General features: G+C 40.0%; 2 protein-coding genes and 2 pseudogenes across 7 annotated transcripts; 2 read left to right on the plus strand and 2 right to left on the minus strand.

Moving 5' to 3' along the window:
- Window positions 1-5,920: 5,920 nt before the first annotated feature.
- Window positions 5,921-6,114, minus strand: LOC133099399 (H/ACA ribonucleoprotein complex subunit 3-like; annotated as a pseudogene).
- An 18,731-nt stretch (window positions 6,115-24,845) lies between these two features.
- On the plus strand, window positions 24,846-102,694 carry RAB6A (RAB6A, member RAS oncogene family). 2 transcript variants are annotated; one of them, XM_061201267.1, is made up of 8 exons: window positions 24,846-25,398; window positions 57,870-57,928; window positions 68,808-68,861; window positions 70,452-70,557; window positions 72,377-72,488; window positions 78,106-78,199; window positions 99,528-99,594; window positions 100,596-102,694. In XM_061201267.1, exons 1-8 carry the CDS (start codon window positions 25,329-25,331, stop codon window positions 100,658-100,660), a joined length of 627 nt encoding a protein of 208 aa, XP_061057250.1. In that variant the 5' UTR covers window positions 24,846-25,328; the 3' UTR covers window positions 100,661-102,694. The 2 variants fall into 2 exon arrangements, with proteins under 2 accessions (XP_061057250.1, XP_061057249.1); XM_061201266.1 differs by lacking the exon at window positions 70,452-70,557 and adding an exon at window positions 70,280-70,385 and having other exon boundaries at window positions 24,847-25,398.
- LOC133099056 (zeta-crystallin-like) lies at window positions 51,151-52,470 on the plus strand (annotated as a pseudogene).
- Window positions 102,695-122,787: 20,093 nt separating the features above from the next.
- PLEKHB1 (pleckstrin homology domain containing B1) lies at window positions 122,788-136,285 on the minus strand. 5 transcript variants are annotated; one of them, XM_061201268.1, is made up of 8 exons: window positions 136,170-136,285; window positions 134,880-134,955; window positions 133,341-133,493; window positions 132,626-132,728; window positions 131,482-131,521; window positions 128,556-128,660; window positions 124,730-124,826; window positions 122,788-124,127 (listed from the first exon to the last, which is right to left on the minus strand). In XM_061201268.1, the coding sequence occupies exons 2-8, from the start codon at window positions 134,914-134,916 to the stop codon at window positions 123,991-123,993; spliced, it is 672 nt and encodes a 223-aa protein (XP_061057251.1). In that variant the 5' UTR covers window positions 134,917-134,955; window positions 136,170-136,285; the 3' UTR covers window positions 122,788-123,990. The 5 variants fall into 5 exon arrangements, with proteins under 5 accessions (XP_061057251.1, XP_061057252.1, XP_061057253.1 ...); XM_061201269.1 differs by lacking the exon at window positions 136,170-136,285 and adding an exon at window positions 136,011-136,057; XM_061201270.1 differs by lacking the exon at window positions 128,556-128,660 and having other exon boundaries at window positions 136,170-136,284.
- Between the last annotated feature and the right edge of the window lie 5,147 nt (window positions 136,286-141,432).

Raw genomic sequence — 141,432 nt, forward strand, 5'->3', positions numbered from 1 at the left:
AAAGGCCAAGTAGATAGGGCTACCCTCTAAAACTCCTGCCTTCTTCTTTAATTAGAACAGCTCCCTTTTAATCCATTATATGTATATACAATTCTGAAGGCCCTTCCATCTCTAATGGTCTTGGATTCCATTATTCTGCCATACATAGGCAGTTCGTTATTCTTTCCATTTTATAGATGAGGAAACTAAAGCTCAAGCCAAGTGAACAGATTATTCTTCAAGTCTGGCTAAGAGGAGGCCAGACCTTCTAACTCTATTGTGGGCTCTAGCCCCTTCTCAAATCTAGAACCACCCTCTCTTCCTGAATTCCAACTCTTCCTGAAACTGGACTGCTCAGCATTTCAGGGTCCTCCAGCAAGTATATCCCTACCATGAAATGCTCAACAAATCTCCACCTTAAATCACTTAAGGTAACTCTGTTCCTTCCAAGCCAAAGAGGTAAATTCTTCTGAGTAAAACAGAAGTCACCCTTTGTTGATAATGCTGTCATGAAGTAAGAAGTGGTCACTGACCTCATGAAGGACTCCCCTACATGCACAGCCATATAGGCCTAGGGGAGTTACTATGCCACTTGACCTTTGCCATATCTTCTCCCCCAATTTTTCTGGATTATGATTCTTCAAAAGTTTCAAAACTTTCTTTAAAACATGTTTATGCCATCTAATAATAACAGCAACACAGTGCTTTCTTTTTCCTAAAACACCTTCACAGACATTTTCTTAATTATTCTTCACCACAATCTTATAAAGAACATAAAGGGGGACTTACATCCTCATCACAAGATGAGGAAATTAAGACTCAGAGGATTGAAATGACTTGCTCAACATCACACAGCTAGAAAATGGACTCAGGTTTTAGTCTCCTAGCCCAATGCTCTTTTCATCCAGCCTCTACCTCTCAACATTATCTCATTTGATAATTGTTACTTGGAGACCCACATTCAGGCCAGTTTATCATTATTACAGGCCCCCTGAGCAGTCAGTCCCTTTATGACTGGAAAGTCCCGTGGGAGGGAACAAAAGAGATCAAAACTTATTTCTCTCCTGTCAAGTAAATAAATAAGTGAATAAAATCATGGAAAACTCCCCCTTCTCTATCCTGCTTATCTGCCTAATTAGAAACTGTAGTGCAAGACAACATTTAGATAACTAGGAAAGCTCCTACCAGAAGTTAGGGCTGGAAGACCTAACATATTTCTTGACCAGGCAGTGAAGAGTTGTTACAGCCATTTTAACACAGGAGAAAGATTGAGTACATCTAGTAAGAGGTGACATCTTAAGTGTAAAGGACCCAACTTTTTTTTTTTTTTAATGTATGTATGTATGTATTTGGCTGCATTGGGTCTTCGTTGCTGCACGCAGGCTTTCTCTAGTTATGGCGAGCGGGGGCTACTCTTTGATGCAGTGTGAGGGCTTCTCATTGCAGTGGCTTCTCTTGTTGCGGAGCCCGGGGTCTAGACACGAGGACTTCAGTAGTTGTGGCTCGCGGGCTCTAGAGCACAGGCTCAGTAGTTGTGGCGCAGGGGCTTAGTTGCTCTGCAGCATGTGGGATCTTCCCGGACGAGGGATCGAACCCGTGTCCCCTGCATTGGCAGGCGGATTCTTAACCACTGCGCCACCAGGGAAGTCCAAAAGGACCCAACTTTTGAGAAGGCTCTGATTATTAGATACTCCTACATTTGGTGAAAGTTTGGTTTTGTTTCTTCAGAGATCCTTACCACCCCAAGGTATCATGATTCTGAGTTTCTCAAGATTGTAATATGGTTTGCAGGGCAGAAGTTGAGACACAGATGTAGAGAACAAACGTATGGACACCAAAGGGGGAAAACTGTGGTGGGGTGGGGATGGTGGTGTGCTGAATTGGGCGATTGGGATTGACATGTATACAGTGATGTGTATAAAATTGATGACTGATTCAAAAAAAAAAGATTGTAATACTCTAGAATCCTAAGACTGTAAAGTGTCTAAAGGCTCTAAAATCTTGTAATTCTTGTGGAACAACTCTACAAAGGGAAGATGAAGTTGTGGAGTAGCCAGTTCTTAGCTGTCTCTCCTTCTCTACCTGCCCCACCCCTAATCTGCTATTCACTTAAATCTCCAAGTATTTAATTGCCCATTGGAGAAATACAAAAATTATGGCACGTTCATCCATGGAATACTTTATACTATGTATTCAATTAAAATGACGAAGAAAAATACTTACTTTGTAACAAAGAATACATGACTTTATATAACATTACCCCAATTGTGTTAAAATAGATACACAGAAAAAAAAAAAGGAAGAATGACAAATCAGTCATGATTATTTCTGGCCGGTGAGATATCAGCATTTTTCTTTTCATTATGCTTTCCCAAATTTCCCAATTTTCTAAATTATGCATATATTTTTATAATCAGAAAAAGAATGTTTTAAGTTCAAACGTGTTAGGCCACACCTGGCGCCACCAACTTATTGTTGGGATATAGAGATGAGTCATCTCAAAGGCAAGGGAGGGGCCAGCTGGGCATTGACAAGGGCTGGCTTTGAAGGGGAGGGACAAGCACTGGATAGGGTGAGGACTGATCAGCTCAGTTAGAGTTCAACCCGGAAGCGCTAACGGTGGCACACGACAGGGCAAAATCCAGCCACAAGAACTTGGAATAATGTGGCAACCACAACATGCCAGCAAAACCCGCCTCCCCCAAGGGACCCCGGCGGCCCTCTGGCCCACGCCCCTGGCGAGTTCCCGCCCCTTGCCTTTCCCCATTGGTCCGCTTAAGCTCATTTGGCTCCTAGGGCCCGCCCCTCTGGGGCGTACGAGAGGTGGTGCATCCCTCCCCCACTTCCGACAGGAGCAGCCATACTGAGTGTGGCGGGACCGAGACGGGGTGGGGGGGCAGTTCGCTCTTTGGCCTCCGCTTTTTTTTTTTTTTTGCAGCAAACTTTTTTTAATTTATTTTTGGCTGTGTTGGGTCTTCGTTTCTGTGCGAGGGCTTTCTCCAGTTGCGGCAAGCGGGGGCCACTCTTCATCGCGGTGCGCGAGCCTCTCACGATCGCGGCCTCTCGTTGCGGAGCATAGGCTCCAGACGCGCAGGCTCAGTAGTTGTGGCTCACGGGCCTAGTTGCTCCGTGGCATGTGGGATTTTCCCAGACCAGGGCTTGAACCCGTGTCCCCTGCATTGGCAGGCAGATTCTCAACCACTGCGCCACCAGGAAAGCCCTGGCGTCCGCTTTTATCCTCCCAGTGTTTCTCTTAGTCTCGGGTTATCAGGACCCAGAGCAAAGGGCGGTTTGCCAGTTGGTAGCGGGGCGTTCGTGTGAAGTGCAGAGGTTTCCTTCACTGCCTCCAGTTCCCTGGAGGCCGGCGGGTTTTAATTTTCAAAAGGTGATGTCATCACAAAACCTTTCCAAGGTCCTAATGCCCTGTGGTTAGGATCTCAGAACCACTTAAAATCAGATCCTTAGAGATAGGGTGACCATATAATTTATTGTTAAAACTGGCACAGATTTGAAAGCCTAAGGTGATACTATTAATTACCATTGGCCCAACAGTCATAAATGTGGATTGTTCTGGAATTTAGAGCCACCCTACTCCAGATCAAGTCTTAGGCCCAGGTTTTTGTTTGTGTGTGCGTGTGTGCACGTGCACACTGAAATGTATGTACCGAACACTTCCATTTTAATCATTTTAATTTTTTTATTTTAGTGTAGTTGATTTACAGTGTTATATTGTTTTCAGGTTTACAATGTAGTAATTCTATATTTTTATAGATTATTCTCCGTTTAAAGTTATAACATATTGGCTCTACATTAGATGCTTGTATCTTATTCATTTTATATCTTCTACTTCGTGCCTCTTAATCCCCTTAACCTATCTTGTCCCTCCCCCACCCCTCTCCACAATGGTAACCACTAGTTTGTTCTCTATATCTGTGTCTGTTTCTGTTTTTTGTTATATTCATTTGTTTATTTTTTAGTTTCCACATATAAGTGAAAACATACAGTATTTGTCTTTGATTTATTTCACTAAGCATAATACCCTCTAGCTCCAGCCATGTTGTTGCAAATCTTTTTTAATCATTTTTAAGTGGCATTAATTACATTCACAGTGTAGTGCAACTGTCACCATTATCTGTTTCCAAAATTTTTTATCACCTCAAATAGAAACTCTACCATTTGGCAATAACTCCCTATTACCCCATTTCACCAGCCCCTGGTAGTCTCTTTGAATTTGCCTTTACTAGATATTTCACATAGGTGGAATCATGCAATATTTGTCCTTTTATGTCTGACTTACTTCCTCAGTATAATGTTTTCAAGGTTCATCCATATTGTAGCATGTATCAGTACTTCATTCCATTTTATGGCTGAATAAAATTCCATTGTATGGTTATATCACAATTTGTTTTTCCATTTATTAGCTAGCTGATGGACACTTGGGTTGTTTCTACCTTTTGGCTATTGTGAATAACGCTGCTATGAAAACTCCCGTATAAGTATTTTGTTTGATTCCCTGCTTTCAATTCTTTTGAGTATATTCTTAGGAGTAGGATTGTTGGGTCATATGGTAATTCTATGTTTTAACTTTTTGAGGAACTGTCATACTGTTTTCCACAGCAGCTGTACCATTTTACACTCCCATCAAAAATAGATAAGGGGGGATTTCCGTGGTGGTGCAGTGGTTAAGAATCCGCCTGCCAATGCACGGGCATGAGTTTGATCCCTGGTCCGGGAACATCCCACATGCTGCTGAGCAACTAAGGCCCTGCACCACAAGTAGTGAGCCCGCATGCCACAACTACTGAAGCCCGCGCACCTAGAGCCCTGCTCTGCAACAAGAGAAGCCACCGCAATGAGAAGCCCGCTTACCACAACGAAGAATAGCTCCCACTCGCTGCAACTAGAGAAAGCCTGCACACAGCAACAAAGACCTAATGCAGCCAAAAAAATAAATAAAATTAAAAAAAAAACAATGGGTAAGGTTCCAATTTCTCTACATCCTCATGAAAACTTGTTATTTTCCATTTTTTATTTTATTTATTTATTTAACATAAATAAGCAGGATCAACCAGCAGGATCCTGGCTTACTTCAGGACATAAAGTTTATAGAATGGGTCTTTAATTCATGGCCTGGGATACCAAGATTTTAGAAATCTAAATCTTTACTGGCTGAGTTACATGAAGGGCTCCCTGTTGAGGCCAAGAGCCAAAATGTCAATTTCACTTAAATTTTTTTTCTACCAGTGTACATTAATAGAAGCCCTTGCAAAATTTGACTTTAAAAAAAATTGGACACATATATCTGAAGTTTAAAATCATTTTATTCAACAAATATCTACAGAGAACTTCAGGTCTATTACCGTCTTTATCCTTATTTTGTTCATTAATTTGTAAAGTAAATATTATGAATTTCTCTTTCTCTGAGATTTACATGGTGCTCTCTATTAAGGCTTGAACGAGGCTAGTCCTTCCAGCGTGTGTCCAAGTCAAGATGAAATGTGGTGTATATGTAGTGCCAATGCTTCCCCATCACATTCATTTCTGGACATCTTTAAGTAGCATTCTTTTTTCCTTCAAGACTATAAGGTTTGGGATAGAGAGCAATTAGAAATCACAAGGATAGCAGGGATTTTTAGACCCTGTCCTAATTGGAGTAGGTGGTAATGTTGGTGGGGTCATATTATGTTTTTTTTTCTTCAAATCATTTTAATAACCTGGCAGTGATTCAAAGTATGATAAGAAGATTCAAACGTCTTCCCTTTATAGGGGATGCTACCATGATTGCCTCACAACAAGCATGATTGAAGGCAATCATGAGACTGGATTCCAAAGAGCAAGGGTCGTAGGAAAGCTTCAAGGCTCACAGATTGAAGAGCTTGGTTTCAGGAAGTCTCTTGAGGGCGAGCAGACAGCAGAAGAGACATGAAATTTTAAGAGATCCTCAGAGGACGGGGCGCAATTGCTGGGTCATGAGCACCTTAAAGCATGCCTTGATGGTAATTTGGTGTCAAGAGTATTTGTCGTCTGGGAGAACTGAGCAGGATGGGCCACACAGGTCTGTTGTCTCATAGGGTCAAGCTTCTTCAGCGAATAGATCCGGTCTCCCTGCTCGTTGAGATAATACTGGAGAAACATGACCACACCAAAGCCAGAGGTTCCAATTCCGTCTGCCCATATTATGTTGTGCTTTAAAAAAAATATGGAAGTTTTTACTTTTGGAAATTAAAAAAAAGAATCTGTCCAAAATAGAAGCTGCATTCACTAAGCAGTCAATTCTATAAGTGAAGAAATTGCCAATTAAAAAAATATATTTTATTTATTTATTTATTTTGGCTGCACCATGTCTTAGCTGCGACACACGGGATCTTCCTTGCAGCATGCAGGATCTTTAGTTGTGGCACGCAGGCTCTTAGTTCTGGCCTGCGAGCTTCTTTAGTTGCAGCATGTGGACTCTTAATTGCGGCATGCATGTGGGATCTTAGTTTCCCGACAAGGGATCGAACCCAGGTCCCCTGCATTGGGAGTGTGGAGTCTTACCCACTGGACCACCAGGGAAGTCCCAGAAATTGCCAATTATAATGTTCTCTCTTTCAAACCTTTTCACAAACCTTCCCACCCCTTGAGCCAATCTTCTATCAGAATTGCCTTTAAAAATAAGCAGACCTGAAAAAAAAGTGTATCTAAATATGATTTTTGTACCTGCACAGCATATCTCTTCTCAAGAACATATAAAAGGCATAATAATTATCTCCTTTGCCCCTTCCCAAATTTTCTGCAACTAGGAATTATAGTGAGTATTTTACTCTATCCTCTATAAAAATCAGACAATTATAGTATGTGTTTTCTAGTTCAGTCTCTCTGTTGAGCATGTGAGATTGCTTGGTTCTAAAGCCTTTGGATTAGGGCAGTCTCACTGCTAAAGAAAGAAACCCTTAGCCAGTCTGTGGGGCTGCAAGATCTGATTTCTTACTAAAGGTTACTCATAATTAGAGTTGCAAGATTTAGCAAACAAAAATAAGGATGCCCTGTTAAATTTGAATATAGAATTTAAAATTCTAATTTAATTTGGCATCCAGTATTTTATCTGGCAACCCAATCTCATTAATACACCAATATTATGCATTCATTATTTCAACTTAATATGTTTTTATTGAACACCCCTAGAGTAAAACATTGGGCTAGGCCTTGTAGGTCAAACCGAAGGTAAAATGTGTGTCCTCAAAGAATTTATAATATTGGAAGATACAAGGCAGAACACTGAAATTACATGTAAACAAATGAAAACTACATGTATAATAATGTTACTATATAGAGCTGCCTGTCAGTCTCTCTGTAGTTTGTTTCTTTGAATGTTGAGTATTGGTCCCTTTCAGGTATTTGTATTAGGAAGAACAGAGTCCTTCCCCTGTAGTAAAGCTCTGTCTTGGAATTAGCATGGCTTTTGCCTGTTCATTACTACCAAAGCATAAATACCTGGTATTGAACAGGACTGTTCAATATTTTAACTCTCTATACAGCAAAGTGAAAAATTAGAAAGCTAGACACTTAAATGCTCTTTTTTCATTATAATTTCAAACTTGCTTTATCTTAATTTGTGATTGATATTTAATCAGTAGTGGTTTGTTATACTTTGAGCTTTTGGGTTTGCCTTCTGTTAAGAATTTAATGGAATTTAATGACTCTAAACAAACACTTAAGAAGATGGTACTTAAAGGAAGCCTATGAACCCTTTGCAATGGATGAATTGTTTTGTAATGTGAATAATTTCATTCTCTAATTTATGAGTTTATAAGTAAAATGGGTTAATAGTTCAGATACTAATGTTAAGTTTTCTATCAAATAATACAAAAGGGATGTTATCCCAAGGGGAAAAGAGTAACATCTCTATATAAACATTTTTTTTTGCATCTTTCCCTCCAAATGATAACTATTTATTGAGTTCTTTCTCTGTGCAGGCACTATGCTACATGCTTTACAGACATCATTTAATTTAATTCTGATGGAGAAACCAAGGCTAGAGAGGTTGGAGATGTGACCCAATATTTTTGTAGGATATCTGGTGATCTTGTAAACACTAACAACAGAAAGCACAACTGCATGCAACATTTTTCTTAAATGAAGAGTTTTAAAGCACTCAATTTTTAAAAGAGAGATCCGAGTTAAATACAAGGAAAAATTTCCTGATAATGAAGAACTGGAATGGGGAGAGTGGAGAGATTTTCTTCACTATATAGTATACTAAAGGATCAGTTGATGTTTATATGCCTAGAAGCTGATAGAGATGAATAAGCGCTACAGATATTCTCTGAGCTCAGTAATTATGGGAAAAAGAGTTTGCCTGGAGACCAGAGAGGGGACTTGTATCTGCTGTGTGTTGTTCCCTTTCCAGCTTCAATCCTATGTCCACCTACTGTGGAACCTTGCATGGCAATTCCTACTTCTAAAACAATAAATAATAATTATCTACCTCTAGCTATTGGATTCTTACTTCAATGAAATACGTGTAAAACTAAACTCACTATCTTCCTGCCTTTTTGACCTTGTATGCCCCACTTCTTTATTTGCTACCTTCTTTTTTCTTTCCTTCTCTTCAGAACAAAATTCCTTAGATTAAAGAGTCTTCACTTCTTGCCTCCATTTCTTTTTTTTTCCCCGCCATTTCTTAGTCTCCCATTTCCTCTTAAACCCAAGCGTGGCTTCTGTCCTCCTCTCTCCATTGAAACTTCTTTGACTCAGGACAGTGACCTTTTAAAAAAGGAAAACTTTATTGAGATATAATTTACATATGATAAAGTCACTCATTTTAAGTGGCTTAATTATAATTCAGTGATTTTTATTAAATTTACAACATTGTACAATCATCACCACAATCAAATCTGAAAACATTTCTATTGCCTTGAAAAGAGCCCTGTGCCCATTTGCAGTCACTCACCTTTTGAGAACAGATTCAATGAATAATTTTCAGTCCACAACGTACCTAACTGCTCTGAATACATTTGGCCCTACTGACCATACCTTTCCTTTTGAAACTTTCTCTTCCCTTCTTTCTGGCCATCACTTTCTCCTGGTTTCTCTCCTAACTTTTTGATAATTCTTCACAGATTACTTTCTCTGCCAGGCTTTATTATTTTTTTAAATATTTATTTATTTATGTATTTGGTTGCACCGGGTCTTAGTTGCGGCACGCAGGATCTTCCTTGCCGCGTGCGGGATCTTTGTCACGGTATGAGGGATCTGTTTCCCGACCAGGGATTGAACCCTAGCCCCCTGCACTGAGAGCGCGGAGTCTTAGGCACTGGACCACCCGGGAAGTCCCTGCCTTACTTTAAATTTATTTATTTATTTATTTACTTACTTATTTATTTATAGCTGCATTGGGTCTTTGTTGCTGCGTGCGGACTTTCTCTAGTTGCGGTGAGCGGGGGCTACTCTTCGCTGCGGTGTGCGGGCTTCTCATCGCGGTGGCTTCTCTTGCTGAGGAGCACCGGCTCTAGGCACGCGGGCTTCAGTAGTTGTGGCATGCGGGCTCAGTAGTTGTGGCTCCTAGGCTCTAGAGCGCAGGCTCAGTAGTTGTGGCATGCGGGCTCAGTAGTTGTGGCTCCTAGGCTCTAGAGCGCAGGCTCAGTAGTTGTGGCACACGGGCTTAGCTGCTCCACGGCATGTGGGATCTTCCCAGACCAGGGATCGAGCCCGTGTCCCCTGCATTGGCAGGTGGATTCTTAACCACTGTGCCACCAGGGAAATCCCCCTGCCTTACTTTAACTATTGCTGTTCCATCGAGTTCTGTCCTGGCCTTTCAGCCTACACCTACTTAATTGATTACATTAATCCTCATGGCTACAACTGCCATCTGTAAGCCGATGACTCCAAAATTTCTATTTCCAGCTCAGACTTGTGCCCTGAGCTCCATTCTGGTATAGTACAGTATAGTAAAACTACTTATCATCAACAGTGGTTCTTCTCTTGGGCTCTCGGTATAATAAAATGCAAATAGAAAACTCATCAAATTAGCAGATAAATCCTGTTCCTCTTGGAGGAGGAAATTAAGATTCACCTATATTGTATTAAGTATCAAAGTGCTGGATGAAATATGAAATATACATATGATCGCTGAAGTCTATAGACAATAATTTACTCTTCTTGTCAGATCTTGTAAGTAAAATAGAATTTTAATGTACCTGCAACTCTATTACTTCATTCTAGCTTACATTTTTACATATGTGTCTCAACAGGAGATTGATATAAACTCAAGAGCAGGGACCAAATCTTTTTCTGCTTTGTCTTTCCAGTAGGACAGCACAGTGCTTGGTATAAAGTAGGTAAAAGTATTGTAGAATGAATAAATGAATGTATCAAGGCAGAACATACTTGAAACTGGACTGGTGTGTTAGTGTAGTGTACATTGGTGGTGGACTACCAAATGTCCTTTTCCATCTTTTCTTCCTTATTACAAAATTGTAATTTTTTTGTAATAACCCATCTCCCTCCACACAGCCATACACTTTTGTATTTAGCATAGAAATCCTATTTCTCTTGCCAGTGACAGATTTAGGATGGCTATATGAAGAAGTTCTTGCCAGTAAGATGTAATGGGCAAAGAAGATATACAGATTGCCAACAAACACATGAAAGAATGCTCAATACCATTAATCATTAGAGAAATGCAAATCAAAACTACAATGAGATATCATCTCACGCCAGTCAGAATGGCCTTCATCAAAAAATCTACAAACAATAAATGCTGGAGAGGGTGTGGAGAAAAGGGAACCCTCTTGCGCTGTTGGTGGGAAAGTAAATTGATACAGCCACTATGGAGAACAGTATGGAGGTTCCTTAAAAAACTAAAAATAGAACTACCATACGACCCAGCAAACCCACTACTGGGCATATACCCTGAGAAAACCATAATTCAAAAAGAGTCATGTACCACAATGTTCATTGCAGCTCTATTTACAATAGCCAGGACATGGAGGCAACCTAAGTGTCCATCAACAGATGAATGGGTAAAGAAGATGTGGCACATATATACAATGGAATATTACTCAGCTAAAAAGAAAAGAAATTGAGTTATTTGTAGTGAGGTGGATGGACCTAGAGTCTGTCATACAGAGTGAAGTAAGTCAGAAAGAGAAAAACAAATACCGTATGCTAACACATATATATGGAATCTAAAAAAAAAAAAAAAAATGAAGAACCTAGGTCATGAAGAACCTAGGGGCAGGACGGGAATAAAGACGCAGACCTACCAGAGAATGGACTTGAGGACATGGGGAGGGGGAAGGGTAAGCTGGGACGAAGTGAGACAGCGGCATGGACATATATACACTACTAAATGTAAAATAGATAGCTAGTGGGAAGCAGCCGCATAGCACAGGGAGATCAGCTCGGTGCTTTGTGACCACCTAGAGGGGTGGGATAGGGAGGGTGGCAGGGAGGGGGACGCAAGAGGGAGGAGATATGGGGATATATGTATATGTATAGCTGATTCACTTTGTTATAAAGCAGAAACTAACACACCATTGTAAAGCAATTATACTCCAATAAAGATGTTAAAAAAAAAAAAAGATGTAATGGGGAATCTGCTGGGGAGATTCTGGGGAAAGTTTTTCACTTATAAATAGAGATACATCGGGGAATTCCCTAGCGGCCCAGTGGTTAGGACTCTGCACTCTCACTGCCCAGGGCCCGGGTTCAATCCCTGGTCAGGGAACTAAGATCCCACAAGCCGCACGGCAGGGCCAAAAAAGAAAAAAGAAAAAAAGAGATGCAGCGAGGCATCTTCTTTCTTTGGACTTTATAGTGTCTAGAAGTGTCAACTTGAACTATGACAGCCATCTTGTGAATACTGGGGATGCTAGTATCTAAGGGCAAAGTCAATAAACTGAGGAAAGCAGAACAGAAAGACAGAAGAAGGTGGTCTTCGCTGACATTGCTGGATGGAAATTAACCAACTCTGAAGGTGCCCTAACTTGGGACTTCTTTATGTGACTTGCCCTACTATTTAAACTATTTAGGGTTGAGATTTCTATTTCTTCCAGTTGAAAGAATCTTAACCGATAATTTTAGTAGACAGATAACATAGCAAACAACCTATGTGGCTTTTTTTTCCTTGTTAGACTACAGTGGAGTGTGGACAAAGAGCACATGTCGACCCTGTTGTCATCTCTGTTGTCTGTGTTGGACTCCAGCTGTAACGTAGATGTTCTTACAAACCTCCTCTGAAAAGACCCTTTGCACACTAACCTTGATAGTCTCAGATCTAGGCAACAAAAACAATAATAGGCATGTCAGGTGAAGCCAGGAAGACATATTTTAGGGTCAGTGCTGTATGGAAACTTCTTGCTTCTACTGATGAAAATAATGAGAATTTTCAGGCTGATTCTACCACCCAATGCTGGCATTTTTTAGCCCCAGGGGAGAATTCTAATGGCAATTATATTCAGGAGACTTGAAGATATATATTGACGCTGGTTCTTTGTAGTTATTATGATATTATTTATACTAGTTTCAGTACTTTTACCTTTTTCTCCTCCCTTTCCATCTATTCAAATTCTGCCTGTATGCCAAGATTCAGCTGAGATTTCACACTTGTCATAAACACAATGCACCACGATGTAACTCTGATGTACCAAAATACCTATATTTCTGAGCATCAAATACCTATAAGACCCTGGAGGTACGTTATACACATAAGGTACAACCCTACCTTGGATAGCTTATGATCTAATTGACAAACTAGGACACAAAGAAAGTATGGAGTAGCATACTGATTCTCAAACTTAGGGTGCATAAAAGTCCACTTGTTACACCTGTTAAAAATCAGTTTCCTAGGCCACACCTTCAGAGATTTTGACTCAGTAGTTTCAGCTTGGGGTTCCATAATCTTTATTTTTGACAAATTCCTCAGATTGATTTTGACTGTAGATGTAATGAGACTCCCTATTGGAGAACATTGTGGAGTGGAGAGAGTGACATTTTTGTGTTTCTTTGGACTGTGGTGCCATGCTGAAATGGGCCTGTGGTAGGAGTATAAAGGCATACATTCATTCAGATTATCTTAATAGTGGTAACGGTGAAAATAGAGCTAATTGTAACAGAGAGATGTTAAAGAGATAGCTTTCACAGGGTTTGATGACTGATTACATATGAATGATACGGAAGAAGAAAAGGTCAAGGATAACAGTAAATATCCTGATTTAAGTGATTCCCATCTCTTGTTGGCTCTGTGACTGATTCCCTTATTCCCTAAACTTTAAATGAAGATAGTAATATCTACGTCATAGCGTTATTATGAAGTATAAATAAATTAGGGTGTTTAATAAATACTCAAAAATATTTAGTTTTCTAAAAGAAGTTTAATAACAATAGAAGGTAGCATGTGGTTAATGTTTAATGAAGGACTGGTGCAAACTATAAGAATTAAAGGAGTCGTGGAGGAGGAAAGATCATTGTGGTCTGGCATGAAGCACCTCAGTACTTTAAAAAATTCAATTACATTTTTTAATTTTGAGAGTTTTTAAGATTTTTTAAAATTTTTATTTATTTATTTATTTTTGGCTGTGTTGGGTCTTTGTTGCTGTGCGGGCTTTTCTAGTTGTGGCAAGCGGGGGCTACTCTTCGTTGTGGTGCACGGGTTTCTCATTGCGGTGGCTTCTCTTGCTGCGGAGCACGGGCTCTATGCACGCAGGCTTCAGTAGTTGTGGCACGCGGGCTCAGTAGTTGTGGCTCGTGGGCTCTAGGGCGCAGGCTCAGTAGTTGTGGCACATGGGCTTAGTTGCCCCACGGCATGTGAGATCTTCCCCCACCAGGGCTCAAACCTCTGTCCCCTGCATTGGCAGGTGGATTCTTAACCACTGCGCTACCAGGGAAGTCCCTAGATTTATTTTTTATTGAGGGAGCATTGGTTTATAACATTATATAAATTTCAAATCCAGAAAAGAAGGAAAGAGGAAATCCAAAAAAGAGGGGATATGTGTATACATATAGCTGATTCACTTTGCTGTACAGTAAAAACTAACACAACGTTGTAAAGCAACTATACTCCAATAAAAATTTAAAAATAAATAAATAAATTTCAAGTGTACAGCATTACATTTCTATTTCTGTATACCTCACAGCGTGCTCAGAGCATTTCCTCTGTCACCATAGAAGGTGATTCCCTTTATCCATTTTGCCCTCTGCTCCTTCCCCTTTGGTAACCACTACTCTGTTCTCTATATCTATGACTTTGTTTTTGTCTGCTTTGGTTTGTTCATTTATTTTGTTTTGAGTTTTAAAAAAATATTCTACGTATGAATGAAATCATACAGTATTTGTCTTTCTCCATGTGACTTATTTCACTTAGCATAATACCCTCAAGGTCCATCCATGTTGTCACAAATGGCAAGATTTCATCTTTTTTATGGTTGAGTAGTATTCATATATATACATATATATATATGAATATATATATCTATCTTACATCTTCTTTATCCATTCATCCATTGATGGACACTTAGCTTGTTTCCATACCTTGGCTATTGTAAATAATGCTGCAATGAACAAAGGGGTGCATATATCTTTTTTTTTTAAATTTATTTATTTTACTTTTATTTATTTTTGGCTGTGTTGGGTTTTCATTGCTGTGCATGGGCTTTCTCTAGTTGCAGCGAGCGGGGGCTACTCTTCGTTGCGGTGTACAGGCTTCATTGTGGTGGCTTCTTTTGTTGCAGAGCACAGGCTCTAGGTGTGCGGGCTTCAGTAGTTGTGGCACGCAGGCTCAGTAGTTGTGGCTCACAGGCTCTAGAGTGCAGGCTCAGTAGTTGTGGCGCACGGGCTTAGTTGCTCCGCGGCATGTGGGATCTTCCCGGACCAGGGCTCGAACCCGTGCCCCTTGCATTGGCAGGTGGATCCTTAACCACTGCACCACCAGGGAATCCCCCCATATATCTTTTTGAATTAGTGTTTTCATGTTCTTTGGATAAATACCCAGAGGTGGGACAGTTGGATCATATGGTAGTTCTATTCTTAATTTTTTGAGGAATCTGCATACTGTTTTCCACAGTAGCTGCACCAATTTACATTACCCCCAACTGTGCACAAGGGTTCCCATTTCTCCACATCCTCACCAACACTTGCTATATCTTGCCTTTTTGATAATAGTCGTTCTAACAGTTGTGAGGTGATATCTCATTGTAGTTTTCATTTGCATTTCCCTAATAATTAGTGCTGTTGAACATCTTTTCCCGTGCCAGTTAGCCATCTGTTTGTCTTCTCTGGAAAAATGTCTATTCAGCTCCTCTGCCCATTTTTAAATTGGGTTGCTTGTTTTTTTGTTGTTGAATTGTATACGTTCTTTATATATTTTGGGTATAAACCCCTCATCAAATATTTCACTTGCAAATATCTTCTCCCATTCAGTAGGTTGTCATTTTGTGTTTGTTTTGTTTTGTTTTGGCTGAGTTGGGTCTTTGTTGCTGCGTGCAGGCTTTCTCTAGTTGCAGTGAGCGGGGACTACTCTTTGTTGCAGTGCGTGGGCTTCTCATTGCAGTGGCTTCTCTTGCTGCAGAGCACGGGCTCTAGGTGCGCAGACTTCAGTAGTTGCAGCACGCAGGCTCAGTAGTTGTGGCTCGTGGGCTCTAGAGCACAGGCTCAGTAGTTGTGGCGCATGGGCTTAGTTGCTCCGTGGCATGTGGGATCTTCCTGGACCAGGGATTGAACCTGTGTCCCCTGCATTAGCAGGCAGATTCTTAACCACTGTGCCACCAGGGAAGTCCTTGTCATTTTGTTTTGTTGATAGTTTCTTTTGCTGTGCAGAAGCTTTTTAGTTTGATGTAGTCCCATTTGTTTATTTTTTTGTTTCCCTTGCCTGAGTAGACACATCTAGAAAGATATTGCTAAGACAAATGTCAAAGAAAGTACTACCTATGTTTTCTTTTAGGAGTTTTATTGTTTCAAGTCTTACATTCAAGTCTTTAATCTATTTTGAGTTGATTTTTGTGTACGGTGTGTGATAGTGGTCTAGTTTCATTTTTTTGCATGTGACTGTCCAGTTTTCCCAACACCATTTATAAAATTCAATTACGTTTAATTCAAGTGTATATATGCATAGTTTTTGAAAGTCTAATAGGGCTAAAATGCTATTTTTCATTTGTCTAGTTTCTTTCCACTTGTTGGCAAGTTTTCCTTCAACTCCATTTTCTGTATGGTTAAATTTACCTACATCCTTCTGCTCTGTCTGGGTTGGTTACCCTCTAGACTTTTTTTGGTTTTCCTAGGAATACCTTTTACTTCTTTCCTGTGTAAGATCTATTATTTCTAGATCTATAACTTCCTTTTCTTTTGTTTAACTCCTTGTTTGGCTTCTTCAATAGCTTTTTGGAAAAGAGTGAATTTTTGAGACCTTGTATATCTGGAAATATTTTACTCTACCTGCACATTTAAATGATAGTTTGCCTGGGAATAGAATTCTAGTTTGAAAATCTTTTCACTTAGAAGTTTCTTTGTTTTTTTCCCCAATTTCCAATGTTATTATTGAGAACATTGATGCCATTTCTGTTTTTTTTTCATTTATTTTATTTTTTTGGCCGTGCCATGTGTTAGTTGCAGCATGTGGGATCTTCGTTGAGGCATGCAGTTTTCTCTCTCTAGTTGTGGCGCAAGGGCTCCAGAGCGTGTGGGCTCTGTAGTTTGCTGCACGTGGGCTCTCTACTTGAGGTGCACAAGCTCAGCAGTTGTGGCACGCAGGTTTAGTTACCCCGAGGCATGGGGGATCCTAGTTCCCCAACCAGGGATCGAACCCTCGTCCCCTGCATCAGAAGACGTACTCTTCACCACTGGACCATCAGGGAAGTCTCCCTTTTCTGGTTTTTAATCTTTTTGATATGTCCTGTTTTAATTTCTGGGAACTTTTAAGATCTTCTTTTGTCTCTGATGTGGAATTTCATGATGATGTGAACTGAAATGATCTTCTTTTATTTTTGCTGGGCGTCTGACATACACTTTCAATTTGGAAACTCATGTCTCCCAGGTGTGAGAACTTATTTTATATAATTTATTTTATAATAATCTCTGCATTAAAGTTTTCTTCGTTCTCTCTCTATATAATTTCTATTGTTTGCATGCTGAGTCTCCTGGAGTAATCTTATATCCTCCTCAAATTATCTAGTGTTCATCTCTTAGCTTTTTGCTATGCTTTCTGGAATATTTCCTTAATGTTATCTTCTAATTATTTTATTTTATTTTTAAACTTTGGCTATCGTAATTTTAATTTCCAAGAAAGCTTGTTTTGAAACAGTGTTCTTTTTTAAAAATAGGATCTTGCTCTTCCTTCAAAAATGCAATAGTGGGACTTCCCAGGTGGCACAGTGGTTAAGAATCCGCCCGCCAATGTAGGGGACACGGGTTCAAGCCCTGGTCCAGGGAGATCCCACATGCCGTGGAGCAACTAAGCCCATGTGCCACAACTACTGAAGCCCGCGTGCCTAGAACCCATGCTCCACAACAAGAGAAGCCACTGCAATGAGAAGCCCACGCACCACAACAAAGAGTAGCACCTGCTCTCCACAACTAGAGAAAGCCTGCATGCATCAACAAAAAGACCCGGGGCTTCCCTGGTGGCGCAGTGGTTGAGAATCTGCCTGCTAATGCAGGGGACACGGGTTCGAGCCCTGGTCTGGGAAGATCCCACATGCCGCGGAGCGACTGGGCCCGTGAGCCACAACTACTGAGCCTGCGCGTCTGGAGCCTGTGCTCCGCAGCGAGAGGGGCCGCGATGGTGAGAGGCCCGTGCACCGCGATGAAGAGTGGACCCCGCTTGCCGCAGCTGGAGAAAGCCCTCGCACAGAAACGAAGACCCAGCACAGCCACAAATAAATAAATTAATTAATTAAAAAAACAAAACAAAACAAAACAAAACAAAAAGACCCAATGCAGCCAAAAATAAATAAATAAATAAATAAATAAAATGAAAAATGCAATAGCTTTTATCATAGACTTTCTTTTCTTTCTATCTTTCTTTCTTTTTGCTGGCTTATTTGTTTTATTTTTCTTTATTTCCTATTGGAGATTTTATCAAATATATGACAAACTTTTACAGTTTGTTCAGATTTAAGAGAAGCATCAACGTAATTGGAAGCTCAACGTGAGGGGTAGAATTTCTTGATTAGAAGGGTTCATTATAGATGATTTGGTGGTGAACTGGCTTTTTTATTGAAGTTACCTCTATATTCAGAACTTACAGGTCCTTTCTCTGGGATGTTTCAGCTTATATACAGAAGGACCTTTCCATCTCTTTTTCAGGCTTATAAGATGCTGCCAGTGTTATGAAAGGTGCTTGGAGAGAGACCATTGGCTATCAATCCCCATATCTTCTGACAGCACCTCACCCTAGTAGTCTACTATGCCTGGTTTATGAGCCTAGAGCCTCTTATGTGCCATTCCTCCAAAGATGGGAATAGGTTTATAACTACTGTTTATATAGTCTTTGATACAATTCCCTTGTTTGGGGCCCCTTTTCTCTTCCCTACCTTCTGTGGTACCTGGTACTTCACATTCCTGATCCTTTCTGGGGTTCTGCTTGGCTGATTGACTTGCTACTTGTTACTTTCCCCTTCAGTAAGCACTTTCTATCCTCTGTTTAGTCAGTTACCGTGGCTCTATCTTTGTCGCCCAACTTAAAATATTACGGGTCTGGGTTAGAGATGTCAAAGCCAGAGTTTGCGTTTTTACTTTTTCTTCTTGTTTTGGAACAATTTCAGAAAAGGAAGGAGGCATAAACTCCTTTAATCTACCATCCTAAAATTGGAAGTTTGTTCAATTTTTCTGAATGGCGTTGCAGCTTATTATCTCACTGGATAGTTTCAGCTATAAGCTACCATAATGATTTCGATATCTTTTGATTTTTATTTAAAATTCAAAAATCAGAAGAAATGTTCACTAAGAGATGGTTTCTCTTAGCATCTTAGGCAAGTTACAGTTTGGCTGTACAGTCTGTTGGCATTTCAGTGCAAACAGTATTGGTCTCATTTTTCTGTCCTAAGATGCTCTGTTCTTTACATAAACAGCAGTAGAAGCAGTTGTTCTCTTCTACTGTGAGAGAGATTATCTCTTAGTAGCAAGTGGAGTGATTCATTCTCCGGCACATCTTAGAGGAGACTTTATTATTTGTGGGGGATAGAGTGTGGGGAGAGGAGAGTTCCAGCCATGTGTCAGATATTACACATTCTGGACCTACATAAAAAGAAGCAACCTCTTCTCCCACTGCAGTTTCAAAACCTAGAAGTAACACCTCACATCTAAGGCTCTGAGAAATCACATTATTCATAACAAGGACCATGATTCACATGAATGGAACAAAATGGAATTATCAAAAATAGATTTTGTAGATCACTCTGCAGCAAAGATATCTTGTGACATAGCTTATAAATTGGCCATAATCATAGGTAGAACAATTCCATTGAAGTTCTAACTGCCTTCTCCTCCACCTTGACTGAATAACATTTATACTGCTACCATGGCACATCCTTGAAGGTCAAGGTATTTGGAAAGCAGGTTTTGACATGAGGCCTCCTATGTCTTTTTTTTTTTTTTTAAATTGTAGTCTTTTTGAAATGAGACTTGCTTAAACATACTTTGTGTTAATTGTGCTTATTTAACTGGTCACCTTGAATTATTGGGCATTTGTCATTTTTATGCTTTGTATATTGACCCACTATTATTTTTAGTAGTAATGATTCTAATAACTTGCAGAGTAGGTTAGAAGGGCTTCACATTTGATGGAATTTGAATTCCTGCCAGAGCTATTATTTGTTTCAAATATGAGCAATATGATTTCAGTCCTTTTACCTAGGCAGTTTTTCTCCTTTTATTGATTTCCTGCCTCTCCAAGAGTAATAAATCCTTTTTAGGGGGTAGTAAACAGAAAAAGACATTACAGTTTGGTAACCACTACTGTATTTTATATATATATACATATATATACACACACACACACACACACACACACGTATATATACATACACACACACACACACACACACACAAGCACACACACACAGTATCGAGTGCCTAATGTTCAAGGAGTTGTGTGAGGTGTTTTAAGGGATCTAAAGATGAGGATGTCAGATGCTTTCAGCTGCAAGTAACAATGACAAAGACATATTATGGGGGCTTCCCTGGTGGTGCAGTGGTTGGGAGTCTGCCTGCCAATGCAGGGGACATGGGTTCGAGCCCTGGTCTGGGAAGATCCCACATGCCGCGGAGCGACTAGGCCCGTGAGCCACAATTGCTGAGCCTGCGCATCTGGAGCCTGTGCTCCGCAACAAGAGAGGCCGCGATAGTGAGAGGCCCGCGCACCGCGATGAAGAGTGGCCCCCGCTTGCCGCAACTAGAGAAAGCCCTCGCACAAAAACGAAGACCCAACACAGCCACAAAAAAAAAAAAAAAAGACATATTATGAAGACATTAATACATATAAAGACATTTATTATTTTGCTAAAAAGAAATCCAGAGGAAGTCCAGTTCCAGGGTTGGTACAGTGGCCCAATGAGGCCTTTTAGCTTTTTGCTTAGCCATCATCAGTGGTTGGCTTTTTTCTTCAGGATTATATATTAATGTTCACAAGATGTCTTTGCTCTAGATATCATGTCCTTATATAACCATATCCAATGGCAGAAAAATGGCAGTTTTTCCTCATCTATCTCTTCTCATCAAGGAAGAAAATTTATCTCAGAAGTCTCTGGCACATTTCCTTTGTATCCCACTGGCTCAGATCAAGTTAGGTGCCTATAGCTTAGCTGAAGGGAAGCTGGAAAAGTATCTGTCATTTCCAATATATATTGTGGAAATTGTGTGTTTGTGTGTGTGTGTGTTTGTTGTTGGATAGGCAACAAATAGTGTCTGTCACAGGGAATAAGATGAAATCTCAGTCCTCCCTCAAGACGTTTTTTGTCTCTGGGGCAGAAAGTCAAGCTGTAATTATATTACAATTTCTGTGTGTTAGATTCCTGCTCATACTCATGGGCTTCAAATTAACAATCCCTTTTAAACTGATCAAAAAAACAGCTCTAGGTACTTTCCCTTTGGAGCTGCCAAAGCTGTCCTCTTCCATTGTCCCCAGTTTTTAGTTATGAGATCTGATCTGGGCATCTTTTTCACAAGTGTTGTAAAGGAATGCAGTATCAATTTACATCACATGATTTTAAGTGATGTTCTCTTTCTCCAAAACGCTCTTGCCCTTCCATCTCCACATGCCCAAATCCCATTCACCTTTTGAAGAAAACTAAAAATAATCTCTCTCATTTATTTCATTTATTCAGCAAATATCTGTTGCATGCTTGCTGTGGAGCAAGCACTCTGCAAGTGCTGGGAATACAAGACATGAGTTTTGATCTCATGAAGCTTATAGTCAGGTGGGGAAGACTGACAATTAACAAAAACAATTAAGTGATGGGGAAGAATAGGATACAATGGGAGGACAGGCAGGAGTACTTACACTCTTTGTTGGAATGCAAGCAGACAGAGAGGTCTTTTTGAGGACTTTTTAAAGATGATACCTAAAGAATGAGTAGGAATTGGGACGAGGGAGGGAGGTGCACGTGTTCAAGATTAAGAGAAATCATTGAAGTGAAAGTGCTGGTGAAAGCACCCTTGAAAAAGGCCTCTTTAATTCCTCCTTCTCCCAAGTAATTTCTCCGTTTGATGAACCCCATAGCACATAATATGTAACTTTTAGACCATAAGATCTCTAAAGATAAAACATATGACTTACACAGAGCACTTGATAAATATGATTTTGGCTTCAGAGGAGAATGAGGCCTTATATGTATCAACGCAAAATGCTAAGTTAAAACATTAAAAACATCTGAGGTAAGAGGTGGATTATATCATATTGCTCTTCAAAATGATAGGAATAGCCTCACCTACCTAGGTGATTACAGAGACCAAAGCAGCAGGGAAGAATTGATTCATAAAGTTCTGGAGGAAGTACAAAGTAATTATAGTTCCAAGCCTCAGATGTTACTTTAAAAGCTATTTCAGGAAACATAATGAAAACCTGGTACCCATCAGAAAGAAAAAAATAGCCACTCATTTTTGTTTGCAGAGCTTTTCTTCTTAAATATTGTCTTGGTATTGGCTGCTCTTTGTGTGTACTAGGGTTCTGGGTTACTGGTGGGGCGAGCCTTATCAGACCTGACAAGCTACTTTTAAACTCAAGTATTAAAAAAGAAAAATCAAACATCCATGTCACAACTCAGGTCTCTACCATTTCATTTTAGATGCATGATCTAAAATCTTTCTGCTGCTTGGCTGAGAGGAAGTAGAAGTTAGTAAATTTTAATAGAGAAGGAGATTTGGGGTTATAGCTGTTGTCTTGATAGGCCAGAATAAATGAAAATTTAAGAATCTCTTTTCCTCCCCTTAATTTATTCTAGTTCATTCAGCAATTCATCCCTGGGTTTGAGAAGGCACTTGTTTGATCCTGCCATTTCTACAGCTAAGTAAACAATAACCCTCAAATAATGAGAAAATGTACATAAGTGTGTTTTGTGAATGGTAAGGCTCTATACACAAATTTAAGGACTTATTTTTTATTATTAACTTGGAACTATTTTTGATACCAGTTTTTAAAAGTGTCCTTTTCAAGGCCAAGGATTACTTTTTCGAATGCTGTCCCATCGTATGGTGAGTTGTGGCTGAAGTATGGTAAGGTGTGGATTATAAATTCTCTAATTTTATAATTCTTAAACTTTATTTATCTTTTATTAATAGATCTTATTTTTTAAAAGTTTTAGATTTACAGAAAAATTGAGCAGACAGTACAGAAAGTCTGCATATACTTCTCCCCATCCCCAGTTTCCTCTATTAATATCTTACATTAGTACATTTGTTACAAGTAATGTACCAGTATTGATACATTGTAATTAACTAAAGTCCATATTTATTCAGATTTCCTTAGTTTTTGCCTAATGTCCTTTTTCTGTTCCAGGATCCCATTCAGCTTAAAACTTACCAGTTTAGTTATCATGTTAGTTATATCCACATTACACTTAGTTGTCATGTATTCCTGAGCTCCTCTTGAGTGTGACATTAACCTTCATTTTTTGGGTCATGAACTGGGTTGAAAATCTGATGAAAGCTATGGATTCTCTCCACAGAAAAATACACATGCTGCAGATGTCTAATTTAAGGGAGGCTCACCCACAGCAGATTCAGAAGCCCTGCTTTAGAAGGAATGGGTGATCTTTTTTTTAATTAGTTTTTATTGGAGTATAGTTGATTTACAATGTTGTGTTAGTTTCTGCTGTACAGCAAAGTGAATCAGTTATACATATACATATATCCACTCTTTTTTAGATTCTTTTCCCATATAGGTCATTACAGAGTATTGAGTAGAGTTCCCTGTGCTATACAATAGACTCTTATTAGTTATCTATTTTATATATAGTAGTCTGTATATGTCAATCCCAATCTATCAATTTAATCCTCCTCTCCCGTAAACCATGTTTGTTTTCTACATCTGTAGAAAGGTGATCTTTTTATTTTATTTTTAAATAAATTTATTTATTTATTTTGGGCTGCATTGGGTCTTCGTTGCTGCACGTGGGCTTTCTCTAATTGCGGCGAGCGGGGGCTACTCTTCGTTGCAGTGTGCAGGCTTCTCATTTTGGTGGCTTCTCTTTGTTGTGGAGCACGGGCTCTAAGCGTGCGGGCTTCAGTAGTTGTGGCACATGGGCTTCAGTAGTTGTGGCTCACGGGCTCTAGAGCACAGGCTCAGTAGCTGTGGCGCACGGGCTTAGTTGCTCCGCAGCATGTGGGATCTTCCCAGACCAGGGCTCAAACCCGTGTCCCCTGCATTGGCAGGCAGATTCTTAACCACTACGCCACCAGGTAAGTCCCCAGGTGATCTTTCAATGTCCACTTCCCCGCATCAGGGCCATGCTCTACCTCTAATTTGTTGTGTGACCTTTTTGCAACCCCATTTTCCTACCTGGGCCTCAGTTTCACCACCTGTGAAATGAAGGGTTTGGTTTACATAACGTGTAACTCCTTTTCTATCACAGTAGAAGGTGGGGGTCACTTAGAACTGTCCATATCTGAGGAACAAAGATTGGTAAGAGAAGACCAAGCCAGGTCAGGCTAGGGAAGTGGATGAGCTTATCAACGAGGAGGTTGTGGAGGTTCAATTGGGGGAAAAGACAAAACCTGGGTTCCACTTTATGGCTCTGCGGATTTTGTAAATCATTTCCTTCCTATGACCTTCAGCTTCCTTGTCTACAAAAATGTGGAGGCCCTGCTTCTGTTACAAAACTCCTGGGAGCAACAGTACCTAGTAGGGTATCGTCTGAGGAATTATAAGAAAGAAGATGGAGAAGGTGGGTGCAGAGGTGAAGGGCGGATCTGACGACTGTGAGGCAGAGCTGAGGCCTCAGGAAAGAGGAACCTTCTGTACACCTTAGGGCCTTCCGACTTCACCCACACTTGGGGTCAATGCCACCTCCATTCTGGCCCCGCCTTCGCCCCAATTCCCTCCCCTCCCCTCAGGTTGCGACGGGCCACACTTCGCATGGCCGCCACGGTGAGACGCTTTCCACCGCAGGAGGGCACCGCGCGCGCTCTGGCGCTGCCACCTCACTCGACATCTCTGCCCGCCCTTAACCTCTTCCGATTGGCTCATCCCGTAAGTGACATAAGTGCTCCTTACTCTACCCCGTCAGCTCTCCCAGGCTCCACCCCACCATCTCCCTGCTTCTCCCGACGCGAGGGGAAACCTAACCTCCCCACGTCTCCTCTGCCTGGGCGGAGCCGGGAAAGCGGGCTAAACCAGGAAGGCGCTGGCTGTGGCGCGCACGCGCACGCACGCACGCACGCACGTACGTACGCCGTGGCTGGCTGGGCGGCAGGCTCGCGCCCAGGCTCGCCCCACGCCGCGCCACAGGCTCGCGCACTCAGCAGGTTGGGCTGCGGTGGTGGCAGCTGTGGAGCTGGAACGCTGCGTGTGTGAGGTCCCAGACGCGTCTGCGGCTCCGGCTCCGCCACCCTCGCCTCAATCTCGGTGCCGGGTGCTGAGAGGGGAACGGCTCTAGCCTCGGGACCCCCGAGCACACCCCTCGCTACTTCCGACACCGCCCTCCTTCCTTTCCCAGCTGCGGGCCTCGCTCGGTGCTAGGCGACTCCGAGGGGAGGCGGCGGCGACGGCTGCCTGTCTGTGAGAGGAGCCTTGTTCTCCAGCCTTGCTCCGCTGCCGGGCCCTGCAGGGGCCGAGAGAGCTCGGCGCCGACCCTTCCTCTAGCCTCCCCGTCAACCGGTTGGAGCGGCGTCGGTCTGGGAGGTCTCTGGGCTGAGGCGGCGGCAGCTCCTCCGGCTCCATCATGTCCGCGGGCGGAGACTTCGGGAATCCGCTGAGGAAATTCAAGCTGGTGTTCCTAGGGGAGCAGAGCGGTGAGTGCGCGGCTCCCCTACTCCTGGCAGCTGGCAGTGGCTTCCCCGCACCGCCCCCAGTGCGGCCCTTCTGTCCGCGGAGGCTCCCTGCGGGCCTCGCGGTCGCGCTTCCTTCCACCCCCTAGCCCTTGAGCCTGTTCGCCGACCCCTGTTAGCCACACATTCCTCTTCGCCATGATCCGTCGATCGGATTCTGACCCTTCCGTCCCCCACTCCGCCCGCTCCTTTCCCCGCAGCCCGGCCCTCTCCTGTGGATCTGCCCTCCCCACTCCTCACCCCGCCCAGCCCCAGCCTCCGGTCCATCCCTTTCTTCCTCCGGTCTCCGTCGTCTTACCGACCCCAGCTCCCTTCCTTGAGCCCCACCCTTGTTCCTTGCTCTGATCCCAGTTGCTCAGCTCGATGAGGCCCACCCGGGAAGCCCCACTCCGGGGAACCGGCCCTCTTCAACCTTGCGCCGGGAGGGTGGGATCTGGGCGTTGTTTTCCCCAGAGGCTTGGCCCCGAGAAGTGCGGATCTTATGGAAGTGAGGGGGGGGGGGTCCTAGGAAATTCTTGGATTGTTTTCACCTGGGTGGGGAATGGGTCTGGGTTATAAAGGATATATATCTGAATTGGAGGCGACTTGATGGAATGGTTGGGGAGTGAGGGAGTGGCGGCGGCAGTAGCGGTTTTTGCCCCTTGGGTTAGGCTGTGGCCTGTTGGAAAACCTCGTTTTCTTCTCTTGACTTTCATCCCTGGCGATTCTTTTGGCAGTGTTCATGCTTTTCCAGTCTCTGCCAGATGCTATGTCATGATCGTTTTACTTGGAATTTTTCACATCTCACCTCTCCTTTTTCTGCTTCAACACGAAGCGCAGTGTCTGATTCTCCTCACGGTGGTGCAAACAGGAATTACTGGAGAAATGTTAATTATTCCATTTCTTCTTGAGTATTTTCCAATTATATATTCAGGATTCCTTAGGGAGAGAAGGCTTTAGAATAACGAACATCTTTGTTTTGTAGGGTTTCCTTTGGGGATAGGGAGTAACAGAGTAGAGAAGGGATAGATTCATCATCCAGTTATCTAAATTCGATTCGAATATGTAATACCATTTTGGCTAAATGATTCTTTTATGGTTAATATTCCATAGTATCTGATGAGTGAAATTGTTATCTCATTTACTTGGTCAGGCTCCTGCTGTCATTGTACTTTGTGTTGGGTATAAGGTTCTAATTTTCTGGTGGCTGTCTCTAAAAATTACTTCTCGTGGTAATTCCAATTTTATGCTGTATTATGCAAACTTCACACTCTGCAGTTTAGAGATTATCATCCTCCATTATTTTTCTCACACTTTTCTTATCTTTAAAATTGAGACATTGAGAGATTAGTTCCTCCCGAGTCATCAGACATTGAGTTACATGGTAGGTGTTTTAGGTTAGGCTATAGAAGACATTTATTTCCTTTGATTGGAAAGAAGATAACTGATATAAATTCAGAGCTCTTATTACTGCTCTGAACTATTTATACTAATTTGTGTGGCATTAAAGTAGGTTAATAATAGTTGCAAAATTGCTTCCAGTCAGACCTGATAAGTTGTTTTTCTCCCTTCATACATAATCTTTTCTCCCTGCCCTCTTACCAAGTCTCCTCTTTGCTTTATTTTGCTATGCAAATATAAACTTGTTTCTTTAAGTGACTTAGTAAGACCTATGAGATTGATCCCTGTCCAGGTATTTTATGACAATTTCAGGACAGTGACATACATAAAATACAGCCTATTGGTTATTATTGATAAATAGGATCTAAAGTGCTTATTGTGCACTCAGGGATGTTATTGCCTGCCTTACATTGTGATGCAGAGCTATTTAGTTTGCGTGAAAAATCCGTTAATCTCTGTCCTAGGAAGTTTTTAGTATGAATAGAAATCATACTTGATTTCTATTGAATTTCTTGAGTATTCTAATTCACATTGCAGAGTTTTATGGCTTCTCATTTCTTAGTTTCTTCAAGTCTTTACTAACTCCCCTTCCTTCCACCATAATTCCTGAAGCCATCTTAGATTTTTTTTTAAGTAGACTTGATTTTTTTAGAACAGTTTTAGATTTACAGAAAAATTAAGATCATGCAGAGGTTTCCCATATAGCCCCACCCAATATCCCATATTATTAACATATTAGTAAGGTACATTTGTTACCATTAATGAACCAATATTGATACATTATTAACTAAACTCTATAGTTTATTCAGATTTCCTTAATTTTTATTTTTTTCTGTTTCAGCATTCAATTCAGGATACCACACTACATTTGGTTGTCCTGTCTCCTTAGGTTCCTCTTAGTTTTTTTAGTATTGTGTTTACATGCTTTTTAACTCTGTGGAACTGTGAGCTTAATTGTCTTTTGAGGCTACTACATTGCTAAGTAATACCATCCAGTAGCTTTGGAAAGACGGATCTCTGTTTTCACAGGCAGTGTCTGTAGTTTTCGTATGCATTAGGAAGGGTCTGTAGAGTCAGTGTCATCTTTTTTTCTTTTTTTAAATTAATTAATTAATTTATTTTTGGCTGAGTTGGGTCTTTGTTGCTGTGCGCGGGCTTCCTCTAGTTGCGGCGAGCAGGGGCTTCTCTTCATTGTGGTGCGCAGGCTTCTCATTGCAGTGGCTTCTCTTGATGCGGAGCACCGGCTCTAGGCGCGTGGGCTTCAGTAGTTGTGGCTCACGGGCTCTAGAGCACAGGCTCAGTAGTTGCGGTGCATGGGCTTTGTTGCTCCGTGGCATGGGGGATCTTCCCGGACCAGGGCTTGAACCCGTGTCCCCTGCATTGGCAGGCGGATTCTTAACCACTCTGCCACCAGGGAAGCCCAGTCCATGTCATCTTGATTTAACTCTTCATGAATATTTTATTTTTAGGTTTTAGAATTCCACAATTCAGCTTTCAAAGACTAATCTGTGGCAAAGCCTTGTTTGTTTCCTTAATGGCATTGACCACATTTCTAATTCTTACTTGTGTTTATTTTTGTCTATTTCCCACAGCAGAATGCAGGTCCCATGAAGATTAAAAATTATTAAATTTTTTGTTCATTGTATCCCCAGTGCCTAGAATAGTGCCAGGCTTGTAGTGGGTACTCAGAATGAATGATGGTTGAATCTAATAGTAACCAAAGCTAGTAGTCATCTTTGTTATGGTGAAATCTACATTTTTTCCTTGCGCATTTAATAGTTTAACAATAACTCTTTTTATTGGCCCCACATGCAGCTTGTGGGATCTTAGTTCCCCCACTAGGGATTGAACCTGGGTCCCGGCAGTGAAAGCGCTGAGTACTAACCACTGGACTGCCAGGGAATTCCCAACAATAACATTTTATACTTACATTATTTGATTGTATATAGGGATACTCCAGATGCTCGAGAGCAGGGATTCCAATAATTTATATATAACCTTTACAGTGTAACTAAAAAAAAAAAAAAAAAAAACAACTGACCAGAATTTTATACTTTTTTTTTGAGTTGAACAAAATTAGTTTTGTTTTGTTAAAGTTATTGTTAAATTATTTGCTATTAGTATAGCACCTAAAAGTATGTCAAGTGATTATTAAAGACATGTTCATGGAACAGATTTGAAGTTAGGTAGACGTTTTTATTTAGCTTTTCAAAAACTTAAGGTTCTGGGACCTCCCTGGCGGTCCAGTGGTTATGACTCCACGGTTCCACTGCAGTGGGTACCGGTTCCATCCCTGGTCGGGGAAATAAGATCCCGCATGCTGCGTGACACAGCCAAAAAAAAATAAGGTTCTGTATTCTATAATGAAGATGAATTGTTTCAGTATATGAAGCCTCATATTGAATTAATGATACCAGTCTTGGTAATCTTCGTGTAATTCTTACAGTTTCTTTATATTTCAGTAGTATACATGGTTTAATAAAGAAATGTTGAAATACACAGCTTGAACCTGAAGTTTCTTTAAGGAACCTCTTTTGTTACTACCTTTGGCTATTGTCTTGAAATACAGAGGCAATTTTAGGAATGGTTTAGAGTAGAAGGTAATACTTACAAACAAATGTTATGAGTTACAAATTAGGAAATGTAATTTCAAAAAGAAACACATAGCTGGCCTAGTACTACTTATTTTTTCACTTTTTATTACCTTTTTAAAAAAATTTATTTATTTATTTATTTATTTTATTTTTGTCTGTGTTGGGTCTTCGTTTCTGTGCAAGGGCTTTCTCTAGTTGCGGCAAGCGGGGGCCACTCTTCATCGCCGTGCGAGGGCCTCTCACTGTTGCGGCCTCTCGTTGCGGAGCACAGGCTCCAGACGCGCAGGCTCAGTAGATGTGGCTCACGGGCCTAGTTGCTCTGCGGCATGTGGGATCTTCCCAGACCAGGGCTCGAACCCGTGTCCCCTGCATTGGCAGGCAGACTCTCAACCACTGCGCCACCAGGGAAGCCCTTTATTACCTTTTTTACATCAGTTCTTTTGAATTATAACATGCTGTGTTGGAAAAAAGTGTCTTAATGTCCGAGACTAGGAATACTGAACAGTTTAGTTTGGCTAGATCAGTGATCTTAAACTTTTTCTTCTCAAGAGCCTCTCACGATGCTCTTACAAATTGTTGAGGCTTCTAAAGAGCTGTTTATGTGGTTTATATCACTGTTTACTGTGTCAAAAGTTAACTGAGAAAATTGTTTAATATTTAATTCATTTAAAAAGAATACTGTTAAATCCATTACATGTTGACATAATTTTAATGAAAGAGAACTATTTTTCAAACAATAATTTAGTGAGGGAGTGGCATTGTTTTACATATTTGCAAATCTCTGTAATGTCTGATGTATTAAAAGTCATCTGCTTCTCACAGCTGCTTCTGCATTTAGTCTCTTGTAATATCACACATCACGTAGGCTCTGGAAACTCCACTATACACTCACGAGAGAACAAAAGTGAAAAAAGCTAAATAACATCTTGATATTATGAAAGTAGTTTTGACCCTCAGGAGAGTAGTGGCCCAGCCAAAGGGTCCTGAGGATCCTGGGAGTTGGTGGGCTGCATTTTGAGATCTGCTAGTTTCCAGATGATATTAAGCCATTTGTATCTTGTAGCTTCATATTGCATTTATTTATTTTTTTAACATTTATTTATTATTTTTGGCTGCATTGTGTTAGTTGCGGTGCTCGGGCTCTTCATTGTGGTGCATGGGCTTAGTTGCCTGTGGGATCTTAGTTCCCCAACCGGGGTTCGAACCCACGTCCCCGGCATTGGAAGGTGGATTCTTAACCACTGGACCACCAGGGAAGTCCCCATATTGCATTTAGAACAGTCAAAGGGAGTTTTTTCCGTATCTTGTTTTGAAGTCTTAAAACTAATCAGTACAGCTAGTGATTACGAGCACAGAGTCTGGGTTTTATATTTTAGCCCTGCTCACTGACCTTGGGCAGATTATTGACTTTTTTATGCTTTAACTTCCTTATCTATAAAATAAAGATAATAGGACCTATCATATAGCGTTATTGTGAAGATTAAATTAGTTAATAAATGTAAAGCATTTAGAAGAGTGCCTGGCACATGTTTACTGAAAACTGCTACTCTGTCAATTATCAATAGTTTGTATATTTCTTAAGAGTCTACTCTTAAGAAATATACATTTCATCATGGAAGAAACATATAATACCTAATACAATGTAGTGCAGTGAGTGCAGCTGCTTTGAAAAGTAGAGTTAAAAGATACAGAGAAGTGACAGGGGAGCATGGAATTTCAGGGAAGGTATTGACACATTATAAATATGACTGACTAAAAGTTTAAGGATCTTCTAGTTGAAATTCTTGATTTAGAGCATTCCAAAGTTGGAGGAGACTTGAAGAAGTCACCCAATCCATTTCTCTTAGGGCTTTAAACTGGATTGCTATTTTTCCCCTCTAACTTTATTTTTAACAGTTAACACAATCACATAGTTCACAAATCAAAATTATGTAAAAAGGTATACTTTCAGAAAACTTACTGCTACCCCTGTTCCTGTGACCTCATTCCCCACCCCTTCCTCTATTAGTAATTATATATATATACTATTTTCTTATGTATATTCTGGGATTTCTTTATGCAGACACAAGCAAATATGAATACAGTTTTTTATTCTTCCTTACATACGAGGTATCAGATTTTATTCTGCATCTTGCTTTTTTTCCCTTAACAATAATTCCTAGAGATGTTTTCCCATTAGTACTTAGGGCACTTTCCCATCTGTTGTTTTGTTTCTAAATACAATTTTTTTGATTTAGAATAGTTTTAGATATACAGAAAAATTGCAGAGATAATACGGAATTCCTGTGTACTCTACACCAGTTTCCTCTGTAATTAACAGCTCACGTGTACATTTTTCACAACTAATGTACCAATATTGATACATTATTATTAACCAAAGTCCATATTTTATTTCGATATTTTATTTCAATTTCTTTAGTTTTTTTCCTAATGTCTTTTTTCTGTTCCAAGATCCCATCTAGGATACTACATTTGATTTAGTTGTTAGATCTCCTTAGGCTGTTCTTGTGTGTGACAATTAAACTGGACCACTCTTAAGTTACTTCATTTTAAGAGATCTCCAGGAGAACATATTTTGTAATTTTTAGTATTAAACTTCCCTGTTCTGAAATTTTCAAATCTATTCCCTTACTATTGTAGTTAAGTTTTTTCTTCTTAGGTAGGCAATATATAGTAATAAAGACAGCTCTAGAGACAGACTTTCGTTCTAATCTTGAACCCCGTGTTTACAGTGTGATCTTGGACAGTTTATTTAACCTTTCTAAATTCTTTTCATTTCTGATATGCAGTACTAACCTGGCAGTGTTGTTTTCCCCGTCCTCTAAATATAGATATTATACATTTTGGTTAGATCAGTATTTAATCTTCACATTATTGTTATTAGGTAATGGTATTCACAGCTGAGCTGTGTAGTATACTGATTACTTGTACTGTATTCCGTATTTTTTTTTGTTTTCCTTTGTGTCACTATTTGACTTCCTTTTTTTCTTAATTATCCCCAAACTCTTTACCAGTAGTGTAGATCTCAGTTATTTGAATGCATCAGGTTTGCCTGGGACATCTCTCCCAGAACCTTCTTACCTCTTCTAATTTATACTGTTGTATAATAGTTACCCTCCAGAATTGATGTACAACTGTCAACGTGTGATCTCCTTTACTTTCATTTGGAGGATTTCCTTCTCTCTTGTGTCGGATGGATCCCTTGTTTCTCAGATTACTTTTTTCTTCTTTGTTTTACTCATTACGTTGAATGTATCCACCAGTAGGTAGCTTCCTAATAAAGGGAACATGAGAGGAAGTTTTTTGAGACCTTTATGTCTGAAAATATGTTTGTACAACCTTTACACTGAAGTTTGGTGGGGTTTAGAAATCTGGGTTGGATATATTCTTCCTTCAGAAATTTGAAGACAAATATATTGCCTTGTAGAGTCTAGTATTGCCATTATGACTCTTGGTATTTTGATCTTTCATAATGATGTGTTTATTTTCATTTTATGTGCTGAGTAATAGGTATAAATATTTTCAAACTGGAAACTTAAGTTGTTTATTTTCGGGAAATTTTCTTGACTTAACTAGTATGATATTCTCTTCTCCATTTTCAGTTCTCTCTGGAATTCTTATTAGACCTCCTGGATTGATCCTCTAGTTGTATCTTATCTTGCCCCTTTTTCATTTATTTGTTTCTGTTTTAATTCTTAAAAAATTTTCTCAACTTTCTTTTACCCTATTACATTTTATTTCTGCTATCATTTTAATTTCAGAGAGCTCTTTGTTTTCTGATTGTTTCTGTCTATAACATCTTTTTGATTCTAGTGTCTTCTCTTGTCGTTAAAATTTTTTTAATTGAAGTATAGTTGATTTTCAACGTTGTGTTAATTTCTGCTGTATCTCTTGTCATTTTGAGGATATTAAAGAGATATATGGTTTTCTTTTCAATACTCAGTTTTTTGTAAATTGCTTTTCACTTCTGTTTATTCTAGTTTCTCTATTTCTTGTTTGATGTGGTCCTCAAAGAACTAGTATTCTTGACTGTCTCCTGTTTAAGAGTTGAGCACTAAAAATTTGATTTTAAGCTCTTTTGTGGGTTTATTGGGCTTCTCTGTAGGACAATCTGGCTGAGTTATTTTTGGGGGAAGAAGTCTCTGATGTTAGCTCTTTTAAGTCTTTTTGCCAGTCACATTTCTTTTTTTTTAAAGTTAATTAATTAATTTTAATTTTTGGCTGCTTTGGGTCTTCGTTGCTGCACGCAGCCTTTCTCTAGTTGCGGGGAGCGGGGGCTACTCTTTGTTGCGGTGTGTGGGTTTCTCATTGCGGTGGCTTCTCTTGTTGCAGAGCATGGGCTCTAGGCACGTGGGCTTCGGTAGTTGTAGCACACAGGCTTCAGTAGTTGTGGCTTGCTGGCTCTAGAGCTCAGGCTCAGTAGTTGTGGGGCAGGGGCTTAGTTGCTTCGCGGCATGTGGGATCTTCCCAGACCAGGGCTTGAACCCATGTCCCCTGCATTGGCAGGCGGATTCTTAACCACTGCGCCACCAGGGAAGTCCTGCCAGTTACATTTCTTAAAGAAGAGTTGTCCAGTGTCCTGCTGGAGAGGATAAGATTGGTTGCCAGCTTTCTTGGAGCTGAATGGAGACAGTGTTTGAAGATAACATTAGAGTATATGAATTTAATTTACTTTGTTTTTAATACTGTTTGTACTTTAGCCTTCGCTTGAACTTGTATTCACCAGTCCAGAAACCCTCTATTTTCCTTTCTCATAGCATAATCTATAATCTTCTGATGAAGTGGGAGAGGAACCTGGCTGTGTGGAATAGAGGAGGGGATGAGAGGGTGTCAGTCTCCCTTTTAAACAGATTTTCATCCATTCCTTTCATTTTTAGCACCATCTTTACCCTTATTTCTAGATGTACTTGGTGCCTACATTGAGGGGGTTCTCTGGCACAAATCAGATTGTTTCTCAGCTTTCCCCATTGTCAGTTTAAAATTGATCTTTATAGAATCTATTAGGTCAGGTACCACTTTGCATTTGCTTTCTAGCTTCTAACTGATATTCTGAGAATTGACACATTTCAACATTTAGAATTGCTTAGGGTTTTCAGTTTCTGTTCTTTTTTTTCTCTTTTTTTAAAAATAAATTTATTTTATTTATTTTTGTCTGCACTGGGTCTCCGTTGCGTGAGGGCGTTCTCTAGTTGCGGCAAGCGGGGGCTACTCATCGTTGTGGTGCACGTGCTTCTCATTGCAGTGGCCTCTCTTGTTGCAGAGCACGGGCTCTAGGTGCGTGGGCTTCAGTAGTTGTGGCACGCGGGCTCAGTAGTTGTGGCTTGCGGGCTCTAGAGCGCAGGCTCAGTAGTTGTAGCGCACGGGCTGAGTTGCTCCATGGCACGTGGGATCTTCCTGGACCAGGGCTCGAACCTGTGTCCCCTGCATTGGCAGGCGGATTCTTAACTGCCGCACCACCAGGGAAGTCCCTTCTCTTCTTTTTTAAAAGTACATTTTATAAAATTAAAACCAACTCATTTATATCCACGTTTATAGCAGCATTATTCACAATAGCCAAAAGGTAGAAGCAATCCAAGTGTTCATCCATGGATGAATGGGTAGACAAAACATGGTACTGTGTATACATACAATGAAATATTTTTTTTTATAGACAAATTAGATCTAACTTCTTTTATTTATTTGTTTGTTTATTTATTTATTTATTTAACACACACTGTATTTTATTTTTACAAGAGATAAACAGAGTGACACCAAAGAATATACAAATCAGTTTTCACTGCAAAGTAAAGGAGCTGTTACAGTGGAGGATTACTGGACTGAATGTCAATATTATGACATAGTATGAGTGTGTTTCGTGTTTGGTAATTGCAATCATTGTTGCTTTTGTTGTGGTCATCCATTTACAATGCTTGGTGTCATACAATGAAATATTATTCAGCCTTAAAAAAGAAGAAAATTCTGACACATGATTTAACATGGATGAACCTTGATGATGTTATGCTAAGTGAAATAAGCCAATCACAAAAGGACAAATACTGAATGATTTTTTAAATTAACTGATAATAAGCATTACTGTTATCTCAGCCTGCCATTGTGAGATTGCATAAAACTTTGCCCAGACACCCCGCATAGACTTCTCTTTGAGATGAAGTCCAAGCTCTTCTGCCCTAGTTAGACCCTTTCAGAGTCTGGATTCTACCTTCCTATCTCTAACCTTAATGGTAGAACTCATCTTTACCTATTACTGTTAGACAGGTTTTTTTTTTTTTTTTTTAAGTTTAAAAAAAAAAATCATCATTAAGGTGTTACATGCTGTACAGAACACACATCTTTGCATTTTAAGTTTTCTGTTCTAAGAATCATAGAATCTTACAGGTCATTTATCTGTTTAACAGATGTCCACTATGTGCCAAGCATAGAGCTAGGTCCCGGGGGATGTAGTTTTTAACAGATCAGGTATAATCTCTGTTCTCTTCTTGTTTATGGTCTAGCAGGGAGCAGTAAAGTAGATTTAAATCTTTATATTTGTACCTTCCAACCTCTGTTCTTGGACCTCCCCTCCAATCCATCCATCACATTGATATCAGAGTGAACTTTATAAAAATGTAAATCAGAGTAACTTCTTCCTAAAAACAAAAACATTTTGACTGTGCTTAATGCCACAGAATAGTACACTTAAAAATGGTTAAAATGGTAAATCTTATGGTATAGTTTATCACAATAAAATTTTTAAAAAATTGTAAAAACTCAAAAAAACCCACCTTTGTAGGTTTTTGGTTTTTTGTTGTTTTTTTTTGCTTTTGCTTAAATCACTCTTAGAATAAGGTCTAAAATCTTTCCAAATGATCTACATTGCTCACACTGAATTTTTTGGCTCCTCCCCATCCGTCCATTCTTGAGCATATCTCCCACCATCTCTCTCTGTTTCAGCCATACTGACCTTTTTTAAGTTATAACTCTTAACCGATCTCCATCTTGTTATATATTCCCTCTTCCCCTTTGTCAGATTAACTCCAGCTTATCCTTTAGCTTCAAGAAACTTCTTCAAGCCTTTGCTGACTTCCTCAGAGTAGTTTAGTTTCCCATTCTTCATAGACTGTCAACACTGTCCTTCTCCTTGCTGCCTTTAATACAATTGTAATTATTTGTCTGTTAAAATTTCTGTTTTCCATTTGTTCTGTAAGTTCCACAGAGGTAGCGTTCATGAATTTATTGTTCATTGCTGTATTTGAAGCACATTGCATAGTGCTTGGCATATAGCGGGAGCTCACTAAATATTTTCAAATAAGTGAATGATTTATGATTTTTACCATACTTAGTTTCAGAAAGGCTTTGAGGTAGCTTGCTACCTCAAAAATACACATAAAAGAGGATAATTAAAAGAAAAACAGAATAAGACAAAAAAACCTAACGTAGGAGGAGAAAGGTTTGATATGCCAAGTATCTGGTATGAATCTGAAGAGTCAGTGGCTCAAGATGAGGAAAATGATGACTCGGAAAAGGCTATTGGATTTATCAAAAACTAATTGATAATTTTTAAAAAGTGGTCTCAGTAGAGTTTTGGAGAGTCAAGAAGTCAGTCGTTATAAATGGCATATTTGAAGAGTGAGCTTGTGATTTGACCAAATATGTTTCTGGGTTCTTAAAGTATTATTTAACCCCTTTATTATGAGAAAATTTAAACATATAAAAAGGTACAGAGAATAGTGTCATGAGCCCCCATAAACTCGTACTCAGCCTCAACAATTCCCCCCCCGCCCCCACATACCAGAGTGAGTTGAAGAAAATCCCATATATCCTATCATTGCAAATATTTTGGTGTGATTGCTAAAAGATGAGAACTTTCTTATTGGTATATTCTTGACATTCATGGATATAGTTGCCCACAGAGGCCTTTATTTTTGGGATACTTTGCATTACATGGTTTGAGACTTAACATTTTAGGATCTCTAAATCTTTGCTATCCAGTTGAGCTTTCTGTGATGGAGGAACTGTCCCATATTTGTGCTGTTTAATATGGTGGTGGCTACAGTGACTGAGAACTGATTTCAAAATTTTGTTTCACTTTAATTTCAGTAGTCTCATGTGGCTAATTAACCCTTTATCTGGCTTTAACCATCCTCTTAAAGCTGAAGAATATCCCTTTCAGAAATCTATGCCTGTGTACTTTAAATTATCTACATAATCAAGGTGAGTTGATTATAATAGGGAAATAGAGAATGTGATGACTCATGGATTTAGACAGATTTTAGGCCACCTCTGGACTAAAGATATTTTGATCTGTAGTACTTAAGGCTGCACAAAATCCATTTTTAGATCTTTTAAATCTCTGTCCTTGGTGTCTAGCATAATGTACTTCATACAGGCAACCATAAAATATTGAATCTGTCCAGTCATTAGGAATCTGAGTAAACAGGTCTTTCTTTCTTCTATAAGCAGGTGACAGAAGCACCAACATATTGACATTAAGTAAATAGGACAAAACTAGATGGCTGTTGAAGTTACTAATTTGCAAACCTTTTATGTTTGTTTATCAAGTTGTTTAATATGGAATGTTTCTTTCCTTTGGCCTATGAAACTTCTATAGTTAATGTGATATGGGGGGAAAGTTCTGGGGCAGGAGTTAGGGATACTGAACTGTGGTCTTTGCTCTGCCACCTTATACATTATGAGCTCTTAAAGCATTCATTTTAACCTCTCTAGGTAAAATGAGAAGAATCTACCCATGTAATACGGCCTGCAGAGATGGTCCTCTGTAGGCTCCACCCAGGGACTTAATGTCAGCACCCTCTCATATATTCCTACCTATTTAATGCTCTCAGAGCTTTCAGAAATTGAAAGTAGTTCCTCTTCACAGAAAGACTGAGTATGTTTCGTTTTATTTATTTATTTATTTAAAATTTTATTTATTTATTTTTGGCTGTGTTGGGTCTTCATCGCTGCTCATGGGCTTTCTCTAGTTGCGGCGAGCGGGGGCTGCTCTTCATTGCGGTGCGCGGCTTTCTCATTGCGGTGGCTTCTCTTGTTGCAGAGCACGGGCTCTACGCACGTGGGCTTCAGTAGTTGTGGCACGAGAGTTCAGTAGTTGTGGCTCACGGGCTCTAGAGCACAGGCTCAGTAGTTGTGGCGCACGGGCTTAGTTAGCTGCTCCGTGGCATGTGGGATCTTCCCGGACCAGGGATCGAACCCATGTCCCCTGCATTGGCAGGTGGATTCTTAACCACTGCACCACCAGAGAAGCCCCCCCTTTTTAAAAAAATATTTATTTATTTATTTATTTTTGGCTGCATTGGGACGTTTAGTTTTAAATAAAGCATTCCTTTTGTTCTTTCAAAATTCTTTGGTTGAACTTTCCTCTCCAAAATATTGTACATTTGTTTTCAAAATCTCTGATACTGCAGTAATTAGTCTTCTGTGTAAAAACAATCTAAATAGTTATTTCAACTTCGGTCTGATTGATATTATTCTAAATACTGTGATGATTTATTTTTATTTTTCAGAATTTTTTCTTTTGTGCCTGGTATGGCTTGAAGTGTGTTCTTCCCAAATTCATATGTTGAAGTTTAACCTCTAGTACCTCAGATGCAACTGGTTAAGGTGAGGTCCTCCTGGGGTAGGATGGGCCGCTATACAGTATGACTCGTGTCCTAATAAAAAGGGGAAATTTGTACACAGATATACACAGAGAGAATGCCATCTGAAGGTGAAGGCAGAGATCAGGGTGATGCTTCTGTACACCAAGGGATGCCAAGGACTGCCAGCAAACCACCAGAAGCTAGGGAAGAGGCTTGAAACAGATTCTTTTCACAGCCCTCAGAAGGAATTAACTCTGCCAACACCTTGATTTTGGATTTGTAGCCTCCAGAATCGTGAGACAATAAATTTCTGTTGTTTAAACCATTCAGTTTGTGGTACTTTGTTATAGCAGCCCTAGCAAACTAATACAATGCTTAATATCGCTTTGCAACCAAATATAGAAATATAGCACCTCCTGACAGCTGTAATGGTTAATGTGTATTTCCTGTCAAACTATCAATACTAAATATCAACTGACATTTGACTACTTACTACAGATCAGACCCTGTTGTAAGTACTTTACAGTCTTAACTAGTTTAACCCTTAAAACCAACTCCGTGAGATCTTTGGAGAAGTGGTTGATTTCAGGGCTGGGGCAGGGAAAATACAAAATAAGATGGAGAGTATTCTGGTGCCAGAAAATAAGGAAGTGTTTATGAAAGGATGGGGACATGTTGAAAGGGCACAGGAGCCAATGTGAAAGAGCGCCCAATAGGGAAAGTTGGAAATTTTTGAGCAACAAAATAAATAATGGTGATATTGGATTATAACCCACATAATTAAGATATTTATGAATACATATTTAAATAAATAGGTAAGAAAGGACCGCTCTTATAGTAGATAGAATGAGGGAAATAGAAAATCACCACTGGAATACCACAGTGCTAATTGCTACAGGCAAGATCCATTTGATGAATGCTAAAATCAGAGGGCAAAATTTTGCGAAGACACAGGATATTTGAATAATCTCAAAGTATCTTCCTCAAGATATTTATTATTTACAAGGGGAAAAACAGTAACTTATGGTAGAGAAACTGTGGAGATTGCCATAATCAAGTGATCAAGGTTAACATCACTAGGAATAAGACATTAATATGACATCATGTATTTCTTTTATGATGCACTGAGAAAGGCACATCAGTTCTGTGGTGGTCTTGTCAAAAATGTATGACCTCATTCTAATGAGAAAACATTAGACAAATCTAAATTGAGGGACATTACACAAAATAACTGAGCAGTTTTCTTTACAAGTGTCAAGGTCATAAAAACAGGAAAGATAGGAAATGTCACCGATGAGAGGAGACCAAGGAGGTTTGTAACTTTTCTGTAAAATAAAAAGTTGACATAGAAAACAAACTTATGGTTACCAAGGGGGAAAGGTGGGGAGGGATAAATTAGGAGTTTGGGATTAGCAGATACAAACTACTATATATAAAATAGATAAACAACAAGGTCCTACGGTATAGCACAGGGAACTATATTCAATATCTTGTAATAAGCTATAATGGAAAAGAATATAGCAACAACAACAACAACAAAATATATATAAAAAAGTCACTTTGCTGTATACCAGAAACTAACACAACATTGAAATCAAATATATTTCAATGAAAAAAAGTTGAAATATTCCTATAAGATAGGTACTACTGTTATTCTTATTTTACCATGAGGAAATTCAGGCACAGATAGGTTAAATAACGTGTCTCAGTAGTATATACAGTTAGTAACTGGCCAAACTTGGGTTTCAGCTCAACAGCCTGGTTCTAGAGCTCCAGTACTAAGACACTACACTATACAACCTTTCCTTGATAAATTTTGTATAGGTAGAAGATGTGCAGAAAGTACAGGATACTTTGGTGTTCCCAAAACCATAAGAGTGAAAAAACTGTAATCATCTCTGGAAAGTTGAGCTACATGAACTAAATGTTAGATAAGGTTAAGTGTTTCTCAGGTATTTTGCTGTACTGGACTTTTGTAATTTATATGACAAAATTCTTAATACATGTAACTTACAGTTAAGTAGAGAGTAAGATAAACAAATTAGTTTTAAAATTCAGTGACTTTGAGGACTTCCCTGGTGGCTCAGTGGTTAAGAATCCACCTGCCAATGCAGGGGCACAGGTTCGATCCCTGGTCCAGGAAGATCCCACATGCCGTGGAGCAACTAAGCCTGTACACCACAACTACTGAGCCTGCGCTCTAGAGCCTGTGAGCCACAACTACTGAGCCCGTGTGCTACAAATACAGAAGCCCGCCTGCCTAGAGCCTGTGCTCTGCAACAAGAGAAGCCACTGCAATGAGAAACCCGCACACCACAACGAAGAGTAGCACCTGCTCGCCACAACTAGAGAAAGGCTGTGTGCAGCAACGAAGACCCTACGCAGCCAAAAATAAATAAATTAATTACAAAATAGAAAGTTTAAAAGTTCAATGGCTTTGATAAAATTTGCTTTGTTGATGATTGTGTTACTAGCTGACACTGAATAAGAAGTAATAAGAATCACTTCACATGTTGCTTATACACAAGGAAAATCATAGGTTTGTTTAATCATGGAATTAAAATGTGATATTCAAATGAGAACTGTCCAGTCACATCAAGAAGGCAAAAGTACAACTGAAAAAAGTCTTTGGATTTGTAATATCTTACAGAAAAGATAATAACTTGTTAATTTGCAATTCTAAGATCTGAACAATAAGAGAAAGGCTTAAGCTGAAACATAGTGAATTTTTTTTTAAACATCTTTATTGGAGTATAATTGCTTTACAATGGTGTGTTAGTTTCTGCTGTATAACAAAGTGAATCAGCTATACATATACCTAGATCCCCATATCTCCTCCCTCTTGCGTCTCCCTCCCACCCTCCCTATCCCGCCCCTCTAGGTGGACACAAAGCACTGAGCTGATCTCCCTGTGCTATGAAACATAGTGAATTTAAGTCATATATATGGAAGAATTTCCTGACTGAAAAGGTTGTAGAAATGTTAAGAGTGGGTTATGAGGCTTCCCTGGTGGCGCAGTGGTTGAGAATCTGCCTGCCAATGCAGGGGACACGGGTTCGAGCCCTGGTCTGGGAAGATCCCACATGCCGTGGAGCAACTAGGCCCGTGAGCCACAATTGCTGAGCCTGCGCGTCTGGAGCCTGTGCTCCGCAACAAGAGAGGCCACGATAGTGAGAGGCCCGCGCACCGCGAGGAAGAGTGGCCCCCACTTGCCGCAACTAGAGAAAGCCCTAGCACAGAAACAAAGACCCAACACAGCCATAAGTAAATAAATAAATAAATAAATAAAATTAAAAAAAAAAAAAGATCATTTCATTAAAAAAAAAAAAAAGTGGGTTATGAAATCATCTGGAGATATTTCCTTTTTTAAACAGAGAAATCATTTCTTGGAAGAGCTAGGCATACTCGGAACCAGGAGTATACCTACAATACTTAACAGATTTCTATTCTGTGTTGTATAGAACCATATTTGTTGATAATTAAATATTCTTGTTAGTTTTAGTTGGTCTTCCTTGCCTCAATATATGCTTCCTTTTATCAGAACTTTTTTTTTTTTTTTTTAAATAATGGAGACATTCATTTGGATTTTCCTACAGGATGGTAGTTATTATTAGTAGCTCACACTTTTTTTTTTTTTTAATTAATTAATTTATTTTTGGCTGTGTTGGGTCTTCGTTTCTATGCGAGGGCTTTCTCTAGTTGCGGCAAGCGGGGGCCACTCTTCGTCGCGGTGCGCGGGCCTCTCACTATCGCGGCCTCTCTTGTTGCAGAGCACAGGCTCCAGATGCGCAGGCTCAGTAGTTGTGGCTCACGGGCCTAGTTGCTCCGTGGCATGTGGGATCCTCCCAGACCAGGGCTCGAACCCGTGTCCCCTGCATTAGCAGGCAGATTCTCAACCACTGCGCCACCAAGGAAGCCCTATCAGAACTTCTTGATGACTGAGTGAGTAAATTTATATAATACAGAATAAATTATATGGCATGGGTTGGGAGTGGGACAGGAAGAAAATTATTAGAACATAATGCTGTATGAAGTTTTGTGTGTATGGTGGCATAGGAGTATTAAGTACAAATGTTAAAATATTGTTGGAAGAAAAATGAATAGCCACAGTGTTGAGGATAAGATTAGTTAGGCTTTGATTGAAATGGTCATTTAAATTGCCTTTATATAGGAGGATATAAAGAATGTACTGTTAGCGATTTTGAAAACTATTTTGGAGAAATAAGCTTAGCTGAAGAGATTTGAATGAATACAGAAGAAATGCAAATACAGAAGGAATGCTGTTTTAAAATTAGATACGTCTAATCTTTCTATGAAAAGGAGCTATTTTAATTTCCGGAAACTAAATAGCTTCCAGAAGTATTGATCATAAATGGGTAGGAATATATGAAAGGGTGCTAAAATATGTCTTTGGACAATGTAAAAGAGCCACCTAAGTGGACTATACTCTTTCTCTGGAGTTTTGGGTTACCCTCAATACAAGGAAGATACAACAACTTGAATGCTGACCAGATGAGACATTGAGATCCTGATCTACTATTTGGAGATTCTGTCTTTTTTTTAAAATTAATTCATTCATGCATGAATGAATGGGTCTTAGTCTTAGTTGCGGGGTCTTAGTTGTGGCCCGCGGGTTTTTTTTTTTTTTTTTTTTTTAAGTTGTGGCATGTGGACTTTGCGGCATGCATGCGAGATCTAGTTCCCCGACCAGGGATTGAACCCCGGCCCCCTGCATTGGGAGTGCAAAGTCTTACTCACTGGACCACCAGGGAAGTCCCTGGAGATTCTGTCTTTAAAACAAAACAAAAACTACCTTGAACAAAATATTAAAGAATTTATCCTCTATACCTAAATGATATATACTTGTATTGTAAGGTATACGTGTTGCCAGTTTTAAACCCCATGAGAGCGAAGACTTTAGTTTCTTTATTTATTGTAATTTTTTAAAAAATTGGTATGCTGGAAAATGTGTTTTACTAGAGTTGAAGGGAGGGTATTTTCGAGCTTTGTTTTTCTTTCTTGGGTTTTTAGTTTTGATTACTTCATTATTGTATTATTGAGAAATGTTTTTCCAAAGTCAAAACTTATTTGCTTAAATTTTGCTGTAGAAAAGTTAAGGTGCACATTAAAGAAACTACACTCACAGTTAAGAGAAAGACTTTTAATCTGTAACACAGACACTATGATAGTCTTAAACTGTTGCTTCATCCTCCTTCAAAGCATGTGTCCTTTATTCTCCATAAAGAAAAACAAAAGGTGTATTTTTTTTTTGAACAGACCAACCTATGATTGCTTGCTTTTTTCACTCTTAATGACAACTTTTTAATGAACAGAAAATGTTAGTTTTAATGTAGATAGATGTATCAATCTATAAAAATCTGTCATTTTTGTGTCCCATTTTAAGAAGTTTTTCCATAGCCTGAGTAATGAAGATAGTCTCCCCTATTATATTTTAGAAATTTTGTGTTTTGTTTTGCTTTGCCTTTCACATTTAGGTTTATGATCCAACTGAAATTGATCTTTGTGTGTACTATGAAATAGATGTCAGGTTTAATTTTTTTCAGTATGGATATGTAATTATCCCAACATCATGTATTTAAAAACATTTCTTTTCCTCAGTGCTCTGCCAAGTCGGTTTTATAATGACCAACTGTCTATAAATTCATTGACCTGGTTCTGGAATTTCTATTCTGCTAATTGCTTTGTCTACCCTTGCAACAATACAAAACTTACTCACTATAACTTAATCTAAAAATTACTGATTTACCAGAGAGAAAATCCTCCCACCTTATTCTTTTTATTTAAGAATGGCTTGGCAATTCTGGCCTTTGCAACCCTGGGGAAGGTTTTTAAAATAGAGCTTCAATTTCTTTAAGATTTTCTTTTTTCTTTCTTATTTTTTTCTTATTTTTCTAGGACTTTGTACATTTCATCTACTGTTTCAAATTTATTAGTGCAAATTACTCATATTACTCATGTTTTTATGTCTGCAGGATCTGTAATCATGCTTCATTAATTTCTAATACTGGTTATCTGTACCTTTCATTTCTTCTTGGTAAGACTTACTGGAGGTTTATAAATTTAATAGTTTTTTGTTCAAAGAACTTAAACAGCCTTGGTCAGCCTTGTTGACTCTCAATTGTGTGTTTTCTGTTTTATTTCTGCTCTTTATTTCCTTTCTTATAGTTTCTTTGGTTTATTTTGCTGGTCTTTTCCAACTTCTTGAGAGAGGGATATATAGCTCATGTTTAGGTTTTTTTTTTCCCCCTAATATATGCTCATATAAGTGTGTGTGTGTGTGTGTGTGTGTGTGTAATTTTATAAATTTCCCTTTAAGTACTATTAGTGTTTTGGAGATTTGCTCTGCAGTATTTTTGTCATTCAGTACAAAATGCTTCTAATTTCTATTTTGATTTCTCCTTTGACTCATTGGTTATTAGAAGTATATTATTTTGAAACACTTGGGGACTTTCTAGTTTTCTTTATATTTTTGATTTCTACTTTAATCGTACTGTGGTCAGAGAATATATTTTCACTGTTTTTTAATTTTCTTGATATTTTTCTTTATGGTCCATATGTTATGTCAGTTTTAATAAATATTCCCTTTGTGCCTGAGAAGAATGAATTTGTTAGGTGCAGAATTCAATATATGATCACTAGATCAGTTTTGTTAATCAAATGGTTCAAATATTGTGTGTCTTTATCGAATTTTTGTCTATTCTGTTATTGAGAGAGGTATGTTAAAATTTTCCATGGTGATTGTGGCTCTGTATATGTATCCTTGTAGTTTTTCCATTTTTAACTTATAGGTTTTTGAGACTTTTTTTCTGGCCACACCACGTGGCATGCAGGATCTTAGTTCCCCAACCAGGGATCGAACCCATGCCCCCTGCAGTGGAAGCACAGATTCTTAACCACTGGACGTCCAGGGATGTCCCTGGAATTGTTATTGTGTTCTTGGTGACTTCAACCTTTTATCGTCATCAAGTGTTCCACTATTTCTAGTAATGCTTTTTGCCCTAAAGTTTACTTTGATGTTAGTATAGGTATACCATCTTTCTTTTGGCTAATGTTTTCATAGTATTTATATTTTTCTGTCCTTTTTAATTAATTTATTTATTTTGGCTGCCCTGCCCGGCATATGGGAATCTTAGTTCCCTGACCTGCCAGAGCTTGAACCCGTGTCCCCTGCATTGGCAGGCAGATTCTTAACCACTGCACCACCAGGGAAGTCCCTCTATCTTTTTACTTTCAACATTTTTGTATTCTTATGTTTCAGATGTGGCTTAGTAGTCATCTAGTTAAGTTTTGTGTTTGTCCGGTCTGATAATTGTTTTTAAAATTGGAACATTAGTACATTTACATTTAATATAATTATATATTTGGATTTAAAATAAATCTACCATCTTCTCAATGTGCTTTCTTTTTGTCCTGAGTGTTTCTTTTTCTCTTCTTGTGTTATTTGAATTTGTAGTCTTTTAAAAAATTATTCCATATTCTTTATTAATTGAGAAGTTATACAATTTTCTTTTCTTTTTCTTTTTGTGATTAGCCCAGAAGTTGTGGCATGCAACCATGACTTAAAAAAGTTTACAGGTAGTTGATTCCTTTACCCTTCTGGACAGTGCAGGGACCTTGGCAGTCTAATTCTACTTACCATTCTTCCTTCTGACTTGACTTACTATGTGTACTTTGTGTGTGTGTGTGTGTGTGTGTGTGTGTGTGTGTGTGTGTGTAAAACCCCATAAGATGTTATTATTTCAGAGAGTGATTATTTAGATTTTTTTTTTTACAAGGAAAACTTTTTATTGAAATGTAACATATAGAAAAGCATACGAATCTTAAGTGTACAGCTTGAATGAGAAAAATTGCTAGTTATATTGACCTGAATATTCCCATCCTTACGAAAGTTATTTCTTAAATTAATTAGTAAAGTTGGCGTTCTGGTTCTAAAACCTCAGTTCACTGAGTTTTATCATAAGTGTGCCCCTGTGAGCTATATCTACTTTCATTTTTCCAAGAATGCAGACTCTGGACAACCTTAGTGAATGCTGTCTACTTGATGGTTTCTTTCATTGATTATTTCATTTAGTGCTGGGCAGGGACCAACATTGAGTATAGCCATGAACAAGATAGATGAGGTTCCTGTTCTACAGCTTATCATTTGTAAGTTGGGAGAGATAAACTAGTAAATAAATGCACAAGCAAGATAATATGAGTTAAGTTCCTTATATTGCCATTTTTTTCTTATTTTTCCCCGTAAGAAGAAGTGGATCATGCTTTTCTACACTTAGACTTAAAAAGTTTTTGAGTAAAGTTAATGCTGGAGAAGCTAGTCTTACGCTAGTACTTACTTTGAACTTCCCACTGAACTGTTCTTTGAGGGTACAGATTATTTCCAAGTCATCTTTTTAAAAACTTTTTTTTATTGAAGTATAGTTGATTTGTGTTAGTTTCTGGTGTATAGCAAAGTGATTCAGTTATATATATGTATGCATGTATGTATGTATATATATTCTTTTCCATTATGGTTTATTACAGGATATTGAATATAGTTCCCTGTGCTATACAATAGGACCTACTTACTTACTTATTTATTTATGGTTGCATTGGGTGTTCGTTGCTGCACGAGGGCTTTCTCTAGTTGGGGTGAGCGGGGGCTACTCTTTGTTGTGGTGTGTGGGCTTCTCATTGAGGTGGCTTCTCTTGTTGCGGAGCACGGGCTCCAGGCGCGCGGGCTTGAGTAGTTGTGGCTTGCGGGCTCAGTAGTTGTGGCTTGTGGGCTCTAGAACACAGGCTCAGTATTTGTGGCGCACGGGCTTAGTTGCTCTGCGGCCTGTGGGATCTTCCCGGACCATGGATCGAACCCATGTCCCCTGCATTGGTACGCGGATTCTTAACCACTGCGCCACCAGGGAAGTCCCTAGGACCTTTTTGTTTATTTTATATATAGTAATTTGTATCTGCTAATCCCAAACTCCTAATTTATCCCTCCCCCAGCCCCCTTTCCCCTTTGATAACCATAAGCTTGTCTTCTAAGTCTGTGAGTCTCTTTCTGTTTTGTAAATAAGTTCATTTGTATCATATTTTAGATTCTACATATAAGTGATATCATTTGGTATTTGTCTTTCTTTTTCTGACTTACTTCACTTACTTAGTATGATAGGTCCATCCATGTTGCTGTAAATGGCATTATTTCATTCTTTTTGATGACTGGGTAGTATTCCATTGTATATATATACCACATCTTCTTTATCCATTCATCTGTCGATGGACATTTTGGTTGCTTCCATGTCTTGGCTAGTGCTGCTATGAACATTGGGATGCATGTATCTTTTTTAATTAGTCCAACTCATCATTTTATCCTTAAGATACATTCATAGATGAATGTTAACTTTGTTGTAGGAATAAAATAAAAGCCCTGCTGCCATCTAAAATACTTCTAGAAATACAATCTTAGGCTGAAAGTAATTTTTTTTTTTTTGGTCGCCCTGCATGCCTTGCGGGAATCTCAGTTCCCTGAACAGGGATTGAACCTGGGCCATGGCAGTGAAAGCCTGGAATCCTAACCACTAGGCCACCAGGGAGCTTGGCTGAAAGTAGTTTTGAGAGGTAATTTAGTTTTTCTCTCCTCCAGGCAGAACCACGTCTGGTACTGAGTTCATAAGTTCATAATGTAACTAGGAAGGAAAAGTTCCACAAAACTGGTTTACATGAGCAAAATCTCAGAGGCTCCAAGGAACCTGTTATGGTTGAAGAATAACCAATAGCTGTCCATCATTGTCAGATGGTATTTGTGTTTGGCAAGGTTAGGAGATGAGACTAGAAAGGCTAAGCTCAAGTTTGAATGCCTGCTAAGGATCTTTAGCTTATGGAGACTGGGGAGCCTTGGAATGTTTATAAATTGTTGAAAGGTATCTGTGGCAGTGTAGGGGATGGACACTTTCTTTGCACAGTGCTTTATTCTCTTGTTCATCCTCTTTCAGCCGTTGTAAACTCCTTTGCGTTCAAGGCCTTACTTAATTTGTTTTTCATTCTCATCCTCCAACCTCCTTGTTTCCTAGCACTTGGAAGTTTTGGAATGAAGTGAGAAATAGTAGCCATCCAAGCATTAATATATTTGTTTATGTTTTATTCATCTTTGATAAGAGTAGCCAGTGGGTCGTTACCTTTATGTGAATATCTTTTCTGTCTTCACGTTTTGTGTAGTCAAATATTTTTTGTTTTTACTTTGGATGTCTCCATTTCATCATCTTGGAAACTCATATCATAGGTCTAATGCCTTTAACATAAATATTGTTATAAAGAAATAAAGCATACTTATTAAAAAACAACTTTTGAGCCATAGATGTGAAATTACTTATTCAGCAAATATTTTATACAACCAAATTCATTCTGCCCGTTTTTGAATGTGATTGTACAAGTGTAGTTGTAGTTCTCTTCTTCTTTTTTTTTTTTTAATCATCTTTATTGGAGTATGATTGCTTTACAGTGGTGTGTTAGTTTCTGCTTTATAACAAAGTGAATCAGCTCTACATATACATATATCCCCATATCTTCTCCCTCTTGCATCTCCCTCCCATCCTCCCTATCCCACCCCTCTAGGTAGTCACAAAGCACCGGGCTGATCTCCCTGTGCTATGCGGCTGCTTCCCACTAGCTATCTGTTTTATATTTGGTAGTGTATATATGTCCATGTCACTCTCTCACTTCATCCCAGCTTACTCTTCCCCCTCCCCGTGTCTTCTAGTCCATTCTCTACGTCTGCTTCTTTATTTCTGTCCTACCCCTAGGTTCTTCAGAACCTTTTTTTTTTTTTAGATTCCACATATATGTGTTAGCATACAGTATTTGTTTTTCTCTTTCTGACTTACTTCACTCTGTATGAGAGACTCTAGGTCCATCCACCTCACTACAAATAACTCAATTTCATTTCTTTTTATGGCTGAGTAATATTCCATTTCTTCCTTTTTTTTTTTTTTTTTAAGCTTTAGGAAAAACGAAATCTTTATTCAATTTAGGTCTTTAGAGAAAGGCTACTAGCTTTATTGAACTTCAGTGTTGTTGACTAGGTTTGCTGCATTGGAGTAGTGTTAGCTTGGTTTAATTGATTTTCTGTTTTGCTGTAGAATTGCATCACCTAGGTGAGACATCTTGGCTGTGATATTGCAGTGAGTTTTGCTTGCAGCTGAGCTTTTTTGCTGTGGTCCCTAGGTACCTTTTTCAGGTGTCTTCGTTACCATGATGGACTACAGATAGTGTTGTTTTTGTGTGTTTGTTTGTTGTATTTTTATGCTTAACTTTTACTAAAATCATAGCATCTGATTTAAGGTACTATTATTATCATAGCACATTAATCTTTTATAATGGCTTATTTTGGGGGGAAAAATTAGAAAATATAAATATCTTCTCTGTTTCAGTATTATCTGACCAATATAACTGACCAGATTATGAAGCAGTTCATAAATGTTCATTTATATAGGTTGTAGAATAATTGAGACTTCTCCTTTTATGCAAACATTAGTCTTACAATCTTTGAATCCTAAGTACTCTTGAAGAGTATATTATGTGAGGAATTACTTTACCACTTACAGAAGTTATCTCTTAAATTAGTATACCTTGGTCTTCTAGAGGCCCAATAATTAGTTTCTCTAATCTTTAATATATTATCAGCCCTTTTTTTTAGGTATCTTTGGTGCTCCAGTATTAAAATTATTATACATAGTAAAATTTACCATTTTAACTTATTTCTATGTGTACAGTTCAGTGGCATTAAGTATTTCACATTATTGTACAATAATCACCACGATGGATTTTATTTATCTATCTGTCTATTTATTTATTTATTTATTTATTTATGGCTGTGTTGGGTCTTCGTTGATGTGCGCAGGCTTTCTCTAGTTGTGGCGAGCAGGGGTTACTCTTCATTGTGGTGTGCAGGCTTCTCATTGCGGTGGCTTCTGTTGTTGTGGAGCACGGGCTCTAGGCGTCCCTTGCATTGGAAGGGGGATTCGTAACCACTGAGTCACCAGGGAAATCCATGATAGATTTTTAATAACAGCTTTATTGAGGTGAAATCGTACATCACACAGCCGTTTTTTCCATGGAATCTGAGGGAGCTCTCGCAGATTTTGATTTCCCACTGTAGAACTCGTATCTAGATCACCATGGTGACGGAACAGAGGTTGATGAGAGCTATTAGAGTTTGTTTTTTGTTTTTTGTTTTTTAATTAATTAATTATTGGCTGTGTTGGGTCTTCGTTTCTGTGCGAGGGCTTTTCTTTCTAGTTGCGGCAAGGAGGGGCCGCTCTTCATCACGGTGCGCGGGCCTCTCACTATCGCGGCCTCTCTTGTTGCGGAGCACAGGCTCCAGACGCGCAGGCTCAGTAGTTGTGGCTCACGGGCCTAGTTGCTCTGCGGCATGTGGGATCTTCCCAGACCAGGGCTCGAACCCGTGTCCCGTGCGTTGGCAGGCAGATTCTCAACCACTGCGCCCCCAAGGAAGCCTGCTATTAGAGTTTTTTAATTTGTGGACCAGAAGTGATGAAACTCCAGTCGAATGTTGCCGTACCGATTCCGAAAGACCATCAGGTTCTAATCAAAGTCCAAGCGTGTAGTGTAAACCCAGTGGACACACAAATTCACTCTTGTACCTACAGTAGAAAACCACTTCTATCTTATACTCCTGGATTAGATGTGGCTGGGATAATAGAAGCTGTTGGCGAATGTGTATCTGCTTTCAAGAAAGGTGACAGAGTTTTCACTACCAGCACGATCTCTGGGGGCTACGCAGAGTATGCTCTGGCAGCCAATTACCCTGTTTACACACTGCCGGAAAAACTGGACTTTAAACAAGGAGCTGCCATCAGTATCCCATATTTTACTGCTTATTGAGCTCTGCTCCACAGTGCCTGTGTGAAAGCTGGAGAAAGTGTTCTGGTTCATGGAGCTAGTGGAGGAGTTGGGATAGCAGCATGCCAGATTGCTAGAGCTTATGGCTTAAAGGTTTTGGGCACAGCTGGTACTGAGGAAGGACAAAACACTGTTTTGCAAAATGGGGCCCACGAAGTGTTTAATCACAAAGAAGCTAATTATATTGATAAAATTAAGAAATGTGTTGGTGAAAAGGAGTTGATGTGATTATTGAAATGTTAGCTAATGTAAATCTTAGCAACGATTTGAATCTTTGTCACATGGAGAACGAGTAATAGTTGTTGGCAGCAGAGGTACTGTTGAAATAAACCCACGGGAGACACCATGGCAAAGGAATCTAGCATAATAGGAGTTGCTCTCTATTCATCCACCAAGGAGGAATTTCAGCAGTTTGCAGCAGCCCTCAAGCCAGAATGGAAATTGGTTGGTTGAGACCAGTATTAGGTCCTCAGATTCCATTGGAGAAGGTGGCCCAGGCTCATGAAGATGATATTCAAAGCAGTGGGGCTACTGGAAAAATAATCGTTCTCTTAAAAGGATTAAACATTTCATAGATTTCCTATGTAATTAGAGGTCTCTTACCTCAGTTTTATGTACGCTACATTTGCTTTAATTAGTATTCATTTGATTCAGTGAGTTTCTTATATTTAAAAAACGATTTATCTTTAGAGCTCATAGGTATTGGAGTACAATTTATTTTATAGCTGGCAATAAAGAATATTGCCTTCTACCTCTCATCAAGGAATTATTATAGTAGGAAATAGAATGTTAGTGGTCACTTGGCATTGGAGTATATTACAGAAATTCCTAACTGATACTTGATCATTAATTCCATACTTTGACTGAAACATGCTAATTCAAAATAAGACTGGTTGATTTCCAAGCCTACTTCTCCTTATAAAGGTTCTTTAGTCTCTGATTAGCTGAGAATTATATTGGACTTTGAAGATTTTCTGGACTAAACGAGACCCCATTTCCAAACTAATCTCATCTAGATCTACAAGTCTCTCAGAAGGGCAAGATAAACAATGTCTAGATAAATTTGTTAGTTTTCCAGTATTTCCCAATGTATTAATGACATTCACTAGTTTAAAGATTTATTACCAATGATCCATATATTCTGTGAGGACAGCAGCCTTATCTTTGGTATAATATGATACTAGGTACAATTTCCAAATAGATACTTATTGATTGATTAAACTTCAAAGTAGATTTAGAATTATCTGTTTATGTGATGGGGATCATATATTTTTATTTAAATGTATAAACGAAATTAACACATTAAGAATGATCTGCTTTTGTTATAACATGGTAACTGCAATAAATTCTAGAGGAAATTAAAAGTTTTTAAAAATAATCGTATACAATTCACTCATTTAAAGTGTACAATTCAGTAGTTTTTAATATATTCACAGAGTTGTGCAACCATCACCAGTATCACTGATGAACAGAGAGAGATGCAAAACTCCTCAACAAAATACTAGCAAAAGAAATCCAACAATACATTAAAAGGATCATAACCATGATCAAGTGTGATTTATCCTAGGGATGCAAGGATTTTTCAGTATCTGCAAATCAATCAGTGTGATTCACCACATCAACAGATTGAAGAATATAAGCCATATGATCATCTCAATAGATGCAGAAAAGGCTTTTGACAAAATTCAACACCCATTTATGATAAAAATCTCCAGAAAGTGGGTATAGAGAGAACATACCTCAACATAATAAAGGCCATGTATGACAGATCTACAACTAACATCATACTCAACGGTGAAAAGCTGAAAACATTTCCTCTAAGATCAGGAACAAGACAAGGATGTCCACTTTCTCCACTTTTATTCAACATAGTTTTGGAAGTCCCAGCCACAGCAGTCAGAGAAGAAAAAATAAAGGGAATCCAAATTGGAAAAGAAGTAAAACTGTCACTTTTTGCAGATGACATGATACTATACATAGAAAATCCTAAAGATGCTACTAGAAAACTACAAGAGCTCATCAGTGAATTTGGTAAAGTTGCAGCATACAAAATAAATTCACAGAAATCTGTTGCATTTCTATACACTAACAACGAAAGATCAGAAAGAGAAATTAAAGAAAAAAATCCCATTTACCGTTACATCAAAGAAAATAAAATACCTAGGAATAAACCTACCTAAGGAGGAAAAAGACTTGCACTCCGAAAACTATAAAACGCTGATGAAAGAAATCAAAGACAACACAAACAGATGGAGAGATATACCATGTTTTTGGATTGGAAGAATCAGTATTGTCAAAATGACAGTACTACCCAAGGCAATCTACAGGTTCATTGCACTCCCTATCAAATTACCAATGGCATTTTTCACAGAACTAGAACAAAAAAATCTTAAAATTTGTATGGCAACACAAAAGACGCTGAATAGCCAAAGCAATCTTGAGAAAGAAAAACAGAACTGGAGGAATCAGGCTCCCTGACTTCAGACTATACTACAAAGCTACAGTCATCAAAACAGTATGGTACTGGCACAAAAATAGAACTATAGATCAATGGAACAGTATAGAAAGCCCAGAAATAAACCCATGAACCTGTGGTCAATTAATCTATGACAAAGGAGGCAAGACTATACGATGGAGAAAAGACAGTCTCTTTAATGAATGGTGCTGGGAAAACTGGACAGCTACAGGTAAAAAAAATGAAATTAAAACATTTTTTAACACCATAATAAACTCAAAATGGATTAAAGACCTAAGTGAAAGATCAGATACTGTAAAATTCTTGGAGGAAAATATAGGCAGAACACTGTTTGACATAAATTGCAGCAATATCTTTTTTGATCCATCTCCTAGAGTAATGGAAATAAAAACAAACAAATGGGACCTAATTAAACTCAAAAGCTTTTGCACAGCAAACTATAAACAAAACAAAAAGGCAACCCAGAGAATGGAAGAAGGTATTTGCAAACGATGCATCCTGACCGACAAGGGATTAATCTCCAAAATTTACAAACAGCTCATATGGCTCAATATCAAAAAAACAATCCGATCAAAAAATGTGCGTAAGACCTAAATAGACATTTCTCCAGTGAAGACATACAGATGGCCAAGAGGTACATGAAAAGATGCTCAACATCGCTAATTATTAGAGAAATGCAAATCAAAACTACAGTGAGGGACTTCCCTGGTGGTGCAGTGGTTAAGAATCCACCAGCCAATGAAGGGGACACAGGTTCAATCCCTGGTCCGGGAAGATCCCACATGTCACGGAGCAACTAAGCCTGTGCGCCACAACTACTGAGCCCATGCGCCACAACTGTTGAAGCCCACGCACTCTAGGGCCCGCGTGCCACAACTACTGAGCCTGCGTGCTACAACTGCTGAAGCCCACGTGCCTAGAGCCTGTGATCCACAACAAGAGAAGCCACTGCAATGAGAAGCCCATGCACCGCAACAAAAAGTAGCCCCTGCTTGCCGCAACTAGGGAAAGCCTGCACACAGCAACAAAGACCCAACACAGCCAAAAAAAAAAAAAAAAAAAGATTTTTTTTTTTTTTTTTAATAACCCTAGATACCTATTTTTTATCGTCTGAAAAAGAGTTGAGTATCAGTTCAGCAAAGGTGTCGTTTGCTTAGTGTGATGTGACAAGCAGTGTCAAACTCTGATGATGTGGACTAAACAGGACAATTATAGAGCTTATGATCAGGGAAAACAAGCATTAGGCAAATCATAAGTTTACATACCATTTTACAGAAGGTTTTGGGGTAAACAACAATAAATTTACAAGGATCCCATGTTGAAGAATCATATTTAAAATGCTTAATAATGAAAGTTTAATCTTTTGAATAAAAACTGTTTCAACAAACAAGCTATTTTGTATTTCTTCACTATATATTTTATTTATAATGAAGCTCCTTTGCTTTTCTCCACCGTTTCCCCCACCACTATTTTGCCTTTTATGTCTTCAGATTTTTAGATTTACTTTTTATAGATTCTGATCAGTGTTAAATAATAGTAGTATGTGTATTGTTCCTGACTTTACTATGATTGGTTCTAGGGTTTTGCCTTTAAGTACATATGTGTTCGTATATATAAAAAATATTTTGGAAAAACATATACCAAAGTTTTAATGTTAGTTATGTATAGGTGGTAGGATATACCTAATTTTCACTTTGTTCTTGGTCTTTGCTGTGTTGCCCGCTTTATAACATGCATTTTGCTCTTTTATGTTAAAAAGGAGGGACATTTTTCAAAACAAAATAAAAACTATGTACTATTTACTAATGAAGAAATGCATAGGTCTACTCATTGCTCCAAAAAGAGACTTCTTCCCAAACATCAGTTTGCTTTTGACCAAGATCTAGGGAAACTAGCTTTAGCTGTTCAACCTGCTATTTTAGATTCTTTAAAATAAGACGTTTGGGAGTAGGTGATTTTATGGGATTCTCCCTTCTTTGGCTCAGTTTTTTCTCAGGTTTTCATATGGCACATGGATGGAGGACATTTTACGAGGCCACGATCAGGTCTCTAAAAATCAAAAGTTACTTAAATTTGGGGCTTCCCTGGTGGCGCAGTGGTTGAGAATCTGCCTGCCAATGTAGGGGACACGGGTTTGAGCCCTGGTCTGGGAAGATCCCACATGCCACGGAGCAACTAGGCCCATGAGCCACAACTAGAGAAAGCCCTCGCACAGAAACGAAGACCCAACACAGCCAAAAATAAATAAATAAATAAATAAATATTTTATTTAAAAAAGTTACTTAAATTCATACAAAAATATGAGTGACTAGGTATTGTTTTTTTCCTCCCAAAAGTATTTACATTTGGGAGAGCATTTGAGATATTTATTTGCTCGGTTCTTTTCTAATTGATATAATTTCTTGTATTCATTTAGTATTTATTGAATCTATGTCAAGCTACTGGAGATATAGGAAAATTAGATATGGTTCTTGCCCTTGAACACTGTGCCCATTGGTAAGGATATTGGCAGTATACCACTATTTTTTACCTAGTGGCACTTTCATGTGGATTAACTTAAAAATACCAATACAAAGTAGTATTATGAATCTTTGGGATTGCCCTGCCAAAGAATAGAGATCTGATCCTGAAATGAGTTTCAAAACAATTTTCCATGTCATTTCATTCTTACTCTTAAACAGTCGAGTTCTTGCAGCCCTCATACCCCTCCTAGAACTCTACATATTTAGTTTTTATACTTCCCTAGATTAAGCTTTGATTCACTGAATGAAGTGGACCTGACCCTCATTTTCCCCAGGTTACTGTCCAGGAAGTTAACTATAATTTCTTCCCAGTGTAATCCTAGTTCTTTTTGTTAGGACTCAAGTAAATATCTGCTTGCCTTTTGTGAATTAGAGATGTCAGCATAACTGATTGTTTTCCTCCATCTTTTCTCTTCATTTTCATCACCTCTTAAATAAATAAATATTCTTTTACCTGTGCTCTCAATTTGAGAGATTATCTTTTGTTTGTTTGTTTGCTTGGGTTTTTTTTATAAGGAGGAGGAGAGGAAGAGGAAGGGGGGTGGGGAAGAAGAACTTATTCAGTTGTTTTGGCTGCGCTGAGTCTTAGTTGCGGCACACAGGATCTTCGTTGCAGCATGTTTAGTTGCAGCATGCGGGCTCTATTTGCGGCATGCAGGCTTATTAGTTGCGGCCTGTGGGCTTCTTAGTTGCGGCATGCATGTGGGATCTAGTTCCCCAACCAGGATCGAACCCAGGCCCCCTGCATTGGGAGCGCAGAGTCTTACCCACTGGACCACCAAGGAAGTCCTGAGATTATCTGTTATTAAAGAAAAACATTTCAACAAACTCAGGGCTGTATGTTTGTAAATTATTGTTAGTAGAACCATTGCAGATATTTCCCAATGAATTGAATTGCAGTTCTCTGTAGAAAAATTGCTTGAGAACCCAATTTAATGTGTTAACTGAATCAATCTTTTTTTTCTTTTCATTTCAGTTGGAAAGACATCACTGATTACCAGATTCATGTATGACAGTTTTGACAACACCTATCAGGTATTTTGTTTTTGCCAACCTACTAGTTGTCTCTTATGTGTTACAAGTAATACTCAAGGTCCTTTTAAAAATTCATTTATTTACATTCAGACATGGATATAAAAGCATTTTCTGTAATCTGTAAAATTCTATATAAATACGAAGTATAACTGATGATGCTCATAGTCCTCAACTTTTTCATTTGATTTCTTTAGCTTCTGTTCCAAAGTCTATTGAAAGATTATTGCTAATACCATCTGGGATAGAAGTAAGAGTGATTATAGCTATTCTCTTGGAGAGATTTCCTCCAAGTCTAGGATTCTATGACATTTTCATCTATACTTGAAGTCAAGAATAAGTGAGTACTATAATTAGAAATCATTAACAGAAGGAGATTTGGGAAGTTCACACACATGTGGAAAATTAAATAACTCATTCCTAAATAACAAGTGGGTCAAAGACAGTCACAAGGGAAATTAGAAAATACTTCGAGATAAATAAAAAAAACCCCACAGCATACCAAAACTTATGGGATACAGCTAAAGCAGTGTTATAAGGAAAAGAAAAGATACATTAAATCAGTAATTTAATCTTCTATCCTAAGAAACTAGAAAAAAAAAAGTAAACCTAAAGCAAGCAGAAGTAAGAAACTACTTTAAAATGTAGGTTTTATTATTCAGGTTTGGTGAGGCCGACAGATCAGGAGATGATTGCCATTGTAAAGATAGTTTACTATACTCACAGATCTCAAGAGGAAGGGACACTCCAGACCATAGGAGGGGGGCACATGGAAGAAGTACTGGTATTGGGCAGGAGGTGAAGGTGGGGGGTGGGCAGGAAATATAGGCTATAGGCACTAGCCTTTATTGTGATTTCTGTGGGAAGGATGGGTAAGACCAGGTAAGGAAATATAGGATTGCCTACTTCGAGTAATTTCATTGGTCTCTGGGCTGTAGGGGCTGTTCCTAGTTGTCTGCTACTTGGCCCTAGTGTGATTAGGGCAGGGGAGTAATGACCCTGAGTGTGATAGAGGAGGTGGTTGGGTTATGGGTTTGGATTGGTTGGTTTTCATATGAAAGGCCCTCCACAGGCAAGTTTTACTTCTCTAGGAATTGGCAAACCCTGGGATGGCCAGTCCCTCCAGTATAAGGAAGGCCCCAGGTGTCAGGACAACAAAAATACAGAAAATAAAGACGTGCTTAATTCAGAAGCTAATAAAGATTAGAGCAGAAATATATGGAAGAGAGAACAGAAAAACAAGAAATTCAGTGAAACCAAAAGTGGTTCTTAGAGAAGATCAGCAAAATTGACAAACCTAAAGTTAGACTAATCAAGAAAAAAGAAGGCTCAAATTATTAAAATCAGGAGTGAAGGAGAAGACCTTACAGAAATAAACAGGATTATAAGGGAATACTGTGAACAGTTATATGCCAACAAATTAGATAACCTAGATGAAATGGATAAATTCCAAGAAAGATACAAACTACCGAAACTAACTCAAGAAGAAATAGAAAATTTGAATATACCTATAATAAGTAGATAGAGTTAGCAATCAAAAAACTTCTTACAAAGAAAATCGCAGGACTAGATGGCCTCACTGGTCAATTCTATGAAATATTTGAAGAACAACACTAATACTTCGTAAACTTCCAAAAACAGAAGAGGAAGAAATACTTCCCAACTTATCCCATGAGGTCACTGTGACTCTCATACCCAAACCAGGCAAAGACATCAAAAATAAAACTACAGACTAATATCCTTTATGAATATAAACACAATAGTCCTCAGCAAAATACTACTGAACTGAATCTGGTAACTCATAAAAAGGGTTCTATACCATTTACCAAGTAGGATTGGTAGGTTAGTACCAAGATTGCAAGGTTGGTTTAACATACAGAAAGTGATGTAATATGCTGTATGAATAGAATAAAGGACAAAATCAGGGGAATTCCCTGGCAGTCCAGTGGTTAGGGCTCCACACTCTCACTGCTGAGGGCCCGGGTTCAATCCCTGGTCGGGGAACTAATATCCTACAAGCCATGCAGTGCGGCCAAAAAGAAAAAAAAAAGCCACGCAGTGTGGACAAAATCACATGATTATTTCAATAGACACAGAAAAAGCATTTGACAAAATCCAGTAGCCTTTCATGATAAAAACACTTGGCAAATTAGGAATACAAGGGAACTTTCTAAATGTGATAAGGGGCATCTCTATGAAAGACCCACAGCTAACATCAGACATAATGTTTAAAGGCTGAATGCGCTCTCTTTAAGATCAAGAAAAAGACAAGGATGTCTGCTCTCAGTTGCATATGTATCTAAGTTATATGTGTGTATGTATCTTAGTTTAAAATGCTTAATTGTGAAACGAAAATCAAAGAAAAAGCTAAAAAGAATAAATTAGTAATCTTCATACCAGGTACTTTCACTGGGGCCCTAAGCACATTATAAATCTTTTTCTGTATTAACTTTTTTGCTGCACGGCTTATGGGATCTTAGTCCCCCAACCAGGGGTCGAACCCACGCCCCCCCTGCAGTGGAAGCACAGAGTCCTAACCACTGGACCGCCAGGATAGTCCCTGTATCAACTTTTTGAAATGTTCTTATTAAAATAAAATTTTTTAAAATCCCCTTTAATTGAAGTATTTTACATCTGTATTACTGTGTAGTTAGTATAAAAACTTGATTTCAATTATTTGTCTTAGGAGTATATCAAATGTTAATCTGATTAAAGGAATAGTTAATTTCCATAGTAATTAACTGCCTCTGTCTCAATTATTAAACCATTTTTTATTTTTCAGAAAGCTTTTAGGGTAAATATAAATCTTTTTTAGTATGTATTTTCCCATATTTGAAATATTTATTTTATTTCAGGGATATGCCTTCTGGTTTGAACACTAAGAAAACTGAAAAACTTGGGCATTTGTTTTCTAGGAAAAAGTTTGTCCAAATTTGCACAATTTGTCCAAAACCATCCAACTACTAAATGGTAGAACTAAGATGTTAACAAAGGTTTTTCTAATTGATCTTTGACAAAGGAGCAAAGATAGTCTCTTCAACAAATTGTGCTGGGACAGCTGGTCATCCTCATGCAAATGAATGTAGATACAGAGGTTATTCTCAAAATGGACCTAAACACAGACCTAAATGTAAAACTCTGTAATAAACTACTGGAAGGTAACATTGGAGAGAACCTAGATGATCTTGCATATGGCAGTGACTTTTTAGATACAACACCAAAGGCATGATCCATAAAAGAAGCAGTTGATAAGCTGGACTTCATTAAAATTAGAAACTTCTGCTCTGCCAAAGACAGTGTCAAGAGAATGAGAAGACAAGCCATAGATTTGCAAAAGGCGAACATGACAAAAGACTGTTATCCAAAATATTCAGTGGGATCTTATAATCGATAGTAGTAAAGAATTATTAATTCCTTACATTTTGATAAATTTTGACAGATATGTACACCTATGAAGCTACTACTACAATCAAGATTAAGAACATTTCCATCTCATCCCCAAAGGAATTTGTTTCTAATTAAGCCTTTTATTAAAACCTATAATGATCATGAAACAGGAATGACTAAAACATAAACATGACATTTAAGGAAAGTCACTTCTTAAAAGCCAATGAATATGTATAGTATAAATTTTATTACATTCTTTTGAATATTTCAGAAATGGTTTAGTTACATCTTAAGACACTATGAAAAGAGCAAGTTTAGAAATGAAAAAAATAGTACAATTAGCAAGAGTGCTTCGGGGTTTTTTGGACCCGTTTATATCAGATATCCTCAATTTTCTAGGTCCCTGCAACTCTACAGCTTATAGCTTAACCTAGATGACCTCTTGCATACCATATTTTGATTCTGAGCAATGCTTCTCTCTCTCTTCAGCAGAGAAACTATAAATACCAGTCTTAGGGACTGAAGAAAGTATTGATGTCATTGAGCCATATATAGAAAGTACCTGAGAGTGTTAAGCTCAACTCTTTGGGAGTGGAACCAAATACCATAAGCTAAAAAATTTGAACTAGAGTCAGAGTCTTAGGCTAAAGAATTATGAGCTAGAGCCTGTAGTTGGAGTTCTCTGGGTATTTCTGAAGTATTTCATTTTACCCAAGTTCTCTGTGAAATTAAGGAGATCTTTCCGGCACACCTAAAGTGCTGTTGCTACTTATGCACTAAGACTATTGCTGCTGTTCATTCAGACATTTATAAGGGCAGTGATGTTGATGGGGTGAGGTTAAACAGAATTTGAGAGATAAGGAAAGATTTTGATTCTTTGTGAAAAAGTTGTTGCTAGTGAAGCCAAAATATCATTGTACTTTGGCATTAATAGGAGACACTGATTTACAATGTAAACTACAAGTTTTTGTAAGAATTAGGTACAGTCTGAGGTATTATCTTAGTTTAGCTCTAACAGGAAAATTTGGATAATGTAGCACCCCACATCCTTACCTAGGGAAATCAGCTTGACAGCATATCAAGTATTAACTTGATATATGAAGAATTGACCATATGTCGTTAGCTGCCAACTTAGTTATCAGGTGAAGAGTTGTTCAGTGGATTATTTGAAGATTCCCTACCCCTACCCCCACCATACACACAACAGAAAGACTTCTGAAATGAGTAATTGAAGAGCTAGTCTCATAGCTAGAAATGTATTATTGAGCCATATGTAATATATATCTGAAACTTAGTGAAGTTTTATTTCACAAAAAAGATAAATTTTATGTAATTCATAATTCATGCCCTATTTATGATTCCTTTGCACTGAATTAATTTCATTTGAAAAAGACTAAACTGGTTGGCCAGAAGAGTCCTTAATTGACCATATTTTAGTCATTATTTCAAAGTAAAGCAAAAAATCTAAGTTATCTGGGAAACTTATTTCTAGTTAGTCTGGAAGCGTTTCTCTTAAGTTGCTCTAGCATTCACCACTTCTTTTTCTTTTACCAATTATAAACCCACAGATTTTTCTAACAGTTTCAACTATATCAATTTGAACCGTATTACATTGCTATTTTTATCATTCAAAAATGGTATAATATTGGCCATTTTATATAGTTCAACTTAATATAAATAAGCTCGGGAAAGATTCCCACAGTTGGAGTAGTTTAATTCTTTTATTTGAGGAAGATTATATTGCTCAGAGTAACCTTAGAGATTACTTTGAATTTAGAGAATTTCTTATTCCAAAGGCTGTTACAAATCAACAGTTAACTTCAGGACAGCGTAGATAAAACAGTGGGGTTTATTTTATTTATTTATTTATTTATTTTATTTTTTTAAATTTTATTTAATTTTGGCTGCGTTGGGTCCTCGTTGCTGTGCGCAGGCTTCCTCTAGTTGTGGCGAGCTGGGGCTACTCTTTGTTGTGGTGTGCGAGCTTCTTATTGCCGTGGCTTCTGTTGCGGAGCATGGGCTCTAGGCGTGCAGGCTTCAGTAGTTGTGGCACATGGGCGCTAGAGCATGCGGGCTTCAGTAGTTGGGGCGCATCGGCTCTAGGGCACATGGGCTTCAGTAGTTGTGGCACGCAGGCTCAGTAGTTGTGGCTCGCAGGTTCAGTAGTTGTGGTGCAGGGGCTTAGTTGCTCCGTGGCATGTGGGATCTTCCTGGACCAGGGATCCAACCTGTGTCCCCTGCATTGGCAGGCGGATTCTTAACCACTGCACCACCAGAGAAGTCCAAACAGTGGGTTTTAGACACTCTAATGAACTTGTCCAGAAAGATGGTGGTGGTGAATAAATATATCCTTAATCTCTTTAAGTTAAAGCTCTAGATTATTCTATACAGAATTCTAGTTTATCAGTAGAAACAAAATCCTTAACTAGATGGACTGTTTTGCTGATTCTGTGTTTGATTTGTCTTTTTATTTTTGTTTACTTTTTAATGACTTTTTTTTTTCCGTTTTCCAGAAGTATTGTCATTTTATTTGGGGTGGGGGTGAGGTTCTTTTTTTTTGATTGTGGTAAGAACACTTACATGAGATTTTACCTTCTTATTAGATTTTTAAGTGTATACAATACAGTATTGTCATCTATATGCACAATGCTGTGCAGCAGATCTCTAGAACTTGTTCACCTTGCATAACTAAAATTTTATGTCCATTTTAATGACTCATTTTTAAAATTCACAGACTCTACCTAGTTTCTGTCCTAATCGACAGAAATATAATATGGCACAAAGATATCTAGGGGAAAAATGTATATACATATATTTTTTCCCACATATGTACATATATGTAAACATATTTTTAAATGGGATTCCCTTCTAAACCGGATTCTGTATCAGCATCTTCTTTCTGGGGTCGTTTTCCTTTCCTCATTCTTTTTATTTATCTCTTACTCAATTTTAGATTCTTTTAACTTCCCCACTCTTTTCTTCCTTTGGTCATTGCCTCTTTCAACTCATTATTTCTATTTTCTCTTGCTAGAGAAGGCAGCAACCAGGCAACAGAGCTTTACTTGTGTTTGGACCACAGAAGGAAACTGATTATCATTGCTTCGTACAGAAGAAAACTTGTTTTCCTTACCTAATTAGTTTTGTATTGGAAAAATCATGTCCCATATGGAAAATCGTAATGTTTATGGGTCTCTGGCTTCTGTGGCATCACACAGGTGACAAACCACTATTTACGGAGTCAGACAGAATAGTAGTTTACATCTGAATCTTTTATAAAATAGCTGTTGGGGTAAATAAGCACCATTCTAAGTGGAGAGCATCCAAATAAAATAGCTAAACAAATAAAAGTTACTGTTATCTTGGCTCCAGTATATTTGGATAAGCCATTGTTCAATCTTGAATTGTGAGCTCCTTTTATAAGTACTCAGTTTAATTTGTTTTTTTTTACAAAGCAGACCCCTGCCCCCTCAAAACCAATGAATTAGTTAACATTTAAGATAATACGAAGTTGTAAATTAAGATACATGGGAGAATTTTCTCTTACCTTTGGTTTCTTCTGCAGTTATTGTCTTTTGCATTTTTTTAAGGAGATGAGCAAGAGGCAGCACTAATGTCTCATCCATCTTTTATGAAAATTTGAATTAGTTCCTCATCAGTAGCATTCAAGATGCTGGAAAAGCTGATAACGATTAGTTTCCCAGCCATCTCCTTTCTGTTCTTCCTGCTGTTGGCTTAATTCTTACAGCTGATCAACTTCTATGCTGTAGTAGCTCAGCTTGGAATAAAATTAACTAAACAGAAGAGTAACAACAGGATGTTTTTCAGGTTAATCTTGATCTTTATGAGTTCAGTGGTATAAGTGATGCCCCAAAACTAGGATAGTACAGTGCAAGGAGGGGACTGTTGTACATTTTATCATAAAGTCTGACTTTGTACTAATTGTAAAAACATTTATATGTCTTGACTGTGAGATCTGAAAATGCTTGTTTCTATTTATAGCCATTAAAAATTATTTTGGGCTGTTTATAACAAACACAAAATAACATTGATAAGTGACATGAGAATATTTTTTCATGTAAAAGAAGTCTAAAGGTAGTGTGTTTCAGTGCTTGTGTGGCAGCTCCATGGTCATCCAGGACCAAGACTCCTTCTAACTTTCTTTTTAACCTGATCTAATATATGACTTCCATATTGAAATTTGCCTCATGGTTACTGAATGGTTCCTGGAGTTCCAGCCTCGGTAGCCACAGTTCAGGAAGAAAGATGGAGGAAAGGGGGGAAAAAACAACGTACCTCCCAACTGAGTTAACCCCATTTACTTAAAGTTCAAAGAAGCCTGGAAAATGTAATTTTTTTCATAGGAAAAGTATGGTTTTAAGTAAATGTTTGATTGTGTTAGTAAGGAAGAAGGGGTAGATGGATATTTGTGTAGGTAGTTAACTACCTCTGCCACACTGTCTGAGTAAATGAGGTTCTACTGGTGAGATTTCTTTTTTTTTTTTTTAATAAATTTATTTATTTATTTATTTTTGACTGTGTTGGGTCTTCGTTTCTGTGCGAGGGCTTTCTCTAGTTGCGGCAAGCGGGGGCCACTCTTCATCGCGGTGCGCGGACCTCTCACTGTCGTGGCCTCTCTTGTTGTGGAGCACAGGCTCCAGACGCGCAGGCTCAGTAGTTGTGGCTCACGGGCCTAGCTGCTCCGCGGCATGTGGGATCTTCCCAGACCAGGGCTCGAACCCGTGTCCCCTGCATTAGCAGGCAGACTCTCAACCACTGCGCCACCAGGGAAGCCCGGTGAGATTTCTTAAATGCAGCTATGCCACTCCTGTACACTCCTGAGGTTTGTCAATTAGATGCTCTTGCATAGTAATTCAAGTTTATAAGCCCATTGTCCCACCCTATGGCAGATATAATTCTCAGATTGAATGTCATAAGGTGAAATTAGTACTTAGGTTGTGTATTAGTCACATAGTTTGGGATAAAGGAGGAAGCATCTTCTTCCGTTGTTGTTGTTGTTTTTTTTTTTAATTTGGGACTTTTTTTTTTTTAAATGGGAATTATTTATTTATTTATTTATTTATTTATGGCTGTGTTGGGTCTTCGTTTCTGTGCGAGGGCTTTCTCTAGTTGCGGCAGGTGGGGGCCACTCTTCATCGCGGTGTGCGGGCCTCTCACTATCGCGGCCTCTCTTGTTGCGGAGCACAGGATCCAGACGCGCAGGCTCAGTAATTGTGGCTCACGGGCCTAGTTGCTCCGCGGCATGTGGGATCTTCCCAGACCAGGGCTCGAACCCATGTCCCCTGCATTGGGAGGCAGATTCTCAACCACTGTGCCACCAGGGAAGCCCTTGTTGTTTGTTTTAAAATACAAGTCTGTGTGAAATGGAAATCAACAAAACTACTCAAAAAAAATAAAGAAGACTTAATTAAATGGAGAGACATCCCAGGTAAATAAATCAGAAAACTTAATATTGTTAAGATGTCAGTACCAACCACCCAAAGCAATCTACAGATTCAGTGCAATCCCTATCAAAATTCCTACTGCCATTTTTGTAGAAATGAAAGACCTGATCCTAATTCACCAAGATATTAATAGCCAAGGTATTATTGAAAAAGAAAAATAAAGTTGGAGGACTCACACTTCCCAATTTCAAAATTTCCTACAAAGCTACAGTAATTAAAACAGTGTGGTAATGGCATAAGGGTAGACATACAGACCAATGGAATAGGATTGAGAACCTATAAATAAATATATATATCTCTTGACAATTGATTTTCAGTAGAGGCACCAGGCCCAACATACAGAATAGGGGGAAATATTTGAAAGTTACATATCTGATAAGGATTTAATATCCAGAATATATAAAGAACTCCTACAAATCAATAACAAAACGGCAAACTCAATTTAAAAATGGGCAAAGGACTGAATAGACATTTCTCCAGAGAGGATATACAAATGACCGATAAGCACATGAAAGCATGAAAAGATGTTTAGCATCATTAGTCATTAGAAAAATGCAAATCAAAACCACAGTAACATTTCACTTCACACCCACTAGGATGGCTATTTATATAGAAAAGGGAAAATAGGAATATATCACTAGTGGGACTTTAAAATAGTGCAGCTGCTGTAGAAACTTTCCTCACAAAGTTAAGTAGAATTACCATATGGCCCAGCAATTTTACTCCTAGGTATATACCAAAAAGAATTGAAAATAGGAACTCATAGTAGCCAAAAGTGTCCATCAATAGATGAATGGATAAACAAATTGTCATATATCCATACATTGTAATTTGGTATTGCTTAATGGGTACAAAGTTTCTGTTTGGGGTGGTGAAAAAGTTTTGTAAATAGTGTTGACAGTTGTACAGTTGTGAATGTAATTAATGCCATTGAATTATACACCTAAAAATAGTTAAAATGTCAAATTTTATGACAGTTTAAAAATAAAACCTATCTTTATTTTATTTCTTTTTAGAAAGTTTTTTTTTTTTTTAATATTTATTTATTTGGCTGTGCCAGGTCTTAGTTGCAGCATGCGGGATCTTTGTTGCCGTGTGTAGGATCTTCATTGTGGCATGCGGGGTCTTTTTAGTTGCGACATGTGGGATCTTTAGTTGCGGCATGTAGGGTCTAGTTCCCCGACCAGGGATCAAACCCAGGCCCCCTGCATTGGGAGTGCAGAGTCTTAGCCCCTGGACCACCAGGGAAGTCCCAAAACCTATCTTTAAAAAATTACATCAGTGTCAGTGTAGGTTCATCAGTCATAACAAATGTACTACCACTCCGGTAGGGGATGTTGACAATAGGAGATGCTATGCATATGTGGAGGCAGGGGGAAAAGGGGAATCTCTGTACCTTCCTTTCAGTTTTGCTATGAACCTAAAACTACCCTTTAACCCTCTTAACCATTTTTTTAAAAAGACTTTTTTAAAGAGCAGTTGTGTATTTTATCACAATTTAAAAATTTTTACATATATGTATAAAGTGTATATAAAAATATATAATGTATGTGAATATATATGATATATGAAATGTATAAAATATGTATATAAAGATAGATTTTTAAAGTATGTATAAATATAAAGCAAATATAGAAGTATATATTAGAAAGAGTTGGACTTTTATTCCCAACTCCACAGCAGAAGCTTTGTGTCTTTAGACAAGTTATTTAACTTCTCCAAACCCCAATATTGTTATGTATAAAATGAGAAAAATAATGATGCTACTAGCTACTTTGTAGAGATGTATTAGCATTAGAGATGATCATGTAAAGGGCCTAAAAGAATCTCTGATACACAGCAAGTGCTCAGTAGGTAGAAGCCATTATCACTGAAAATTTTGTTCATTTTTATTTGGCTATGATATGTTTATATGTTTATTCATTATTTCTTCCACAATCATAATTCCCACTTGAACCCTAAACTGCTGACTGCCATTAAACTATTACTATTTTTAACTTCTTTGTTTTGTTTTGTTTTGTTTTGTTTTACAGGCAACAATTGGTATTGACTTTTTATCAAAAACAATGTACTTAGAGGATCGAACAGTGAGTAATGTTTTCAGTGTGCAATTTTCTGCAACACTCCAGGATAGAAAATTATGATCAAAACTATAATCAATGATTGTCACCATAAGAAGTACTTAGCAAAGTTGCCAAAGTTAGTTTACAGGCCTTGAGAAAAACTGTTATTATAGAGTGAGTAGTACTTAGGTTAGCACTTTGAGTTTTTTATCCCGAAGTAGAATCCAAAGGGGAGAGAAAGCTGTTACTTGTAAAACCCTGATGACCCTAGGCTTGTTAAACAAAATTTTGTCTTGATTTGGAAAATTATAACAAATAGCATTGAGATAAGAATATTTTCATGAAGAAATTAGAGCTGCTAAAGACCTTTTGAATACCACTCTTGAGGCATTCAAAAAGATTTCATTTGAATATCACACAATTTGTGAACTTCAAGATTTTATTTGTCAGAATATGATATGTACCAAAGTGACTATGAATAGAAAAAAATAATGTGTATTTACTTGTTAGATTTTTGTCTTCCATCTTTTGGAATACTCCTTTTAAGTGCAATATAAATCCTGTATTCTAGCCTGCTATCCCTTGAAGAGATTCCTGTCACCTAAACAGTGACTCTCTTAAATGCATTATTTTGGGATCTATACCCAAAAAAGTTATCTCTAATGCTATTTCTTATAAGTTTGTGAGTTTTTTTCTTTTGGATGTTCTCTTTTATGTTTTAACATATAGCATTCTATTTCTTAAAATTTGAAAACAGAAACTGCTTTATGATGGTAAGAGAACTTAATGCTTGTTTTCAGGCTTTTCTTCCTGGAATGTAAATGTGAAAAAGTAAGAAAGTAAAGATATTTTTATGTAGGGTTGCAAAAAGATATTTCTCCTTTTTGCTAGATTATATACAGTGTTCTAGGAAGAAATGTGTGGGAGAAACATAAGCACAGTAGTCAGAGATCCAATTTCAAAGTGTTCTGGATCCAATAGAGAAAAGAGACATTTTATTTTAGTTTCAGAGAGGCTTGCAGAAAAGCATTAATTCCTTTTCTCTGATAGCCTGAGCTGCTCACTGACATTTACCTTTGTTTTTCCCTTTTATGTTCACTATTTGAACATCAGCAGTCTACTTTTGCTCTCCGGAAGGCATAGGATTCAAAGAGAGGTTACAGGGAGGGGAAAAAAAAGGAAGCTGTAGTTCTGATTCTGTGAAATCTTTCATATTGCCATTTTTTTTGAGTTATGTACCTTCAGAGCAAGCCAAATTTAAATATTATTCCCTTTTAAAAAAGGAAAGGAGTTTTGTGTTATTTTCATTCCTCACATCCCTGTAACCTTTTGCATGAGTTTCCTTTTTACCTCCTTGCCACCCTCCTCCCTTTAAAAACATTATTTCTTTTCAGTATGAGTTTGGTTTTTTTTTTTTTTATTTATTTTTTCCCATCCCACAGATCAGGCTGCAGCTATGGGATACTGCGGGTCAGGAACGTTTCCGTAGCCTCATTCCCAGTTACATCCGTGATTCTGCTGCAGCCGTAGTAGTTTACGATATCACAAGTAGGTATTTTGCAACGGGTTGACCTTTCTTATTTTTCTTGCTTGTTTGACTGATTTTATTGTTAGGTACGATTGCAATTATGGGACACAGCAGGTCAAGAGCGGTTCAGGAGCTTGATTCCTAGCTACATTCGTGACTCCACTGTGGCAGTTGTTGTTTATGATATCACAAGTGAGTGGGGGGGAAATTATGCATTTCTAATCTTTCAACCTTTAGCTTAGTTGCATGCATGTTCTTGTCTTGTGCTTGTTTTCTATACTGGCATGTAAAAATGAGTTTTATCATAGCAAACCTTATCACAGGCCAGCTAGGTCAGAGTATTTGCTTTGGTGTTTGTACCAATATGCTTTATTTCTACTGTGCCAGGTTTTTTTGCCCTGTAAATTTTCCTTTAGATCTAATTATGAATCGTCTCCAAGGCTTTCTTAGTATCCTGTTGTCCCTACACCATAATTATGGTTGGAAGAATGTCTCCTTTTTTATTTAACTTGATCTCAGATTTCTCTAAAATAAAATAATCTGCATTTAAGTCTCTTGCCAAGTTCTCCAGATCCTTCAAGGCTTCTGTTGAGACTGTTAAAAGCTTCCGCTAGCCAGCTTTTCTCTGCTTTCCCCTTCCAGCCATCCTCTCTATAGAGGAAGGCAGAGAAAACATAATGTGCAGTTTTCTATTAATCATTTTCATTTGAATGAAATCTGGATTCTCTGACTTATTTACTTGGTTGCTAACGAATTATACTTTCATTTCTCTCCAAGAAAAAAATTTAAATGGGAGACTAAAAAAAGTAATGGTCTTCCTTTTTCTTTTCCTTCAAGACTGACTAATAATGCCTTTGGCTTTTTAAGTGACTGTAAATTTTGAATGGAGCATTGGTGACTGACAGGGAAATGCTATCTGATTAAAATTGTCTTTGTGAATCAGTTTATGATATATTAGGCAATATTAAGCATTATTCCATATAGTGCTCCATAATTTATAGGAAGACCAGGATAGTACCACATCTTAGACTTCTTTAAAAACATCTTATATAAACAATCTACTGATTTGAGCTAGTAATATTATTAGTGTACATTTTTGCATATTTGCTCAACCAGAAATCATATCTACTTAACAATAATTGCAATGGCAGAATTATAAGAGGTTTGCATTCAGAGACTTTTTTTTTTTGGTTAGGTGCCAAATGCAGTCTTTCTTTTCTTGAAGCTTTTCTTTGGGTTGCTACTTGTTTTAAAAATGTATGTTCATTATTGTGCATTCACAAGTTTTGCAGCTTTAAAATGTTTGTGCTTACTTTAACCAAATCAAGTAAAACCTGGAGTATTTTTCTTTGAAATTTGTGCACATGCCATTAAAATATTAGCAAGTTGTTTTCTTTAGCTGCTGTAAGATGTATTGAAGTACTCTACTTAGAATCCAGGGCTAGAAAAGATGGATTTTGTTATAAGCAATTCTGGTACATTAAACTAATAAACTTCAAGTTAAAGTGATCACAAACTGAATAAGCAATGCAAACAGAGTGGTGTTGAAAGCTATTTAAAGGCTTTACAAATTTTGTGGATGTGTTGGGACTTACTGGCTGACATACTTTTGGAGATGCTTTCTTTGTCATGTTTGGTATGTTTAAGTAATCAAAAAAGCATTGTGGCAACATGACACCATATTATCTGCCATAGCTGTCCTTACATTTAAAAAAATTTTTTTTCAATTACATATAGTACATTATACTCACTTGGTCATGTCCCAAAATTTTAAACTATTATAAAAGGTACCTTAAGGACTTTACTATTGTGATTTGTTTAGATCATTGATATTTATACTCAGATAAAATGGAGTTATGTTGCAGGCACATTAAAAGTGGGTCCTAATGTGCCAACCCCCTTCCAACTTCCAGTACTTTGTTTTTTTCCTTTTTTTTTCTTTGTTTGCTCCTTCACTTGGGGAGGCACTTGCAATAACACTAATCTCTCTGTCCACCCTCCTATATACCAGATGTTAACTCATTCCAGCAAACTACAAAGTGGATTGATGATGTCAGAACAGAAAGAGGAAGTGATGTTATCATCATGCTAGTAGGAAATAAAACAGATCTTGCTGACAAGAGGTATGGAATGATTTCATATTTGTATGGAATGTTTGATTTCTTTGTTAAGCAGCCTGTTATTTTTGTTAGTGAAAAATTGCTTTAAAAGGAGACATGTTTAATCCTTAATTTTATACCCCTGCCCCTTTTCTTTAGTGTGGGGACCTGAAATAGAAAGGTAAACATGAAACTCAGTCCTGGGAACTCCCTGGCGGTCCAGTGGTTAGGACTCTGTGCTTTCACTGCCGAGGACCCAGGTTCAATCCCTGGTCGGGGAACTAAGATCCTGCAAGCTGAGCAGCATGGCCCACCTGCCCTCCCCACACACACACACAATAAAACACACAGTAGGGCTTCCCTGGTGGCGCAGTGGTTAAGAATCTGCCTGCCAATGCAGGGGACACAGGTTCGAGCCCTGGTCTGGGAAGATCCACATGCCACAGAGCAGCTAAGCCCGTGCGCCACAACTACTGAGCCTCCACTCTAGAGCCTCGCGTGCCACAACTGCTGAAGCCCGCATGCCTAGAGCCCATGCTCCGCAACAAGAGAAGCCACCGCAGTGAGAAGCCCGCGCACCGCAACCAAGAGTAAACCCTTGCTCACTGCAACTAGAGAAAGCCCGCGTGCAGCAAGACCCAACGCAGCCAAAAATAAATAGATAAAATAAGTAAATTTATTTAAAAAAAAAAAAAACCACATTAAACTCAGTCCTTAAAGGAAACTAAAATTTTTGGTTTTGTGTAAGCTCGTGTGTAAATAACTCTTGTGCAAGATTGTTTACACATGAAGCTGATAACTATTTTGCATTTTTTAGGGCTCATAAATATGAGCAGTGTTCTGTTAAAGAACAAAATGTTTTATAAATCCTATCGTTAAAAAAGTATTCATAATGATTAAATGCACACTCTTTTGGTAGTCTTCTTATAAATATTCATTATAATTCAGTGGTGTAGTTTTTTCTTTTCTTTTTTTTAATTGTATGGTTGAGCCAGACTGTGAGGTTGAACTGAATAGCTTGATTGTGGTACCTTAGTCAAATGAGCAAAGACATATTCAAGTCACAGGATGCAAAATGTATTAACATTCACTGTAGAACCCGTGGCTTGAATATCTGCCTTTAGCATTCCTAAGTGATCTACTGGATATTCTTTCTGCTTTAAATAGTCTTGACCATTTATTTAATATTCGAAGCTTTTACTATTTATTATTTGTTTATTCATTAGTTGGATACTGAAATTCCAGTAATGAACTTTTGCTATTAATTAAAATGTTGCAAAGAAACCCAATATGTTCAAAGACTTATGAAATGTTAAGCCCATTTCTGCCATGGTACCTCATTTGGAATTGGCAAGAAAGTCTTTCCTAATTTAAAAGTAAATTCAGTGTATGATTTCAACTTTTCTTTATGAAAATCATTCTTTGGACATCAGTTGCTATCATAAATTTTCACTATTTTATTTATCTTCAGTATGAGAATTTGAAGATCATATATAGGTATATATTCTTCTAGTGGAGAGTCGCTAGATATCTTCACTGTGTTAAATAGAAAAATTGTATATCTGAATTGTTTCCCTTTATAGCCAGAGTTATCTAAAAGGATGCTTACAGCATCTGTTCTTTTATTGCATAATATTTGAGTATACAAATGCTAGAAACATCTAAATTATGTTTACAATAATTTTTCTTTAAGATAATATTTGTCCATTGCTTTAGAATTACCATATTTCTCAGTAATTTTTGCCAGACTATCACCCTTCAGTTATGCACATTTAAAAGAATTGAGTCTTTAAAAAAAAATTTTTTTTTTAATTTTAAAAAATAAAAGAATTAGAATTTTGTTCGTTCCACTAAAATAATTGGGGGGGGGTTCATCTATTTTTATTATTTAAATTTTAATGTAATAGTTGCAGGTTTTTTTTTAATTGAAGTGTAGTTGATTTGCAGTGTTTCAGGTGTATAGCAAAGTGATTCAGTTATACATATATATATGTATTTATCCTTTTTCAGATTCTTTTCCATTATAGGCTATTACAAGACATTGAATATAGTTCCCTGTGCTACACAGTAGGTCCTTGGTGTTTTTCTATTTTACACACAGTAGTGTGTATCTATTAATCCTGAATTCCCAATAAATTTTTAAATGAGAAAAAGTTTTAAATTTTTTTAAAAAGCATTAAAAGAAAATCTTTTGGAAGTGAGTGGCCTTTTATAAACATGACGTGGAATCCTGAAGCCATAAAGGGAAAGATTGATAAGTTTGAATACATAAATATAAAGATCGTATTCACCTATTAGGTTAGCCATTATTAGGAGGATTAGTAATGCACAGTATCGTCAAGAGTCTGAATAAACAAACACTGAAACTGTAACTAATATAATCTTTAGAGGAAACGGTTTAACGTTTCAGTATTTAAAATACTCACTGACTCAAATCCGCCTCCAGTAACTTATTCCACAGATATACCACAGAAATGTGAAAAGATGAACATACAAGAAGTATTATTACATTATTTATAATATTAAATAATTAAAATCAGTCTAAATGACTGCTAGTTGTAGTAGCATTTTATAAATGAAATTCTTCTAGCCACTAAAAAAATGAGAAGAATTTATTGCTGTCTAATACATGAAGCTTAAAAAAAAAAAAACTTGATCAGTGTGTATACATGAATCCTTTTTGTTTTAAAAATATATATACACACACACCATCCTATATATATATATAGACATCTTTCCTTTGGCCCAGAACAAATCTGCATAAGCATACATGAACTTAACTGTAGTTATCTTTGGGAAGAGAATGGGATTATAGAGGAGTTTATTGTAATGATTGGTCTTTTAAAAATTACTTTTGTAATCAGAAAAAAAAAAGTTTTAATAAAAACAATTCAAAGTTAAATGACTTTACCACTTTCTCTGACAATTAAATATTTTTTTCGGGACTTCCGTGGTGGCGCAGTGGTTAAGAATCTGCCTGCCAATGCAGGAGACACGGATTCAATCCCTGGTCCAGGAAGATCCCACATGCCACAGAGCAACTAAGCCCGTGTGCCACAACTACTGAGCCTGCGCTCTAGACCCTGCGAGCCACAACTACTGATCCCGCATGCCACAAATACTGAAGCCCGTGCTCCTAGAGCCTGTGCTCTGCAACGAGAAGCCACTGCAATGAGAAGCCCGCACACCGTGACGAGGAGTAGCCCCTGCGTACCACAGCGAAGAGTAGCCCCTGCTTGCTGCAACTAGAGAAAGCCCACGTGCAGCAATGAAGACCCAGTGCAACCAAAAATAAATAAATAAATAAAATTGATTCTTTAAATAAATAAATAGTTTTTTCATGAAAACTTGGAGGAAAGACCAGAATATGTGTTTCCGTGTCTCAGCACCTAGATTCTCAGTATTCTTTATGTCCCCTGTGGCCCAGTGAGTCCCAGATGTTTCAAACCTGAGAATCACTTGGTAAACATGGCTTATTAGATCTCTTTTAAGATTCTGGCTATAAAGGATCATGGTCAACCTTAAAATTTTTAATGTTTTTGATCCTCCTTCCAGATTCAGTTATTTTAACTAATCTTTCTAGGTGCTTCTGACGAACTCAAACCACAGTTGTGAACATTGCTATAGCTAACTTTCAACCATTTTATGGGGGTGACTTATAGTCTAAAACTAGTTAGGATTTCTGCCTGGAATTCTTCACATGTAGGATTTACAGACTAATAATCATTCATTCAGGAGGTATTTGTTGAGTATCACTTATGTTTCAGAGAATGCCACTCTAGGATAGAGTAGTGAACAAAAAAGACAAGTCTTCAAGGAGCTTTTATTCCAAGAATAAACCAGACAATAAATAAGTCAAAAAATACATAGTATTGGGGCTTCCCTGGTGGCGCAGTGGTTAAGAATCTGCCTGCCAATGCAGGGGACACGGGTTCGAGCCCTGGCCCGGGAAGGTCCCACGTGCCGTGGAGCAACTAAGCCTGTGCGCCACAACTACTGAGCCTGAGCTCTAGAGCCCACGAGCCACAACTACTGAGCCCACGTGCCACAACTACTGAAACCTGCACGCCTAGAGCCCATGCTCCGCAACAAGAGAAGCCACGACAATGAGAAGCCCGCGCACTGCAACAAATAGTAGCCCCCACTCACCGCAACTAGAGAAAGCCCGTGCACAGCAACGAAGACCCAACACAGCCAAAAATAAATAAATAAATAAATTAATTAATTTAAAAAATAATAATAATTTTGTTTTTAGAGAGTGGAGTAATTCAAGAATAACATCTTGTAAACAAGAAGACAGTGGAATCTAGTACATAGGTATAAGTTTGGGGAATAAGGACAGTTCCTCCATAGTAGTAGGATTAGACGTAGAATATAAAAGGCACACAAATAGGTAGATTGGAGGATAGATATGGTGGGAGCTTGTAGAAATTCTCTTGTATTGCTTTGGTGTTCTGTGTTGTAGGAAGCAGGATTTATCAGCTGATGGTTTAGATCCATTTAATTAGAATAGTTGCATATTTATTAAACACCTATATGATTGCTAGGTGCTAGGAACACCAAGATAAATGGGATAGTCCTGCACCTGAAGAGCTCACAGCTTGAGAGACACTGCTAATTATAATGTACTACAAAATTCCCTGTAAAAGAAGTACTAAATTGACTCACTTGTTCCACTTGTAGAAATCCACAAAATCCAACCTAAAGAAATGATCCAAAGTCACAAAGCACAAAGATGTTCATAGCAACATTTTTCACAGTAGTGTATTGGGTTGGCCAAAAAGTTCATTTGGGTTTTTCCATAACATCTTATGGAAAACCCAAATGAACTTTTTGGCCAACCCAATAAAATTTGAAAACAACATACATTTCTAACAGTTTGAGACTGGTTACATAAATTATGGTAGTGAATTGACAAATTGTCTAGCCATAAAAAGTTATTTTACATAAAAGTTTTTAATCACAAAGCTAAATGCTAAAGCTAAGAGAAAATAGCACGCTATTAAGATTTTTAAAATTAAAAAAATACAAGATGAGCTCAGGTAAAAGCAAATCATTAAAAAATGCCTTTATAAAAACATTTGGTTAGATATAACATACACACAGAAGTGCACAGATTTTTTTTTTATTGAAGTATAGTTGATTTACAATGTGTTAATTTCTGCTGTACAGCAAAGTGATTCAGTTATACATATATATACATTCTTTTATATATTCTTTTCCATTATGGTCTATCACAGAATATTAAATATAGTTCCCTATGCCATACAGTAGGACCTTGTTGTTTAATCCATTCTCTATATACTAGTTTGCATCTGCTAACAAACTCCCACTTCATCCCTCCCTCCCCCGCAGCAACCACAAGTTTGTTCTCTATGTCTGTGAGTCTGTTTCTGTTTCATAAAAGTTCATTTGTGTCATATTTTAATTCCACATATAAGTGATGTTGTATGGTGTTTGTCTTTCTCTTTCTAACCTAAGTGTACAAATTTCAAGTGTATTGCAGCTTGATAAATTTTCAAACTAGTCTTGCCTGTATAACCACCATATCAAGAAAAGTTTTTTTCAGAACCTTGTTTATAATCTTTATATCATTATCTTTCAAAAAGATGAGTTTGTTTATCTTTTTTATTTTCTACAGGCAAGTGTCAATTGAGGAAGGAGAGAGGAAAGCCAAAGAGCTGAATGTTATGTTTATTGAAACTAGTGCAAAAGCAGGATATAATGTAAAGCAGGTAAGTGTTTTTTCAGTATGGGTGAGTTGAAGTTATCAAATTGAAAAAACATATTATAAAATAATTGTGTGAGTTTTCTGTTCTCTAGTATAAGATTTTCTTCCACTTGGCAATAGCAGGCCTCATGAATTAGCGACATATCACAATGAACAGTGAAAAATCTAAATGTGGCATAGTTTGGGAAAAAGAGAAAAGACTTGCCAAACTTTTCAGATTGTTCATAGGACATGTATTTCATTTTGATTACAAGATTATGATTATAAGATGATTGCTAGGTTGTAAACTCACCATACACTCACTACATCCCAACTGCATTGTTTCAAGGTAAATTTTCCTTATTTTAGTATTTGATAGTAAGATTATGATAAAGCAGGTATTTGCTTTCAGGCATGGTATTTTGCTTGTTGTTGTAAAAATACATTCTGTTTACTTTGTCCTTAATAAACTGCTGGTGTTTTAACAGAGTTTATAACAGGAGTGTTTTGGGGATAGGAAAATATGGGGAGATCTCACATTGTCAAACTGTTTTCTAAAAGATGGGGTAACCAAAAACTTACCTGCTTAATTCTTCAGGGCTACATGTCATATAGAGTAGTGGTCCCAGATTTATAGGATTTACCTCCCAATAAATTATTTTTTAAATTCTACATTATCAGTAGAGGGGTAAAGTAAAATCCTTGAAACTGAATAAGTAGAGCTTTATGAAAAATTCTCTATATTGTTTTCATTTTTGGTCGTCCCATCTCTCTTTGCCTTGAAACATATGTAAGTAATACTGAATTGTCACTAATTCCCTCCTCCTAGTATACTGTTTCATGGCTCCATATCTGTGTTCATGCTTTGTTCTCTTTGCCTAGAATACTCATGTTCTTCTTTCCTGACTGATACCTAGTCATCCTTTTAAGTTTCAGTTTAGATGTCAGCTCTTCAGAGACATTTTCTCTGATGTTCGCCACCATACCTCCAGGTATTATCATCTGGGTATTATCATTTAGTGATACATGACTCTCTTCTGTGTTTCCATAGATCCTTGACTCCTGTGAAACCACTGTCATAGAACTTACCACGTTATATTGAAAATAGCTCTCCCATCAAAATTATATATTCTCAGACCTGCCCATTTATTTGGAATTTATTAAAGAGTTTGAGTAGGGTGGGATGAATTGGAAGATTGGGACTGACATATATACACTACTATGTATAATATAGATAACTAATGAGAACCTACTATGTAGCACAGGGAACTCTACTCAATGCTCTGTTGTGACCTAAATGGGGAGGAAATCTAAAAAAGAGTAGATATATGTATATGTATGACTGATTCACTTTGCTGTACAGCAAGAAACTAACACAACATTGTAAAGCAACTATACTCCAGTAAAAATTAATTTTAAAAGAAGGGTTTGAAAAATAGAAGTTGCTGTAATATTATCATATGTCACTGTTCTAAGACAAAACAATGGTAGCTTCATCTAGCTTTCTCTATTATAGACATTTTGATAAGGATATGAAATAGTTGCTTATATGTTAGAATATGGCCTTCCCCAGGACATCTTTGTCTGGGTTAATGTCTAAAGAAAGGGTTGCTATGGCCCCCTAGTCCTGACCCTAAGTAATCTCGTAGGTTTAGCAGCTCTGAAATCATCAGCATACAGTAGGCACCAGTATCTTCATGATATTTAATTGCTTCCAAGTTTAGATAACTCCTAGGATGTTAAGAATATGGGGTATGTCATTCATTTGTTATTTTATAAGCACATAATTTTTTTTTTTTTTTATAAATTTATTTATTTTTTATTTTTGGCTGCGCTGGGTCTTCGTTGCTGCTCGCGGGCTTTCTCTAGTTGCAGCGAGCAGGGGCCACTCCCCGTTGCGGTGCACGGGCTTCTCATTGCAGTGGCTTCTCTTGTTGAGGAGCACAGGCTCTAGGCGCGCGGGCTTCAGTAGTTGTGGCACATGGGCTCAGTAGTTGTGGCTCGCGGGCTCCAGAGCGCAGGCTTAGCAGTTGTGGCGCACGGGCTTAGCTGCTGTGTGGCATGTGGGATCCTCCCGGACCAGGGCCCGAACCCGTGTCCCCTGCACTGGCAGGCGGACCCCCAACCACTGCACCACCAGGGAAGCCCAAGCACATAATTTTTAAAGCTTTATTGAGGTATAATTTACGTACCACAAAATTCACTTGTTTTAAGTGTATGATTCAGTTATTTTTAGTGAATTTACATCATTGTGCAGCCATCATCATAATTCAATTTTAGAACATTTTCATCACTAGGCATGTAATTTTTCCTAAAAGCCTGACCCATACAGACAGATATTGCTAGCCATTGGTAATGAAGAGAGACTTCTTTTACAAAACAGTCTTATCCTGAATTCAAAATCCATTTGCTACTTTATTATTTCTCCTTATTTAGATGATATGTCTGAACATGTCCCTGATTCTACTGGGACTTGATTTTATTATTTTTTAAATATAAATGTGACCAAAATTACTGTTTTCAAACTTTGGAATAGATCTGCCTTTTAATTTTTTGTAGCTTCCTTCTTTTTTTTTTTTAAATAAATTTATTTATTTATTTATATTTTAAATTTTGGCTGTGTTGGGTCTTCGTTGCTGTACACGGGCTTTCTCTAGTTGCGGCAAGCAGGAGCTAGTCTTTGTTGCTGTGCACGGGCTTCTCACTGCGGTGGCTTCTCTTGTTGTGGAGCATGGGCTCTAGGCGCGCAGGCTTTAGTAGTTGTGGCATGCGGGCTCTAGAGCACATGCTCAGTAGTTGTGGCGCACAGGCTTAGTTGCTCCGCAGCATGTGGGATCTTCCTGGACCAGGGCTCGAACCTGTGTCCCCTGCATTGGCAGGCAGATTCTTAACCACTGCGCCACCAGGGAAGTCCCGTAGCTTCCTTCTTAACTCACAAAAACCATTACTTTTCATTTTATAGAGAGTACCACAGAGTACCACAGTATATTAGAATTTTATTTCAATATTTAGAGACCTATGCTTTGTCAACTCATGTAATTTAGTTAAGGAAGAAAGAAATCCTGGGACCCCCCACGTTCCCATGAGATAATGAAACCAAACGAGAATTAAAATCTGACGTTAATAAGCACATTTAAATAACAGGTCAAACAATCTTCCCCTTTTAACTGTCAGTAGTTCATCATATAGAATACATTTCTGTCATGTGTGAAAATTACTGACTGATTTTAAGTATTAGCTAAGAAATAAATCATATTTTTTAATAGATTGTCTATTCCTTGAATCAGTTTTTATAAAGGAGCTTAAGAACTAATTAACTAGAGTATCATTTAAAAAACTTAATTATTTAAATGACCAGAAATGGAAGAAGTGTCTGTCTTTTTTCTTTTAGTTGCACTACAAATCACCCCAGTGTTAAAAAAAAAAAAAGCCTTTGATACCACTTGATATATTAGCTGTATAGAAAAATTCAAATTTTCCTAAGTAAAATCTAAATCAAATCTGCCAAATAACCATTGCCCAATTCTTGACTCTGGACAGTGCACCTTGTGTGGTTGGAGTTCAGTGCTTATTTTGCAAATCTAGTGTTTACCGTGCCATTGGAAACTTTGGCAGTAGGGAAAAAAATTGTGACAAGTTTTCTCCAAGACAGATGTTTTTGAAACCCATACAGTTTACCATTGAGGCTAAATGTATTTTTCCTCCACCTTGCTGTCTTTGGTAGAGAGTAGAATACCTTATATCCAAACAAAGATAAGAAAGGATAGAGGTTTTAGAATGGCAAATTGTACCTAGGAATATCTCCTAGGATTAGAGAATTGTTTAATGGTTCTCAACTTTAATGTGCATAATAGTTATCTGAAAGTTTATATACTGGTTCCTGAGGCATGACTCCTGGATATTGATCAGTAAGTCTAGGCTAGTGTCCTAAAGTCTACATTTTTAATAAGAATCCCAGGGAATTTCTCATGCAAACTGTACTTTGTAAAAAGACACAGGAAGCCGTAGAGATGGTTTGGCAAGTATGTCAAATCTATTCAGTTTGATAATTGTTTGAACAAGTATTGATTCCGTACCCCTGCTAGATACAGAAGACAGGCTTACTACACTCAAACTGCTCAATCTTTTGTAGAAGCCAAATTCAGATTACAAGGAATTAAATGTCATGTATCTGAGTGTCAAAAATGTGTCTTCATAAAGTAGGAGGACAAATGTAGTGAAACCCAGAAGCTCTTGTGATTTGCTCGTATTCACAACTTAGAACTAGTCATTTAGATACCAAGTCTTATTGATTCTACTTTTCCCATTGCTGTGTTAAGGCCCTTGTCTATTGCCTTGCCTGCTACCATAGCTTATTAACTGGTATCGGCCTCCAACCTTGCACTACTTTAGTTTACTCTCCATCCTGCTACTGAAGTGATTGTTTTAAAATGCAGATCTGATCTTGGAGAGGCAGCAGTGAACGGTGTCTTGAAGTGAGATCTGAGTTCCCTGCCCAAGAATTGAACCTGGGTAACCTGGGTGAAAACCAGGAATCCTAGTCCACCAGGGGCTAGAGGCTAGAAGCAGAGTTCCCCTGGCTCTTGCCTCCATTTGAAAGCAAGAGTGTTTCAAGGAGGCAAAAACTGTAAAAACAGGTGCAAAGATGCTTTGCAATGACCTAGAGGGGTGGGATAGGGAGGATGGGAGGGAGGCTCAAGAGGGAGGGCATACGGGGACATGTGTATGCATATGGCTGATTCGCGTTGTTGTGCAACAGAAACTAACACAGTATTGTGAAGCAATTATACGCCAATAAATATCTATTAAAAAAAATGTACCCTTGTAGTAATCAAAAGCAAGTTAAATGTTGATGATATATTCATTTGGGCCAGAAAATTGGCAAAAATTATAAAAATTGCAAGAACCCATAATTGGCAAGAAGATGAGGAAATTTCCTCATTTTAGTTAATTCCTCATGTTAAGTTATTGGTGCAGCCTTTCTCAAGAACTATTTTGCAATAAATACATAAGGCCTTAAAAAAAATGTAAAGTTTATTATTAAAGGCAGAGCACAACAAATGGGAGAGCACACAGAGAAACAGTTTAGTTAAGACAGAAACAAGGCAGAGACACACACCCGGAGAGAAAGGGTGTGGGCGTCCTCCCTAATGAGGAGGAGTGCAGTAAAGAGGGGCTTAAGTCATTTATATAGGGCAGTTCTTCTGGGTCTTTGTTTACCTTTGGCCAATTATCTGGTTTCTTTTTCCACACCTGACCTGCCCTAGGACCCTCCCCAACATGTGTGTGCAACTTTTTTCCAAGATGGATTCCAGCCCAGAGGCCTGTGGGGGGGCCTTGGCATCACCTGTTCTGCAGTGGTGACCCCTCCTTTTTGACCCACAAGGAGCCTTTCTGCGCATGTGCAATGTCTCCCTTGCCCCAAGGATGGGAACTATATGACCTCTTGAAATTTTACTCAAACAGGGTTTAGCCCCTCTCTGTTCCTGCCATGACTGTTATCTTAAAGTGTCCTCAGGAGACAAAGCCTGGCTATTTACCCTGTTTCTGTTGTTATTTCTGTTTTGAAGTACAAACAGGAGGCTGGTTGTAAATATCTAACCTGGGGCCCACCTATCTCCTGTCTCAGGAAATGCACATAGGAGGCTAATTGTAAGTGTCCAGCCTGAAGCCCATCTTTTTCTTGCCCTAAGAAATGTAAACAGGAGGCCAGTTGTAAATGCCTAGCCTGGAGCCCATCTATCTCCTGCCTCAGATCTGCTTAGGTTATATCTATGAGTTTTATCCTGAATTTTAAGCAAACTCCTTAGTATGCTACACCCTGCTGTTCAGAATCTTTGATCTGGCCCCTCCATACATCACTATCCTGTTCTTTGGCCACTACATACCCATACAGTACTTCTTAAAGTGCCCCAAGTTTACTGTGTTCTCACATTTCCATTGTATGTGATTGTCCTTCTTTCTAAAACAATGTTTCTTCCCTGTCTGCTATTTGTAATTAAAAATTCAGTTTAAACATAATCAAGTTTAGATTAAGTGCTTTTCCTATCTGTTGTAGTAGCACCCTTTTTTATTTTTAATATTGAAGTTTTTTGTCAATTCTGCCTCCCATTAGACTGAACTCAGTATACTAACGTTCACTGAATGAAAGAATAATATACTGTATTTATTTAATGAGCTTGAGTCTGTCTTAAGAATTTTCTAAGCTGGAGTGAACAAGCTTAGAGAATCTAGGTTACATGGGGAATTGTCCTTCATTCAGTATTTTGACTGCAACTTAGGTATAGATACATTGAGTTTCTTTTAATTCAGCTAAACTTTTATTGAATTTTTTTTCCATTAGTTTATTGAGATAAACATTTATGTATAGTGAAATGCATACATCTTGAGTTTACAATTAGATGAATTTTGTTAAAAGTATATATAAATATAATGACCACACTGATGAAGATATAGAAATATGTTGTTTAATTTCCAAATATTTGGGACATTTCTAGATATTTTATTGTTATGGCTTCTAATTTAATTCTGTTGTGATCAGAGAATATACTCTGTAACATTTCAGTCATTTGTAATTTATTGAGACTTGTTTTATGGCCTAACATGTGGCCTGTCTTGGTGAATGTTCCATGTGCACTGGAAAAGAATGTCTTTCTACAGTTGTCAGATACAGCAGTCTATAAATAATATAAATGAGGTCAAATCTTAGATAGCACAGTTGATAGCCTTGTTCAAATCTTAGATAGCCTTAGTAATTTTGGAGGGTAGTTCAATTAGTTACTGAGAAGGGGGTATTAAAATCTACAACAACAATATTTGTATCATGTGTTTTGTATGTAGTTCAGTCAGCTTTTTTCGTTTTTTCCTTCACCATGTGGGATTTTAGTTCCCGGACCAGGGATTGAACCCAGGCCCTTGGCAGTGAGAGCACGGAGTCCTAACCACTGGACACCAGGGAATTCCCTAGTTCTGTCAGCTTTTACTTCATGTGTTTTGAAGTTCTGGTTTTGGGTGTGTACATATTAGCATTGTTAACTGTCCTCCTAATGTGTTGACTTTTTAAATGTTAAGAAATACTGCTCTTTATCTCTAATAATATTCCTTTTCTTTATCTGATCTTAATATGGCCACACCAGCTCTCTAATTGCTTATTGTTCACTTGGTATATCTTTTTCTTTGTAAAGTGGGTCTCTTGTAGATGGCATATGGTTGGATCTTTCTTTTTTTTTCTCCAGTCTGAAAATCTCTGCCTTTTAATTGGAGTGTTTGGTTTATTTAGATTTAATGTAGTAGGACTTATGTCTACCATTTGTTCTTTGTTTTCTGCTTGTCCCGCTTTCATTTTTGTTTTAATCAGATATTTTTATATTGTGTTTTAATTCCTCTTTTGATCTTTAGCTAAATTTTTTCATAAGCTTTTTAGTGGATGCTTAGGGGTTAAACTAGAGTTAATATTATACCATTTCATATGAAATTATGCACACTGTCCTTCGTGTTATTGTCACGTTTTATATTTACATATATTATAAACCTCCATGATAAACATTTTAATTTTTCCTTTAAACAGTAATTAAGAGAAGAAAAAAGATAATCTTTTCTATTATCCATATATTTACCATTTCCATTGCTCTTCATTCCTAATTATAGATCTGAGTTTCACCTGGTATTTTTCTTTAGCCAAAATAACTTCTACTGTTTCTTATAGGGGTATCCTGGTGATAAATTCTCTCTGCTTTCACATATTCCAAAAGGCCATTTGAAGAATAATTTTGAAGAACGTTTTGCTAGTTTTTGAATTTGGGGTTGATAGATTTTTTTCTTCCAATACTTTAAAGACGCCTTTCGATTGTCTTCTGGCTTCCATTGATTTTAATGAGAAGGGAACTCTAATTTATATCATTCTCTGTTTGTAATGTGTTGTGGTTTTTTGGTTTTTTGTGTTTTTTTAAAAAAATAAATTTATTTATTTATTTATTTTTGGCTGCGTTGGGTCTTCGTTGCTGAGCATGGGCTTTCTCTAGTTGGGACAAGTGGGGGCCACTCTTCGTTGTGGTGCGTGGGCGTCTCATCGCGGTGGCTTCTCTTGTTGCAGAGCACAGGCTCTAGGCTCACAGGCTTCAGTAGCTGTGGCACGCAGGCTCAGTAGTTGTGGGTCGCGGGCTTTAAAGCACAGGCTCAGTTGTTGTGGCACATGGGCTTAGTTGCTCTGCGGCATGTGCGATCTTCCTGGACCAGGGCTCAAACCCATGTCCCCTGCATTGACAGGCAGATTCTTAACTACTGTGCCACCAGGGAAGTCCCTGTAATGTGTTGTTTTAAAGTACTTTTTCTGCCCCATTTTCTTTTCTCTCCTGGAATACCAGTGGCACATCAGTTAGATGGCTTGATATTACCCACGCCCCCTGGTCACTGAGGCTTTTGCTCATTGTTTTTGATATTTTTTCCCTCTCTTTTTTTTTTTTTCAGATTAGGTATTATTATTGATGTGTCTTCAAGTTCACTGATCCTTTACCTGCCATATTTAAACTGTTAAGTCCATCCAGTAAATTTATTATTTCAGATATTGTAATTCAGTCCTAGATTTTTTTCATTTATTTCTTAAAACTCCCATTTCTATGTCAGAATTCCCCATCTGTTCAGTCATTATGGTCATTGTTACCTTCGAGTTCTTGAACATATTTATAGTAATTGCTTTGAAATTCTTGTCAGCTAATTCCAACATCTGGGTCAATTCGGAGTCTGTTTCTATTGGCTATTTACTTTTTCTCTTGCCTCTAGGTTAGATTTTTCTGCGTTGTTTTTTTTTTTTTAATGTGTCTAGTAATTTTGGGCTGTATGGTTGGCATTGTGTATGCGTAGAGACTCTGGTTTCTGTTATTTCTCTGCTAAATTCTGGGTTGTATTATGGCAGGTTGTTATATTTCTGGCTGATGACCATGAACTTGTGGAGTCTTGATGTTACGCATTGTTTGGGTGGATCTGTAGAAAGCCTGAGATGTTTATCAAGCTTTTCTATCTTGTTGGGATTGAAACTCTAAACTGTATCCCTGGAGCAGGCAGTAGCTGAAATCTCTGCTCATTTCTTTCAGCCTTCTAGCTGTTGCTTTCAGATGGGCTCCTTGGAATCTCTCCTACATATGTACCATTAAAGAGTTAACTGAGGATTTGCAGGAATTTTATGTGTAGATTTTAGGGCTCCTACTGTTGGCTCCCTCCTTTTTGTTATTTTCTTCCTTAATACAGCCACTCTGGTAGTCAGTTGACACCTCAAACCTGTAAAACTCTAGTTTTCTGCTTGAGTTCTAACCACCCCATATTGTACAAACTAGGATTGGCTCTTGGGAAAACCTGTATAAAGGTGACCCTCACCCAGTGAGTGTGGGTTCCCTTCTAGTATAAATTCCTCCTAGTTTGTATCTGCTTTTTGTTACTCTTGAGAGCCTTCAAATAGTTGTCCACAGTTAGTAAATGCTATCTGCAAGAGTGTTAGTCCTATATAAGCTACTCTGCTGTTACCAAAACTGGAGTCTGTATTGAAATTATGGGGTAAAAATTAAAATATCTGATAAATGAAATAACTGAGACTATTTAGCATGTACATACTTAGTTTTATTTAATATAGAAGACCAGTTTGTTCCAGAATTCCATACAGAATTCCTGAATTCTGTATGTTATTGCTTATCTAAGGTTAATATAGGTAGGTTTTTGAATTAAATTATTTGGTCAGTGAGTAACACATCAACAGAAGTGATTATGAAGAAATAATCTCAGACTCCTTCTGAGTTTTTGTTGTAGGTCAGTCATAATTCAGAAATGGTGCTGGTATTCAAAAATTTACCAGGTAAATTTTACAGTCCAGTCACACTCTTGGAAAACACTGAGAGTCACAGTCTTACGAGCTGTTAAGTAAGCATTGTGTATGTTTGTTCAGCCATGTGTTTGCAAAATGCAGTTACTTTTGATGATTGTGCATTGTACTTATTTTATTTGACAAAATCATGCCTGTTCACCAAGAGGTACACAGAAGTCTTTCTGTATATAAGACATGTATATCAGTACTGAAGGTACCATCTAGTTGTACTTTACATGTACAGAAATGTCTTTTTAATTTTCTGCTAATTGGATTCCTCCTCCCCACTCCCTCATGTACTAGATTATAATATATATAATAAAAGCTTAAAATGGGCTTTCTCTATTGCTCTTTTTCCTTTTTAAACAATTCTAGGAGAGATTTCACTGATGCATCATTGAAAGTCTAACCGTGGTTCAAGTAATTGGGCCTTAATGCCTGAGAACTTTGGCTTAAAATAAAACAAATTTATTCCTACCCAATATGGGTACTTTTTCTTCTTATTTAAAGATGTTCTTTGCTTAAAACCTTTTGCTCTTTAGTCTGGTTTAAGCATTTAACCCTAAAATCTTGTTTCTGTCTTAAAGAATATTTTGTAGTTTTTAAATAAAAACTATCAGGGTTAGAACTAGAATATATAATAATAATCTAACATGATCACTCTCAGTATATAGGATATTTAAATATTGATTTTTATCCTTTCAATATTTCATAAAAAGACAGCCTAAGAAAAATTTACCCTTTATTTTTCTAAATTTGTTTTTAAAAAAGCAATAATATTGCTTTATTTATGAACGTTGTCTGGTGTTTAAATTGCTGAAGGAAATGGTAATGATAAGGTGATTATTTAAGGCTCCACCTCATTTTTCATCTGAGAATTAGTACATTCTTTTAGTGAAGTATTTAGTGTGTGGGTGTCACCCTTCTTATTATATTCTCTAATTTTACAGTACTGGAAAATAGAATAGGAACTGAAACACTCCTTGATCTTTAACTTCTAGAATCATCCGTGCTTATCAGAAGAAAAATATTCGTTTGAAAGAGAAGGGAGGACTTTGTGAGAAATTAATGGTAGCTGATGGGCATCAGCACTAACAAGTCAGTGAAAACTTGTGTACCATTCACAGTGGAGTCGTGTGTGTATGTGCACGCGTGTGAATGAAAATTATTTTATACCTGCTGAGAAAACATTTATTTATTTATTTATTTATTTATGGCTGTGTTGGGTCTTCGTTTCTGTGCGAGGGCTTTCTCTAGTTGTGGCAAGCGGGGGCCACTCTTCATCGCGGTGTGCGGGCCTCTCACTATCGCGGCCTCTCTTGTTGCGGAGCACAGGCTCCAGATGCGCAGGCTCAGTAATTGTGGCTCACGGGCCTAGTCGCTCCGCAGCATGTGGAATCCTCCCAGACCAGGGCTCGAACCCGTGTCCCCTGCACTGGCAGGCAGACTCTCAACCACTGCGCCACCAGGGAAGCCCAAAACATATTTATTTTAAGCATTGGTAAGGATGGTGTCTTTCCTACACCACTGAATCCCATGTCAACCACAGTTCTTGGCTCATAGCAGGTCTTAATCTTATACTTTATCACACACCTTATTCCACCCGTATCAAGTGCCTACAATATGTAAGACCACTGTAGGTTCTTTGGAGAGCATAAAGTTATATAAAATATGGTTCTTGACTTCAAAAAAAACTTATAGTTGAAGAGAAGAATTACATTCTCATGAAAACTATGCAGTGAAAGGTAGGTAGGTAGTACATGATAAATGCATAGCAGATGCTACAAGATAGTGAGATCCACGGTAATTATTGAGATGTAAAATGAATGCTGGCACAAGGAGGTATATTTGTTGCAGAAATGAATAAGATCATATACAGTTAGGATGATCAAGGAAGGCTTTGTTTAAAAATGCCGCAAAAGGGACTTCCCTGGTGGCACAGTGGATAAGACCCTGTGCTCCCAATGCAGGAGGCCTGGGTTCGATCCCTGGTCAGGGAACTAGATCCCACATGCGTGCCGCAACTAAGAGTTCACATGCCTCAACTAAGGAGCCTGCGTGCCACAAATCAGGAGCCTGCAAGCCACAAATAAGGAGCTGACCAGCCACACTAAGGAGCCCACCTGCCACAACTAAGACCCCCATGCAACCAAAGAAATAAATATTTAAAAATAATAATAAGATTATTTATTTTTAAAAAAGCCACAAAAAGCTAAACCCTTGAGGTGTATATTTGATTTGTATAGATAAGATGATACTCCAAGGAAGAAGAGAAATTAACATATAATACAAGACTACCTGCTATGCATTGTATAAATATTATGTCATAAATATTAACTTTAAAACATTTCTTTGTTGTCTTCCTACCAGGCACTTTACATACAATATGTAATGTTTATCCATACCCCTAATTTATCCTTTTGTGCTTTATATCCCTAACACAGTAGGACTTGCTAATATCACTAAATGTCAGGAAGCCATATACATGGTGAACATGAACTGGTTGAATGAGAAATTATTATATTGACCACGCTCTTTTTTTATTTTATTTTTTAAAGATTTATTATTTATTTATTTATGGCTGCATCGGGTCTTAGTTGCAGCACGTGGGATCTTTCGTTGTGGCGCGCAGGCTTCTGTCTAGTTGTGGCACGCGGGCTTTAGTTGCCCCGCGGTATATGGGATCTTAGTTTCCTGACCTGGGATCGAAGCCACTTCCCCTGCATTGTAAGGCAGATTCTTTCCCACTGGACCACCAGGGAAGTCCCTGACCATGCTCTTATTAAGTCAATTCACTCATCACATATTTGTTGATCACCTCCTACATGCCTAGTTCTGTTACGTTATAGGCAGTGGATATACAATAGTGAGCAAAATATCCTAAGTCCATACCATTATGAAGTTGACATTCTAGTATGGAAAGTTAGGCCATAAATGAAAATATAATACTTCATGAGGTTATAAGTGCTGTGGAGAAAAGTAAAAGTAAGGTCAGGGAGACAAAGAGTACTGGTGAAAGGGTTAAGATATTGATGTTTTGTAAAAGGTAATCAGGAAAAGCCTTTCTGATAAGGTGATATTTGAACAGAGATCTAAAGGAATTGAGGAAGTAAGTTGTTTATGTATCTAGGGAAGAACATTCCAAGCATCAAGTGCAACAAGTTCAAAGGTACTTGGCATGTTTAAGGAATAGTAAGGCTGGTTCAGTTAGAGTGGAATGAGGGAGGGGGGCAAGTGTTAGGAAATAAGCTTACAGAGGGATAGTTCTAGGGGACAGAGGTCTAAGTCCACGTAGGCTGTAGCAAGGATTTAGGCTCTAGGCTTTTATTCTGAGTAAGATAGGAAGCTGTTGGAAGGTTTTAATCAGAGATTTGACATGTTCTGATTTAGGATTTAAAACAAATCACTGGCTGCTCTGTGAAAAATAGACTGTAAAAGGGGAAGGGTGGAAAGCAAAAAGATCCATTAAGAGCTGATTGCCAAAAAAAAAAGGAAAAACCGGTAATAAAATAACCTTTCATTTAAGAAATGCTAGGCTACCAAAATTAAAATAGAGATCTAGCAAAAAATCAAAGACAACAAATACTGAGCACTCATCATATGAGAATTGTAGTGGTGTATAAAACACTCCCTGCCCTTACAGTACAAAAATTACTTTCATAATGGAAAATTTTCTGTACGTTGATGGAACTGATTAACTTAGCTTACTCTTTGAAGAATGGAATATCCTCTTGCTTATAAAGTACTTAGTTAATCTTATAATAAAGGTAAGAACTGGTAGCAACAATGATTTTACTTTGAAATCTTCATTTTACCCCTTTAAATTAAATACCTAAAATCATAGCCCAAAATATTCAACTTGAAAGTTTCTATGGAGAGCCAATATTCAGCTTGTCATCATCTCCAGAGCTAATTCCTGTAGCTGTCACTGCAACTTAAATATGGCTATTTCTCCCTAGAAATTACAAGTAAAATACCATACACCTGGAGGTCAGAGTGGAATTGACACCATTTTTCCAGGAAAAGAAAATATTCTGGTAAGCATCCTGAGAAGGATGCCCCAGAATGCCTGTAGGAAGTGGATATTCAGTTAATACAAGTGAGAGGATTTTAAAAAAAACATTATCAACTGTACTGGCCCCATAGTTAGTCCTCTGTCATTTCTAATATAACAGAAGCCTCTTTTAGCATATCATTGGCATTTAAAATATGGATTTTCCTTTAATGATTATTTAAAACAACTTAAACCCCTAGAGTTTTTTCCTTCCTGTCTTACATATATTTATGTAAGGATAGAACTTGGCTTTTGTAAAGCATTTTCTTGGCCCATTTTGGGATGTCCTAAGTTTAGTATAAGTTAGTGACATTGATTCTTTTTTTGGGTTGGCCAAAAGTGCCTTTGGTTTTTAAGTAAAAATAAAAGACACATTTTTCATTTTCACCAAGAACTTTATTGAACAAAGTATTCACCGTTTTGTTCCACTACCTTCTGCCATTTTTCAGGCAACTTCATAATTCTGTTTTCCCAAAACTTTTTATCTTTTTGAGCAAAGAACTGTTCCCGGTGCCTTTTACAGTCTTCCAGGGATTTTTTTTCCATTAAGAGAATTTTGGAAAGACCAGAATAAATGGAAATCTGAAGGTGCAATGTCTGGTAAATACGGCAGATGAATCAGAACTTCCCAGCCAAGCTGTAAGAGTTTTTGCCTGGTCAATAAAGAAACATGTGGTCTTGCATTATCCTGATGGAAGATTATGCGTTTTCTGTTGACTAATTCTGGACACTTTTCGTCAAGTGCTGCTTTCAGTTGGTCTCATTGGGAGCAATACTCGTTGGAATTAATCGTTTGGTTTTCCGGAAGGAGCTCATAATAGAGGACTCCCAATCCCACCATGTACACAACGTCACCTTCTTTGGATGAAGACTAGCCTTTGGTGTGGTTGGTGGTGGTTTATTTCACTTGCTCCACGATCTCTTCCCTTCCACATTATTGTACAGTATCCACTTTTCATCGCCCGTCACAATTTGTTTTAAAAACGGAATATTTTCATTACATTTCAGTAGAGAATTGCATGCAGAAATACGGTCAAGAAGGTTTTTTTTGCTTAACTTATGTGTAACCCAAACATGAAAGCGGTGAACATAACCAAGCTGGTGCAGATGATTTTCAGTGCTTTAATTGGATATTTTCAGTGTGTCGGCTCTCTCCTGCATGGTGTAACATTGATTGTTCTCAATTAATGTCTCGATTTGATCGCTGTCAACTTCAACTGGTCTACCCAACCATGGAGCATCGTCCAGGGAGAAATCTCCATCATGAAACTTCACAAACCACTTCTGACATGTTTGATCAGTCACAGCACCTTCTCCATACACTGCACAAACCTTTTTTTGCGTTTCAGTTTTACCTTTCTTGAAATAATAAAGCATAATATGCCAAAAATATTGCTCTTTTTCTTCCATCTTCAATATTAAAATGGCTACACAAAAATTCACCAATTTTGGTAAGTCTTTTTTTAAATGCATGCTGATATGACAGCTGTCATATACAATCTAACAAAATTATTTCGAATGAAGTTAAAGACAACTGAGCGCTACCAGAGCCATCTTACGGAAGAAAACGAACAAACCTTTGGCCAACCCAATAATTTAATTGAAATATTTTTAGGGAGCACCAAATTTTTCAGATACATTGATTAAATTTTTATGTCTGTGATTTGTATATAATAATAGTGTTTCACAAAGCAAATTCCTCTTCCCAAGATTGTTAGCTGTTTCTTCACACAGCCCTTTCCACAGTGCTTTCCATATAGAAAGAACTTCCATTTATACTGGGCAACATAAGGTAATAGGAAAAGTATGAACTTTAGAATCTCGGCTCTGCTATTCATTTGGTGGATGGCAAATACTCTCTTTAGCCTTAGATTTCTATAAAATGGGGATATTAATACCTTCCTTACAAGTTACTGCAAGGATTATGATGAGAAAATATGTAAAGTTAAGCACTCATTATTACCTTTTTTTTTTTTTGCCTACTTGATTTGATTGATTACTTCACACTCCTTACAGATTATTGTTACAGCATTGGCCTTACAGCACCCTCACAGCACATTAGAATCATCTAGAGATTTTGGGGGTTTTTGTTGTTGTTTTTGGCCACGCAGGTCTTGAGGGATCTTAGTTCCCCAACCAGGGATCAAACCTGTGCCCCCTGCAGTGGAAGTGTGGAATCTTATCCACTGGACCACCAGGGAAGTCCCTCATCTGGAGAATTTTAAATGAAATGTACTAAGGACCTAGCCCCACCCAAACTAGTAGAATCTGTCTTTGGGGGTGGGACCCAAGCAGCTGGTGTTTTGCTTGTTGTTAAGTTTCCTAGGTAATTCCGATGCACTATAGGCGTTGAGAACTAGTGGTCTTGAAGGAAGGACTTCACACATAACCTTTCAAGAAAGCTTTCCTGAAGTATTTAGTTCTAATTATTCTCAAAGGTAAAAATAAAAGAGTGGGGGGACCTATGGGGTCATGTTAACCTATTTACTCTTCTGTATCTAATATATTTAATTTTGTAGATAATGGAGGCTTGTTGCTTTGTTTGAGTGTATAGTTCTCTGGGGAATTCCCTGGCGGTCCAGTGGTTAGGACTCTGCACTTCCACTGCAGGAGGCACGGGTTAGATTCCTGGTTGGGGAACTAAGATCCCACAAGCTGCGCAGTGCGGCCAACAAAAAAAAGTGTATATTTCTCAGATCTACCAGTTAATGTTCTGGTCCCTCTCTTTTTTTTTTAAATTAATTTATGTATTTATTTTATTTTTTGGCTGCATTGGGTCTTTGTTGCTGCACGCAGGCTTTCTCTAGTTGTGGTGAGCAGGGCTACTCTTCTTGTGGTACGCGGGCTTCTCATTGCAGTGGCTTCTCTTGTTGCAGAGCACGGGCTCTAGGCGCACGGGCTTCAGTAGTTGTGGCACACGTGCTCAGTAGGTTCTTTTTGGCTCACGGGCTCTAGAGCGCAGGCTCAGTAGTTCTGTTGCACGGGCTTAGTTGCTCTTCGGCATGTGGGATCTTCCCCGACCAGGTATCGAACCTATGTGCTCTGAACTGGCAGGCGGATTCTTAACCACTGCGCCAACAGGGAAGTCCCTGTTCTGGTCCCTCTTAATTGTCGTTTCCTTCCATTATATTTGCTTGTGTTAATTGAATCTTTGTTTTTAAAAAATCCTTTTTCATATTTGATTGGAGAGATTCAGTGGCATTTGTTTTTCCATCTAGTTGAAGTTTATCAGTGTTTTCCTTCACTGTCACTCTGCATATAAATTTAAAATTCCTTTTATAATTCCTTTTTCTACAAGAAACTGAGTACATTGCTTTCTTTTGTCTCCTGTTTTCTGGGGTCAGGAGGAGTCAATGGGCATAAGTATTGCTAATTTTTCTTTTACTTGATTTAAAAAAACAGGCTTTCTCAAATCTGTGATCATCTACTAAATAATATTATGGATAGTCATGCTTAAAGAATTATCTGAGGGACTTCCCTAGCGGTCCAGTGGTTAAGACTCCATGCTTCCAATGTAGGGGGCGAGGTTTGATCCCTTGTTGGAGAACTAAGGTCCCATATACTGTGCAGCGCGGCCAAAAAAAAAATTAAGAATTATCTGAGAATTCAGATGGAAGTGAATTCAAAAAAGCCAGTGGATAAAGGCACTAATCAACTATTTGTACTGCACTGTGTGCTTTCTGATGTGTTTTCACACGCATTAGCCATTCTTACAACTAACATTTTAAAGACTATCTATTGCATGTCAGGTACTAGGATAACAAAGATGAAATATGAGCCTTGTCCTCCAGTGGTTAAAGTCTAGAGGGAAAGACTGGGAGGTAAATAGACCATTATAATCAGTGTAATAAAAGCTCTGAAAGAAGAAATGCAGGGGACTTCCCTGGTGGTGCAGTGGTTAAGAATCCGCCTGCCAGTGCAGGGGACATTGGTTCGAGCCCTGGTCCAGGAAGGTCCCACATGCCACAGAGCAACAAAGCCCATGTGCCACAACTACTGAGCCTGCGCTCTAGAGCCTGTGAGCCACAACTACTGAGCCCACGTGCCACAACTACTGAAGCCCCCGCGCCTGGAGCCCGTGCTCCGCTACAAGAGAAGCCACCACGATGAGAAGCACGTGCACCGCGACGAAGAGTAGCCCTGCTCACCACAACTAGAGAAAGCCTGTGCGCAGCAACGAAGACCCAATGCAGCCATAAATAAATAAATAAACAAACAAACAAATTAATAAATATATTAAAAAAAAGAAGAAGAAATGCAGGGTGCTCTTGGAATATATAGAAGTGTTTAATTAGATTGGAAGATGATGGGATTGAAGAAATCTGGGAATGGGTTAGGGAGGTTTTTCTCAGAGTTATCAGGGAATGGATCCTGAAGGATCTATCAGCTAGACAGATTGAGCTGGGAGCAGGGGAGGGTATTCCTATGTTATATTATGAGAATAGGTAGATGGGTGTAACTCTAACAATACCCACCCTGAAAGACCTCATTAGTTATGTACTTTTCACTAACTAGAACTTACTTTAATTTTTTAAAAAGCCTCAAAACTTGTAAACCTCGTTCCATTTTCACAGAAGGTAAACAGACCTTCCCTATGCCTCCCCCATGAAAAAAAATTTTCAATTTCTAAGCTAGCCCCATAATAAAATATTCTTAGAAGCCAAAAAGATTATGTATCAGGTAGGCAGTTTAATAAATATTTCATGTCCGAGCAAGCTATGAGATCTTGGGGAAGATTTCTGGATTTTCCTAAGTAAGAACATTTCAGTTCTGCTTTAATATTTTCAGATGATCTCTCCCAACCCCCCCGCCCCCACATTTTTCCTGTCAGTTTTACACAGTTTCTTAAAGCAGAATTTTGTGCCTATTGGTGCTTTGCTGTAGTCCTAGAATTCTTGCAGAATTTCAAAACATTCTGTTCCCTTAGCCCACAGGACCATGGGTTATTGTGACTGATACTCAATTCTGATAGGAAGAGAGCTACTGTATATGAAAGACTTTCTATGTAGAAGATCAGCCCTAAGCAGTTTACATAATGATTTCCCTTAATTTTCACAATAATCTAGTCAGTTAAGTGTACTATTATCTTAAGCCCATTTTACAGATGAGAAAATTGAAAAACAGAAAGATGACCTCTCACATAAGTGGCCTACCCAGAATGTAAACACTTCAGCTTTTAGGTTTTAACCATCTCACCTTAATATCTTTTGCTTTCAATATGTGATTTGTATGTCTTTGTAGTCATAGTAATACACTGGAATTACTGAAAGAGGTCTCTATGCACACTGCTTTTTTTAGTGCCTTCCTTTGCCAGATGAAGTCCATATTCTTTGCAGGTCTTTCTTAGTCTGGCTTTCAATATATATATATATATAGCTTCATTCTAATCCTTTTAAATATTGTGTGCTCCAGTCGGTCTGGACTACCTAACCATTCTTGAAAATCATTGCGGCCAAAACTGAATATCACCATTATAGAACGAATTTCTGGGATACAAGATTTGTTTAGTGCCACATTGTCAGCTGCTAAATTATTCCAGTAGTCACTATACTCATTGCTGGTTTGCAGTACTAAAGAGATGGTTGTTTTCAGTTGATGTTGGAGGGGAAACACATTTTTTTCCAGGCTTTCTTATTGTCTATAAAATATGTTTTTCCTTCATACTCTATATTCTTTATCTCTGGATGAAAAGTGATTTTTAATGGGTGTTAGACTTTTCCTGATGCATAAAATTTTGAGCTGACAAAGTTGACATTCTGCTTTTAATTCATTATCTAATACTATTATATAAAAACTTCAAAAGGATTAGAATTATTGTCCAACTTTGCATGCATTAATTAATTATAAACACTTGCTAGTTTTGAAAGGGCATAATATTCTTCCTAAAGTTATCTAATGCACTATATTAACCTATTTCTGTGTTCATTTTGCTTTTGTAAATTTTAAGTTACTTTTGTTCATAAAATTAACAGTTTTCACAGACATTAATTATTACAGCATTTATTCTTGTATCTAGATCTAGAGTGCTGATCTGTATTTGAAACTGAGTATTCATATATTAATCCAAATGGACCCACCTTTATACAATTAATGTTACATTGATTTGATTGATGGTAATTTACACAACCACATGATCTTTGATCATGCACAGTTTTCTGATGTTCAAGTAAGCATTCTGCAATTTTAAGTCTAATAGCTGATTTTGGTTGAATATTGAGGCTAATGCCTAACTTTGGCACATCTCTAAATGCTACTAAACGTTACAGAACCAAGACAATTATACTTTTATTCAGGTCTTCCTTAATCCTACCACATCATACTTATTGCCTACAGATAAAGATTTGCTCCTTTTCTATACTTCTTTCCCTAGACAGATTACTTATAGTTCCATTCTTTCATCTTTGGCCTTCTTTCTGTTTCTTCTCATTTTAATTCAGCAACATTTACAGAGTGCTTAAACTCTGAGTGCTTTGTATGGTATGTTTTTCAACCATGTGAAATCTTTAAAACTACCTTTAAATCCCAACTCAAATGTCATTGCCTGAGGATTTTTCTCGGCCTCTTGAATAGGGCCTTCTTACATCATATCATTTTCTACTTCCTTAGTTCATAGCACTCATTGCATTGTAACACAAGGAATGGTTTGAGTCTATCTCCTTTGCCAAACTGTGAGCTCCTTGAATCTGAAAAGCACATCTTGTTCATTTTTGTGTCCCTAGAGAACTTTAGACAGTGCCTCAAGTAAGCAGGTACTTAGTATAAGGTAGTTAACATCATATGTGCATTTTAATTTATAGGAATTTTACACTGCATGCCTAACAAAAAGAAATGATTGAAATAATCTGCAGTTTTACCTGCCATTCTTCTCAGTAAGTGGATAGCTAGGTTTGGACATGAAGTAGAGAGTATGACTCTGTTGTTCCTTCAGTCAGTTTCTGTTCCCACATGCCTCTCAAAGTGAACATCTCACCAGGCTTGAGTGTGGTATGGTGGTTTCTAACATAGTGATTTCCTAAGGAGTTATCAAGGGCAGTTTTGACTAGATTGACTTTCTCCATATGTACAGTAACTTTAGAACCTAACTCATTATAAAAGATAGGAATGCCACTATACAGTTTAACTAAATGAACATTCTGTCCTTACTCTGAGTTCCTGTAGTAGTTTGTTTTTATGACTCAAATGATATTTTTGCTGCTTAGTTCTTAGCTGTTTGTTCATGTCTAATCTCACCCATTGGAAAGCAAGGATCCTCTTTGTATTTGACATACTGGTTTTCACATGATATTCATTTTTAGAATAAATAGACATTTTAATGTGCTTTCATTGTGCTAAGGTCTAAGGAATAACCCAGAAGCCATATCCTTTAACTCAACCATCCAGTGGTCATCCCTTTACTTGATACCTTTTGCTAAATTTTCCCTCCCAATTATCACGTCTCTTTTTCCACAGCTCTTCCGACGTGTTGCAGCAGCTCTACCTGGAATGGAAAGCACACAGGACAGAAGCAGAGAAGACAGTATCCTTTTTGTTTCATCAGGAAATTTTATTGTTACTACAAGTCTTTAGAACCCCACTTGGTTGGCTTAGGAATATTATGCCATTGCCTTTTACAGCCAAGAATTGATGGTTTAGGAGCAAAAAGTTTTTCTGTAACAAATGAGATCTGGTTATCCAGTTGCATTCTTTGCAGCCTGCTGCTTACTACGATTAATCAGTGAGAGGGTTTGTGTTTATTTGCTTGCTTGATTTTTAATGAGCAGGAAACTCAACATCCAACCCTCCTGCTTCTTAATTTTGACATCCCTTGGCTCTGGGCTTTTTCCCCACAATATATATCATATTTCCTTCCCCTGCTTTTTCTATCATTTGAACTGTCTACTTGGCATAGGCAGGAGATAACTAAGTTTGGAGCTTTATCGTGGCCTCTGCTTTCAGAAATGGGACAGAATGAAGCACATGTAATATTAGTTATTTAAAAGAATTTTGATATTTTCCTTGTTTGTCTCATATTTACCTTCTAGTGTTTTTCCGTATGCAGTTTTATTAAGCCATAGAATTCATAGCACTTTGTATTCAGCTCTTCCCACTTCTGAATGTTTTATGTTTTCTAAGCCTTTACTTTAGCAGCATAATGTGTTCTATAGAGTTGAAGCCCCATTATTTATTAAATTCTCTCCCTGTTGTGGAACTCTCTTATAGGCTATTTTCAGATTTTTATTATAGATAATTTTTTAAGGGACATCATCTTTGTGATTTCTTACTCCTGTAGAATAATTTCCTTAGGATAGATTTCCGTGAGTAGGAATTAACCTTATTCTGAACCTTGCTGCATATAGGAGATATAAGCAAGTTTATTCCATATGAGCACCTTATATGGTGAGCCAGCTATATAGAAAATAGTGGCTGAGTAGTCTCTGAAGCCAAATAGGAATGGAAGGGGGTCTTAGCAGAATTGTCGATGTTCAGCAGAATTGGAATTGTACTTTCCCATTTATAGTTCCTTAGCTTTTGTTTCAGTGATTGACATAAAACTGGAAAAGCCTCAGGAGCAACCAGTCAGCGAAGGAGGCTGTTCCTGCTAATCCCCCATGGCATCTTCAACTTTCCTCCAGAAGCTCACTGCTTTGGCCCCCTTACTCTTTCATTGACTGCAGTGTGAATATTGGCTTGACCCTTTTCCCTTCAGTAATAACGTATTGCAATTCAGCATTGCTGCCTGTCTCTTGGAGATGATCTATTAGCTTCACAAGCACAAAAAAGTCAGTGTCTTCATTATTTATATTTTACAAAAAGCCAAACAATTCAAGCATATTCCAGTGATAACTTTAAAAATTAGATACATTTTCTTAACATTTTTTTTTCCTTTTTAATGTTATGAGAATGTACTTCAAAGTGATGGAAATCTCAACAGTATGTGGCTTGGTTAAGGAGCAGTTGTTCACAGCAGCACTTGCCTACCTACTTGATCTCTCCCTGCTTTACTTGCTTGTTCTTTACCCCATTTCCTATTCCAATCCTCCCTCTGTCAAAACAAACAAGCGGGGGCAAAGCAGTAGTCAGACCAAGCCCATTGGAATTATCCTTCAGTTTTAGCAATACCACTTGCTCTCAAGATATCCAAAATTTTTCTTAAGCACTGACATAAATTACTTAGACCTTAATTGAGGTCAAAACTCAACTATCATGGTAGGCTGTGCTGGAATAAGGAAAAGGTTCTGGTGCGTCTTCAGAATGAGTCCTAATGAACATACTGAGTACTTACAAGTAAATGAACATAAAATATATTTCTGACCAAAACAAATGATTCTTTCACATGTTAGACTCCCGGAGAGAAAAGTAAAAGTGCTTCAGAACAGGTTTTAAATATTTAATTCTTCTAAGAGCTGTTTCTCCCAAGATTTTAAATTTGTCAAAATCGAGTTCTTCTGTTTGTTTAAAAAACAAAACTAAACTTTTTTAGGCAATAGATTTCTCTTGAGTTTTCTTTTTCTTTCTTCCTTTCTTTCTTTCCTTCTTTCTTCCTTCCTTTCTTTCTTCCTTCCTTCCTTTCTTTCTTTCTTTTCTTTGAAATGCTATGCAGGCAAGGCACTGTAGAAATCAAATTCCTTTAAGAAGAACCAGTGGAAGAATTTAAATTTGGCACTTTGAGCGAAACTACTGTAACCAGTAGAAACAATGATATCTAAAGCTTACCAACTAAAGAATCCTCAACAGAATAGCAAATACTTTGCCCAGGACAATTGAGGTCAGATTGAAAATGGAAACAGTTTTCTTATAAGCCCTAGAGGCAGATCTGAAAAAGCATACATAGAAGAGGGAAAGGAGAGAATGAAAATAAAACTTAATATGCAGATTTATGCCTTATTTTTCAGCATTTTTTTTATGTTGGTTCTCTCAATCTGGTTTTGCTTTTTATTAGATCTGTATAGTTTGCTTAATTAACTAGTGATTTAATTTTATATTTAAGCTACAATTAATCTTTTTTCTTTGGTGATATTTATTTCTTTGCCTTTTTTAAAACTACTTTCAATTTTTAGATGTTTTATTCAGTCTATTTAGAGCTTCATAACAATGGCAATATGTATTTCCCTTAAAACACTGCAAACAAATATACTAGGAGTGCACCATTTTAATCTTTACTAGTTATTGTGAGATTGCTGTGTAAGTTAATAAATACATTTGTAAATACATTGTTTGCAAGAAGAAAATTTCTGAGTTACAGCTCAGGAAAAGCCTGCTGAATTTATGTTGTAAGCATTACTTAACACAGTATAAGGATGAAAAGACAACAGAAATATCTTCATACTTCCTCATCCCCTCATTGCAACAAAACCTTTAACTGGGAGAACCTTATTCCTTCCCCTCTCTTTCCTCTTCCTCCTCCACTTCCCACTTATTGTCACCTTATAATATTCAGAGAGCACTTGGATTATGGGTCTGAATAGAGAAATGCTTTCAAATAATCATTAGCCCACATACCCCAGTAACTTGTACTCAAAGACGGGATGGAGTTGTAAAGTGCTTTTATAATACAATATTATTGTTAAACGCAAGGGTTGACTCTTTTGTTTTATTTTGACATGGCATGTCCTGAAATAAATATCAATTCAATATGACGATGGGTCATATTCTTTATTTGGAAGAAGTTGTGATTTCTGACATGGGGGTGATTGTGTTCCTACACTGTAGCATTTGATTCTTTTTAGTGTATCTTTAAGGCAGTAACCAGTTAGTGCTGCTTTTAATATTGGTCTTTTTATTTAGCTGGGGTTCTTCAACCGAAGCAGTGAAGTGTGTTCATAGTGCACTTTTTTTTTTAATAAACACAGTTTTGCTGCCCAAAAAATGTATAAATAAACAAAAAAGAAAACACTTACTGACTTGGTTTCCCATTCCTGCCAAAGTGATGAATTACCATGTGCTACTTCCTCCCTAGGACTATAAAGGGAATGTGGAATCCAGAAAAATAGCAAAACAACAACAAAACTGTGAAACCCCTGGGGAGTCACAAGACTCTTTTCAGCTGTTGAGGGTGAGGGAAAGTGGTTGTAACTTGAAAGATAGGGCCACTGGTGGAGGCAATAATAGGATGTGTTAAGAAAAGCAGTTTAAGTTCTGCTTATGCTTCCTCACTCCTAACTCCACCTTTGCCTTTGGACAGGGGTGGCAAACTGCCCTCGCACCAAATCCAGCCTCCTACCTGTTCTTAAATTAAGTTTTGTTAGACCTCAGCCATACTTTCTCACTGCAAAGATGGAGTTGAGTAGTAGAAACAGGCCTTAGGGTAAACCACAGCTGTCCGCTGTACTATAGAAATGGAGGCCACAGCCCAGACTACAGGCTCAGGTATCCACAGCGGTAACGTCAGGGCAGTATAAAATCCCTGAGAGGGAATTTCCTGGTGGCTTAGTGATTAGTATTCCGTGCTTTCACTGCCGTTGCCCCAAGTTCAGTCCCTGGTTGGGGAACTGAGATCCTGCAAGCCGCGCAGCGCAGAAAAAATATAAAAAATCCCTGAGAAGTGAGGAGTTGATGAAACTAGGTGGAGAATAACCTGCCTGCCTTAGGCCTTCCACTAACTCTTTACCCTTTCAAAACATCAGTTAGTGGACTGTGATCTAGGGAGACTGCCTCCTGCAAGAGCTGCTTCTTCCTAAACTGGGTTTAAAGGTAAGGCCCTGAAATAAAGTTTTGGTTTGGTGAGATGATACTGAATGGGAACAATACATGTGGTCTTGTGGTACCTAGAACTCTGTCCCAAGGTTTGTCCTTTCCCTATCTTAAAACTTCACATTCTGGTCTTTGACCCTTGCCCAGTATACCATCCCAGAGTTATAACCCATACCCCAGGAGAATTTGGACTCATAAGTCAGAGTAGTTGGATGCCTGAAAACTGCCTCAAAAGAAAAAGTGAATACCATTTGAAGCAGAACTACTTGAAAAGACAACCAGTAATTTAAAGATGGCATGATAAATATTAAAGAGGTAAGATACTACCAGTATGGAACAAGAATCATAAAATAATCAAATATAACTATTAAGTGAAAAATATAATAGTTGAAATAAAAAACAGGTAAGTAGTAGACTGAATTCTATTCATTGAATTAGTGAGAACGTTCAATTGAACTCTTTCATTAGAAAGCAAAGAAATAGAAAAAGATTAGGAGGAGAATAGTATATATAGCAACATTCAGAAATTCCAGGGAGATGAAAATCAGGAAAATTAAAGTACTGAAAACAAAGAATTTTGAAGATAGTATTTGTGACAGGCATCTGTGTATCTTCTGAATGCAGTTTCTGAAATGGTATCTGCTTCCTGGTACTCAAACGTTTGCATTATCCTTTCCCCTTCAATATAGGCTGCACCTGGTGACTTGCATCTGAGGGATAGGACAGCAAAAGTTACATTACTTTGAAGGTTAGATTATGAAAGACTGTGGCTTTTGTCTTGTTCACACAGTCTGACTCCTCATTTGCTTTTATGCAGCAATCTGCCACATTTGAGCTGCCTGTAGAGAGGCCCAGCAGCAAGGAGCTGAGGGCAGCCTCCAGCCAATGAGGAACTGAGTTTCTTCTTAATAAGACAGCCTGCAAAGAACTGAACAAAAAACAAGCCACAAAAAAAAAAAAAAAAAAAAAGCCACAGACAAAATATTTGTAGATTGCATGCTTGATAAAGGACAAGTATTCAGAATATATGAAGAACTCTCATAACTTGATAGAAAAGACATGGAAAATGCTTGACATCATTAGTTATTATAGAAATGCAAATTAAAACCACAATGAAATACTACTACATACATATCAGAAAGGCTAAGATTTAGAAGACTGGCCATACCAAGTGTAGGTGAAGATGAGGAGCAACTTGGAATTCTCATACACAGCTACATGAGATTTTGGAAAAACAGTTTGGAAGTTTCTTTAAAAGTTAAATATACATTTATATATAGTAGCCATTCCACACCTAAGTATTTACCCACAAGAAATGAAAGCATGTGTCTATACAAAGACTTGCACACAAATGTTCATAGCAGTTTTACTTGTATTAGCCAAGAACTTGAAATAACCCAAATGTCCATCAGAAGGTGACTATGTAAACAAATCATGGTACATGCTTACTGTGGAATAGTATGCCATAAATCAGAATGAACTGTTGATACCAACAACATAGCTGAATCTCAGAAAATTATCCTTCGTGAAAAAAGTTGGACAAAAAAGAGTAAAGTATATATTTTGTTTTCATTTATATAAAATTCTAAGAAATGCAAACTAAACAATAACCCTCCTTTTCTCCCTTTCTCCAGTCCCTGGTAACTTCTATTCTGCTATCCGTCTCTATGAATTTGCCTATTCTAGGTACCACATATAACTGGAGTCATACAATATTTGTCCTTTTGTGTCTGACTTCCTTCATTTAGCATGATGTTTTCAGTGTTCATCCATGTTGTAACATGTATCACATTTGATTCCTTTTTGTGGCTAAATAATATTCCATTGTATGTATATACAATATTTTGTTCATCTGTTGATGGACACTTGTGTTGTTTCTATCTTTTGGCTATTTTAAATAATGCTGTTATGAACATTAGTGTACCAGCATCTGAGTCCCTGTTTTCACTTATTAGTATTTAACCTAGGAGTAGAATTGCTGGATCATGTGATACTTTTTGAAGAAATGCTAAACTGCTTTCCACAGCATCTGCACCATTTTACATTCTCACAAGCAATGCATAAGGGTTCTAACTTCTCAACATGCTCATCAATACTTTTTATGTTCTGATATTTTTAATAATAGCCATCCTAATGGGCATGTAGTGGTATCTATCTCATTGTGGTTTTGATTTACATTTCCCTAATGACTAATGATGTTTAACATCTTGTTTACTTGGCATTTGTATATATTCTTTGGAGGATGTCTATTTTGTTAAGTTCCTTGCAGGCTGTTTTACTGAGAAACTTTGGAGATATGTCTGTTCAGTCCTTTAACCATTTTTAAATTGGATTGTTTATTTTTTGTTGTTGAGTTATAGGAGTTCTTCATATAGTCTAGTTATTAACTCTTTGATAGATATGTGGATTTACAAATATTTCCTCCATTCTGTGGGTTTTCTTTTCACTCTCTAAGAGTGTCCTTTGATGCACAAAAGTTGTAAATTTTAATCAAGTCCAATTATCTTTTTCCTTTTTTGCTTATGCTTTTGGTGTTATACTGGAGAAATCATTGCCAAATCCGATGTCATGGACATTTTTTCCTACGTTTTATTCTAACAGTTTTATAGTTTTAGCTCTTAACCTTAGGTCTTTGATCCATTTTGAGTTACTTTTGTAAATGGCATAAGGTAGGGGGTCCAACTTCTTTTGCATATGGATATTGTTTTCCTAGCAACATTTGTTGAAGACTGTCCTTTCCTCATTGAATGGTCTTAACACTCTTGTTGAAAATCAACTGACCATATACATGAGGATTTATTTCTGGATTATCTGTTCTGTTCCATCTGTCTATGTGTCTGTCCTTATGCCATTACCACACTGTTTTCATTACTGTAGCTTTGTGGTAAGTTTTGAAGTCTGGAAGTGTGAGTCTTGCTGCTTTGTTCTGATCACTTTGGGTAGTTTGTCATCTTAATATTAAGTCTTCCAATCCGTAAACACAGGATGTCTTTCTGTATTAGTCTATTCAGGCTGCTATAACAAAATAACACAGACTGGGCAACTTATAAAGAACAGAAAATTTATTGCACAGTTCTGAAGACTTGGAAGTCCAAGATCAAGGCACCAGCACAGTCACCTGGTGAGGGCCCTCTTCCCAGTTTGTTGCGAGCACCTTCTTGCTGTGTCCTCACAGGGTGGAAGGGCTGAGGGATCTCTCCGGAGCCCCTTTTATAAAGGCACTAATCCCTTTCATGAAGGCTTCACCCTCATGATTTAAGCACCTCCCAAAGCCTACCTACTAACACCATAATCTTTTGGAGGATTCAGGATGTAAATTTTGGGGGGACACAAACATTCAGACCATGCATTCTGCCCCTGCCCACTCAAAATTCATGTCTTTCTCACATGAAAAATACATTCATTCCATCCCAGTAACCCCAAAAGTCTTAAACCTGTTCCAGTGTCAACTCAAAAGTCTAAGTCCAAAGTCTCATCTAAATTAGATATGGGTGTTGACCTAAAACAAATAGACTCCAGGTTATTCCTGCAGCAAATATGAGTTTATTCAGAATCAGTGGAGAATTGCAGTTTGGGGTCTGCAATCATGGCAAGTCCCTGCAAGGCAAGGGAAGGAGAATGCTTTTACAGAGGGGAAAAGGAAGTTGGGAGGACTATGAACAAAGCCCATGACTTTTCATTGGTTGAGTCCTTGCCAGGAAGGAAGACTAGTCTGTCTGCTTGTTGGGCTCTGCTGTCATTGCATGGTTTGAGAGCTCCCTCTTCTGGTCTCCTGACTATTTAATTGAAGCTTCCATTTATTAATTTTTTTTAAGTCTTTATTGAATTTGTTACAACATTGCTTCTGTTTTATGTGGGGTTTTTTTGGCCACGAGGTATGTGGGATCTTAGCTCCCTGACCAGGGATGGAACCTGCACCCCCCACATTAGAAGGCGAAGTCTTAACCACTGGACCACCAGGGAAGTCCCTATTAATTTTTTACATGGGTGAGATTCAGGGTAGATTCAGCTTATGGCAATTGGTTTCCAGCTATGAATCCATGAAGTCAAACAAGTTATGTGCTTCCAAAATACAATGGTGGGACAGGCATAGGATAGATGTTCCTATTCCAAAAAGGAGAAATAGAAAAGAAAAAAGGGATAAGAGGTCCCACGCAAGTCTAAAACCTTAAGGCACGCTGGGGCAGGGACCTGCACTTTGGACTAATGGATGGCCCCACCCTAGCTCTCATGGGTTGGAGTCCTGTGCCTGTGGCTCTAGAGGTGGAATGTCATGCCAGTGGCTCTACCAGTTTGGGGGTTTGAGGGTAGTCCCATCCCCACAACTCTGCTGGGCATTGCTCTAACAGGAGCTCTCTACTGTACCCAAAAGCGGCCCTCTGTGTTGCACATCAGAGGCTCCAGAACAGTCCATCCTTTGGAATCTGGGTGGAGGTAGCCACATCTGGTGCAGTGGACACTGCCAAGATTTACTACCTGTGCCCTCTGGAAGGACCATCGCCATGGCCTGCACTACACCTGGGGTAGCTGAGGTGCTAGGTGCCAGAATTTGGGGAGGGGGGAGCAGAGCCTGGGATGTGAGAGGGTGCCAGGCAGCAGAAGCCCCTCCTTTGAAATTGTTCTGCCCCACATGCCCTTTCAGTTTGGGACTGTGATGGGAGTGCCTTCGGGGTCATTCTTCTATTGTCTTGGACAATAGGTCCTGTCTTCTTTTAGATGACCAACCAATCTCCCCATTGTCTTGTATAGCTCCCAGCTTCTGTTGGAGTGGTAGATCCATACCAATCTTCTTATCAGATCCTGCCACACACTTTGTATTCTCTCTCAAATGAGTTTTCTTATTTCTTTCAATATGGATAGGCTGAGAATTTTTCGAGTTTTAAATTTCTGCTTTCTCTTTCATTAAGAATTCTACCTTTAAATGATTTCTGTCTTCTCACATGTTAAAAAAGAAACAACAGACCCAAAATGGAGTCACTTGTGCTAAACCCCATGTCAACAAACCAAGACTTAATACCTAACCTAATTGCAGTTTCAGCCTCTCCCTGGAATGTGACCTTTAACCACTTGACCTTGAATTACCTGGTAAGCACTAGTGAGATAACCCACCCAATAGATCCCATCTGTCCCCGTAGGAAGGTCACCTTGCCTAAAAAATTGTTCTTTGCTAGAAACTTCCTTTTCCCATCCCCTGCTGCCTGTAAAAGCCTTCAATTTTATACAGCTCCTCAGAGTTCCTTTCTATCTGCTAGACGGGATGCTACCCAATTCATGAATCATTGAATAAAACCAATTAGATCTTCAAATTTACTCAGCTGAATTCTGTTTTTCAATAGATGTGGTGGCAGCAGTTGGACTGAGGAAGGACGCTTCTGATGGCTTTAGGGACAAAAAGAAACACAGGCATACCCACGAACCCTTTTGAGGTCTCTTTCTCGCCATTTCTGAAGATTGTGGGTAAGTTCCCCTCAGTTCTGAGCTCTGCTCTCTGTCCATCGAGCTCCCAATCTAATTGGCTTTCCACTGTTCCCCATTTTGAATGGAAAACCCCAGGATTTGGTTGTATTCCCAGATTCCACATCAGGGACTATAGGTGGTTACTGGCCAGAGTCACACTGGGTCTGACTTAAAAACCAGACTGGGTCCAGGCTTAAACTGGACTGGGTCCATTGTGTTTTGTGTAAGTAAAGGCTATTGCTAATGGAAATCTTGGAAGCAGCCACAAAATTGGTGGGCATGCGTTGAGCATTTAAAAGGTAATAGAGCACTTGCCACTGACCCAAAGACTCCTTTGTTAGGATAAGCTGGTTATGGAACAGGTTAGATTGACACTAGGCCACCTGCCAACCTCAAGAAAATTTCCATGCAACAAGGTACACTGTAAAACATCACACAATTCCCAATTCAGCTGCACATCCCTTTCAAGTATTAGTTTGAGGGACTTCCCGGGTGGTGCAGTGGTTAAGACTCCATGCTCCCAATGCAGGGGGCCCGGGTTCAATCCCTGGTCAGGGAACTAGATCCCACATGCGTGCCACAACTAAGAGTTCACATGCCACAACTAAGGAGCATATGAGCCACAACTAAGACCCGGCGCAACCAAATTAAAAAAAAAAGGTATTAGTTTGAGTCCAAGAGACCCAAAATCTTAGCTAATTAATTATTTAATAAAAATGGGATCCTTAAATTCCAAAGTGTTGAGCACACCACCTTCCAGCACAACTGCTTAGTTTATGTCTAAGAACTATGGTCCCACAAGCCATAGATATCTACAAAAAAGGCAAAAATCTTATTAAAAACAGCCTAGAATTACAAAGTCCATTATTACAAATGTTCCAATTCAATAAGATCATTTAAGGGACTTCCCTGGAGGTCCAGTGGTTAGAACTCCACACTGCTTCCACTACAGAGGGCACAGGTTTGACCCCTGGTCGGGGAACTAAGATTCTGCATGATGCACGGCGCAGCCTTAAAAAAAAAAAACAACAAACAAGACTGTAAACAAAATCTGCCAAGCTAGTAGCCTTGCTGAAGGCCCCATATCTACCCTCGAAGGAGGGCCCCCAAATGGGCCCCTCCCTGAGTTGACAAGACTCTGAGGGATTTTCTGATAAACTTATACATTAATCTCTTAAACAGCGAAAAATTTAAAATTAAATTAATGAAGAATCTTGCCAAATTCTGATAGATACCAGAGCCTACAGAGCGGCTCCTGGGAAAACTGGCAGAAGCCAGCAAAGAGTGAGAATTCTTACCAGATCAGCTCTCCCAAATCTCTGTCTGTGGTGCCCGGTTGAGAGAGGAGAATTAAATTTTACACTGTCCCTTGCTTTCCAAATCCAGACCCATTTGTTATTAATTCTTTCTCTTCCAGGGATAGGTTTGTTTTTGTTTTTGTTTTTTTTGGCCGTGCCACACAGCTTGCAAGATCTTAGTTCCCCAACCAGGGATTGAACCCGGGTCCATGGCAGTGAAAGCACCGTGTCCTAACCACTGAACTGCCAGGGAAGTCCCTCCCAGGGATAGTTATTGCCTTCTTGCTTATCTTGTCTTGAGTCTTAAGAACTTGGCCTGGCTTTCTGCCTGCCGCGGACATACAGGTTGTCAGTTCCTTCTTTTGGCTACTTTTTGGGAGTGACTCTGGATCTTGGGAAGGTAGTATCCTTTGTACCCTTTTTGATTCCGCTTACATCCAAGGAGGGGTTGTTCAGTACTACCAGAAATATTTACTGTTTGTCCCGGCTGGAAACTAACAATATATTTAAGAGAATTTTTTAGGCCTTCTTCCTTAAGCTAAAATAAAACTATGTAAACAGAGGGAAAGAAAGGCCTTAAATTTTAAAGCCTTGTGGAAGGATTTACTAAAACATTCCAAAGACACACAGCTCTAATCCAGAACATAGAAATCTTTTGATTTACATTTAAGCTGGAAATCTTCCTGATATAAAAAAGCAAACAGAATTCCCTGGCAGTCCAGTGGTTAGGACTGGGCACTTTCACTGTCGAGGGCCCAAGTTTGATCCCTGGTCAGGGAACTAAGATCCCACAGCCGTGCAGCATGGCCAACAAAAAAAAATAAAAATAAAAAAGCAAATTGAAGTTAATGTGGTTGTATGGGTGGACCAACTTATGATGTCATTTAAGTTGCAATGCAATTCCTTAATAAACTAAAAGCAACTGTCCTTATCTTACAGATCTTTACAAAACCAGAAATTTGGCTCCAGAAACAATTCAGTGTCCACATATCCTTTTTAACAATTAACCTTGCCTATTCATCTCAAAAGACTTGTAGGTATGGTAAAATTTCTGGCCTTAGGGAACAAAAGTCCTTCTTGGAGGAACTTGCATTTTTCCCCCATGCCTTTTATATGTAAATGTTCTACCTGGTCCTCTCAGGGAACTCTTGTTTTTTATCTAGACCTTCTCCTTGAAATGCAAGCTTCAGGGAGTTATTTCTTAACAGAAGGGGGGGAAAAAGGGGGAGGGGGGTAGGTGTCTTCTCCAGAAATATTAGTAGAAAAAGCTTTAGCCATCTGAGCAGGTAAACTTAACTTATTCCATAAGGTAGTGAGTTTTGCATTACCATAACCTGTCTCATGGCTAAAAGTTTTAAATGAAAGCTATAAGGTCTATCTGTATTTTTATGTCCCCCCTCCATATCTATATCTATATCTGTGTGTGTGTGTGTGTGTTTGATGTATTTAGACACATATATAGATGTATGTGTATAGATGTATGTGTATAGATGTATAGAGACACATATTTGTGTCTGTCTGTATTTTTATGTCCCCCCCCCATATCTATATCTATATCTATGTGTGTGTGTGTGTGTGTGTGTGTTTGATGTATTTTCTACCTCTGGGTGGTATTGCCAAAATTAGTTCGTAAAACTCTTATTTGATTGGCTTAAAGAAAATTAAGGACTTATGAATTAAGTATTCCTAAAAATCTCAGAAATATAATAGAGACTTAAATGTTTTTTCAGGTTCACATGATCTAAGATTAATCTTTAGTAAATGAAAGCTGGTTTAAGTTTGTTGGTTTAATTAAAACAGGCATGTCTTCAGAGTTATCAGCATTAAATATAATGTTTTTATTCTACCTAGATGTACTGAAAGTTAAGTGAGCTCATGTTATCTCTGTTATAAAATTTGTCAACAAGAAAATAGCTTGGGATGATGGCTGATTTTGTCTAATGTCTCGTGAAGTTTTTATGGGTAATCTAAACATAGTTGTTCAGCAATAAGAATCTGTTCTCCTTGTAATAGGACACAGTTGGAAACATTAGCTATATTACCAAGGCTTTGACTGGAATGTCACATTTGAGAGAGATGTGCATAGACTCAAATATGACCAGACAGCTTTAAGAAACTGTTGACTTGGGAGTTCCCTGGTGGTCCACTGCAGGGGGCATGGGTTCAATCCCTGGTTGAGGTACTAAGATCCCACAAGCTGTGTGGCATGGTGAAAAAAGAGAAAAAAAAGGAAACTGTTGACTTTATAAAGCCAATAAGGCCCCTTGGGAAAATTGGCCTGGTATTCTGCTTACAGGGTTCCCAGCAGCCTTAAGAGGTGAATAAGGAAGGTCATTTCTTGGCAGGCCCAGGAACCTCAGCATCTTTGGAAGGACGTTGAGAAGAGAAGAATTCACCCAAACTATAGGTATTGCAGGTAAAATCTGATGGTGAGTTCTTGGCTTGGCTTACTGGCCTCAGAGGCTGTAAGAGTGCAATCTGAGATTCCTTATGAAAAGTTTCTGCAAAGCAGGCTTAAAAAGAGCTTATATGGTCAATTAATATTCTTGTTGCATTTATGTAAATAATCAAGACAAGTTTATTGCAAACAAATTAGTTTTACTATGATTATGTTTGGTAAAAAATGGGGATAATTGTAGAGAGAAAAATTATATTTGCAACTTTGTAGATACTCGATTCTAGTCCTGTTAATTGTCTTTAAGGTTTTATTATATACCTGTAAACTGGCCTGGATCTGGAATTCTTCTAGTTTCCTCAAATATCTGGCTATGATTCTCCAAACTACTGCTTCTAATTTTTCCCCACCCTTCTGATTAGGAATCACTAAGAACAGACTGCCCTTAAATTTCCTTGGAAGGGACTATACTAGGTCTTCCTCACTATCCAGATAGCAGTTAAACTTCAGGGACTTGAACCTTGGGTACATATCTCACAGCTAAAGAAGGCACCACCTGACATCTGGTCCTGTGCAGATGCTGGAGACCTCCAAGTCAAATTGACAAGGAAGAGAAGTAGCTGACATCAATGTAGACTGCTTCCACCTCAGATCGACTTCCTACTTTAACATGAAACCCTTTCTTCTTTTCTCTTTCCTTTACTCTGGCATTGTCCTGGAAAGATAACACCATAACCCATATCTCCCAGGCCATTGCTAAGGGGAGTAACCTTTCCAACTGCCGAATTTATCATCAAAAAATCCAATCTGTCCATTAACAGTGCCACCTTAGCAGAAATGGTTTGTGCCCTGACAGGGTTTATCCTTATCTGTGATAGTTATCATTCTCCTTAGGCCTATGAATGCCTAGATGGCTGGAGCATAACCAGAAAGTGCCTCTTACATTATCTAACTATGCCCTTAACTGTTCACAAACTGAGATACCACATTGGTCAGTTCCCCTGAATTTATTGTTTGTTTGTTTGTTTTAATATATATTTATTTATTTATTTATTTTTGGCTGTGTTGGGTCTTCATTGCTGCACGCAGGCTTTCTCTAGTTGCGGCGAGCGGGGGCTACTCTTCGTTGCGGTGTGCAGGCTTCTCATTGCGGTGGCTTCTCTTGTTGTGGAGCACAGGCTCTAGGCACGCAGGCTTCAGTAGTTGTGGCATGTGGGCTCAGTAGTTATGGCTCACAGGCTCTAGAGTATAGGCTCAGTAGTTGTGGCAAATGGGCTTAGTTGCTCCACGGCATGTGGGATCTTCCCGGACCAGGGCTTGAACCTGTGTCCCCTGCCTTGCCAGGCAGATTCTTAACCACTGCACCACCAGGGAAGTCCCAGCTCCCCTGAATTTATATCTTCAAGTTAGAAAGGACCTACCAGGAAGCATTCATGATTCAGGATTGATGCCAAAATACTGGCTCCCTGTATACCAATGCCAAAATGAGATACGGAGACAGAGTTTTGGAGGAGAAAGAAAGGGTGGCTTTATTCTTTGCCAGGCAAAAAGGGAACACAGCAGGCTAGTGCCTCAAGAAATGTGCCCCCCTCCCTGGGGAATAGGGAGAGGTCTTATAGTTGGGTCTTATGGTCAGGGGTATGCGGTAAGGATCAAGGCAGTAACAGTCTTGCATTCTTCTTCTGCAAAGTTTCAAAAGGGTGGGGTTGCTGACAAGATTAGGGTGTGTGCAGGGTCTCAGGTGGTCAGGGTCTCCTAATCTTGATGAGCTTCTCTGGTCCCTTTATTCTTGCCTCAGGTGGTTTCGTGACTGCTCCACCCATGATTAGCAACTGTTCCAAATCTGCCCTTTGGAACTCAGAGAAGGTCATGGAAGCCAGAGTCTTGCCTACAAGAAATGGGAGACAAAAAGGCCTCCCTGCCCAGGAGCCCCACAGGGCCCCCGCTTGGTTTCAGGATTTGCTTCCTTTTGCAGAGCTCTAATTCCTAATTAAGAGTAAATGCAGATAAGGCTATGATAAGGAACCTCTCCTTAACAATGAACATATTGCAGAATCTGCTGCTAAAACAATAGCTGTCCAACAAAAATCAAACTCTGGCTGAAGTTGTCCTTGATAATAGGATAGCCTTTGATTATCTTTTAGCTGAACAAGGAGGTGTTTGTGCTATGGTTAGCACTACTTGCTGCACCTGGATTAACAATTCTGGGGAAGTTGAAACTCAGCTACATAAGATTACTGAACAAGCCTCTTGGCTTCAGAAAGTGATTTCTTCAAGTGATCTTTCTTTGACTTTTAAATTTTGATTTGTTTGGGTCTTGGGGACCATGGCTCCAAAGTGCACTCCAAACATTGGGAATTATCCTGAATATAATAATTATAGTAGTCCTCCCGGTGTGCTGTATTCTCTCAAAAGCTTTAAATGCATGTTTGCAGCCACCTACAACCAAGCAAATGATCTCCCTAAGACTGGAGTGCCAGAAAAAGAATGAAGAAAATGACTGGCTAAAAACTGAGCCTGGTGACTTCCCTAGTGGTCCAGTGATTAAGACTCTGTGCTTCCACTGCAGGGGGCACGGGTTCGATCCCTGGTTGGGGAACTAAGATCCTGCATGCTGTGCAGCGTGGCCAAAAAAAAAAAAAAAGACCTGTGAATATACACAAAGGCTCAATAAAAGCTACAAGACTACAGAACGGTAGCTAGGAATGATGCTAATACCTTAAATTTTGATCATATCTCTCAGGCTAAAAGTCTGATCAAAAGGGATGGATTGTTAAAAAAGAAACAACAGACCCAAAATGGAGTCACTTGTGCTAAGCCCTGTGTCAGCAAACCAAGACTTAATACCTAACCTAATTGGAGTTTCAGCCTCTCCCTGGAATATGACCTTTAACCAGTCTATCTGGAATTACCTGGCCAGCACTAGTAAGGTAATCCACCCAATAGACCCCATCTGTCCCCCATAGGAAAGTCACCTTGCCTGAAACAATCCATTCTTTGCTAGAAACTTCTTTTCCTGCCCTCTTCTGTCTGTAAAAAAGCCTTCCATTTTGTATAGCTCAGAGGTCCTTTCTATCTGCTAGGTGAGATGCTGGCTGCCCAATTTATGAGTTGTTGAATAAAGCCAATTCGTTTTTTGGTTTTTTGTGTGGTTTTTTTTGGCCATGCCACGTGGCTTGCCAGATCTTAGTTCCCTGACCAGGGATTAAACCTGGGCCCTAGCAGTGAAAGTGCCCAGTCCTAACCACTGGACCACCAAGGAATTCCCAAGCCAATTAGATTTTCAAATTTACTCAGTTGAATTTTGTTTCTTAATACACATTTTACCATAAGCATTCAAGAGAAGCCAGGCTGCTCCTTCAACATTTTGCTTTAGAAATTTCTTCAGCCAGACAACAATTTCATCACTTACAAGTTCTACCTTTTACAATAAACTAGGACATGAACACAGTTCAGCCAAGCTCTTTGCCACTTCATAATAAGGACTGCCTTTTCTCCTGTTTCCAGTAACACATTCCTTATTTCCAACTGAGACCTCATTAGAATGGTCTTTCCCATCCATATTTCTACCAATATTCTGGTCACAACCACTTAAGTATTCTCTAAAAAGATTGAGGCCCTCTTTACAGCTCTCCTCTTCTCCTTCTGAGCCCTCATGAGAATTGCCCTTAACAGTCCATTCATGACAATATAGGCTTTTTCTAGCATGTACCTCCAAATTCTTCCAGCCTCTGCCCATACCCAATTCCAAAGCTGCTTCCATATTTCTAGGTATTTGTTATGACAGCAATCCCACATCTCGGTATTAATTTCTCTTAGTCTGTTTAGGCTGCTATAAAAAGATATCACAGACTGGGCAGCTTATAAACAGCAGAAATTTATTGCTCACAGTTCTGGAGACTGGAAGTCTGACAAGATCAGGGTGCCAGCATAGTTGGTTGGATGGGGGGCCCTCTTTTGGGTCACAGACTTCTTGTAGTATCTTCACATGGCAGAAGGGGCTAGAGCTCTCTCTGGATTGTCTTATCAAGGCACTAATACCATTCATAAGAGTTCTGCCCTCATGATTTAAGTACCTCCCAAAGCCCCATCTATTAATACCATCACCTTTAGGAGATTAGGATTTCTTTATTTTTTTAACTATTAAACAATTTTTATAGTTTACTTTTTAAATTGAAGTATAGTTGATTTTCAATGTTGTGTTAGTTTCTCATGGGATTTTATTTTTTAATTTATTTTTTAAATGATTATTTCTTTTATATATTTATTTATTTATTTATTTCGTTGCACTGGGTCTTAGTTGAAGTAGGCGGGCTCCTTAGTTGCGGCATGTGGGCTCCTTAGTTGTGGCATGCATGTGGGATCTAGTTCCCTGACCAGGGATTGAACCTGGGCCCCCTGCATTGGGAGCGCGGAGTCTTAACCACTGCACTACCAGGGAAGTCACTCGTGGGATTTTAATGTATGAAATTTGGGGAATACAAACATTCAGACCATAGAACTTTGCATTTATTTATATCTTAATTCTTTTCAGCAATGATTGATTGATTGATTGATTGGCCATGCCACATAGCATGTGGGATCTTAGTTCCCTAACTAGGGATTGAACCCACACCCCCTGCACTGGAAGCACAGAGTCTTAACCACTGGACCACCAGGGAAGTCCCCTCAGCAATGTTTTAGGTCTCAGCATACAAGTGTTTCACCTCCTTGGTTAGGTTTATTCCTAAATATTTTATTCTTCTTTATATTATTGTAAGTGGAATTTTTTCCCCTTAATTTCCTTTTCATATTGTTTAGTGCTAGTGTATAAAATGCAACTGATTTTTGTGTTGACTTTGTATCCTGAAACTTTGCTAAATTTGTTTATTAACATTTTTTTGTGTGTGTGGAATATATAGGGTTTTCTACATTTAAGATCATGTCATCTGTGAATAGAGATGATTTTACTTCTTCCTTTCCAATTTGGATGGCTTTTATTTCTTTTTCTTGTCTAATTGCTCTGGCTAAAACTTCCAGTAGAAGTGACAAAACTGGGCATGCTGTCTCATTTCTGATCTTAGGGGAAAGCTTTTTAGTCTTTCACCATTGAGTATAATATTTGCTCTTGGTCATCCAATTTGTTGGCATACAACTGTTCATAGTATTCTCTTATAATCCTTTTTATTTCTGTATAAATTGGTAGTGATGTCTTCACTTTTATTTCCAATTTTAGTAATTTTAGTCTTCTCTTTTTTTTTAGTCTTTTTTTTCCCTTAGCTAAACTTTGTCAGTTTTATCAATCTTTTCAAAGAACTAACTTTTGGTTTCATTGAATTTCTCTGTTTTGTTTTCTTTTCTCTATTTCACTTATCTCTGCTTTAATCTTTGTTATTTCCTTCCTTCTACCAGCTTTGTGTTTAGTTTGTTCTTTTTCTAATTCCTTAAGTTGTCCAGGTAGGTTACTGAGATCTTTCTTCTTTTTTAATGTATGCATTTATAGGTGTAAATCTCTCTCACAGAATTGCTATCATCTTCCTGATGTACTGACTCTTTATCTTTATAAAATGCCCCTCTTTGTTTTATTTTTTATAAATTTATTTTATTTATTTATTTTTGGCTGCGTTGGGTCTTTGTTGCTGTGTGCGGGCTTTCTCTAGTTGCAGCGAGCGGGGGCTAATCTTTGTTGTGGTGTGCGAGCTTCTCATTGCGGTGGCTTCTCTTGTTGCGGAGCACAGGCTCTAGGTGCACAGGCTTCAGCAGTTGTGGCTCACAGGCTCTAGAGCACAGGCTCAGTAGTTGTGATGCACGGGCTTAGTTGCTCTGTGGCATGTGGGATCTTCCCAGACCAGGGCTCGAACCCATGTCCCCTGCATTGGCAGGCAGATTCTTAACCACTGTGCCACCAGGGAAGCCTGTCCATTGTATATATGTACCACATCTTCTTTATCCATTCTTGTATCAATGGACATTTAGGTTGCTTCCATGTCTTGGCTATTGTAAACAGCACTGCAATGAACATTGGGGTCCATGTATTCTTTGGGACCATGTTTTTCTCTGGGTATATGCCCAAGAGTGGGATTGCAGGATCATGTGGTAGCTCTAGTTTTAGTTTCTTAAGGAACGTCCATACTGTTTTCCATAGTGGCTGCACCAATTTACATTCCCACCAACAGTGTAGGAGGGTTCCCTTCTTTCCACACCCTCTCCAGCATTTATTGTTTGTGGATCTTTTTTATTTTTTTAAGCCTCACAGCATGTGGGATCCTAGTTCAAACCCATGCCACCTGCATTAGAAGCACAGAGTCTTAACCACTGGACCACCAGGGAAGTACCTGTTTGTGGATTTTTTGATGATAGCCATTCTGACTGGTGTGAGGTAATATCTCATTGTAGTTTTTTTTTGGCTCCATTGGGTCTTTGTTGCTCTAGTTGCAGTGAATGGGGGCTACTCTTCGTTGCAGCGCGGGCTTCTCATTGCGGTGGCTTTTCTTGTTGAGGAGCATAGGCTCTAGGCACGTGGGCTTCAGTAGTTGTGCCACGCAGGCCCAGTAGTTGTGGCTCGTGAGCTCTAGAGCACAGGCTCAGTAGTTGTGGCACATGGGCTTAGTTGCTCCGCGGCATGTGGGATCTTCCTGGACCAGGGCTCGAACCTGTGTCCCCTGCATTGGCAGGCGGATTCTTAACCACTGTGCCAGGGAAGTTCCTGATGCTTACTCTTTACGTGGCATATCTTTTTCTTTCTTTTCTTTCTTTTTTTTTTTTTTTTCCAGCCATGCCACACAACTTGCGGGATCTTAATTCCCCGACCAGGGATCAAACCCAGGCCCTGGCAGTGAAAGTGCTGAGTCCTAACCACTGGACTGCCAGGGAATTCCCTGGCATATCTTTTTCTGTTCTTCTACTTTCAACCTACTTGCACATTTTAAAGTGTATGTTTTGTATAAAGTTATATAGTTGGGTCTTGTTTGTTTATTCTGACAGTCTCTGTCTCTTAATTTATGCTTTTTGTCTACTTACCATTAATGTAATAATTAGTATGTTTGGATATAGGTCTGCCATTTTGGTGTTTGTTTTCTTTGCTTCATCTGTTTTTAAATTCCTTTATTGGCTTATTTATTTATTTACTTTTTTAGAAACATTTATTTATTTGGCCGTGCTAGGTCTTAGTTGTGGCATGTGGGATCTTTTTACTTGCGGCATGCAGACTCTTAGTTGCAGCATGCGGACTCTTTAGTTGCGGCATGAGGACTCTTATTTGTGGCATGAGAACTTTTTTTTTTTTAACTTTTATATATATGTATATATATATATTTTTTAAAATAAATTTATTTATTTATTTATGGCTGTGTTGGGTCTTCATTTCTGTGCGAGGGCCTTCTCTAGTTGCTGCAAGTGGGGGCCACTCTTCATCGCGGTGTGCGGGCCTCTCACTATTGCGGCCTCTCTTGTTGCGGAGCACAGGCTCCAGACACGCAGGCTCAGTAGTTGTGGCTCACGGGCCTAGTTGCTCTGCGGCATGTGGGATCTTCCCAGACCAGGGCTCGAACCCGTGTCCCCTGCATTGGCAGGCAGATTCTCAACCACTGCACCACCAGGGAAGCCCCATGAGAACTCTTAATTGCGGCATGCCTGCAGGATCTAGTTCCCCAACCAGGGATCGAACCCAGGCCCCCTGCATTGGGAGCTTGGAGTCTTACACACTGGACCACCAGGAAAGTCCCTCCTTTACTGGCTTTTTTAGCTTAACCTCTTTATATTTTCATTGGTTGCTCTAGGAATTCTAATGTGCATCTTTGACTTATCAGCATATACTTATGTTAATATTGTACACTTCACATAAGGAAAAGGAAACTTGTCATAGTGTAACTCTATTTTCCCACTTCCCCCCCACTCCCCTTGTCCTCTCAGCAATTTTTTTGATTCACTCATGATTTTGCATATACTTATGGATAATTAATTCTCACTGAATAGTATTCTATCTTGTGAATGGAATATATCAATGGATCCACCTATTCTAGAGTTTGAGTTTTTGCTTTTATTACACTTTTGTACCTATTATTTTGGGGGTGAACATTGGTATCCATTTTTGTTGAGGGTACCTAGGAGTAGAATTGATGGGTTAAGAGGTATGCATATGTGTGACTTAACTGATCAGTTTCCAAAGCAGCTGTACCAGTTTACACTTAAACGAGATTTCCAGTTGTTTCACATCAGTACTTAATGTTATCTATTTTATTTTTAGCCATTTAGTTGGGTATGTAGTGATATCACATTTTAATTCAAAACTTTTAAAAACCACTGTGCTGACCAGACAAAACAATATGTGGGCCAGATGTGGTCCATAGGCCACCTCCAGATTAAACTGTGTTGTCTGTGAGAATTAATGTTTGTCTTAATATGTGTGTGAATAATTTAATAATTGTCTAGTGAACAGCTGGAAGATAAAAAATTCATGCTACAACCATCAGTGGAGAGATTTTGAAGCAAACTGCACCTGGAGCATGCATTTGCATCTTTCTTGCCCTGTTTGGTGGGGTGAGTGGAAATAACCATGGTATCATCAGGACCATGATAAATGTAGCCCTAAGACCATAGATGCACAGAGAAAAGAGCCCTTAACCCAGTTGTGGGAGGTTCTCTATAACCTGGTCCATCCACTACCACTCCTCACCATGCAACTTGCTGTGACATCAGACTGTTTCCTGAACTTCACAGTGCTCTCAAGACCAAAATGTTTTTAGGCCTTTGTTCATGCCATTTCTTCCATCTGTTCTTTCTCCTTTCTCTGTTTGACAAACTCCTACTCATCCTTCAAGGCTCACCCTAAATTTTCACTTCCTGTCCCAAAGCTTTCCTCAGTCCCCTTGGCACAGTTGGATACCTCTTCCTCAGAGCTCCCACTGCACCATGTTCCTATCGAATTTCATTGAATCATTTCTTTTTGTTTACGTATCCCTCTAAGTTGGTGTCTGGGAATGTGGCTGAGGTGGATACCTGATATTTTTGCCACCCAGCTCTCACCTATTCATCCTACTTCTGGGAACAGTGCCCTAAATTTCTTTTGGGACACTACCCCACCCCTGCTCTAAGCTCTGTTATTGTAGACCATCTTTTCCAGATCACAGTAGATTCAGAGATGGCCACAAGACCCAATTCAGGCTAATGTGCAACAGTTTGAATAAAAGTTCATGCCAGGACTTTTATTCATACTGTTGGAGGAAAAGAAGCTCTCTTGGCTAGACTTGAACCAAGGAGGGCATTAGTCTAGAGCTGCTGAATATCACTGCAACCTCTGAATGAGCCAGCCCAGTGGCTGTAAAGATGGAAACAAAGCAAAGTCTGAGTGATAATATTTGAGTCCCTGGACCAAGCAGTTTCTGGACTTCTCAGGTATGTGGCTCAATATTTTCCCTTCTTGGGATTAAATCAGTTTGAGCATGGGGGTTCCTGTTACTTGCAGCCTCAAAAGGCCTGATGTTAGATGGTTGTTTCCTTCCCTGGCCACCTTTGTCTCTATGAGTCCAACTCATTGATTCAACTCTAGAAGGACGGGAACCTACTGGAAAAGACCCCACCCAACACCACAGGGCTCTCAGAAAGCAGGCAGGGCATGACCTGGATCATCCATCTGCTCAGATGACAGAGATTCTGATGCAGCCTCTCCTCTCAAGCCCTCAGGGACAGCCAACTTCAACCTGCCAGCTTATGGGTGGGGAAAGCAAGATACAGAAATGTTAAGTGACTTGCCCTAAATTGCACAGCTAACATGCTGCCACCAATTCTACCTGACCTCAGAATCCACACTCTTCTCACTATACCAGAGAGGGCACTAGTAGATGCTGAGTCATAGAGGTGTTCCAGGGAAACAGGGCCCCCCTGGGGGAACAAACAAAGCCAGAGTCAGGGCTAGAGCCAACCACACCTTTATTAGTCTCTGCAGCAGGGCAACTGGAGCCCCTATCTACAAGGGAACTTTAGCAGGCTACTCTGGCTACTGGGCAGGGATGTTAGCATTTCTACTAGTGATTGGGACAGGATGGAGGAGGAGACTAGAAGGGGACCAAATGGGGAGACTGCTGGGCCACCTGCAGGGAAGCACATGTGGGGCCTTCAGGACTGAGACAAAGGTGGACCAGGTCCCAGAGGTGAACACTGCCATCTCCCCCAGAGTGAAGGAAGAGACAAAGCCTGAGATGGTGATAGCCACAGCTATGGATAGAGGGCCAAGCTTTTGGGGAATAGAAATGCATTTCTTGATGGAGGCACCAACCTAGGGCGAGTCACAAAGAGAGCTCACCTGCCCCCCAGGAAGAGGACACCAGGTTCAGCTCAATTGCTGCCCCAGGCACCTTGACATGGAAAACAGGTGCTTTCTGAACACTGAAGGAACAAAGGACCCAGAAATCTGGTAGCTGGGAAGGATGGGGCTAAACTCAGGGAGTGTTTTGGGTTTGGGTATTAAAACAGGCAATATATTCATTATGGTGCAATCATGAAACTTCCCTCCAAAAAGCTCACACCTCCCCCTTAGCCAGCAACCTCCTTAGCCCGGAGGGCCATCATGATCTGACCCCTGCCCACACCCCAGCCCAAATGAACTCCCATTCAATTCCTTGGATGTGCCATTATGTTCACGGCTCTGCACTCTTGCCAACAACTTTACTCCTAGCCTACCTTCCTCACTCTTTGCCATCATACTGTCAAAAGACTGATAACTCCACCTTGTAAAGTGTTTGTTTACTCCAGTCTGCCCCACCAAGCCTGGAGCTGCCAAAGAAAAGAACCTGATTCCTGTATCTCCAGTGCCTGGGCAACCTGAAGACCCATGAGTTGCATTTTCTGTGTCCTGGCGTGTTTGGGGGAAACATACCCATATTTGTCTATAACGGATTTCTAGGGTGTCTAGCAGTAGATAAAAGAATTTTGAGCTATGTTTGTGCCTGGGATGATAGCTTCTGATGTGCGGGGTGAGGGTGGGGAGTGGGAGGAACGATCCGAGCCCAGAAGGGGCTAATGGAAACTAAGGGGCCAAGTGGGACAGGGCTTGGATGGTGGAGGGTGGGACCAAGCAGGAAAGGGGTCTTTCTGGTCTACGCGCAGGGTCCAGTGCTCAGAACCAGCAGGGCGACCACATGAGCGAGCCGAGTGCTGCACCTGTGGCGGCTCCCGCAAGCATGCCCATGGCCAGGGGGGCGCCCGCGCTGTAGCAAGGATCGTCCCGGACCACTACGTGCGTCACGCCGGGGCCTGCGGAGAGAGAGCCCGTGAGGGCCAGGGACTTAAGAGGAGGGAGCAAAGAGATCATCCGCCTCCTTCTGCTAGACTCCAGCCCAAACCAAGATAAGGCACTGAGCCCACTCTCCTGCTCCCCAGTCGGAGAAACTGAGGCCTTGATGCGGGAAGGACGCGCGCTCTGTTCCCACGGCTTCTATGCCCTGGATCTGCTACGGACGTTCTGGGACCGTGGGGCTAGGATGGACTGGCGAGGAAACCCCGGGGTCTCTAAGAAACTCCAGACTGCACCTGATGATGGATGGGCCTTCCCAACCGCCAGACCCTGGAGAGAGAGGAGGTAGCCTTTCCCGCATTAGCCACCAGGGGTCGCTACCAGCTCAAGAATGGGTATTGCTAGGCAGCCAGCGAATAGGGGCCGGCGTAGAGAAGAGGTCAGCTCTGGAGTGGGGCGGGGCTCTGGTTCAAGAACCGTTCTGAGTCATGGGATGGGGAGGGGGCCTTGCGGAGGGTCCCACCTGGGAAAATCCATGGTCACTAAAAGGGTGGGGCCTGGCCCCTACTGATAGACCAGGGGGGGGAACTGAGGCAGGGGGAGGGGTGGGTCGGAGACTTACCATAGGTCGGTCCATAGTAGCTGCGGACATACATGGCCTCGTGAGCGTTGGGGGGCACCACCTCATAGTAGTCCTGGTACGGGCTGTAAACGCGCACCTGGGGAGCCCTGCCTGGTCAGCTGCCGGAAAGCTGGGCCCGGCTTTTGTCCCCTACCCCCCACACCTGGTTCAGGCCCTTCTGGGCCCACAGAGCCACCACACCAAGTTTACAAATGGGTCCCCAGATACCAGCAAGCTCCTGAAGAAAGACCCTACCTCCCCACAAGGCCCTTGTCCTCTAATACTTCAGCCCCTCCATCCAGCTCCCAGCGATGCCATTTTCCTGCCCTGGCTTCCTACCTAGCACTCCCCTGATCAAAAATTCTCCATGGCTCCCTACTTCCTTTGATAGATAGTCTAATATTTGCTAGCAGCTGTCCAGTGATGACACCTGGAGAAACCCAATGGACTTCTCTACTCTCCCGGTTATGGAGAGGGGGGCCTGGGCCTTGGCCAGGAAATAAAAGGGGGTTGTGGAGGAAGGAAGGGAAAGGAAAGGTAGAGATGGGAAGTAACTAAAGTATTATTAAGCATCCACCATGTTCCAGGTCCTAAGGGAGATGCTGACATGTGTTATTTCCTCTCATCCTTACAGCAGGCATTATTCACTCTGCCACACAGCTGGGGATGGAGGCTCAGAGAAGAATGGTCAGTGTTCTCTCTGGGAGGGAGGAATAGACTGTCCGCCCTCTTCCCTCCCCCATTAGATTTTTACCAACCCCTCAAAGCCTAATTCAAAAGTCACCCACTCCAGGAAGCCCTTCTGGCCTCAGAAAGAATCCTTTCTTCCTGAGTTCTCTGTGGACTATGCTTGTGCCTCTTGTTCCTAGCCTTCCTCCTGGCCTTTCCTGCCTGCACCCTGAATGTGAGCTGCCTATTGGCAAGGGCTTTGATTCATTTGTGTTGCCAGCAGGGCCTAGGGAATAGCAAGGACTAATAAATATATGCTGAATTAAATGGAAGCTCTTAATCCAAGACCCTCATTTTATCCATGGGGAACAGACTTGGAACAGACTTCTTAGCCCCCTTGCACCTTATATCTCTAACTGAGCTTAACACCTAAATGGTCCAGGTGGTCCCTTAAAAGTCCAGGTGTCCAAACTTAAACCATCTCAAAGTAATTTCATCATCCTTCGATCCCCCCAAACCTGCTCTTCCGTGAATGCTTTCCTCTAAATGCCACCACCATGCACTCAAACCAAGACATCAGGTTGGCACCGCTGTCTTCACACACATCTTCCACATCATATTAGCCACCAGATCTCATGATTTTATCTTCTGAATATGCTCTTCTGTCCATCCTCTTGTCCAGTGCCAAGAGAATAAGCCATTGGTTTATTGGAAATTGTGGGCGACCTTGAAAACACTTTTCAGAGGAGTGGTTGGAGAAAGAAGCCAGACTATGGAGGACTGAAGAATGGTTGGGAGAAGAGGGATGGAATCAGCATGTCATGACATCTCTTTTAAGAAGTCTGGCTGTAAAGGGGAGTCCTCCAAGCACACCTGTGATTTCAAGTATCCATGCCATTTCCCTTTGAAAGGGATTCCTTTCTCACCTTTTTTCATTCAACTACCTAACCTGTCTTTTAGACTCAACTCACATATCACTCTCCCTGAATCTCAGGTTCTGTTAGGGTCCCATCTGGGCACCCACGGCCCTTAGACTTCCATCATCACAGCACCAACCACTCTATGGTGTCGTTGTATCCCTGTGAGGTGTCTCCTCCATCAGACTTGAAGAAAACACCCCCTGCCCCCAACAAGGGCAGGGACTGGGTCTAATCAGGCCTGACTGGAACATGGTAGGTGCCTAATGTATTGAATTTATCTCAAGTGAGTCAAATACAGGGTCAGACTGGAACTAAGGTCACCCAACTCTAAGTCCAGTTTCAAGTTAGGGACAATGACCAGACCCAGAGCAATGCAGGAGGCTCAGACGAACAATGCTCAGTCTCAAGTGACTTCCCTTACTGTGCTCCTTCCCCAAGGGTGATCCAATAGGGCTTTCTGGTAGGGGTGACCAAGATCTGAGCTCTAAGCCTAGAAGGGGCTAGAGAGATCTAAGCACTCAGAGTCCCAGTTTTACTGGTAGGGAAGTTGAGGTCCAGAGCCTACATCTGCCCTGCACTGTGAGCCAGTGGGCCTGTCAGGCCCTGGAGAAAGTGGAAAACACCATCTCATGTCTCTGTGGGGCACCTGTTTCTACCCTCCAGGCCTAAGAGGCCCAGAGGTAAGCTCATGTGGGTCACCTGGCAACGGGGCAGGGGATTCCCCAGAGACCTCACAGAATCTAAGGGTTTGATCCCGATCCTCTCCCACTCCAGGCCCAGCCCCTTTTGTAGGTGGGGACAGGGTCAATCAGGAGGTCACATGCAAATGGACACCTCCCCTCAGAAAAGCTCAAGTTTATAGCTTTTTAAATTCAATTTTTAGGCATCCCCACTTTAAACAAACTTGTATCCTAGTTTGGGTATGGGGGATGCCTCAGAATGCTGGGCTGGGAATCCCAGCCCTGCCACTGATGAATTAAGTGACCCCGGTCATGTTATATAACCTCTCAGAGCTTTACTTTTCTCATCTGTAAATGAGGACAGTGTTTCCTACACTGCCCACTCCCAAGGCACAGTGAGAATCCAGCAGAACCATGTCTATGCATCGAGGTGGTCCTAGCACTTCTGGGCTCAGTGGTTCCGCACATCAGAATCGTCAGGAGAAATTTTTTAAACCATAGGTTTCCAAGGCCCCACCCAGAACTACAAAATTAGAGCATCCAGAAGTAGGATCTGAACATTTGAATTGTTCTTAAGTCCGTAAGCGATTCTAATGCACAGCCACATTGAGCACCACTGTGCTAGAAAAGGAGTTCACAGTTGACCACAGGTACTCTAACCCAAGCCCCCCACTGTGCCCACCCCAGGTCAGGCTGAGTGCTGGAGACAGAGAGGGGATTCATCCCCAAATCCTGCTTTCCAGAAACACTGGGGAGAGGGGTGTGTGGCAGGGAGACAGACACGGACTAAATTATAATACGCAGTAGTGAGGCCATAACAGAGGTTTTTTTTTACTCCTTCCTTCCTCTCTTTATTCATTCACTCATTTGCCCATTCAGTGACTACTGCTTGAGGCCTACTTGTACCCCACCCTCATGCACCAGGAATAGGAGGGTCAAAATAGACTGTCCCCATCACTGAGCACTCATTGTGCACCGGCTGTATACCCAGCACTGTGCCAGGTTCCACAGGGGCAGAGCTGACCTAACTTGATCCTTGCCTTGAAGGAAGTGCCAGGTCTCCTGGGAGAATAGAGACAAAAATAAAGGAACTAGAAATCAGGCAGAATGAAGACAGGACTAAGCACTAATGCAGTGGGTTGTGGGAGGGAGTGACAGTGCCTGGAGGTCTGGGAAGTCCTCCCTGAGGAGGTGGCAGCCTTTGAGGTGCATCTTAGAGGATAAGCATCATTTTGTCAGGTGAGTAAGGAAATTAAGGGTCTTTGCAGCAGATAGAGCAACACATGCAAAGGCTGGAGAGACAGAAAAGGTCGGGCATAGCTGGGAGCAGGGGGTTGAGCAGAGCAGTTGGAGCGCGGGGGATGAGGGGGATGAGGTGGGCAAGTCTGGCCCAGGCCAGATTCCAAGGGCCTTGAAAGCAGGGCTGTGGTTGGTGTCCTATGAACGATCGGGAGCCATGGGATGTTTGTGAGCAGGGAAGGGATGTGACTGGGCCCACTGTTGGAGGCACATCCTGGTGGCCAGAATGGAGGCCGGGAGGGCTGAGCCAGCACTTACCCAGATCCGCCTCTCAACCTTACAGGGGCTCCACGAGCGGGTCACACACCTGACCTTGGGGCAAACCCGGCGGCTCCTGGGAGGGACGGTGGCTCCAGCTGGGGCCTGCTCAAGCCACAGAAACCCAAGAAGGGGAGGGAGGGAGATGTCAGAGGCCCTCTACATCTGGAGAGACTTGGCGCTCTTCACAGGCCCTAGCAGAGCCCTCTGCCAGCTGGGCAAGGGAAGGGGGTATCCTCTTCTTCCTCAGCCCATGGTAATGGTGGGAAGCTCAGAAGGGGTGGTGATTTTGCCAAAGTTACACAGAGAAGACGGATCAGTAGTGTCTCTCCAGAATTAGCCCACCTTCGCCTGTTTCAGGCTGCTGAGGCTCCCAGTCTCCAGGGAGGACAGTACAGCTCTCATCTGCCTGCCCACCCACCTGCACCCATCACTGGCCCCACAGCCTTGCCCCTGACTGTGCCCCCGGCCCTGTGTTCCCTGGAACAGCCAGCGTCCTGACTGTGCCCCCAGCCCTGTGTTCCCTGGAACAGCCAGGGTCAGGGGCTCCTCCTGGAGCCTCCACCCAGAGTGGGGTATAAACCTGCAGGATGTGGAGGGACAAAGCACAGGTCACTCCTATTAGGCACAGGACAGACAGACACAGGCATGAACACTCAGAGATGGGCAGACACTAGTACAAAGACACAGAGGTACAAACATACCCAGTTCGAGCAAGCCTAGGGACCAGAGGGATGTGTGTGTGTGTGTGCGTGCGCGTGCGTGTGTGTGTGCGTGCGCGCACGTGTGCGTGTGTGCATATGTGTGTGTAGAGCCGGGGGAGGTGGAGCGGAGGGTCAGAGGAGAGAGATTTAGGAAGCAGAGCAGCAGGAAGGTGGATAGGCAGAGAAGACACAAGGCAGCTTCATAGAGTCACAGAGTGCAGAACGGTCAGCCCTCACCTCCTTCCTCCTGCCCCTCTTGGGTGGGACTGATCTGCCCTGCATAAGTGGGATTTGGAGCTCAGACCCACGTCCCTCCACCCTGCTGACCACTGCCCCAGCCTCCTCTTACACAGCCTCCACCCAGAAGCCTGAGTCTGCTCCCCAAAGCCTGACCACAGCCCCGCTGCTTAATGCCCTTTATTGCTCCCCACAACCCTCAGGATAAAGTTCAGTTCCTTCACCTGGACTTCAAGGCCGTTTGTGACATGGCTCCTCAGAGGTCATGTCTCCTATTTCTTTCCCTCCATGCCTTACCCTCCAGCCAGGCCAGACTCCTGGCCTTTAGACACACATGTGTGCATATACACACTTGCACATACCACTTCCCCACCTCTGCTCATGTAGCTCCTACTGCAGTTAATGCCCTTCCCTCAAAGTCTCACTGACCTAGGTTCCAGTGCAGGCTCTTCCACTGACTTAAGACTACGAGACTTTGGACGAGTCAATTCCCCTCTGAACCTCAGCTCCCCAGCTATAACATGGGACTAAAAATACCAACCCCTACCCCTTCTTATTGAAGATTAAATGATATAACCAATGCCGGGTGGTCAAGCACAATGCCTGGCCCTCAGCAGGTGAATGCCTGAGGGAGTTTCTAAATGCAGCCCAGTCTGCCCTACTACTTCCCAGCGGACTTTTTTTTTCTAGATGAGAAGGAGCTCCACCGTGCCACAGGTAGAAGGAGCAAGCACAGAATCTGGGGTCAGGCAGATGGGGGTTGAGGCCAAGCTTGGCCACCCGAGCTCCTCAAAACCACGCCTTTGGGCAGCTCCTCAAAACCATACCTCCATCAATCACTAAGTTCTGTTGATTCTACCTCTTAAATGTGTCTTATCCTCATCAGCTTGTCTCTGCCAGCAAGGCCTTAGTCCAGACCCGCAGGCGGTCACCTGCACACTGTCCCAGCCTTCTAACAGGTCTCCGGGCATCCACTCTTACCCTCTACAATCCATTCCCTACCTACCAGCCAGACTGTCTTTTTAAAACTACAAGTCTGGTCTGATCTGCTCATGCCGTTCCTCTGCTTAAAAACTTTCAATGACTTCCCAGTGTTCTTGGCAGAAACCACTATCCTTAACACAGCTTTTAATGCCTGGCTCTGCTAACCCTCCTTCCCCCACGGCTCTCTCTCTCCCTGAGATCCAGCCACCCCAGCCTTCCTTCTGTTCTTCAACTTGCCAGCATCATAACCCCTCTCAGGGCCTTTGCACCTGCAGTTCCCTCTGCCTGGAAAGCTCTTCCCTTCACCCTACCCCAGCCCTTTCACCCAGTTGATTTCTGTTATCCTTCAGGTCTCATCTTAAGCCTTGTCTGGACTCCCGCCTGGATCAGGCCATCAAGGTGCATGCACATTGAATGCACCCTGCCTGTCTCTGTCAGAGAAGTTACCACCACTACAATGGAATCACTAACTCTGTAATTTGTGACTTCACGTTTAGCTCCCCATTAGGCTGAGTCCAGGAAGGCAGGGCCCACATCTCCTTAGCTACCCTCTGATCCCTGGTCCTTGGCACAGTGCCTGGCACATAGTAGGAACTCAGTAAATATTTGTTGTGTGGATGAATAAAGCTCAATCTTATCATCTGCAGAGAGAGAACAATAATCCCAACCTCACAGGACGGTCAAGGGGAGTAGCTGGTATTGTAACTATATCACACCTGAGACATAATAGTTGCTGGATAAAAGATAGTTCCTTTCCCCCTGCTCACATGCCACCCCCTTCAACAAGCCTTCTTGGAGGCCTCTCTCTCCCTCCTCCAAGCACCAGTTGGATGTCTTCTGTCCTTTTCCACTCGGGACTCAGGGCATCTGAGTCTGCACAAGTCTATTCACTCACATATATGGAAACTGAGAACTGCTGGCTGGCAGAGACCGAATCTGAGTCACCCATGATTCCATGGCAGGTAGGGGTGGGGAGGAGACAGGGAGGGAAGGGGGCTCACCGGGGTGGAGTTCGCCTCCAGCAGTGCCGTCTTCCATGCTCTGCAATGCAAACCCACCAGACCATGAGGAGGGAGTTCAGGAGAAAGGAGATTGGGCCCCACATTTTAGACTTTCCTCCCCAACCCAGCCTCTAGCCCTAGTCTCTTGTGAAGGGGGAGATCCTCTTGACTCTCTTGGGTAGACAAAGGTGACCCCCTCTGCTGCTCCAGTCACATAGACAAGCCCTCAGTTGAGCTGCAGCCTCCTAATGCATTCTTAGTCCATAGTCTCTTTCCCTCTAGAAATTCCAGTTTCCCCATCTAGACAAAAGACAGCTGGGCTTGGGTGGTCCCTTAGGAGTTCAGATTCTGACATGCCTAGGCTGGTTCTCTGGCTGCAGCCCACCTCCACATCCCAAACCTACAAACTCAGTTCCCCAATGCTCTGACCCCAGAGCCCCGGGAACACCCAGTGGACACCGGACAATTGAGCCTTTGTTGGTTGCCATGGCACCTGGCTGGGGTGGACAAGGCGGCTCTGTGCTTTGTCTACCCCAAGCTCAGCCTCCCCTACTCCCACACATCCCATCTCTTTCACTCTCCTATAGCGCAAAGGCCAACTGACCCTCTGCCAGAGAGTGGGAAGGGCAAGAATGTGAGTGAGGAAGACACGCCCAGTCTCTCAGTGTGGATCTGCATCTCACATGGGGGGCCCACGGGCTGCCTCTGTTAGGCAGGTTAGGGTCTATCCCTCAGATCAGAGTACCCCCTGCCCCAGGCCATCTTCTAGGAAGCGAGTGAGAAGGAGGGCCTCTGAGGATGCCACGGAGCTGTCTGTTCCTTTGTATCACCCCCAAGCGAGGGCTCACCTCAGAGGCTGCTAGATACCCAACTCTGAGTGACCAGGGACCACACACCTGAGGCAGGTATGCACACCCCTCCCCCAACAGTCCTGAATTCATCCCTAACCATATCAGTTTACTGGATACCATACCAATCACCATGAGCCATTCAAATCCACTCTGCCCAGCCTCCATTGAGACTACCATGCTCACTGGTCTTTGTCCCCTTTTCCTACCTTTAGGGAACTAGAGGCCCAATGAGGAGGAGGCGTCTGGTCATAATCCCCAAGATCCCACCCCCTCCTCTCCTGGGAACTACTCACATGGCATCATCCCGGGTCTCTGCACACAGGTGCAGGCGGGAGCCCTCTCGTAGGTTCACGGTCAGCAGGCCATCTCGGCTCCTGCCCTCTGGGGGCTGCACATCTAAAGGCAGACACACATATATGGGGTTTCCACAGGGCACAGGCCCCAGGTTTCCCCAGTAAACCAGAAACAAGAATAGGAACTGACTTCTCTGAGTCCTTTTTACTTGCCACTGCCAACCTCGTCTGATCCCACACACTTTCCTTGGGATTCTGCTCAACTCTTTAGACCCTTCCATCTTTCCACATTGCCTGCTTCTCTAGTTAGGTATATCTATCTCCCAGTTTCCCTGTATAATTATGGCCTGAGCCTTGATCAAGGTAATTTGCTGTGTGACTTTGGGCCAGTCACTTAATTTCTCTGAGCCTCCTTATTTCATTTCATCTTTTTCCATTCCTAGCACTGGAGAGGGCAGGAACTGTGTCTGACTCACCTCTGTGAACCCAGCATAGGGCCCAGGTCCAGCACAGAGTAGGAACTCAATAAGGAACTGATTTCTTAATTCACACCCACATGAATTGGAGGTGATAGATGCCCAGAAACAATGTCTATGGAAGGCCTCTGAAAGCCGCAAAGAGCCTTCCACCTGAGAACAGCAGGTGTTCTCAGACAGACACAGTGGGGGGGCCGTGGCCATAGTCACAGTGCCAGAGAGAAAGGGGCTCTGCTCACCGTGGCACTCTTGGCCTATCTTTATGTCTCGGACGTTGAAGTGGATGAGCACGCGGTCCTCCTCATCCTGCGCAGTCTCATCGTGGTAGTAGCCCAGGGTTCCATCCAGCCACAGGGCGAACCAATTCCGCTTCCAGCGGCGGAGGATGGAGCCTGTGCGATATTCCAGACCCACCAGGCAGGCTGATCACAGAGCCTGCTGGGGGGCAGGAGCCCTGGGTGGGTTCCCAGAGTCCCCTTACCCCCCGGCCCCCAATGTTATAACCACCCAGTCCTTGTCCGTCTACCCCCTGAAATGATGGCAGGGCCTCTCTCTGTCTTGCTCACCCATTGCCTCCCACTGATCCTAACACATAGTCAGGGCTCCATAAATGTGCTGAATGGTAAATGAATGATCAGATTCTTTCCTTGGGGGAAGCTGGAAATCTTTTTTTTTTTTTTTTTTAAGTGTCACAAGACATGGAGCACCTCCACAAATTTAAATTCATGTCCAATTGAACATTTGTTTCTATATGTACAGTTTGTCAGAGAAAAAGCGTTGTTTTTGTATGAATGCAGAATATGATTTATGCAAGAATTAACAGAAAACAGCTAGTCATCAAGTGCTTGCCTTAAGGAAACCCTTAGTTTCCATTGCATCCATTCTGCTGAGGGGTGTACAATTACTGTGAGCATACCTGAAAAAAAAGGCCAAGCCCCAGGTGACAGTCATTTGTGTAGTGTCTGCCTCTTCCACCAAATGGGGAGCAGAGGGATGGGCCATAGCTCACCTCACCTGTCCTGGCACCCAGCAGGACCTGGACTCAGCGTTTGCTGAACTGAATGAAGTGAGTACGGGTCACAGGGTGTGGGGAGCTCCTAGCCCGGGACAGCTCTGATTCAGATCATGACTCTGGTCAGAGGTGGGTCTGGAAGCCTGAGCCCTAGCTTTAGACATTTTGTGACTGGAAATCTTAACAGAAAAGGGTAAAGACATAAGAGATCTTCTTAGAGCTTTACAAATTCCAAAGCACAGAGGCATTTTTCATTTTGTTCTGCGCCTTGTTCTGTGGCCAGCCCTGAGCATGGGTGCTATGGACACACAGAGAATTAAACCCAGTCCCTGCACTTGAGGCGCTCACAGTCTGGAGCCAGTATGAGGTGGGCGAGTGGTGAGGCCCACAGGTAAAGATGGTTTATTTATATTTATCAGGGCTATAACAGGGGTATGTATGAGGCACTGGGAACGAAGAAGGGGGCCACTAACCCAGCTTGGTGCTACAGCAGGGGCTGGGCTGGTGAGGAGAGAAAAGGCAGAGAAGGCTCCTCACAGAAGGGGACATCTGAGCTGGGTCTTGAAGAATAAGTAGTTTACCAAGCAGTCAGGAATGTGAAGGACATTCCGGGCAGAGAGAAGAGTATGGGCAAAGGAGGGGAGGATAAAAAGGGCATGATTTCTTGGGAGAAGGGTTCACTGTGCAGGTCCAACAGGCCACTTTCCTCATCCCTGCCCCTGGACAAGGTGCAGGACAGATGAGGGCATGGCCCAGGGTCACTCACTCTGTCTCCACAGCCAGCCGCCCCTCACCAGGGCCATTTCCTCAAAAGGACTTTCCAGGGCAGAGTCAGGCGGAACCTGTCAGAGGAGCCACAGGACGGGCCTCATCAGCTGCTCCACAGCAGCTCCTCAGAGAAAAGCCCCCACCCCTGTCCTCCCTGGGGGAGCCACCGAGGAAACGTTTAAAGGAGTGTGAGTAAACAAACAAGGGCAAGCCTGTCTGTCTCCTCCCCATTCCCTGCTCCTGGCACATAATGGGAGCACTGTGCTTGTGGGGTCAGCAGGGCAGCCACCCGTTGCGCTGGGGTGGGGCTGGGGGTCAGAAGCCTGGATTCCAATCTCAGCCCCATAACCTTGACCAAGTCCCTTCTCCCTGGCCTCCACTTATAGATCTGTAAAAGCATGTCCATCAGGCAGGTAGAGACTGAAGTGAGGAACTCTTAAAATGTTAGAAACCCTGGAATTTTGAAACGCTTGCAGCAGAGAATATTAGAATCATGGCAATGAATGAGGGACTTTCATGATAAGAGAAGCCTCCCTCACATTTGAACCCCACCGGAGCCATTTACAAAGTGCATAAAATAATAGTTCAACAGCAACTATGATTGATCGAGCACTGTGTGCCAGGTATACTTCTCAAGTGCTTTCATCTAGTATCTCGTTGAAGCCCCACAATAATCCTTGTTATTCCCAGGAAACTGGGGCCTGGAGAGGTCCAGTCACTTGCGCAGATTTGCTTGGTTATTAAGCAGTGGAGCCAGGATTCACACCCAGCAGTCCTGGCTTCTAACCATTATTCTAGTAGGAGCTTTTAAAACTCCCAATACACAGGTCATACCCAGTAATAATTAAATCAGAATATCTGGGGGCAGGAGGTAAGCACTGACAGTCTTCAAAGATACCCAGGTGATTCAGTGTACAGCAAAGTTTGGGCCCCACTGCAACTCTATTGGGTACTTTACTAGATGGGTAGGATCTTTACTCCTATTTTACAGATGGACAAACTGAGCTATATAGCATGTGACTCGTCCATGTGTGTGATGCAGCTTGGATTGGAATCCAGGTGCCCTCTGTTCTTGAACGTGGCTTACTTTCGAGATGGTGCCTTCGCCCCTCCCCCCACTAGCTCACACCTGTTGCTGCGCAGCAAGGGCCGGCTGGCACACCTGGGTTGGAAGGCCAGGGCTTATCCCTGCTTCTCTTGCCGCTCCCTCCCATCTTCAAGCTCAGACATAGGTCAGATAAGACGGCCAGGTGCAAACTCCCTCTCCAACCCCCCTTGATGCACCCACCTGTCTACACCTGTTGCGACGCTGCTGCCAAAACGGCCGCTACTTGGTGCTGCGGCCTCCCAACCCGCTGCGCCTGCGCTTTGTGCGCCCCAGAGCGCCCGGGCCTGTTCACTCCCCAGGCTGCGCCCGGGGCCTAGCTGCCTCGGGGCCCCGCCCTCCGGTCCCGCCCCGCCACCAGGGAGGGGGCGGGGCGTGTAGAGATGAGCTGACAGGAGGCCTTCTGGGACTTGTAGTCTGCAGGCCTAGATGTGGGTAATCAATATACAGCCTCTCGTGGGTGGTAGCCCGGGGCCCAACCGGAGCACAGGTGAGAGGCCGCACCTGCGATTTTATTTTGCTATTAAGTCATTATTTTGTTCATTTATCATGAAATACTTTTTTTCCAAGAATCTTGAGCTCTAATTTTCTAGAAAAATGTAAATTACAAGGAGAAACCAGGCTCCTAGTTTTGCCATGTTTTCTTGATACTCAGTTTGTGCCTGGCACCGGGCGTTAGTGGAGGGCACAAAAAAGCATCCGACAAGGCCCTTCCTCTTCTTTTCCCAGCTTCCCGTCTGGTGGAGGAGACAACATAAACACACAAAACACAGGGTATGATTTGACAATGGGAAAGAAGACTCTGACTTTGACCAAGAGGTTCAGGAAGGCTTCCCAGAGGAGGCTGAAAGAGGTCTTGAAGGATGAGTATGAGTGGCCAGTATTTCAGTGTGTTTGGAAAGTAGAGTGCAGGGGTGGGGGTGGGGAGAGCATGGGGATCAGCAGGTGATGAAGCTGCAGGGGTTGCAAGGATATAACATGAAGGCCTTGGATGACAGGCTCAGGAGCTTGGGCATTATGACATAGTGACTGGAGCTTGGGCTTGCGGGTTTCAAGGTGAGGAGTTAGGTGGTTCAATTTATGGGTTGGAAAGGTATTTCTAGGACAGTCAAAAATGGATTGAAAGGGGCCCAACTAGAGAAAGAAGACTGTTTCTCTATCTACCACCACAGTCTGTTCCTCCAGGATCATTTCCTTGAATAGCTCAGCCCCACAAACCCCCACCTAGGAGCAGACCCAGGATGTCATTCAGAGGATAAAGCTTGTCAGGGCCTGAAAGATCCCTTGAGAACGGAACCCACCCTGCCCTGGGCCCTTTCTCCTGTCCCAGAGACCTCTTTCTTACCGGAGCTGCAGGGCTCATGGTTCCAGGTCGGCCAGAGCAGCATGTCCCAGAAGGCTCCTGCAGGGGGACATTTCCCTAAGCGCCTTGGAGATAAGGGGATCAGGAAGGTGCTACCAAGTGGAAACCGGAAGGGGGTGGCAAAGAGAGGGGACACATATATCCTAGAGAAAGTCGTCCTTTCTTTCCAGTTCCAGGCCCACCGACTGATCCCCTATTTGACCTTCAGTTCACTGGATAACAAGTCATCTGTGATTTGGAGGTGGTCTTGGACTAGCATCGCTCAGATTCCCGGTGGGGGGCGAGGCCAGCCCTCCTCCCTCGGTCGGGGGCGGGGCTCAATCTTCCTCCAGCCGGGCTTGACCGTACCATCACCCCAGTCCTGGATGCACAGCTTGGCTCTTTAAGCTTCCCTGTCTTGCTCCTGGTTTTCTGTAATCCTGACCTCAAGCTAACCCGGTGCCTCGGACCTTCATGCAGTGCGTGCCTTGCTGGGGGATCTGCCAGGGCTGATCCTATCTGCCTCTGAGCTCATCCCCTCCGTGCAGCCCCAGGAATCAGTTCTCCTAAACCACGCTGTTTTCCATCCTTGTGTCTGTCTGGAATGTCCCACCCCTACCTTCTCCAGACTACAGTTGCCGCCGCTACTGCAGAAGGACGGAAAGGAGGGAGGGTAGGGTGGAGCTGGCCTCAGGGAATCTTGGTGCTGCCCCTCTTCCCTGCTCTCCCTGCTCCCCTTGGTGGCTCCTTCAAAGAGGGATGGGGCGGGGGAACAGTGCAGACAGCTCCCAGATGACATTCTCTGGATTTAGTAACAGATGAAAAAAAGATTTTCCAGCATCAGTGTGGAATTCAGGGAAAGGTCTCCCCACTCCCCAACCAAAGAGGGGGGCGCTATGACGAGAAAAAAGGGAAAGGGGAAAGGATGCTTGGCAAACTAAAACCACAGATGCCACTATAGAATCTAAACGCAGCATGACCTGACATAAATCTCTAAAATGTTGGTCAATGACCCTCTTTGAGAAGCTGATAAATGTTGTCGACTCTGCCTAGGAAAAAATGCACACACATCACATTTTGCATATAATTCCTGGGGCTTCGTAGACCCCTGAAGCTATGATGATTACTACTGAGATTGTTTTTAATCTTCACAGCTGTGCAGATGGGTGGGAAGAGTGTGGATTGACAAGTGAGAAGGGCTGAGAGCATAGTAGGAAACAGCTTCAGCAGTACTGGCTTTGAGAGGCTGTTTAATTAACTACAATGTATTGAGACCAACAAGCCAACAAGTTAACTTTTACATTTCTGTTGTAACTGTGGTACATGGAACCATTAGCAGAGAGAAAAGTATTTTGCTATTTCAAATATCTCTGGTGGATGAACAGCTCATGGATAATATATTGTTTAGAGAATAGTGGGCTGGCTTATCAAATTAAAATTTACTACTTACATTTTCTATAGAGTATAATATAATGAGAATAATTTATATTATCTCTATCAAAAAATGCTGAAATTTATATCAAAATGCAACTGGAGCAAAACCTCTTATGTAAAAGTTTAAAAATAATTTTAGTGAGATATAATTTACATACTATGAAATTCACTCTTTTAAAGTATACAATTCACTGTTCTGATATATTCACAGAGTTGTGCAACCATCACCGCTATCTAGTTTCAGATCATTTTCATCACCCCAAAAGAAACTTGTACGGTCAGGCCACTCAAGACTGCTGTTCTCTTACTCTCTGTGAATCCCCTGCCGGAACAGTACCTGCGTCACCTAAACCCTACGCAAATGACTGACCTTCCTACACACTTGCCCCAGGCCCCAGCTGGTAATTGTTCTTATCAAAGGGGCAGTGATGCTGGTTCCCCTGGTAACTAATGAGCCCACCTGACGTCAATTCCCCTCTAACTGGTAACCTTCCCTTACCTCGGGAGCGAAGACTGCCACCATATCCTGCCTGCCGTCTGCCGCGCATAGTGGGGTGTCACTCCAGGACCTTGCTTCGGACGTGTAAGCTCCCCCATCCATTAAACCATTGATGTCTCTGTTGCTGACTTCGGGCTCTTTCTTCGGTCTTGAAACTGGGCAAGCACAGGCCTTGTAGGCCTGTGGGGCGCAGCCCAACAAAACTCTGTATCCTGGGACTTCCCTGGCAGTGCAGTGGTTACGACTCTGCGCTTCCACTGCAGGGGGTGCGGGTTCGATCCCTGGTTGGGGAAATAAGATCTCACATGCCGTGCGGCCCAGCAAAAAAACGCAAAAAAAACAAAACAAAACTCTATATCCTTTAGCAGTCACTCTCAATCCCCTTTCTCCCCAGCCCCTGCCGACCACTACTTTGTATGAATTTGCCTATTCTGAACATTACATATGTGACCTTTCATGATTTGCTTCTTTCACTTAATGTTTTCTAGTTTCATCCACGTTGTAGCAGGTATCAGTACAGCTGACTCTCTGTATCTGTGGGGAATTGGTTCCAGGACTCCCCAAAACACACACACTAAAATCCTCAGGTGTTCAAGTCCCTTATATAAAATGACATAATATTTGCATATAACCTACCCACATCTACATCCTATACTTTATTTTATTTTTTAAAATTTATTTTATTTTATTATTATTATTATTTTTTGGCTATGTTGGGTCTTTGTTGCTCTGTGCGGGCTTTCTCTACCTGTGGTGCGGGGGCTACTCTTCGTTGAGGTGAGCGGGCTTCTCATTGTGGTGGCTTCTCTTGTTGCAGAGCACGGGCTCTAGACGCGTGGGCTTCATTAGTTGCAGCATGGGGGCTCAGTAGTTGTGGCTCATGGGCTCTAGAGCGCAGGCTCAGTAGTTGTGGCACACGGGCTTAGTTGCTCCGTGGCATGTGGGATCTTCCCAGACCAGGGCTCGAAGCCGTGTCCCCTGCACTGGCAGGCGGATTCTTAACCACTGTGCCACCAAGGAAGCCCCACACGTCCTATACTTTAAAATATCTCTAGATTACTTATAATACCTAAAACAATGTAAATACTGTGTAAATAGTTGCAAATACAATGTGTTTTTACAACTATGTAAATTTGCCTTCCCTAGGCAAATTCAAATTTTGCTTTTTGGCACTGACTGGAATTTTTTTAAATATATTTTTGATCTGTAGTTGATTGAATTTGCAGGTGCAGAACCTGCTGGTATGGAGGGTTGACTGTACTTCATTTCTTTTTATTGATGAATAACATTCTATACCATGTTTTATTTATCCATTCATTAGTTAATAGACATTTTTGGTTTCTACCTTTTAGCTATTATCAACAATACTGCTATGAATATTTGTGTACAAGTATCTGGGTGGACATATGTTTTTATTCCTCTTGGGTATGATATTGCTGAATCATATGGTAACTGTTTCACATTTTGAGGAACTGTCAAACTATTTTCCAAAGTGGCTGCACCATTTTACAATCCCACCAGCAATCCATGAGCATTCCAGTTTTTCTCATCCTCATCAACCCTTGTTATTGTCTCTCTTTTCGATTACAGCCATCCTAGCAGATGAAAAGTATTGTCTTGTGGTTTTGATTTGCATTTCCCTAGTGATCAGTGATGTTGAGCATATTTTCATGTGCGTATTAGCCATTTGTATATTTTCTTTGGAGAAATGTTTCTTCTCCATTTTTCAGTTGGATTGTTCTTTATTGTTGTAAAATTTTTTTTAACTTAAAAAATGTAGATAATTTTCAAATAACTTTGAAGAAAAAAAATGAAATGGTCTTGCAGTGTTTCAGAGGTTTGAGTAGAAGGGTTACGTACGTTCAGGCTCAAAGAACCTGGAAGGTAACATACTTCCATTTCCTGGACAGGAATGTCCAGAGAAAAACCCAGCCCATGAGGGAAGATAAGAAGGACAGCAACCTCTTAGTGGAAAGCCATACCTGAGGGGTTCATCCAGGCTTCTGGAGTGGGAGGCAGTTAGTTTTATTTGTTTTATGTCTAGGCTATAATACCCATTATTCAATCAAAATGCTAATCTAGGTGTTACTGTGAAGGTATTTTGTAGATGTGGTTAACCTCTACAATCAGTTGACTTTAAGTAAAGGAGATTATCCTTGATGATCATCCAA

Source organism: Eubalaena glacialis, chromosome 10, assembly GCF_028564815.1.
Source record: "Eubalaena glacialis isolate mEubGla1 chromosome 10, mEubGla1.1.hap2.+ XY, whole genome shotgun sequence".
Classification (NCBI taxonomy): domain Eukaryota; kingdom Metazoa; phylum Chordata; class Mammalia; order Artiodactyla; family Balaenidae; genus Eubalaena; species Eubalaena glacialis.

Bases quoted from the DNA above. Each gene is read 5' to 3' on its own strand.
- PLEKHB1 (XM_061201268.1), bottom strand. From the start codon at position 134,916: ATGGCCCTGGTGAGGGGCGGCTGGCTGTGGAGACAGA. The intron at 124,827-128,555 runs GTAAGTGCTGGC...AGGGCTCCCCAG, and splicing joins AGGTTGAGAGGCGGATCTGG to GTGCGCGTTTACAGCCCGTA. The intron at 124,128-124,729 runs GTAAGTCTCCGA...CTCTCTCCGCAG, and splicing joins CTACTATGGACCGACCTATG to GCCCCGGCGTGACGCACGTA.
- RAB6A (XM_061201267.1), top strand. From the start codon at position 25,329: ATGTCCGCGGGCGGAGACTTCGGGAATCCGCTGAGGAAATTCAAGCTG. The intron at 25,399-57,869 runs GTGAGTGCGCGG...TTTTCATTTCAG, and splicing joins GTTCCTAGGGGAGCAGAGCG to TTGGAAAGACATCACTGATT. The intron at 99,595-100,595 runs GTATCCTTTTTG...CTTTTGTTTCAG, and splicing joins GGACAGAAGCAGAGAAGACA to TGATTGACATAAAACTGGAA.